At 43.0% G+C, this 121,896-nt stretch overlaps 3 protein-coding genes across 3 annotated transcripts; 1 reads left to right on the forward strand and 2 right to left on the reverse strand.

Annotated features, from left to right (window-relative positions):
• Positions 1-15,217: 15,217 nt before the first annotated feature.
• On the reverse strand, positions 15,218-44,787 carry phgdh (phosphoglycerate dehydrogenase). Its single transcript, XM_067987511.1, has 12 exons — positions 44,554-44,787; positions 41,387-41,538; positions 40,434-40,499; positions 37,061-37,115; positions 36,252-36,350; positions 31,885-32,017; positions 24,957-25,105; positions 22,269-22,421; positions 21,763-21,901; positions 19,215-19,342; positions 18,108-18,333; positions 15,218-15,720 (listed from the first exon to the last, which is right to left on the reverse strand). Exons 1-12 carry the CDS (start codon positions 44,686-44,688, stop codon positions 15,566-15,568), a joined length of 1,590 nt encoding a protein of 529 aa, XP_067843612.1. The 5' UTR covers positions 44,689-44,787; the 3' UTR covers positions 15,218-15,565.
• Positions 44,788-54,028: 9,241 nt separating this feature from the next.
• On the reverse strand, positions 54,029-60,477 carry phospho2 (phosphatase, orphan 2). Its single transcript, XM_067987513.1, has 2 exons — positions 60,192-60,477; positions 54,029-55,969 (listed from the first exon to the last, which is right to left on the reverse strand). Exon 2 carries the CDS (start codon positions 55,950-55,952, stop codon positions 55,224-55,226), a length of 729 nt encoding a protein of 242 aa, XP_067843614.1. The 5' UTR covers positions 55,953-55,969; positions 60,192-60,477; the 3' UTR covers positions 54,029-55,223.
• A 120-nt stretch (positions 60,478-60,597) lies between these two features.
• cfap210 (cilia and flagella associated protein 210) lies at positions 60,598-117,774 on the forward strand. The gene is made up of 10 exons (XM_067987512.1): positions 60,598-60,787; positions 65,964-66,041; positions 67,241-67,464; positions 77,301-77,474; positions 81,942-82,147; positions 88,358-88,514; positions 97,540-97,679; positions 98,466-98,658; positions 99,423-99,587; positions 116,910-117,774. The coding sequence occupies exons 1-10, from the start codon at positions 60,721-60,723 to the stop codon at positions 117,270-117,272; spliced, it is 1,767 nt and encodes a 588-aa protein (XP_067843613.1). The 5' UTR covers positions 60,598-60,720; the 3' UTR covers positions 117,273-117,774.
• The last annotated feature ends 4,122 nt before the right edge of the window (positions 117,775-121,896 follow it).

Genomic DNA, 121,896 nt, shown 5'->3' on the forward strand with positions numbered 1-121,896 from the left:
GCTGAAAGGTATGATTCTGTAAGTATGGCTATGTCAGCCTGTTGCTTGACTAGTCTGTGGGACAGCTCTCCCAATTTTGGCACAAGTCCCCAGATGTTAGTAAGGAGGACCTTGCAGGGTCGACAGGGCTTGGTGTTTTGCCGTTGTCGTGTCCGGTGCCCAGTGGTCCGATGCCGGGTGGTCCGTCCGGTTTTATTCTTATGACTTTTCGTAGCGAGATTTTACAACTGAGTGGCTTGCTATCTGTACCTGCCCTTTGGTTCCTATCTCCCTGACATACTAGTTTAAACTCGATAGGTTTAGAGGCCTGGAGTAGGGGCATGCCAGAACTAGGAATAGATGATGTTGATGTCTCTTTCACTAAGAATATATCCACATAATTTTGTCATCTCCTCAATTACTTTACATGTGCCATAAAGTGAACTGGGCTATGCTGCACTGCAACCTGTGGAAGTGCAGCAGCCTAATGCAAGACCATCTCGGGGCTACGCTGATTGAGGCTGAGCTACCTTGATCTCAGGAACTTCTCAGAGACACTCAGCAGCCAGCCACCTCACAGGGTACAGATGCTATAGGAAAGATAGAGCAGGAGGTAAGAGAGGAGGGGGAGTTGCGTTCTTGATTAGGGAGAACATCACGGCAGTAGTGAGAGGGGATATATCCGAGGGTTCGCCCACTGAGTCCATATGGGTAGAACTGAAAAATAAGAAGGGAGAGATCACTTTGATAGGATTGTACTACAGACCCCCAAATAGTCAACGGGAAATTGAGGAGCAAATATGTAAGGAGATTACAGACAGCTGCAAGAAAAATAGGGTGGTAATAGTAGGGGACTTTAACTTTCCCAACATTGACTGGGACAGCCATAGCATTAGGGGCTTGGATGGAGAGAAATTTGTTGAGTGTATTCAGGAGGAATTTCTCATTCAGTATGTGGATGGCCCGACTAGAGAGGGGGCAAAACTTGACCTCCTCTTGGGAAATAAGGAAGGGCAGGTGACAGAAGTGTTAGTGAGGGATCACTTTGGGACCAGTGATCATAATTCCATTAGTTTTAAGATAGCTATGGAGAAGGATAGGTCTGGCCCAAAAGTTAAAATTCTAAATTGGGGAAAGGCCAATTTTGATGGTATTAGACAGGAACTTTCAGAAGTTGATTGGGAGAGTCTGTTGGCAGGCAAAGGGACGTCTGGTAAGTGGGAGGCTTTCAAAAGTGTGTTAACCAGGGTTCAGGGTAAGCACATTCCTTATAAAGTGAAGGGCAAGGCTGGTAGAAGTAGGGAACCTTGGATGACTCGGGAGATTGAGGCACTAGTCAAAAATAAGAAGGAGGCATATGACATGCATAGGCAGCTGGGATCAAGTGGATCCCTTGAAGAGTATAGAGATTGCCGGAGTAGAGTTAAGAGAGAAATCAGGAGGGCAAAAAGGGGATATGAGATTGCTTTGGCAGATCAGGCAAAGGTGAATCCAAAGAGCTTCTACAAATACATAAAGGGCAAAAGGGTAACCAGGGAGAGAGTAGGGCCTCTTAAGGATCAACAAGGTCATCTAAGTGCGGAACCACAAGAGATGGGTGAGATCCTGAATGAATATTTCACATCGGTATTTACGGTTGAGAAAGGCATGGATGTTAGGGAACTTGGGGAAATAAATAGTGATGTCTTGAGGAGTGTACATATTACAGAGAGGGAGGTGCTGGAAGTCTTAACGCGCATCAAGGTAGATAAATCTCCGGGACCTGATGAAATGTATCCCAGGACGTTATGGGAGGTTAGGGAGGAAATTGCGGGTCCCCTAGCAGAGATATTTGAATCATCCACCGCTACAGGTGAGGTGCCTGAAGATTGGAGGGTAGCAAATGTTGTGCCTTTGTTTAAGAAGGGCGGCAGGGAAAAGCCTGGGAACTACAGACCAGTGAGCCTGACATCTGTAGTGGGTAAGTTGTTAGAGGGTATTCTGAGGGACAGGATCTACAGGCATTTGGAGAGGCAGGGACTAATTAGGAACAGTCAGCATGGTTTTGTGAGAGGAAAATCATGTCTCACGAATTTGATTGAGTTTTTTGAAGGGGTAACCAAGAAGATAGATGAGGGCTGTGCAGTAGACGTGGTCTACATGGACTTCAGCAAAGCATTTGACAAGGTACCGCATGGTAGGTTGTTACATAAGGTTAAATCTCATGGGATCCAAGGTGAGGTAGCCAATTGGATACAAAATTGGCTTGACGACAGAAGACAGAGGGTGGTTGTCGAGGGTTGTTTTTCAAACTGGATGCCTGTGTCCAGCGGTGTGCCTCAGGGATCGGTGCTGGGTCCGCTGTTATTTGTTATTTATATTAATGATTTGGATGAGAATTTAGGAGGCATGGTTAGTAAGTTTGCAGATGACACCAAGATTGGTGGCATTGTGGACAGTGAAGAAGGTTATCTAGGATTGCAACGGGATCTTGATAAATTGGGCCAGTGGGCCGATGAATGGCAGATGGAGTTTAATTTAGATAAATGTGAGGTGATGCATTTTGGTAGATCGAATCGGGCCAGGACCTACTCCGTTAATGGTAGGGCGTTGGGGAGAGTTATAGAACAAAGAGATCTAGGAGTACAGATTCATAGCTCCTTGAAAGTGGAGTCACAGGTGGATAGGGTGGTGAAGAAGGCATTCAGCATGCTTGGTTTCATTGGTCAGAACATTGAATGCAGGAGTTGGGATGTCTTGTTGAAGTTGTACAGGGCATTGGTGAGGCCACACTTGGAGTACTGTGTACAGTTCTGGTCACCCTATTATAGAAAGGATATTATTAAACTAGAAAGAGTGCAGAAAAGATTTACTAGGATGCTACCGGGACTTGATGGTTTGACTTACAGGGAGAGGTTAGACAGACTGGGACTTTATTCCCTGGAGAGTAGGAGGTTAAGGGGTGATCTTATAGAAGTCTATAAAATAATGAGGGGCATAGATAAGGTCGATAGTCAAAATCTTTTCCCAAAGGTAGGGGAGTCTATAACGAGGGGGCACAGATTTAAGGTGAGAGGGGAGAGATACAAAAGGATCCAGAGGGGCAATTTTTTCACTCAAAGGGTGGTGAGTGTCTGGAACGAGCTGCCAGAGGCAGTAGTAGAGGCGGGTACAATTTTGTCTTTTAAAAAGCATTTGGACAGTTACATGGGGAAGATGGGTATCGAGGGATATGGGCCAAGTGCAGGCAATTGGGACTAGCTTAGTGGTATAAACTGGGCGACATGGACATGTTGGGCCGAAGGGCCTGTTTCCATGTTGTAACTTCTATGGCACGAAAAGAAACAGCAGATCACGTAGTCACTGTGGTGGCAGGCACTAGGTTCAGAGACACATCACACTTCAGACAGTAAAGTATTTTGGCCCTGAAGTTGCAATGCCTGCACACAATTTCATTTTTCGTAGCTTAAAAACATATTCACTTGAAATGCGTTGTCTGGCTGACAGATAAGGATGGTGGTATTTGAAATGGTGAGAACTGTAACTTATTCTGGGAACGGAGAGAAGATGAACGGCACACTAGCAATGGGAAGCGTGTATGGAGTGAGTAGGTGAAAGTGTTTTATACCAGGGTCTGGTGAATGGCTCTTGCAAATACCAAAGTGTTTCTCCTGTTGCATCCTCTGCTTCCTCAGGCTCCATAGAGACATCTCCCACCTGTTCATCAGAGGGCTCTTGCCCTGCTCCATATGGGTGCCTCCAAGGTTGTGGGAAATGCAGCAGACCACAATAATCCTTGAAACTTTGGCTGGTATTACAGGTTTTGACTCGACATTAGATAGTCTATTGGGTACAGTTGTGCTGGTCACTCTCATTGGTGATCCAAGCATTACATTCAAGCGTGTGCCTGTACTGGCCGATACTGATTTATATACCGTAACCCAGGGATGTAACAAAAAGACTCCCTTGTGATCTGAATTGGATTACACGTCTTTCACATATGCCATCATGTGCATTTCTCCAATCTTTTCAACGGCAGACTGAAATACTTACATGAATCATTAAGCTGCTTTACTTTACAGACAGCAAGTGAATATACAGAGTAACAGATGATTCAACTAACTACAGAACTAAGGACGATAAAAATAAACCATGCTATCTCATAATGGGCTCGCTCAACTTTTCATGGTCAGCCTTTCTGATTCTGACCAGCTCTGGGCTTGAGATGGGTGCGTTTACCCTTGCTCGGCCAGGTTTCCTCTCCAGATCTAACTGGTTGACTGACTGCTCATGTGTCCCTTTGTCCTTTTCTCTCTATGTACCCAGTGACTCACTCTCTGATCAGTGATTTGCTGATGGGCCTGCCAATAAAACTGGCAATCTCTGTGCCCCGCTCCCTTGGGTGTAGGTTTGAAGAAAACATCTTCTGCTATTCTCAAACTGAATAAGGGACATCCGGTCTTAATGGGCTTGGGATGAAAAAAATTGAACAATGTTTCCATTTGAAGTCGACCGTGACCCGCAACATTCCATAAACTAGCTCCTCGAGCTTTAATGGCTGCAGCCTATAGCTTTTTAAAAACCTGTGCGAGCTCCCTCTATTTTAAAATACAACACTTAAACCCAAGTGCTTTTGCTAAAGATTAGAAATGTTAAAGGATTGATTTCTGGAAGTGGTTCCAGATAACCTAAGAATATTGCTGCTTTACCAGAAATGCAAGTGAATGAGGCCTCATTCACTTTGTGACCATTAGCGTGGGAGTCCCAGCAATCAAATGCACAGTAAAATTCTTCTCTCCAAAGACCCATCCAGCAGGGTGTATGTCCACTGCCCTGAAAGCTGGAGAAACTACTCAGTAGAACCTGAGGGGTGACACCAGAGATTTTAGATGCTGTAACAAAATGGGGCAGAGTGCAGAAATCGTTAGTCTACGTGAGTCCCAATCGGAAAGACCAAATCCAGTGAAAAGGCACAAGATGTACAACGACACCCAATGCAAGGAATGTGCCCTGTATCAGTGAATGAATGACTTTGGTAGAATTATGCCATGGCATGTCCTTTGATCTTTGTTTCAACATGCCAATGGTATGATCTAAAATGGTCCTGTGGGTGGCATGTGCCTCATTACATCACTGTTCAGCTTTTGCTGCTGTCTATGTCAAGGGAATCATGAACTAGGGCTGAACAGGATAACCTTGGTTTCTGAGGAGCCATCTGTCCACTTTTCCTGGCCTTTTAATTAATGGTGGCACTATAGATATAAAATGACTGCAATTAGGGTGGTGGGCATTCATGTGCATAATGTTGTGTATATAGCCACAGACCAGGTGCTTATTAATTAAATGGAACCTCGATTAATGAAGGTTGTAGGATTGGGGGTTCATCATGCCACATGCATGTGATCAGTAATTTATCGACCCAGGAAATGCCAGAGCTGAGTACTTTATTTAAATTTAAATAATTTTGGGGACGTTAATGAGGTTTCTCATGCCTTGTGTGCTAAAATTGTGGCCAGGTCAAAAACGCAGGCTAGTCACTCCATATCACGCAAGAAACAAGCCAAAGGCCTGTTCATGTGATTCTACTTCCCTCACTCACCCAATTGGCACCAACACAATTGATTGGGAATTGACCCCGACATCAAATCTGTAGCAAGATTTGTATCTGATCTGACTGACAGCAATCCCAACAGAAAAGATTATAAATCAAACAGAGAATAGCCCATCTGTACTAGTATGCACCATTTTTACATATGTAATTTAGTTGAGTCTTTTTATGTACACAAGAACAATAAAGTTACAAGTTATGACTTACTGAACCAGAATTGCTGGATCATGCATTGGGCTATAAGAAATCCCTTCCTTGCCGATTGTATCCCAGTATCATTTTTCCAAGCTGCTGCATTCTTGGAACCACCAGATTCAATTTTGTAGCACACCTGATCTCATTACATCTGCCTCTAGCTGTACTCTGTTATACCACCTCAGTTTAAAAGTGTTGTAATATGGAATAACTATTCATGATTTATACTATTTATGAAGTTAAATATGCAGAGAATGGTTAGAACATTCTGTTCATATGGTTTTACATTAAAATGTAAATGTTGCTATCTGTTTCTGTGGAGGTAGCACAGTACTCAGCAGCTCTAGTAATCAAACCCAAAGTAAACTATTGCCAAGGTGCATTAACAGTCTTTGTACGCCATGAGACATGGTATCACAGTGGTTGTAGTCGCTGCACAACATGGAATAACTCAGCTCACATTAAATCCAAAGTGCTTCTATAAACAGAATTAGTGTTTTGTCTGTATACCCTGCTTCCTTAGAGCTGCTGAGCTCATCAGATGCTATTGCCAGTCTTTCAGAAAATATATTAAATATTAGTAATATTTAGAAAGTATGTGCTTCTCTGAAATTCTATCCTCAGCTTTAGTTAAAAGTCTCAAAGGAGTTTGATAAATTGGGCACAGGTGGCATAGAGATTTAATGTGGTTCACCAACCCTAAGCTTGTCTAGGCAATAAACGCAAATCTAAGACATTGGAGAATTGAAGCTGGAGTATTTCAATTTAAACATATAAAAACACACTGAGCTTATAAAAAATATTACAATCCTATAAGAACATAAGAAATTGGAGCAGGAGTAGGCCAATCGGCCCCTCGAGCCTGCTCCGCCATTCAATAAGATCATGGCTGATCTGATCCCAACCACAAATCTAAAGAACACAAGAAGTCGGAGCAGGACCCGGCCACATAGCCCCTGGGCCCTCTCCGCCACCCACAGGGCATTGACCGATCCGAACTCAGCTTCATGTCCAATTTCCTGCCCGCTCCCCATAACCCCTAATTCCCTTTACTTCTAGGAAACTGTCTATTTCTGTTTTAAATTTATCTAATGATGTAGCTTCCACAGCTTCCTGGGGCAGCAAATTCCACAGACCTACCACCCTCTGAGTGAAGAAGTTTCTCCTCATCTCAGTTTTGAAAGAGCAGCCCCTTATTCTAAGATTATGCCCCCTAGTTCTAGTTTCACCCATCTTTGGGAACATCCTTACTGCATCCACCCGATCAAGACCCTTCACAATCTTATATGTTTCAATAAGATCGCCTCTCATTCTTCTGAACTCCAATGAGTAGAGTCCCAATCTACTCAACCTCTCCTCATATGTCCGCCCCCTCATCCCCGGGATTAACCGAGTGAACCTTCTTTGTACTGCCTCTAGAGCAAGTATGTCTTTTCTTAAGTAAGGACACCAAAACTGTATGCAGTATTCCAGGTGCGGTCTCACCAATACCTTATATAACTGCAGCAATACCTCCTTGTTTTTATATTCTATCCCCCTAGCAATAAAAGCCAACATTCCGTTGGCTTTCTTGATCACCTGCTGCACCTGCATACCAACTTTTTGATTTTCTTGCACTAGGACCCCCAGATCCCTTTGTACTGCAGTACTTTCCAGTCTCTCGCCATTAAGAAAATAACTTGCTCTCTGATTTTTCCTGCCAAAGTGCATAACCTCACATTTTCCAATATTATATTGCATCTGCCAAATCTCCGCCCACTCACCCAGCCTGTCTATATCCCCTTGCAGGTTTTTTATGTCCTCCTCACTCTCTACTTTCCCTCCCATCTTTGTATCATCTGCAAATTTTGATATGTTGCACTCGGTCCCCTCCTCCAAATCGTTAATATAGATTGTAAAGAGTTGGGGACCCAGCACCGACCCCTGTGGAACACCACTGGTTACTGGTTGCCAGTCCGAAAATGAACCATTTATCCCAACTCTCTGCTTCCTGTTCGATAACCAATCCTCCACCCATGCCAGAATATTACCCCCAATCCCGTGATTTTTTATCTTAAGTAATAATCTTTTATGTGGCAACTCATCCTGGAGTATGACTATCGGTAGCATAGTGGTTATGTTACTGGACTAGTAATCCAGAGGCCTGGACGAAAATCCAGAGTCATGAGTTCAAATCCCGCCACGGCAGCTGGCGAATTGAAAATTCAATTAATTAATTAAATTCAATTAATTAAATAAAATCTGGAATTAAAAGACTAGTATCAGTAATGATGGCCATGAAACTACCGTAAAAACCCATTTGGTTCACTAATGTCCTTTAGGGAAGGAAACCTGCCGTCCTTACCCGGTCTGGCCTATACGTGACTCCAAACCCACAGCAATGTGGTTGATTCTTAATTGCCCTCTGAAATGGCCGAGCAAGCCACTCAGTTGTAAAATCTCGCTATGAAAAGTCATAAGAATAAAACCGGACGGACCACCCGGCATTGGACCACTAGGCACCGGACACGACAACGGCAAAACACCAAGCCCAGTCGACCCTGCAAGGTCCTCCTTACTAACATCTGGGGACTTGTGCCAAAATTGGGAGAGCTGTCCCACAGACGAGTCAAGCAACAGCCTGACATAGCCATACTCACAGAATCATCTTTCAGCCAATGTCCCAGACTCTTCCATCACCAACTCTAGGTGTCCTGTCCCACCAGCAGGACAGACCCACCAGAGGTGGTGGTACAGTGATATACAGTCAGGAGGGAGTAGCCCTGGGAGTCCTCAACATTGACTCTGGACCCCATGAAATCTCATGGCATCAGGTCAAACATGGGCAAGGAAACCTCCTGCTGATTACCACCTACCGTCCTCCCTCAGCTGATGAATCAGTCCTCCTCCATGTTGAGCACCACTTGGGGGAAGCACTGAGGGTAGCGAGGGCACAAGGGTACTCTGGGTGGGGGACTTCAATGTCCATCACCAAGAGTGGCTCGGTAGCACCACTACTGACCGAGCTGGCCGAGTCCTGAAGGACATAGCTGCCAGACTGGGCCTGCGGCAGGTGGTGAGCGAACCAACACGAGGGAAAAACTTACTTGACCTCGTCCTCACCAATCTACCTGTCGCAAATGCATCTGTCCATGACAGTATTGGTAGGAGTGACCACCGCACAGTCCTCGTGGAGATGAAATCCCGTCTTCGCACTGAGGACACCATCCAACGTGTTGTGTGGCACTACCACCGTGCTAAATGGGATAGATTCAGAACAGATCTAGCAGCTCAAAACTGGGCATCCATGAGGCGCTGTGGGCCATCAGCAGCAGCAGAATTGTATTCCACCACAATCTGTAACCTCATGGCCCGGCATATTCCTCACTACCATTACCAACAAGCCAGGGGATCAATCCTGGTTCAATGAGGAGTGTAGAAGAGCATGCCAGGAGCAGCACCAGGCGTACCTAAAAATGAGGTGCCAACCCGGTGAAGCTACAACTCAGGACTACATACATGCTAAACAGCAGAAGCAACATGCTATAGACAAAGCTAAGCGATTCCACAACCAACGGATCAGATCAAAGCTTTGCAGTCCTGCCACATCCAGTCGTGAATGGTGGTGGACAATGAAACAACTAACGGGAGGAGGAGGCTCTGCAAACATCCCCATCCTCAATGATGGCGGAGTCCAGCACGTGAGTGCAAAAGACAAGGCTGAAGCGTTTGCGACCATCTTCAGCCAGAAGTGCCGAGTGGATGATCCATCTCGGCTTCCTCCCGATATCCCCACCATCACAGAAGCCAGTCTTCTGCCAATTCGATTCACTCCACGTGATATCAAGAAACGGCTGAGTGCACTGGATACAGCAAAGGCTATGGGCCCCGACAACATCCCAGCTGTCGGGCTGAGGACTTGTGCTCCAGAACTAGCTGCGCCTCTCGCCAAGCTGTTCCAGTACAGCTACAACACTGGCATCCACCCGACAATGTGGTAAATTCTCCAGGTATGTCCTGTCCACAAAAAGCAGGACAAATCCAATCCGGCCAATTACCGCCCCATCAGTCTACTCTCAATCATCAGCAAAGTGATGGAAGGTGTCGTCGACAGTGCTATCAAGCGGCACTTACTCACCAATAACCTGCTCACCAATGCTCAGTTTGGGTTCCGCCAGGACCACTCGGCTCCAGACCTCATTACAGCATTGGTCCAAACATGGATAAAAGAGCTGAATTCCAGAGGTGAGGTGAGAGTGACTGCCCTTGACATCAAGGCAGCATTTGACGGAGTGTGGCACCAAGGAGCCCTAGTAAAATTGAAGTCAATGGGAATCAGGGGGAAAACTCTCCAGTGGCTGGAGTCATACCTAGAACAAAGGAAGATGGTAGTGGTTGTTGGAGGCCAATCATCTCAGCCCCAGGACATTGCTGCAGGAGTTCCTCATGGCAGTGTCCTAGGATCAACCATCTTCAGCTGCTTCATCAATGACCTTCCCTCCATCATAAGGTCAGAAATGGGGATGTTCGCTGATGACTGCACAGTGTTCAGTTCCATTCGCAACCCCTCAAATAATGAAGCAGTCCGAGCCCGCATGCAGCAAGACCTGGACAACATCCAGGCTTGGGCTCATAAGTGGCAAGTAACATTCGCGCCAGATAAGTGCCAGGCAATGACCATCTCCAACAAGAGAGTCTAACCACCTCCCCCTGACATTCAACGGCATTACCATCACCGAATCCCCCAACATCAACATCCTGGGGGTCACCATTGACCAGAAACTTAACTGGACCAGCCATATAAATACGCTGGCTACGAGAGCAGGTCAGAGGCTGGGTATTCTGCGGCGAGTGACTCACCTCCTGACTCCCCAAAGCCTTTCCACCATCTACAAGGCACAAGTCAGGAGTATGATGGAGTACTCTCCACTTGCTTGGATGAGTGCAGCTCCAACAACACGCAAGGAGTTCGACACCATCCAAGATAAAGCAGCCCGCTTGATTGGCACCCCATCCACTACACTAAACATTCACTCCCTTCACCACCGGCGCACTGTGGCTGCAGTGTGTACCATCCACAGGATGCACTGCAGCAACTCGCCAAGGCTTCTTCGACAGCACCTCCCAAACCCACGACCTCTACCACCTAGAAGGACAAGAGCAGCAGGTACATGGGAACAACACCACCTGCACGTTCCCCTCCAAGTCACACACCATCCCGACTTGGAAATATATCGCCGTTCCTTCATTGTCGCTGGGTCAAAATCCTGGAACTCCCTTCCTAACAGCACTGTGGGAGAACCGTCACCATACGGACTGCAGCGGTTCAAGAAGGCGGCTCACCACCACCTTCGAGGGCAATTAGGGATGGGCAATAAGTGCTGGCCTCGCCAGCGACGCCCACATCCCGTGAACGAATAAAAAAAAAATAAAAAAATAATCGGACTTGAGAGCCCTCTGGTATTTCATCTAAGTAGTCATTGTTCATGTGAGGTTAGACACTAAGGGCAGGATTTTCCTCCTGAATTATGCTGGTTTTCTCATGTTACCTAGTGGTAGAGGTCACAAGGGAGGGAGGTGCCGTTGAAGAAATCACAGTGAGTTAAGGACATAAGAAATAGGAGCAGGAGTAGGCCATACGGACCCTCGAGTCTGCTCCGCCATTCAATAAGATCATGGCTGATCTTCAACCTCAACTCCACTTTCCCGTCCGATCCCCATAATCCCTCGATTTCCTTCGAGTCCAAAAATCTATCAATCTCAGCCTTGAATATACTCAATGACTGAGCATCCACAGCCCTCTGGGGTAGAGAATTCCGAAGATTCATAACCTTCCTCTCAATCCTAAATGGCTGACCACTTATCCGGAGACTATGCCCCCCTCGTTCTGGATTCTCCAGCCAGTGGAAACAGCCTCTTAGCATCTACCCTGTCAAGTCCTCTCAGAATCTTATGTTTCAATGAGATCACCTCTCATTCTTCTAAACTCCAGAGACTATAAGCCCAATCGACTCAATCCTCATAGGACAACCCTCTCATCCCATCCTGCTGCAGTGCATCCTATAGATCACACATACTGCAGCCACAGTGCACTGCTGGTAAAGGGTGTGGATACTGAGTCCAGTGGCACGGGCTCCAACCAAGCGAACTGATGTGTCTTGGATGGTGTTGAGATTCTTGAGTGTTGTTGCAGCTGCTTCCATCCAGGTGCGTGGAGAGTATTTCATCACAATCCTGAGTGTATGCCCAGCTGCCTGTCCAATTAAGGGCATCAATTGCAGAAGCCACAATCTGCATATTTGACAAAAGAACCAGAGGGGAGATGAGGAGAATTTTTTTTTAAACGCAAGTTATGATGATCTGGAATGTCCTGCCTGAAAGTGTGGTGGAAGCAGGTTCAATAGGAACTTTCAAAAGGGATTAAGAAATATATTTGAAAAGGAAAAATTTGCACAGCTATGGGGAAAGAGCAGGAGTGAGACTAATTGGATAGCTCTTTCAAAGAGCCTGCATGGGCATGATGGGCTGAAAGACCTCCTCCTGGGGGAGTGGGACTAGCTGGATTGCTCTCGCATAGAGCCGGCGCAGACTCGATGGGCTAAATGGCCTCCTTCCGTGCTGTAACCTTTCTATGATTCAATGTGCTTTATATTTCTATATTTGAAGTGCTGTATGGTACCAAGGGAGAGCATTGCCATTCCAGGGCCCTCTACACTGGACTCCCCCATCTTGGTTGAGGTCCTAAGTTCAGGGATGTCTTCCATCCCAAATGCTGAGATTTTGGTCTCCAATCTATAGCATTCTGTCTTGTGTAGATTCACCATGTTGGGGAACCAGATTGATACAGCGCAATGTAGGGCTTCAACAACCTCACTGCTACCTAGAGGTCTGCTCCAACTGATGCTAGGCCAGTGCCCAGCAGCAGTGGAATAGCAGGAGCTGGCACAGATGGAGATGCCTCTCGGGGCAAAGCCACATCTGTATTACCCAGCCGCTCTACTCAAATGATTAAGAAAAAGAACCCAAAGAGCTAAACGGGCTACCAGTGTGCCTCTGTTTTGTGACTGAACAGTTACAGCAGTTAAAGCAGCAGAGAACGCACTATGGAGATACCAGGTGATTCATTATAATTCTAAAAGGCCTTAATGAGCCTAGCATATACCTGGTGCCAAATTGTGTAAAACTAACAGTAAGAGCTTTTACAAGTATATAAAAAGGAAGAGAGTAGTTAAAGCATGTATAGGTTCCTTAGGAGATGAGACTGGGGAAAAAATAATGGAAAACAAGGAAATGGCAGAGGCATTGGACAGATATTTTGTATCTGTCTTCACAGTAGAAGACACTAAAAGCATACCAATAATAGTAATCAAGGGGCAAAGGGAAGGAAGGATCTAAAAACAATCACTATCGCTGGAGAAAAAGTACTAGGCAAACTAATAGATCTGCAGGCTGACAAGTCCCCTGGACCCGATGGCTTGCAACCGAGGGCCTTAAAAGAAGTGGCTATAGAGATAGTGGATGCATTGGTTGTAATCTTCCAAAATTCACTAGATTCTGGAAAGGTCCCAGCGGATTGAAAATGACGGAGCAGGCTCGAAGGGCCAAAATGGCCTACTCCTATCTCTTAGGTATACAGGTCCAGGGAGCAATCACACCAGTATCCGTGATAACCATAGTTGCAGGGCTATCTACTGGCCCAAACACAAAAGGTGTACTGGACCACCTCCATCTCTAGAGACAGACTCCAACACCCAGAAGTCATGCACCTCACTTCCTCCACCCACTGGGGAATCACTTAGAAGCACATGGTCCTCTTGTGCACTCGATGAGGCGGTCTCTCTTCTACCTGCTTCAGGCAAATGCATCCTTGCAAAGTGAAGCTCTAAGATGTAGCAGACATCAATAATCTTTAGTAACATGACAGGGCTGTAGTGCTCAACAAGGAGCTACTCATATGCTGCCACCAATATATACAGACTAAAGAATTCATACCTGGATATGTCTAAGGACATCTGCATGCAGAGACTATGATTCCCCAAAAGGCAAAGACAGAACTTTGCAGTGTATTGCAGATAGAAAAGGATGCCCAGCAAGATACCCATAGGTCCTACATTCACTACACACAATAGCAGTTCCCCTGGCAAATATTCACAGAAGGGAAATGGAAGCAGCTTTATGGAGGTCTGAATAGCTTCAGCATCAAAGTAAAAAAATTCAGCAAATAAGCAGTCAAGTTACCAGGTGCAGCAGTTAAGGAGCAGAGAACACACTATGGCAATACCAGGTGATTCATTATAATTCTCAGGGCTTTAATGAGCCTAGCACATGCCTGGTGTTCAGGTCCTCAATGCCACAGGCACTTCCCCAGCAGATTATAGAAAGAAAACACTTGCTTTTATATAGTGCTTTTCATGGCCACGGGACATCCCAAAGCACTTCATAGCCAATTAATTACTTTTGAAGTGTAATCACTGTTGTAATGTACAGAAATGCAGCAGCCAATTTGCACACAGCAAGATTCCACAAACAGCAATGGAGTAAATGACCAATTAAATTGTTTAGTGGTGTTGGCTGATGGATAAATGTTGACCAGGACACCAGAAGAACTTCCCTAATCTTCTGCCATGGAATGTTTTACGCTTCAATTTAATATCTCATCCGAAAGACAGCACCCTCTCAGTACTGCACTGGAGTGTCAGCCAAGAATATGTGCTCAAATCCTGGAGTGGAACTTGAACCCACGACCTTCTGACTTAGAGGTGAAGAGTGCTGCCACTGAGCCAAAACCTTATGGCACATTTTGTGCAATAGGCACATAGCAAGCCTCAAGCCTTTGCGTCTGATGCACATCATTGCCCTCTAAGTTTTGAATGATAGGAGGCGCAGGTCTGCCTATGGAAGCCGTCTTTTGCCGTGATCATGAACAGTGTTGGGAAAGAGCCTGAAATGTAACTCCAAATAACCAGTGATTCATCACATTAAATAAACTTATGACACCATCTCAAGATTAAGATTGGCCAAATCCCAGCTGATGGTTGCTTTGTCTACCCTCTCCTCCAGGAATGATGCAGTAGGAGAGGGAGAAAAGTAATTTATTAAATGGTTGGGTTGGAGTTAATAAAGTGGTCAACTCCTTAACATTTAGTAATTGATCTTATCTTTGGCATCTTAAAACAGTTCCATTTTTTTTTGGTTACCTCAAAAGTGAAAACCATTATCCATCATTTAAAAAAAAAACATTCTCAATATCATTCAGTGCTTAACCAGCAGGAAGTTGAATGTTACACGTGTTTTCCTTACCATCCTCCTCCCCCCCGCACTCCAAAATTTAATATCTGGAGATGCTCACATCTAGTAACTCACCTGCAAGCTAATGAATTTCTCACCCGAGTTTAGTAATAGATCTAATACATGGTGTGGTTAGGAGTAAAGGGTTTCAATAGTCCAAGCAGTATATCCGACAATATCACACAAATATGCTTAGAAATGATATTTATTACTGCAGCCGTATGTTAGCTTTTGCAGCAAAGATAAACTAAATTAATGCTGGAGCTACAAAACAGACAAGTTGATGAATGCACACTGTACAGGTGATACACTGGCCTCAGTTTAGGTTAGCTTATTTGACATTTTATCACGTGTTACTAGATTTGATATATAAGGTAATGACAACAATTTGTTGAAAAGTCTGAAAGAAAAAGGCACTGAGGTTGAAGTGCAATCTTGTTTTGTCTTACAGTAAATTCAAATTATCCAACAATTTCTGATCAAACCAACTTTTAAAATGTGATGCAGGTTTTCAGAATGGAATATTAATTCGGTTATTCATATGGTCAGCTGTGTCGGTACTTTCACATATGGTCCGAGAGGATTCAGATCTACTAATAATGAAGTAATTCTCATAATACACCACTGTTCTCCCTCCAAAACAGCTGAAACATTGTATGACTCAATCTGAATTCCAGCCGAGGCAAGCACACCTGAATAAGAAAAAAGGCAGCAATTTTATCTTCATCTGAAGCAGTCACCAACTATGCCACAATGCCAAAATTATTCAAAGTTGGTAATTTAGAACTGTGATTTTCATTGGTTTTTTAAACTCAATACCAATCACACTTAACAGCATTAGAGGTCACACAAAAGAGGATTTTAGTGGAAATACTTCATTGGCATGTAATATATTCAAAAGATACGACTTGCACTCGAGAAGGAAAATATACTGAGAATTTTGAAAAAAAGTGACAAAACTCTTTCCGATAGTAAAAGGCAAGTTGTATTTGTGACAGAATAGCATTCTCTAATACATTAGGAAAAATGCTCGAGAGCTTTCTATGGGATGCGATAAAAGAAAAACCCAAAGAACAAAGGTAAAGAACAGTCAGCATGGTTTTGAAGTAATAGGTTATGCCCTACAAACTCACTGGAATTCTTTGATGAGGATTGCCCACTCATTATAGAACCTGCCAACTTTCAGTCCATTGAGCAGGGGATCTATTCTGCCAGATTACCACCCAGTGGTGAAGACAATAATCTACCCCAATGTCTACACTGAGCCCATGTTGGAGTGTTGCAGAGTTGGGGGTCATTCAATAAGACTTTTCTTAGCTTTGATTGGAGGAGATTCTTGTGGCCTAATTGGCATAGTTTGCCCTCACAACCCTCTGTTCCTGGGAAAAAGCAGGATATACTGCCAACCCCTATAGCTTGGTTACCGTATTAGTTGTGACCTTGGTCAACTATATTAACATACTGGCTACACTTAAAAAGTACTTTATTGGCTGTAAAGCGCTTTGGGACATCCTGAGAGGCGCTATATAAATGCAAGTTTTTTTTCTTTTTCTTTAACTGGAGAAATACATTCTGTTCCAAATGGTTGCAGATCCCATTGTAACTACCAAGCAATCATCACAGGCAACTGATTATAATTGCAGATTGTGTTTCTTCAATGGTTTGTTAAATCTTTTCATTTGTTTGACAGGAACGTTACATGGGTATCTGACATAGTACATACCCAATGAGACTTTGCAGGGGAGAATGTGATAGACCTGAGGAACTGTGCCATGAGAGGATGTGGCTCTTCAACCACAGGAATAGGAGGGGAAGTTGGTATACAAGGCAAAACCCACAGGGCTTCTAGGTTTGAGTTATATACCCAACTTCTCCCTTCCATTCTACAGGGGTGGGTACAGTGCACACTCTGTCCCTGTAGGGACACACCAGAATTATGTAAATCCAGGAAGCTATGTGCAACAGTCAAAGCTAAGGAGATTTACTGTTGGAGTTTAAGTAGCTAAGACTGAGAATTTAACCACCAAACAGATGAGATTCTTGCTGCCTGTCCAGGGCCATATCTTGCATGTTTATCTGGAATTGAAAGGGAAGAATCCCAGCCCCAGTGACAGATCCAAGATCCACCCCTCCAGGTCCCACTAGTGAGCCAGGCTATCTGATAGATCACCAACTTTTGGAAAAAAACTGTGCCCTGAAGTGCCACAAGACATGTCTGGCTCAGGCACTGGATTACAAAGCCTGCCACTGTTCAAATCTCCCATCGTCAAGCAAGTCATCTTGGAGCCAACTCAACTCCAAATGGACTCTGCTTACAACCCCACCAGAAGAAGATAATGGACATTGAATGGCGCTTTTGATGGGCCATATGTTCTTATTACAATGCTGTTTGTAGTTCCTTAGTTTTAAAAGAATTGTAAAACAAAACTACACTGGTTATCGATGTACATGTTATAATCACTTGTTTATCATTTCATATAAATATGTCACAAACTAAAGTCATTTCCTTATAAAAAATATATACAAGGGCATGCTATAAACTATGGGAAACGCAACAGCTGGGATCAAATTGGTTTGTGCACGTGCAGTTCCTGCAAGGCTCAATGGATAGCGATGAGGAATGCAAATTCCATAACCCAAGTACAGAAAAATGAGCTCAATTGCAGTTCTTGTTGAGACAGGGCAATTTAACGCAGAACAGGGACCAGACCTAGAGGCTTCTTGGTTTATAGGCTCAATAGTGCACTATGTGATGCATTTATCCACTGCCAATTCATTTGACTGATTTACTGATGTTTTATTGTATCATTGGTAGTCTAGAATTTTTACTAAAGTTTCTGGATTTAATTACAGTACCAATATAAAACAACAGACATTATACAAATTGACAATAACTTTAAATAGTAAATTAAGGTTTGTCATCAGACAGAGCACATATACAGTGCAAAGATTAATGGAAACCGATCAACTATATCAAGGGGGAGTAATTAAAACAATTACAGATAAATACCAATGCTGAACGTCAAAAGAAAGGCAAAAGAGATTGCAAATTATGAGAAGAAATAGCTGCATTTCTTACCTCCGACAGATGGCAAAATTTGAGGATCTGGCACAGCCTTGTAAATCAGCAGGTTTCCCTCGAGAGGAACTGCCTGACTGAATGTTGCTCCATCAAATTCCAGTAGCACAGGAATACCTGCTTGTACAGAACCCAAAAGTTTATGGGAAGTGCTGGAAGTAGAGATCTCCAGTGCACACACATTAGTGGGAGATCCTGCAGTTGTAGCACTGTGGTTGGTGGTTATCTGCAAGAAAAAAAACTTATATTTATACAGTACCTTAATCAGGATGTCCCCAAGCGCTTCATGACCAATGGATTACTGTTATGTTGGCAAATGTAGCAGCCAATTTGCACATAGCAAGGTCCCACAAACAGCAAATGAATAAATGACTAGATAATCTGTTTTTGGTGATGATAAAAGTGAGCAGAATTTACCTTAGCAGTTACCAGGAAATTTCTTCCTCACTTGCTCCCAAGTTTAGTACATAGGTGAGACAGCATTCACTCTTCCCACCGCCTCCATCCAAGCTCCTTGGGCACTTTTCATTACTGAAGCATGGCATCAGCTCCAAGGAGGATCATCGTCTTCCACACATCTCTAAAGCTGCTTCATTAAGTGGAGCTGTTCTGTCTCATATGCTTACTGCAGCCATTTCCCTTCCTCATCAGAAGCAGGACAGCATTATGGACAACCAGTTGGTCTTTAAGAGCTGTTGGCACAGGATAACCTGTTCCTTAACCTGGGGCACGCCCAGTGCATCATGCACTGGATCAATGTGATTTCAAGCAAATAAGCTGACCTTGCATTATGTGCACTAACTAAATGTGCACGCAGTGCCACCGCTTCAATAAATTTGCTTTATTACAGCAGTGGATAAACTGTCACATTTAGGCTATAGCAGTAAATATCAGAAAATGCACCCGTAAACAAACACACACAAGATGTACTACATTATGATGTTTGGCAAGCAGCTTTTCTGACCATAAACACACATTCACCACCAGGTGGACAGTTAATATGGAGGTGGAGGTTTTTATTGTGAACTTTTGACAACTGGAATTAAAATGAGACAGTTAAAACAATGTGCATAATCTTCATGAAAATCTATGAAACAACTAACGTACAGCCAGTCCTGCTTCATTTGCAAACAATGATGCATTGATGAGGTTGACCTGGTTCGCCAAGTCTCCTTTAAGCAGCCCTACCATCACAGCTGTGGCAACACAATTCCCAGCATTTTTCAAGGATGTACCTTTAAATACAGAATAAAAACAACAATTTCAATAGTAATCATATTTCTTTTATGAATCCTTATCCCTTTCTTATGTTTTCATGCCTTCTGCTTTGAATTACAACATCAGGAGATACTGCAACATCAATACAGTTTAAGGATCTGTCTTTTAGATTTGCAAGCCAAACAGTAATGGGTATATATATATATATATATATTTGCTAGACATGCACTTTCTATTTTCTCTTTAAATACTGGAAGCTCAACCAATCAAAAGTGCAGCTAAAATCTATCAAAGTTATGGAAAATGTATTTGGACCGTTCCGCACCACAATACAGATTGGAAAACCAATCACAAACACAAATTGGCTCTATTTCATAACTGACAACTTTTTTTCTGGACAAATTTCTTTACAGTTGACTACCTCTGAGGAGTATGTGGCCTCCTTATTCTTCCTACCAAAATGTATCACCTCACACTTATCTATACTGAAATTCATTTGCCAATTACATGCCCATTCTGCAAGTTTATTAATGTCTTCCTGTATTTTGTCATAGCACCTCAATTTGGTGTCGTCTGCAAATTTTGAAATTGTACTTCCGATTCCAGAGTCCAAATCGTTTATGTAAATGGTCAACAGTGGTCCCTGCACCGTTCCTTGTGGAAAACCACCTCCCACCTTTTGCCAGTCTGAGTAACTACCTTTAACCCCTTCTTTGTGGCCAGCTTGCTATCCATTCTGCTACTTGTCCTCTGACTCCACTTGATCTAATCTTAATCACGAGTCTATTATGCGGTACCTTATCGAAGGTAGTTTGAAAATTCAAATACATTACATCTACTACATTATCCTTGTCTACCCTTTCTTTACTTCTTCAAAGAATTCAACAAGGTTGTTCAAGCATGACCTTCCCTTTAGAAATCCGTGCTGACTATTCTCTATTATATTTTCGGTTTCTAAATGTTTTTCTACTTCTTCTGAGTAAGAATTCCATCATCTTTCCTACCACTGATGTTAAACTAATTGGTCTATAGTTCCCTGGACTTGTTCTATCTCCCCTTTTAAATATAGGAATCACATTAGCTGTCTGCCAGTCCTCTGGCACTATTCCCTTTTCTAATGAATTTTTATATATATGTAATAGTGGTTCTGCTATCTCTTCCCTAACTTCTTTTAATATGCACGGATGCAATCCATCCGGACCAAGGGTTTAATCCTCTCTAAGTTTGATTAGTTTATTCACTATCTTCCCCCCTTTCGATCTTAAATGTCTATCTTTTTTGATCTCCTCTTCCAATGTCACGCTCAGCATGTTAGTCTCCCTGGTAAATATTGAGGCAAAGTATTTAATATTTCTGCCATTTCGCTGTCATTACTTGTGAGTTTACCTTGTGCATCCCTTAGTGGCCCTATCCCTATCCTGATTTTTCTTTTGTTACTTACATGTCTGTAGAATACCTTATTATTTCTTTTTATATTACTTGATAATTTAATTTTGTAGTTTCTCTTTGACTTCCTAATTGTTTTTTTGACCACTTCTTTCTAATTCAGTATCCCTGAACAGAACTCCAACAAACTTTTACTAAATCCTTTCAGTAAAGATATTAATTCATCCCCTACACCCACTGACCAGCAGCAATGAAATCTCTACAAAACCAGAGGTCAAGAACATGTATGTTGAAAAAGAACAGCATGGTAGATCTGCTAATATCTTTATGAAATATTTTTAAAATGATTTCACACTTAACTGAAGAATGCACTTTAACAGCGGCATATACTAACAATACACCATCCTCAGAAAATATTAGGGGGAAACTAACAAAATCACCATTTTATAAAATTTCAGTGGTCAAACACGGATTTTTTTTGTGTAAAATAATTCTTCTTTTGCTGCATATACTTTTAAATACTTGAAAGTTGTAAATTAATGGCTCTAAATTTCCATAGTCCCATGGGAGACAAGTGTATGAGCACTTATTTAATTTATTCAAAATTCCTCTCTTATTTTAACAGAGGCATAAATAAATAGGTGTTCTATATTTAAACCACAACATGCAAATCAGGTGTGAAATTTAAATTAGGCATGGTCATCACGAAAAATACAAAATTATACAGAATTCTTTGAACTTTAGAGCCATTAACTTTATACTTTTTAAGCATCTAAAAAGATATTGCAAAATACAACACTCTGCATACAAAATTCAAATTGGGTCCAATTTAACTGCCCTCTGACTTAGTCTAGCAAGTCACTCAGTTGTATCAAACCGCTATTCAAGAAGACCCATCGCCTTCTCAGGGCAACTAGGGATGGGCAATAAATGTCAGCCTTGCCAGCACACCCACATCCAGAGAATGAATTTTTAAAAAATTGATGACCTGGAGGTTTTGAAATCCAAATAGTTCTTGGAGTGCCATGCTAGTCCAAATTGTGCCACTTACCTAGGGTTGTAACTTGCACTTTCATTTGATCATTTACTTGTCCAGCACATGCTTTTGCCACCAAACCCAGCGCTTCCCCAAGCTGGATCCAGGGTTTGGTTTCAGGGGCCATGGCATGGCTCAGAGCCTGGGCATTAACCTAACCAAGAACAAGAACGAAATGTCAGATAGCCAGCCTTACCACTGTTTTTATGAAGTAGTAAATGGTAATACTATCAAATCACACAAGTCCACAATTACGCGATCTGAGACTAATCGCAAAAAGTTTTACAGTTAACTATTTTATAACATTGCAAAGGTCTAAGGCAACTTTCTCTTCTAGTATCATCTTTGGTTCCAATTAAACTCAAGCTGTTAGCTTTTATACTACTTTTGATTCTAATGTTGAACCACTTTTATTGAATGGCCATTTTGTGCAAGTGTTTTTTCTGTTTTCCTCTCATTTTCACAATATAATAAAGTTCCTATTTAAAGTGTTTAGGCAATACAGCAGCCATACTACATACCACTCCAACTAGTGACCTGCCCTTCACCATGTCCACAATTTGAGTTGCGATGTCCTTTCCACAGCGTCCTTGGGCTTCATGGGTGCTGGCACCAAGATGTGGACAGCTAATTACATTTGGATGCTTCACTAGAAAAAGATCCTTGGGTGGTTCCTGAGAACAAAAATGTAAAATACAAAACACTAAAAACAGAATTGCATGACAGTTGGTTTCCATTTCTCATGGCTGAAATACAAGAAAATTGCACTCCATACTATAGTTGAAAAGGCATTGTGCACTATGTTAGCAAGGAACATTAATGCTTACTAGCTAAGTCTGATATAACAATGAAAATGCACAACTTGGAATAAGATTCAGTGAATATTGTCAGTGTGTCTCACAGCTCCAGCACAAGTCACTGTGTGTTAGCAGTCAGGAGCGTCCAACCTTTTGGAGCAGGAAGCCGGATCCACGATTCACAACTTGTGAATGGGCCATGTTGGATTAAAATGCTTTTGGGTTAAGCAGAATCGTGATTGAATGTCACGAACAAAAATGTCTTTCTTTTCTACCAAAACATTTCCAAATCTATTGGAGAAGTATTCTATTATCACAGGATTTGAAAGTGTTGGCAACATTGTGTACACTTGTTCCCCATAGACAATCATATGTAACAAAAAAAAATCAGAACAACCAACACATCAGAACACCTATACATGAAATAAATATCAGAATACCTAATGTGAAATGAATCATTTATGTGAAAAAAAGTCAGAGCTCACATATATCAGAAGAAAATCAGAACATTTACACATGAAATAATTCAGAACAACTGTATGAAAAGAAAATCAGAACACCCAACTCTGAAATAAACTAAGCATTTGTTTGCGGAAAAATCATAACGTCCATATGTTCACATTTATAATGGGCTTTTCCTTTGTAAACATTTTACGCTACTTGCCCAATGTGGATACTAGGTTCTCACTGAAAATCCTTTGAAAATTTTTCATTTGTCACTTTTTCCATCAATACCTAAAAAATTTTCAAAAATAAAGGTTTAAACAAATAAATAAAATTAAAAATTACATTCTTGTGTCTTTTAATGCCTTCATTAAAGATTTTACTTAAAGGCCTCAGCCTCTCTCAAAAGTTTAGCCTTAGACTTGATGTTTTTGCCCAGAGCTGCGACTCTGAGCTAAATTTGGATTGTGCAGTGTAAGCAATAGAAATGTACCTAATTTCTCAAGATGCATCAGTACCATTCAATCTACTGTACCGTTGGAATATTTTTCTTAAGATTCTAGCACTTTCTGATCAATAGCTTTTTATCCTTTAATCTTTAGAAACAAGAGGACCAATTTCAAAAGCCTTATGGAAGTAAAATTTATATTAAGTTTAAAAGAAAAGACAGCAAGAGAGGCCATATTTTTTGACTTACCGTATGCAACATCACAGGAAAACAACTAGTAATCAATAATTATTTCTAGATTATATTCCCTATACTATACATCCATAAAGAAAATTACATTAATTTTTGACCATATTTATCAAAATTTTCACTCCTTGGTTAGGGCAGGTGGTTAGGCTGAAAGACGATCTATGCTGAGAATTAAGTGGCTGAAGATACCACAATCGAACTCTCTGGAATATGTGAGGAAAAGATAATGAGTGTGTTTGAGAGAGTGTAATAGTGAAGGATTGTTGGTATGTAAAATGTGAGATTGAGGCCCCGATATTTATGGGGAGGAAGTGTGGGGAGGTGTCGCGGCCTGGAAACCCAGATGACCAGTTTCCCAGAGATCCTGCTGAATTTAGAGAGGAGGGAAGACGGGAGAAATCGTGAGGAGGCCAGGGTGGGAAATTAGTTGATTGAGGGTGGGTGGATAGATTGGAGGGACGGGAGTGGAGTTGACCGATCCGCGGTGGGGGGGGGGGGGGGGGGAGGGGAGGGAGCACTCCTGCTCCTCCTGGTCCACAAGCAGTACTAGAAAGGCACTTACCTGATGCGTCCAGCCGTTCTCGCATCTCTTCAGCTGCCGGGTTTCCCGAGCCCTAGGAAACCCGACCCGCAGTCATTATATTTAAAAGGTCAAATCTGAGGCACGCAGCCTCGTTAAAATATTTAAATTACAGACCCATCTCTGGGCAGCGGGTTAGTTGCCCGCACCCTCAACCTACCTCTGTTAAAACCATAAGTTGGAGGCGGGTTTCCCATTCTTAACCCCACACCCTCCGACCCTCTTGGGGTGGTGGGGGGGGGGGGGGTGTTTAAAATTCCCCAGGGTATATACAAGAGAGTGTGGGAGAGCATACAGAAGAGATTAAGGCTTTTCATCAATAGGCCTGAAAATGCACCAGAATCCATCATTTGATACTTCAAATTCAGAATTTTCCAGCGGATGCATCTCTTGGAACGTGAGAATAACAGCCCACTTCTTTAATCTGAGAGAGGGTAGCCTCCAGAACAGTTGCAAAAGGTTACTATTAAGTTAAATATACCTGCATGGCATGTATCACTGCACTACAAAAGAAAATTCACTGAAGCATTTTGAGATGTTTCAACTTGAGAAGAAGCAATTACGATTAATAATTATGTTTTTGAAAGTTGTGTTACAGAATGCTGAATATAGGATAGAAAAACAAAAATCTAGCATTATATACCTCTAACAGCTGTAATGAAAGGCATTGCAATATACAAGTTCTTCATACCTCTACAAATACATCCAGTCCTGCGCCACCACACTGTCCAGATTCCACTGCCCGAAGCAATGCTTCCTCATCAATAATACCTCCTCGAGCACAGTTAATAACCTTGACTCCCTTTTTACATTTGGCAAAGGTTTCATCATTCAACAATCCTAAATATAAAAAAGTTACAAAGCAAAATAATTATGTAATTTTGACAGACTTTGAGACTGCTTCGGAACTGTTGATTTAAAGCAAATTATTACACCTTTTAGATTCACTGAATAGTTTTCTCTCAAAATAATACAACTTAATTCCCCAAAGGCTCAGCAAGTTCATCCAGTGAGTAGCTAAGCCATATAGACCAAGATGATCCCAGGTCACAGCTGAATAAGCAGAAGCAGCGGAAGGAACGCTACAATTTGCCTCACTACTCCCGGGTCAGGGAGGGAAAATTCAGCTTTGATTCCTGATTCTAATTGCTATCTAATGACCCATGCTGGAAATACATGTGTGGACATCAGGTGAGGACAATCTGGCTCCACAGTCTAATACCCTGCTGACGCTCACTGTCAAGGCGTACACATTAATAACAGCCCCTTGAATGAGGTATCAGAGGATGCCTATGGAACTATAATCCAACGAGTTAATGCCTTCAGGAGAGAAAATTGACAGGAGAGAAAAAAAATACAACTTAATTACACAAGTCATTCAGATGTTGCTAAAATGTAATACTACAAAATGGAAAAAGTATATTGTATGGATAATTTCTTACATTATTAAATTATCCAAGAGCAAGGCAGATTTAAACATAAAAACTGTATATCATTTCCTGTAACTATCCAGTTTACAAAAACATTAGCAAAACTGATATTTACCCAAGATGCTACCAGATCTTTGGTCAAATTTGTTAATGGAGGGAATCCAGGAAACCAATGAAAAGCTCTAAATCTTAGTCATTTGGTTACCATTGGTTTAGGTTCATGAGCAAGTTAACAACTAATTACATGTTCTCATACACATAACTGGGTAATTCTACTGGTAAAATGTGGGATTCCTCCTCCCCTGTAATTCATTCCTCACCTCTGCTAAAGTTCAAATGCAATTACCCATAATGAGCAAGCAGCACCAGTTCTTGAGTACACTACAAGATAGTACAGTTTGCAGTAGTACAGTGTTGTCTTAGTGGGAAAATATATTCAGGCAGTATGATGACAAGAAGTGTATATTCCCTCAGGCAATCAAACAAACAAGGCGGCTTATGTGGGGATTGTTTCTTTTAAATCTTATGCAAACATTATGAATGCATACAACCATATTTAACAGTGGGATTTAGAATGTAGCAGAAATTCTCCTATGGAGAGTACAAATGGAAGATTAAACTGACATTGTTTAATAATTAGTAATGCAATTAAACAGCAGTACAACCCTTGCAAATAAAAGTTGTCCTCAGAAATGCCTTTGCAAGACTTCAATACAATAGTCTCTTAAAACTAACTATAGATGTGAAGCTCATGAGGTTTGATTACTGAGTTATTTAGACAAATCTAACTTTATTGATATATAGGTGACAGTCAGTCATTCAGTATCATTCTAATAGGCTCAGTTAAACGGGTAAATGGGCTTTGATCACAGGAATTCTATTTCCTGCATGCTCACTGAAAGTTCTCTTCCCTCTTTGGGTTTCATTCAACATATATTAATATACTGTTTGATTTCCATTGACCTCTGCCTTCACATTTCATGTAGTTTATCAGTGTTTCTCTCCAACAAATTTCCGACTCTGTCCTCTCCTCCCTATTTTAGTGGCCTCCTCCTTTCGTATTCACTCTTACTGATGATTTCACTCTGCATTGCATAGGTATGATGGGCCAAATGGCTGCTGTATCATTCTATGAATTTCCAAATTGCATGCTATTATTATACACAACCTCCAACCCTCTTGCAGTATGACGGTTGAAAATCTATATCTTTCTGTCCTCCACGTCTTCAATAGGCCATTGAAAATGTTGTTTCTTTCAGTTCTTCAGACACATTTTCTTCCCGTGAATTGCAAGTCCACCAACAGTAACCACCTCGTACCTTGGATCCTCCTTTAGCCCGTAATCATCTATTACCCACGTTCTGCTGAAACCCTCATCCATGCCGCTGTTATCTTCAAACTCGACTATTCCAATGCTCTCCTAGCTGGTCTCCCATCCTCCATTAACTTCAGCTCACCCAAAACTCTGTTGCTTGCATCCTATGTTGCACCAAGTCCTGCTCACCCATCACCTCTGTCCTCACTACAATGGCTTTTGGTTCCCCAATGCCTCAAATTTAATATTCTTATTCTTGTGTTTAAATCCCTCCATGATATCACCTCTCCCTATCTCTATAACCTCTTCCAGACCTACAACTCCCAGAACACTATTTCTCTGTTCATCCTCCCCTCTCTAACCCGCGAGCCCCCCCACTGGCTGCCATGCCTACAGCCAGCTGAGCCCCAGGCTTTGGAAATCCCATCTTACGCCCTTTCAACACTCTCCTCCTTTAAAATCTTCCTTAAAACCCACCTCTTTGACCAGGCTTTTGGTCACCCCTCCTAATATCTCCTTCTTTGGCTCAATATCCCATTTTTCCCTTCTGCCTTGATGAAGTGCCTTCGGGCATTTTTCTATGTTAAAGGTGCGATACAAATTGTTATTAACTATCTTGACCTCACTATCTCCTCTGATCACACAAACAGAACTCCTCCATTGCTGAATTTTCCTTTAAGCAGTTTGACTTTCTCTTTCTTGCAAATGCTTCTTTTCCCCTCAACAGCTCTATAAAGCCAAAACCTTTCCAAGATTTAAATACTGCCCTCATACTTGGGGGGACTCATTTCACTTGCACTCATGGGCAGGATACAAGAAAAAGCTTCTATTATGAGAAGCAATCCCTCTCAGTTTCTAGTCGACAACTTCTCGCTCTCTGTCGCAACCATTGTGCTGCATCTGTATTTATTGATGCTAATACGGTTAGTATGTGAAGTTACCTCTTCTTTCTAAACTCCAAATGCACCATCTTATTCGCTCTCCCTATATCCTCACTGTGTTCCAACCAAGACTTACCACGTAATCTCCTCTAACTAATTGCTTAGGACTTCAAAATTGTGGAACTCTACATTCCTCAGTCTTTCCTTTTCTTACAATTGTCAAGCTTTTAAAACCCTAGGTTAGTGTCACTTAATCACTATTTCCTGATTTGTTTTGTCTTCTCTTTTATTCTTTTCAAACTTGAGGCTCGATTTTCGCACCCCCGAACGGATGCGCTCGTGGCGGTGGGGCTCCGAAAATCGGGGATTCCCGGGGCGGGTCCGGAGCCTGGCTCCAACCCCCATGTGGGCCGGCGGGATTCCACTTAAACTAATTAAGTAGGTACTTCAGGTCGTTTACAGACCTGATTAACATGATATTTTAGGAGGGGTGGGATTTTCCACACAACTGAGCATGTTTCCTGTACTGGGGGAAACACTCCCAATTGAAATGGACATATTGCAGCCACCAGCCTGTGGCAGCTGCAAAGGTCCATTTGACAGGTGATGGGGGGGGAACACTCACTCATTGCAGGAGGCCACTCTGTCACTTTGGACAAAGTTTGGCCTCCAGCACCCTCCTCCTAACAATAAAATTCACCAACTTGCACACTTACCCCGGTGGTGGACACATTTACCTATCTTGCAGACCCCCTCAAACGTACATCTTCCGGATGGGGGCCGCCGTAGCTGCAGTCATAACCTCCTCAGAGGACGAACAGCATCACCAGCCTCGTCGGCCACCTCTGACACGTGGAGCTCCACAACACAGTGCTGTGACACATCCACCTGCACAGCAGGAGGGAGGGCAAGAGCAGAGAGAGATGCGTCACAGAAGGCACTACCCTCGCCACAGGGTCTACAGATCAAGGCTCAGCTTCCTGGACCTCTGAGCAGCAGTGCACATGGAGGCAGAGTCACTCGACATGTAGTCGTGGACATCTGCAGCCTCATTCATGACGAGCTGCTCCCGGCTGGCCCGAGCACCATCTTCTTACCTGTCGCTGTCAAAGTCACCACTGCCCTCAACAACTTCTCCTTCGCATCCTTCCAGGGTGCCACCGGGGACATTGCCGATGTCTCTCAGTCGTCTGCACAAAAGAGCCCTGCAAATACACCTACACCCACTCTGCAATGACACAATGGGTGGCATCAGCTGTGGGTCTTCATGGTGATCCTCAGAAAAGGGCATTATTGCACAAACCAGACAAGATTCGCAAAGACGTGGCAGTAGTGGTGACAATATATGTAATTTGAGTTGATCAGAAATCAAATAAGTAAAAACCATGACAAACCCTCAAACACCCTTGTGCATCCCCTTCATGTTCACCACACGTTTGCCTTATGCTTCCTACTGCACATATGATGCATGCCCTGTGGCTGCAGCACAGGTAGTGGCAAGTTGAGTGAGGCTGACCATGAAAGAGATGCATGAGAGGGTGAGTATGAGATAGAGCTATGAGATTGTATGAAGATTGGGTTGAGTGGTAGTGGTGGGACAAGTACTGGCGAGGTGAATAAGTGCAGGTAAGATGAGGATGAGCTTTGTGTGGGTGTGAGGAGTGATGTGATAGAGTAGTCTTGGCAGTGCAGAAGGAGATGTGGGGTGGGGGTGGTGATGTGGCATACGGAGTGTAGGGGAATGAGTAAGTGTACTCACTTCAGCTGACCTACGTAGGAGATTGAAGCGCCTCCTGCACTGTATGTAGGTGCGCGATTATGTTGGTGGTGCAGGTGATCTCCTCTGCCACCTCGAGCCAGGCCTTCTTGGTAGCGGAGGCAGGCCACTTCCTCCCGCCCGCCGGGGCGCAGCTCTCCGTCCTCGTCCTCGTCCTCCTCCCATCCAATAAGACCTGGAGTGAGGCATCATTAAACCTGGGAGCAGCCTTCCCCTGGGCTGCTCCATGCTGTACTTTTGCCTATTTTCTGCAGCGTCAGTCAGTGGAGGACTGCCCCTTTAAATAGGGCTCCTTCAGCTGACAGCCTATGCTGCGCACGTGCAGTCCACCCGCTGCGCAGCTTTCCAGCGCGAAACCCGGAAGCAAAGGTAAGTACCTTCAATCAAGCTGCGATCGCGTGCGGAGAACCCCAATTTCACTGGCCGCATTACCCACGCGCCCAGTCGACCCCCCACCCTCCTAATATCGGGCCCTTGGTGTATCCTGCATGATAGGATTTGGCCCTTTACCTTGACTTTCCCCAAATAAAAAGAAAAATTAGTCTCAACTTGCTACAAATAGGGTATTCAGATTGAAAAATACTAGCAAAAAACATCTGGTTGTTCAACATTTTTTTTATTCGTTCATGGGATGTGGACGTTGCTGGCAAGGCCAGCATTTATTGCCCATCCCTAATTGCCCTTGAGAAGGTGGTGGTGAGCCTCCTTCTCGAACCGCTGCAGACCCTTTGGTGAAGGTTCTCCCACAGTGCTGTTAGGAAGGGAGTTCCAGGATTTTGACCCAGCGACGATGAAGGAACGGCGATATATTTCCAAGTCAGGATGGTGTGAGACTTGGAGGGGAACGTGCAGGTGGTGTTGTTCCCATGTACCTGCTGCTCTTGTCCTTCTAGGTGGTAGAGGTCGCGGGTTTGGGAGGTGCTGTCAAAGAAGCCTTGGCAAGTTGCTGCAGCGCATCCTGTGGATGGTACACATTGAAGCCACAGTGCGCCGGTGGTGAAGGGAGTGAATGTTTTGGGTGGTGGATGGGGTGCCAATCAAGCGAGCTGCTTTGTCCTGGACGGTGTCGAGCTTCGAGTGTTGTTGGAGCTGCACTCAACCAGGCAAGTGGAGAGTATTCCATCACACTCCTGACTTGTGCCTTGTAGATGGTGGAAAGGCTTTAGGGATCAGGAGGTATGAGTCACTCACTGCAGAATACCCAGCCTCTGACCTGCTCTTGTAGCCACAGTATTTATATGGCTGGTCCAGTTAAGTTTCTGGTCAATGGTGACCCCCAGGATGTTGATGGGGGATTCAGCAATGGTAATGCCGTTGAATGACAAGGGGTGGTGTTAGACTCTCTCGTTGAACACGGCCATTGCCTGGCACTTGTCTGGCACGAATGTTACTTGCCACTTATCAGCCCAAGCCTGGATGTTGTACAGGTCTTGCTGCATGCGGGCATGGACTGCTTCATTATTTGAGGGGTTGCGAATGGAACTGAACACTGTGCAATCATCAGTGAACATCCCCATTTCTGACCTTATGATGGAGGGAAGGTCATTGATGAAGCAGCTGAAGATGGTTGGGTTTTGGACACTGCCCTGAGGAACTCATGCAACAATGTCCTGGGGCTGAGCTGATTGGCCTCCAACAACCACTACCATCTTCCTTTGTGCTAAGTATGACTCCAGCCACTGGAGAGTTTTCCCCGATTCCCATTGACTTCAATTTTACCAGGGCTCCTTGGTGCCACACTTGGTCAAATGCCGCCTTGATGTCAAGGGCTTGTAAAAAGTTGAGTTAATGTTTTGGGAGTAGAGACTTTGCCGAAACATTTCTCTTTTTTTTTTCCTTTACATTTGCTGTGTATTTCCAGAATTTGCTCGTCTTATTTCAGTTTCCAGAACTTTTCAATTTTTTTCTCCTTAGCCCAGATCTCTTGGGCGCTCTCATGCTGTTTAAAGGGGTAGTAATATATCCAAGCAGAGCACATATTATTCAAAAGTTCATTGCATTTTCTTTTAAAGATCACATTTCTCACCCTAGTGGTGGTGATGTTACTGGAGTGGCTGTCATGCCTGGTCTCCATTGAAGTTCAACATTTAAAACAAATTATATATCACTTGCATCAACTTTTAAACTTCAGGCCCAACATACAAATGAAAATGTCGATTTAAAAATCAACGTGCAACACCTTTGTGCCAGCTGTGAGGCACCAAACATTTACTTACCTTTGGTAGATGGCAATAAAGGAGTGTGGACAGTGATGAAGTCACACTGCGGCCAGAGATGTTCCAGAGCCATGAATTCTACTCCAAAGGTAGTTGCCACCTCAGCAGGAATTATTGGATCATAGCCTATGGTCTGAAACGATAATAATTCCAAAATGCATTTGTACTCAATTCTTAGGAAATTTTTCAACTTCTCTGACCAAAAATCTTTATTGGGTACTGCATTAAACATGGGAGACGTAGCAATTAAATTGTATTTATTTGAATGGCTAGAAGACAACAACTTGCACTTAAATAGTGCCTTTAATGCAATAAAACATTCTAAATGTGCTTCATAGTAGATGGAAATAACCAGATACTAAAGAATGATGAAGGGTTAGAGATGGTGAACAAAGGCAAGACGAAAGAGGTTTGCATTGATGGAGAGGAGAGAGACAGAAAGGCAGAAGAGTTTAGGGAGAGCAATCCAGAGTGCATGGCTGTGATAGTTGAAGGCTTTGTGACCTAAGGTAGGGTGCAAAGGAGGGGAGGGATTATTGAAGTCAGAACCCAAGTAGAGGGAGGCACTGACAAGTCAGTAAACATTAGGCCAAGGAGGAGCAGTTGTGTAATGAGGGGGGCGACGACACGGGTGGTTGGCCTCATGGCAGGAGCTGAGCTTGTTAAGGCCCTAGTAGGGTAAAATTATAGAGAGATATGGGGTCAGAATGGAGTGACTAGTTGGTCTCAATCTTCAAGACAAACAAATCCATGAGCTCCTCACATTTCATGCTAAACATTCATGAATCAGCTTTATGAATACTTCAATTCTGAAACACTCAAAAAAACTACATTTGAAACAAAATGCTAAAAAGACCAGCTCTCTCTCTCTCTCTGACTAATTAGTAGTTCTGAATGTGACTCTGGCATGCAGAAACACAAAGAAAGCACTGTTATAAACTTAGGCTGCTTATCTGCTACTTACAGTAGGAATGCAAGAATGCCTTCAACAGCAGACTGGATTAGAGAAATGCAAATATTATGATGCCTACTATTATTAAATATAATGACTACTCAATAATCTAGCATTCAAAAACTAGCAAATGTTCCTCTTAGATGCAGCTTTCTTTTTTTCCCCACTCAATTTCTGTGTAGCTAGAATCATCAGTCTTTATTTAGTACTGTATTTTGTGGTACAAATAGAGTGCCAGTTTATGTTTTCAGTTCAGTAACTGGGAATCTTTGTAATTATATAGAAGATTATGAGGTATAGGCATAGACTACTGAATTATATTTCACTGTTTTGGAGAACCCCTTAGCTCATGGCACTATTCATCCACAATAATGGAATATTTGTTTTTATATCCTCCAATCCTATATTTCATCACACTACCGATTAAAAGCATTACATGCTGCTTGCTTTATTTTCGTAATGTTTCAATGGTAGCATTGTTCACACTTGCTGTGAAAAAGAGATTGTCGACGAGTTTTGTTACCCCCGGAGATAACAATAGCATTTTAGAACAAGACTTCAGAAAGTTCCAGCTGCAGTTTGATTAATAGCACAGCTTGAGTGATTAAATCAGAGGTCTAAAATTTCCAGTTGTATAAAATTAGTACAAGTAAAAATTCTGGTACTGGTCAGTTAGAGCAGCATACAAACTTTATGATCTAATTATAATTAATTTTGAACCTGTCTTTGAAGAAAGCTGAGAATCTGTAGTAGGCCAATGCTTCTGCTGCAGTTCAGTACCTGGTTGACACTCCAAAAGCCACTTCTTTCAAATCAAGATTTCCATGAAATGGGACTAGATTTCATACATAGGTTTCTTTTATTAGTCTTTTAGCTGTGGTATTATTTGATACCAGGGCAATAATGCCAAATTTTAGTTCAATATCATGGAAGATACATCTTATTTTGCAAAAGAGAGAAACCAAATTCAGTATATGTCTGTTTAAATGGTCTCTTCCTTATATATTTTACCAGTTTATTGTAACCTCCATATAACTTTGGGGAAGAAGTCATAAGTTCAGTTATGAATTATTTAGTTATACTATGCTATTTGTACAAGTATAAAGATCCAACAAGCTGAAGTTAGGTTCTCAAGTAAAGAACTTTATTTCCAATTTTCCCAGATGTATTGGAAGTATTTCACAAGCTTATGATAATGCAATGAGCAAAGGCTACACTTAGCAGTGAAAGTTAATAGTCATAAGTACACTCAAATCAAATTGTTCATGAGAATTTAACAACCAGGGTACTTGAAGTAAACACTTGATTAGCAGCGCTTCCTTAATGACATTGGCTACACTCTACTACAGCATGACTGAAAAGGAACATCTTCACTTTCAGTACAGGAATTAAAATTCAATATAACAGTCTTCTCAAATTCAGTTTTAATGGGTGGCAATGTTTGATATTCTATCTTGTGACATTAAATTGCTTATTTCAAGTAAATTTGAGAAAGTTTAATTTCCTCATATTTTATGTAAAAGGAACAAAACATAGGCAAAGATCAGTTTAAAGATTGTTTAATTCCCAATGAAGCAGACATTTTACACTTTACAACCTTCCAGACCCAACACTGATTTCAGTAACTTCAGATCATAACCACTGCTCCCATTTTTTCCAGACAGCAGGTGCTGGTAATGGTTCTGCTGGTGCCATTTACAACTCCTCCATCTTTTGTTTCTTTACTGGTCCCATTACCACCCCCTTTGCCTTGCACAATCATCCCTTTTGTTATTTAAATCACTCCTGCCCTTCACCCTATCACAGATCTTCCCTTTTTTGTTCTTTCCTCTCCTCTCCTTGCTTAAAAACTGTTAAATCTTTTCTTCTACCAGTTCTGACAAAAGGTCATTGACCTGAAATGCTAACTGTTTCTCTCTCCACAGATGCTGCCTGACCTGCTGAGTATCTCCAGCATTTTCTGTTTTTATTGTTGAAGCAGAAGAGCTTCCTCTAAGCACAAATGCACAAATATAAACAGAATATATCACAGCTGTAAAAACTTTAATGCTTGGTTGATTTCACAAAAAAAGTCAGATTGCATTAATTGTCTCTTAAAGAGGCTTGTTAAGTCAAAACAGTTTGCATGTTCTGAATCTACACAGAATGGAGCATTTTCATTCTAAATCCCTTGCATTTTAAAAAAATTAGATAAATTTTAAATATATCTGTTCCTCATTATGCTGCTGATCCAATCTGGATTAAGAAAGCATGGTCAGGTATCAATGACTTTCATATGCTACAGTCTATCACATTATCTATTTCTGGAATCTTAGATACATCTAGTATCTAGTACACTGCAAATAAAATTAATTTATTATACCTAAAACCAGCTGGGCAATGTTCTACATGGTTCCATCTACTACCCAATATTGATATGCTGATAGCACAATCTCATTGCTACAGAGCACTTAAAACCATCATAGTTAGACAAGTCTGCATTTGTATTTGAAACATAACTCTTGGATTTGTTGCCTGAAGTAAAAATATTTGTTACAAGTCTAAAATGAGTTAGTTTTGACGGTGGAAGTGTCTGGACAGCTTGAACAAAATGCAGAGGCTGCAGTAGGTTTTAGTGCATACTTGGTTAGAGATTATTAGATGGAACCATGTTGAACATTGCCCAGCTAGTTCTAGGCATTAAGGGAACAAATTAATTTAAACTGCTTAAGTTAGAAGTGTGATGGAATACTCACCACTCACCTTGATGAGATCAGCCGCAACCCAACAACACTCAAAAAGCTCAACACCGTCCTGAACAGAGCAGTTTGCTTGATCAGTGCCCCGGCTCCAGTCTCTTGTGCACCCCTCCCTTTTTGCCCACCATTGGCAGCTGTGCCTTCAGCCACCTAAGCCCCATGTAGCAGAATCCCCTCCCGAAATCCCACCAACTCTTCACTTCCCTTTCCTCCTTCAAGAACTTCCTTAAAGCCCATCCTGACCAAGCTTTAGTCAATCCTCCTAACCTTTCCTTCTTTGGCTTGGCATCCATTTCTCCTTATGCCACTTTGGGACATTTTTCTCTGTTAATGGCACTATATAAATGCAAATTATTATTATTGTTGCAGAGGATTATTGTCTGTTTTTAAAAATGAACCACTGATGTACATAATTTCTTTCCCTCCCCACCTCATTCCAGTAGTCACAGCACTGGCTTTCCACTGGATCATCATAAGTTTGGGACATGGGCTGCACATCACTTTATTCCTATTAATTTTCTGTAGTTTTACCTCCAAAGGAAAAGAGATTTATTTTGTTCACCTGTAAGGCTACACAGCTTATTAACCAAAGTGTTATTAGTAAGGCTGGTGGTTTCTTTATTGATCTTTTATTGTAAACAGTTAAACCCTTGCATCTCACTGTTAAGCGATATTACCTTCATTCCAAATGACTGCATTCTAGTTGCTACTTCCTTGCCAATTCTTCCAAGTCCCACAATTCCAAGGGTTTTCCCATAGAGCTCCATGCCTATGAACTATGAAGAAATGAAGATCAAGATAATCTGGTTAAGTCATACAAATTTTAAACTTTAGATTAAACATTAAAACAGGGGAAACATGACGAATACATATCCTGCTGTTTGGGATCCCCCCACCATGTTCTCCTTTCCTTTCCTGAAGACAGTGATTCACGTGAGATATGCTTCGCCAGCAGCCCATCGAAGGAGAATTGTGCGTGTAGCTTAGGCATTGGGTGATAGCGTGCTATTAGACTGCGGGATGCAGGGGTCATTACAGCTGAATCTGATCCTGTCCTCACCAGACATCAATGCATGTGCACATTTCAACAATGCTACTGAATAGTGAACTGGGTCATTTTCTTCCCGTCTTCACCTCAAACCACTGTCAAACTAAGGATCCATCACAGCACGACTTAGAACAACTAGCAGCACAGACCAGGGATCAAACTTGGACTCATCTGGTCCATGTAGCACGTTACCAGACTAGAGGTGCGTAGACCACCCATTAACTTTTAATTATACCTCCCCACCATTAACTATTTGCCAGTCCAGACAAAAATACTGTTAAAATTACATTTTCTAACAAAAATATTGACTGATTGTCAGAGAGATTTCTAGTCAACAGGCTATTAGCGAAGTATCAAAATTCCAATGTTCAATTATATTTTGCAAATTTTCAGTCCACTTTCTTATGTGTATTCGAACCATTCATACCACTACCTCACCTTTTTTCTCTCCCAGTTTCCAGCTCTCATGGAAGCAGCTCCCTGCGGAATTTGCCTACAATAACAAATTAATTATTATTTCAGTTTATCACAGCTGAAAAGCAGAAAACAGTGCTGTAAATCTTCAGTGAAATCAAACTGTAGTTGGCAGTAAATTAGCATGTGACAATAGAATTGGATCAAAATGCAGTGCAAGTCAATTTTTAAAAAAAAATCCTAAAAATAGTATGAACATACAAAAAAGAGACGGGAAAAGATCAGCTGGTCTACCAAGCCTGTGCCATCTTGCATGGTGCAGCCTGCACACACCATTAAACACACCACACCCCCACTCCTGCAATTACGCAACCTTTTGGGAGAGGCGAAAAGACAAAAAAAGTCCGTAGGCTAATTTAGGCAAAAACTCTAGGAAATTCCTTTCCAACCTCCACAGGCGATCAAGCAAGCTCAAAGAAACCATGGTTGACCACTATCCCCATCATCCCATCTACCTTCTATAACTCAAGATATCTTTCACTTGCTGAAACTTGTCCAGCTGTCTTTTGATCACTTGCAGTGAATCTATACTCACTGCATGCATTGGCAACTTATTCCAGAGGTTGACCACCTTGTGTAAAGTGCTTCTTCTAAAGAAGTAAAGAAGCATTTAATCTAACTCTTCTTTCATAACTTGTACTGAAGTTCCTAGTTCTCCTCTGCCTATCTAGTTCAAGTAACCTATCTACATGGACAAAATCTAATCTCTTCATAATTTTAAAGACCTCAATCATATCCCCCTCAAAAAGGTAAAAAAAAAATTCCCAGCTCTCTAAGCCTGTCCTGATAATTAAGGACCCTTAAACTAAGTATCATTCCGGTGTCCCTTCTCTGAATTCCTTCACTATGTGAGGGGATCAAAACGGGACACAGTATTGAAAATGCATTCTGACCAAGGACTTGTACAAGATGAAGACTGTACTTCTAGTTTTATGTTTAGTTGTCCTAACCATGCATCCGAATACCCTATTCACTTTCGCAATAGCCTTATAACACTGGTTGCAGACACTCCTGGTACATTCCTGTAATTCACTGTGCTGGTAGCAATTAGTCCATGAGATGGTGCTTTCTTTCCAGGTAACTTTGTGCTGACTGCATTATCCTCTCCATTTCCTTTATTTCTCCTGGATGATGCCCACCCACACTGTATCTCAACAAATGTATCCTGAAACTTGCAAGAACAGACAAAAGACCACAGTGACAGCTAAAATTATAGTAACTTTCCAAACCAGGAGGGTAGAGTCTGACAAATTTCAAATATTCCACAGATATTCTGCTAATTATATAGAATGTATTACCTGGATTATGTCCTTCCTGGAAGAAATAAATGGCTAGATATGGAGATTCTCACTGTAGTCCCTTTTATAAAACACTGGAAATAACTGGAATAAGCAGCCTGTAGGGTCACCAACACTCACAGCACAGAAGAAGGTCTGTATCCAGTCTTTTACTGTGGCTTCCTGGCGGCCAGCCTTTGCAAATCCAACAGGTTTACATTGGAGTTACCGTTGACCCTCATGACAGGAGCCAACAACCCTAGCACCTCCAAAATCCCAATATAAAAGCAGGTGAAAATATCCATGGGTATATCAACCCTCTCTCCAACCTATTATAACTGAGCCCCAGGGACAATAGTTGCAATTAGTTTCAAGGGGTGGCATAAGAAAGGCACCACCAAAATAGATTAGCCATTCCACGAAAATGCCAGAGTCTGAATCATACAGCGTGTAATCTATTCCACTACTTTCAAATCCATTGTAATAATCAAAATTCATATATACTTAGAACTATTTCTGTACAGGCAAAAGACTTCTCACTGGCACTTCTCCTTTTATCCCATACTTAGTTCCATCCCAGCAGGAAGCACAGAAAACCCAAGAGACATCAGAGATCAAGCTCTAGGCTGCCAACCTAATGACAGAAGATAAGGTGAGATTTGGATGTTGGCCCTCATTAAATCAACATGAAAACCCATCTCAAAATCATACACCAAAGACAGAAAAAGTTCTACAAATTCCATGCACCTGATTACTAGGTGCTAGAAGGGCACAGATACTGTTATGAACCTGCTTTCTGGACCTACTGAAAACTGGTTCGAAGGCCACAAAACACACAACTGAACTTGCAGTCCCCCTCTGAGATCTATCAGATCCTAGCAGCTCAAATGGTAGCACAATTCTCATTACTGTCAATGAGAAGGTGTACCCCCAGTGTAGCACATCAGTGATCTCGCCAATAAATGTGGATAAAATATCTGTGGAATAAATGTTGATTTGAGAAGCTAATGTGTGAATTCATCTGGGAAAGAATTGGATCGTATGTCCCCCATCCCCTGCAATACACAGAGAGGTTGGACTGTTCTGAGGATGGAGTGAGAAATAGCAATGACATCTCACACCCAATTCCAAATTCTACAATGGACAACAGCCCATGCAAAAGCTGCCTAACCTCAACTATCGTCATTACCATAGTCTCCTGCCAACAGAGTATCTGGATACCCGATCCATAACGTTATCTAAAACTAGACAAATGTACAAAAGTGCAAACCATGTATATGCACCCTTCAAAGCTCAATTTAAAACTTAAAGAACAACAACACAGCAGGGATGGCCATATGTAGGTAGCAAAATGCATTCTCTAGAAGATGAGTCCCTGATATAAAATTTGAGGCAATAAATAAAAGTTCTTAATTTCAGCTATGTTATCAATAGGAGATGTTGAACTTCTGTGATAACTACAATGATAGATCGTTTATTCTTCAGGAAAGTAATTAATGGCTGCTCATATGGTTCACTGTGGTTAGCTGCTAAGCAGCAAAGGAGGCCTAGGAGCAGATGCCTTCTTAAGCAGCCAATGGTTTGATGCAAGGTACTGGAGCTCCGTTAAGAAAATAAGAACACGTTCATTTTTTCAAAAAAGGAGTCATTTTTTGCACTAAATATATATAAATCTAAACATTGCATCCTCAGATAGAGACTATTTTCTAGAAAATTAATCAGATTCAAGAAAGAGAGTGAAGAAAATAATTTTTCAATAAACATTAACATTTAAAAAATATAACTGTGTTTTGTGTTCCAACCAAACTAAATAACACTATACATTTCAATTTAAACTTTGCTACTGTTACCATTCCAGATAACAGAACTCAGATGAATATCATAAGGACACTAGCATGCAGCCATACACACATTAGAAACTGATTTGTAGTCTACGGCCTTCAATGTACGTGTAGTAAGAAGGCATTTTATTTTTGTTATTTATGGGTTTTCTGTAACTTAACAGTGTCGGTTCAATAATTTAGTTTTGTTAGGATATATAATTGATTGCAAAACCTTACCTGGCCAGGCACATGATCATTGCACAAGTCATTTCAGCAGCACTGATGGTGTTCCCATTTGGTGTGCTTTGAAGAAATAATAGGATTAATATTAATTCAGTTACTAATCTTTTGGAGATTGCAGTGGCAGGCTTTCACCAAAGTAAAACCAAAATGGATTAGCTTGTTTGGAGAATGATGTGAATTAAAAATGCATTTCTCTATTTCTACTCCATTAGGTTTAATATTGAGAAATATTGTTGTGTGTGGTGATATATTTTTGAAAATGACCATTTATAGTGTAACAAAATCAAATTATGACAAAGTCTCTTAACAGTTTCCATAATTTGTTCATTTGAACCTGAAACCTCAACCTGTGTCCTTATACATGCGGTCCAGAATTGATAGCAGAAGTTTTTTAAAAAGTTCAAATGAGGCCTTCTATAACATATCAACAGTAGGTGTGTCAGAAGACTTGGATGTATTTAGCAAGTTGCAATGATTTTCAGTACTCCAAGGGTTAATATGTGGATCTGGAAGCAATCTTTCCCTTCTCATATAATCGCCTCCTAATAACTTTTCAGTAAAAGTTTTAATAAGTCTTTGTTATATTGAATAAAACCAGTCTATTACATAAGCAGCACCTAGAATACAAAATTGACAAGATTTACTATGCTTCTTTAAGTTCCTGAGAGTATAAAATATTTTTTCTTCAGAATTATGATAAAATTTAGCTAGTTATTATTTTAGTTATGACATGGGCAAAGCAGTAAAATAAATATCCAAGTAATTCTTCAAATATTCTTGACAGTTTTAAATATGGCTAAAAATAAGGATATTAATCACAATTTAGATGTTAAAAACAAAATGCATTTTTGTATCTATTACTGCAAAGTCCCTGCTCGGGCAGATGCTTTTCAAGACTCTTTTGCTCAGCATATTTGAAGTTTTAGATTTGATTTCATTATTCATACTTCATAACAATGATTCCATTCCTCGTTGAAGCATCTATGTCCACATTATCCACTCCAGTTCCAGCTCGACCTATTATCTTCAGATTCTTTGCAGCATTTATGACATCAGCAGTAACCTTTGTTCCAGAACGGATTATAAGCCCATCATAGTCCTAATAATAAAAATAATAGAAATGCTATTGGAACTACCATTTGATTCTGTATTTTTTTACTGAAAGTTTGCCAAATGGTATTGCAGAGGCCAGTTTTCACATTTTTTCTGCAACATTTTAAACTGCATTGTAATTTCAGAGGTTTTTTTTTCTTATTCGTTCACTGGATGTGGGCGTCGCTGGCAAGGCCGGCATTTATTGCCCATCCCTAATTGCCCTCGAGAAGGTGGTGGTGAGCCGCCTTCTTGAACCGCTGCAGTCCGTGTGGTGACGGTTCTCCCACAGTGCTGTTAGGAAGGGAGTTCCAGGATTTTGACCCAGCGACAATGAAGGAACGGCGATATATTTCCAAGTCGGGATGGTGTGTGACTTGGAGGGGAACGTGCAGGTGGTGTTGTTCCCATGCGCCTGCTGCTCTTGTCCTTCTAGGTGGTAGAAGTCGTGGGTTTGGGAGGTGCTGTCGAAGAAGCCTTGGCGAGTTGCTGCAGTGCATCCTGTGGATGGTGCACACTGCAGCCACAGTGCGCCGGTGGTGAGGGGAGTGAATGTTTAGGGTGGTGGATGGGGTGCCAATCAAGCGGGCTGCTTTATCTTGGATGGTGTCGAGCTTCTTGAGTGTTGTTGGAGCTGCACTCATCCAGGCAAGTGGAGAGTATTCCATCACACTCCTGACTTGTGCCTTGTAGATGGTGGAAAGGCTTTGGGGAGTCAGGAGGTGAGTCACTCGCCGCAGAATACCCAGCCTCTGACCTGCTGTCGTAGCCACAGTATTTATATGGCTGGTCCAGTTAAGTTTCTGGTCAATGGTGACCCCCAGGATGTTGATGGTGGGGGATTCGGCGATGGTAATGCCGTTGAATGTCAAGGGGAGGTGGTTAGACTCTCTCTTGTTGGAGATGGTCATTGCCTGGCACTTATCTGGCGCGAATGTTACTTGCCACTTATGAGCCCAAGCCTGGACGTTGTCCAGGTCTTGCTGCATGCAGGCTCGGACTGCTTCATTATCTGAGGGGTTGCGAATGGAACTGAACACTGTGCAATCATCAGCGAACATCCCCATTTCTGACCTTATGATGGAGGGAAGGTCATTGATGAAGCAGCTGAAGATGGTTGGGCCTAGGACACTGCCCTGAGGAACTCCTGCAGCAATGTATAAATAACGATTGTTTAAATAGTTGGACTTACTTCAATACAGGTAAAGCAAAATTAAAGTTTGGTATTGTTAAGCAGCTGGTCCTAGTCATTTTTCACATATTCAAGTGACAGTTAAATGTTTAAATGTTTCCAGCGGCAGAAGGGTCGGTAACCAAAGGACACAGATTTAAGGTGACCGGCAAAAGAGTCAGAAGCGACGTGAGGAAACATTTTTTTTAACGCAGCGAGTTGTTATGATCTGGAATGCACAGCCTGAAAGGGTGGTGGAAGCAGATTCAATAGTAACTTTCAAAAGGGAATTGGATAAATACTTAAAGGGGAAAAAATTACAGCGCTATGGGGGAAAAGAGCAGGGGAATGGGAATAATTGGATAGCTCTTTCAAAGAGCCAGCACAGGCACAATGGGTTGAATGGCTGCCCCGCCTCCTGTGCTATACCTACTATGATAAAGCAACAGGAACAGTTAGGGCACCATTAGCAGTTCTTACGACCCTGCAACACCATACATATTCATTGGCAGGTGTGCCAAAAGTCAAATAATGAAATTGGAAAGAGAAAACAAGAGGAAAGAAAATGGAAATAATAAAAAAGAAAAAGAACAGGAAAGAAAAATGAGGCACAGTGACATGATGTAGTGGTACTGTAGGTTGATTCTTCAACTGCTTCTGCCAGGGAGTGGGAGAATTTGGGTACTTTCGGGGTGGGGGGGGGGAGCAATAGACAAATCAATCTTCTTGCACATTTAACAGTCAAGATAACATTAACAACTGTCTCGGCACAATTCACCTACCCACCTAATCGAAGAATAGTGCGGGGAAAGATAAAATAACAATAGAAAAATGGATAAGAAGAGAATGAAGAGAGCAGATAAAGATAAAGGAGTGAAACAGGATAGGAAGGCAGGCGCATTTCCTGGAGAGATTGACAGTAAATTATGGGGCATATGGGATTGGCATTACTCCATTTTTTTGGAAGTTCAAAATGAGAAATGCACGTAAACAGCCTCTAACTATGTAATCTTTATAACTGCTGACTGGGAGAAGCTGCCATATTAAAATCAACTTGTAATTATACTTCTAAGATTTTGAAAAGAGAGGTTAAAAATGTTTCGGTTTACTTCGCTTTGATTTGGATTCCGACAATAGAAAACATGCTTTCAATAAATCATTCGACAAATACGCAACGAAACTCGGAAGACTTCCAAAAACTCAACAGTACATGTTAGAATCCTCGGCTAAAACCACTTCAGAATTACCGAAAGCACTGTTGTGTATTTTTTTTTAAAGTTCAGAGTCTGGTTTTAATTCGCAATGAATGTTTTAAAAAAGTAATACATACTGCAATAGGTTTAAATATATATTTTTAAAACCTTTCGATCCAGCCTATATTTACAAGAGACCAAACCATTGCTCCCCCGCCAGTTTGCGCTCTGTAACCTCTCGGCGTTGTTGCATCAGAAAAGGTGAGAGATCCTCGAACAGGGATCCGTGCCACAATGTAACAGTTACGGATTGTATCCCCCCCCCCCCGCCCTCCCCAAATAAATGTATCTCACAACAAGTTTCCGTACAACTGCTTCAATGGTTCGAGGCTGCGCCCACATCCGATCCGATTCCAGGTCTAGTGTTTACTTCCATCACATAAATGGAGGATGAAAAAACAAAGTTGTATTTTCTCCACTGCTGTCTTTAGATTAATTTAGCAATACCAATATATCCCCACCCCCCTCCCAACTCAATGCCTTCGGCATTATTAACACCGCACTGCTTGAACACACCATGTCTGCAACAACCTGAGCCTCCATCACAAGACCCGCACTCACTACTTTAACTATAAGATTTTAGGAGTTTGAATAATACCTTAATTTCAGCTAGCAGTTCATTCTTGGTCATACTTTTCTTCTCGACTACGTTGATGCCATTTTCTTCTAGAATCTTCTTGCAACTGGCATCTACACTTTCACTGATGAGGAATTTACGAACTGAAAAAGCCATCTTTCTTTCTTTCTTTCTTTCTTTCCGGCTATTTCCTTTCTAACTTTGACTTCGCGGGAGCAAAACTGAACACGTGGTCACCGGTCCTGACTTTTAAAAGCTGCATAACCCCGCCCTTTGCCAATTTATATAAAGTAATTCCAAAAATTCAAACACGTAATTGCAAATCAGCAAATCGCGAATGAATATGCTGATTTGAAACGTGACAGTGCGATGGTAATTTATATATTTTGTTTTTAAACCGCAATTTGCAGAAAATAGTGCATAATTTCTGTGTTAAAGGTGCAAGGTTTTCAGAGAAATTATGTGAGCACAGACATAAACTGCGAGATTCATTAAAAGCAAATCAGCAAGACTTGTCTTAGCTGTGTAAACTGTGTGACTTTATTTCTGTAGAACTCCTTTCCTACAAGTTGGATGTTTAGTGAAGTGGAAAATTGAAAACAAAAAGTAAAAGCTGTGTGTTAGTGTTATTGAAGACTATCTGGCCCTTAAGTAATAGCATGAATAAGTTCCCAAACTGTTGTCAGTTTGCCAGTCTCCTGCTTGGATACAACCTTTATGCAAATAACATAATGGTGATGCAAGTAATAAAAAATCTTACTGTACCAGAACCATTGATGAAACAAATGAACATACAAATGAAGGATCTACACTGTGCAGAATGCTCCGACCACCTTTAAAATTGTTCTTAATAATGTATCACACCACTGACTGCATTGTAGAGATAATCTTGCTCGTGTCAAAACTATCAGAATTTGACACAGTCCTGATGAAAGCCTTGCAACCGGTTTCTGAAGAGAAGGCCCTATTCCTTTGAAGTCCCACTTGACAGACAATTTTGGAGTTAGGAGCTGCCGATTCTGAGGATAAACAACATCCTTCTCCAAGTTCTTCAGTGCCCATTGAGATATGATGTGGAGATGCCGGTGATGGACTGGGGTTGACAATTGTAAACAATTTTACAACACCAAGTTATAGTCCAACAATTTTATTTGAAATTCACAAGCTTTCGGAGGCTTCCTCCTTCCTCAGGTGAATGTGGAAATGAAATCCTCGAACCTTTCGCATTTATAAATCACAGAACAATACCTGGTGATTACAGATAGTCTTTCCAACTGCCCGTTGCCAAGGCAATCACAGTGTGCAGACAGAGAGGTGTTACCTACAGGGCCACCGAATATACAAACAACCAAAAAAAAACAGAGAGAGAGGCAGAAACATAGAAACATCCGGAAGGAAGAGAAAGACAGCAAATGACCCGTTATATTAAAAACAGATAACTTTTGTTCACTGGTGGGGTTACGTGTAGCGTGACATGCGTTTTTTTTTGGTTGTTTGTATATTCGGTGGCCCCGTAGGTAACACCTCTCTGTCTGCACACTGTGATTGCCTTGGCAACGGGCAGTTGGAAAGACTTTCTGTAATCACCAGGTATTGTTCTGTGATTTATAAATGCGAAAGGTTCGAGGATTTCATTTCCCCATTGAGATAGAGGCTGGAAGCTCTGTAGTGGTTAGATGAAATCTCATATATAAGTTTTATGTTGCAGATGCTGGTCTAGGTTTAGTATTACAAAGAGAGTTAGCAAAGCCTCACACTTATTACTTTTGTATTTCTGAGCAGGTGTAAATGTTCTGTATTGAAGAGAAATATGCTGTATTGATTTTCCAGTACAGTCTACTTTTAATAAACCTGATTTGTAGTTTATAGCTGAAGTTGCACGGTGTGATAGATTGTTTTATCTTCTGCATTTATTAAACTAAAAATGGTAGCAATGGTTGTTGTTCGACCATAGGGCTTTGCTACATTACCAGATATTGTACATATAGGTTACATTCTGTTTCATAGAGAGTGCCTACAGCCATATGGATCCCACTATCTGGATTTTCCCTCCCTAATCCTCTCTACCTTTCTCGTCTTAAAAACCTTTTCAAAACCCATCTTTTTGATCAAGCTTTCTATCACTCCTCCTAATTTCTCCCTTCCTGGCTCGATATCAATTTTCCTTGTGCCTATTTGTAAAGCACTGTGGGACATTTTTTTGCATGAAAGGTGAAATATAAAGGCAAGTTGCTGTTGCTGTCTTATCCTAGCCCACTGACAAGCTGCTTTTTTAGGTCTACAATGCATAAAAGTGATTAATGTTAGAATGACATTTTCAAAAGATACCGTCCAACAATCCTCACATTAATTGCACATGTTGTTTGTGCAGCTGTGAGTATGTCTATGTGGCAGCCAGTGAGAAAGGGGGAGGGGAGCAAGACTTGACAGAATGACTGGAGCCACCAGCCCCTTTCTTGGTGCATAAGCATAGCAAGACACATGCAGTGTATGCAATTGTGTACACTTTTTAACTGTATGAGGCACCAAAATCAACAATACTCCACCTCCACTCAGCTCCTCAATGCTGTTATCATGCTGTTCCGGGAGTGAAATGCTACCAAGAGTCCAAATTCTTGTGTTAGTTTTGCAAGGTGAGGAAATCCCAATTACAAGAATTGCCAGCCACAGCAGCATTTCATCCCTAGAGCAGCAGGAGCTAAGAAGAAAGAAAGAACTTGCATTCACAGAATGCCTATGATGTCCTCAGGATGTTCCAAACCACTTCACAGTGAATTTACTTCTTAAAAGCATAACTGTTGTTTTGTAACCAATGTGCAAGGACCCACAAACAACAAATGAATGAATAACCAATTCATTTATTTTTCGTGGTGTTGGTTCAAGGATGAATATTGGCCAGGACATCAGAAGAACTCTCTGCCACGGGATCTTTTACGTCCATCTAAACAAATAGACAGCACGTAGGAACAGGAATGGCACTTAAAGTGAAGGGAACAGGAAGTGACAGTAGGAACTAATGGAGGGCCAAGGAGAGGAATGCAGATGACAGCATAATTGAGGCAGTAAAGTGACAATATGAACTGGAAAGGGAGGAGAATGCTTCTGTGAACTGAGGAAGAAGAGGGAGAAGAATGCCAATGTAAACTGGAGGGAGGAGAGGGTTTGAGGGGGAGAATGCCCCTGTTAATAGGTGAGGGGAGAGGGTGAGGGACAGTAGTGAGAGGGGGAAAAGAGTGACAGTTGAGGTAGTCTTTGGGGAAGTGATGGTCTAGTTGGTCTGTTCAATATAAATACACCCAAACGTCCCTTATTTTTCCGATAATTTTTCAAATGAAAATATATCAATTTTTTTTGTTCGTTCATGGGATGTGGGCGTCGCTGGCAAGGCCAGCATTTATTTGCCCATCCCTAATTGCCCTTGAGAAGGTGGTGGTGAGCCATCTTCTTGAACCGCTGCAGTTCGTGTGGTGAAGGTTCTCCCACAGTGCTGTTAGGTAGGGAGTTCCAGGATTTTGACCCAGCGACGATGAAGGAACAGCGATATATTTCCAAGTCGGGATGGCGTGTGACTTGGAGGGGAACGTGCAGGTGGTGTTGTTCCCATGTGCCTGCTGCCCTTGTCCTTCCAGGTGGTAGAGGTTGCGGGTTTGGGAGGTGCTGTCGAAGAAGCCTTGGCGAGTTGCTGCAGTGCATCCTGTGGATGGTACACACTGCAGCCACAGTGCGCCGGTGGTGAAGGGAGTGAATGTTTAGGGTGGTGGTTGGGGTGCCAATCAAGCGGGCTGCTTTGTCCTGGATTGTGTCGAGCTTCTTGAGTGCTGTTGAAGCTGCACTCATCCAGGCAAGTGGAGAGTATTCCATCACACTCCTGACTTGTGCCTTGTAGATGGTGGAAAGGCTTTGGGGAGTCAGGAGGTGAGTCACTCGCCGCAGAATACACAGCCTCTGACCTGCTCTTGTAGCCACAGTATTTATGTGGCTGGTCCAGTTAGGTTTCTAGTCAATGGTGACCCCCAGGATGTTGATGGTGGGGGATTCGGCGATGGTAATGCCGTTGAATGTCAAGGGGAGGTGGTTGGACTCTCTCTTGTTGGACATGGTCATTGCCTGGCACTTGTCTGGTGCGAATGTTACTTGCCACTTATCAGCTCAAGCCTGGATGTTGTCCAGGTCTTGCTGCATGCGGGCTCGGACTGCTTCATTATCTGAGGGGTTGCGAATGGAACTGAACACTGTGCAATCATCAGCGAACATCCCCATTTCTGACCTTATGATGGAGGGAAGGTCATTGATGAAGCAGCTGAAGATGGTTGGGCCTAGGACACTGCCCCGAGGAACTCCTGCAGCAATGTCCTGGGGCTGAGATGATTGTCCTCCAACAGTCACTACCATCTTCCTTTGTGCTAGGTTTTTTAGTCCAGCCACTGGAGAGTTTTCCCCCTGGTTCCCATTGACTTCAATTTTACTAGGGCTCCTTGGTGCCACACTCGGTCAAATGCTGCCTTGATGTCAAGGGCAGCCACTCTCACCTCACCTCTGGAATTCAGCTATTTTGTCCATGTTTGGACCAAGGCTGTAATTAGGTCAGGAGCCGAGTGGTCCTGGCGGAACCCAAACTGAGCATCGGTGAGCAGGTTATTGGTGAGTAAGTGCTGCTTGATAGCACTGTCGACGACACCTTCCATCACTTTGCTGATGATTGAGAGTAGACTGGTGGGGCGGTAATTGGCCGGATTGGATTTGTCCTGCTTTTTGTGGACAGGACATACCTGGGCAATTTTCCACATTGTCGGGTAGATGCCAGTGTTGTAGCTGTACTGGAACAGTTTGGCTGGAGGCGCGGCTAGTTCTGGAGCACAAGTCTTCAGCACTACAGCCGGGATGTAGTCGGGGCCCATAGCGTTTGCTGAATCCAGTGCACTCAGTCGTTTCTTGATATCACGTGGAGTGAATCAAATTGGCTGAAGACTGGCTTCTGTGATGGTGGGGATATCGGGAGGAGGCCGAGATGGATCATCCACTCGGCACTTCTGGCTGAAGATGGTTGCAAACACTTCAGCCTTGTCTTTTGCACTCACGTGCTGGACTCCGCCATCATTGAGGATGGGGATGTTTACAATTGTGAAGTAATAAAGTGTTTAACATGAACCAGAATATACCATTTTTAATGTAAAACTTCAACATTTTCCAGGGGGCACAAGTTTCCAGATCCCTCTAAAAATGTGTACTTTAATGGACATGGGTGCCATTTGAAAGAAGTATGTACAATTTTAAATTTGTTGCCTAAGCCCCCTTTTTGGGGAGATTTGCAGCTTCATAATGCTTTTATAAGCAAGGTTGTCCAGGGTAGGCTCCTCTAAGAAAGTCAAGAGCTTTTAATTTTGAGGCATCCTCCTGTTTGTGTCTGTTCTCTTGTGGTAAGGTGCCATTGTGTTGTACAAGCAGACAAGTAGTCTTGACGTGATTCAAGCTGAAGGAACATAGTTATAGAAAGCACAGTTACAGACATCATGCTGCCGCCCATCCTGGCTGTCATTATGTGACCACGCATGATGCAGCTAAATTGTGTTACACCCATTTATCGGTGAAGCACTTTGAACACGTGAGTGTGCCAAGATTTGCAATTGTAAATTACAGCTATAGTATGTGTCCTAGAGTTATGCATGTTCAACAATAAAAGAGCTGTAAGGTTATGTAAGGGCTTGGCACGGATCAGCAATAAATGTGCACCAGGTGCCTGGCAACACTTTGTGGCATGAATATATGGGACATGAACCTGATAAATGGAACAACTGATTACATTCTATCTTCTTTAAGGTGTGCCATCCTTTTCTGTGTCTGTTCCAATGTCTTATGGGTACTGCACACAACTTTGAGCCCTCCTCCTGCCAGGCATGTTGCCTTGCTACCCTCTGGGGCAGATGCCCTGGAATAGTAAACAAGATAACCCTTCTTCCATCCATTTCATGCAGCAACACCTCCATTTTGCTAGCCATCAAAAAGAGGGTTCAAGTGCTGTGCCATTCCATCACCAGCTCACATACAAGGTGTACTACCTGCATTTTAAATGAGCCAGCTAATGGGTATTGCTAGCCACCTTTTTTTGTCCCAAACTATTTTTATAAGGCTCAAAATTTTATTTAGAATATTAACAACTTTTACTTTATTTAAGAAAATAGATAAATAGACTTTAATATATTTATTATTGCTTATGTGGATAACATCCTACTTTATGTTACTAACCACACCACCTCATTAAAAAGAGAGTGATTTAGAATTCCAAAGGCACACCTGTAAATAGCACTGTCAATGGAAAAAAATAGGATACTGGATCGTTAAACCACGCCCCCACCAGCTAAACAAGTTTTCAGACTCCGTGCTGCCACCTCTTCTGCTGAGGAAGTTTTCAGGTTGGCTGAGAGGATATGGACTCCATGCCCAGCCATGGATCGTAGGACTTGCAAAATTTCAAGTTATTATTCATGAAGCTGGGCTGCCCAACAGTAGTACCCTCTTCATATTCAAAGATCTGAAGGAATTTGAGATGTACTTGTGGTTTCTTGCCTACCTGTAGGAATCTGGAGGTGCAATTGTTGAGGTCTCACAATTGCTGGGCTGCTGACAAGTAGCATCTGAGACACAGGGGAGTACATTTATTCTTATTGTGTTTTCCCTCCCCAGGAGTGATATAGGTAGATTGTTTGTCTATGTCTGCTTGAATGATAGCTGTGGTGGGAGAGGAGTATTTGTTTTATATTGGTCACTGAATTTGGGGTTACATTTACCCCCTTAGTATTTGAAATCTGACTCTGAGCACTCAAACAGATGTGTGTATATGGGGATGTCCTGTGCAAGCGATATTCCCTGTGTTTTGCTGTATTTAAATTTGCATCCTGACAGTCAGCCAAACTCCTTGATCTTCTGAAAGATGCAGGGAAATGCAGGTGGTGTTAGTTACATAAATTAGGATGTCACCTATCCCAAGTGCAGAGCTGCCAAAAAGGGCACATAACCTTTGAGCACACAGCACTCACCCTCCATCTCGTGCTCACAAATCTACCACCCCACTCTTAACGTTGATGCATAAACCCCACACTCCTAGGCAACCAAAGGACGCCCTGGAACAAGGCAACCCTCCTTCCATCCACTTCATGCAGCAACACCTCCATTTTGCTAGCCATCAAAAAGAGGATTCAAGTGCTGCGCCATTCCATCACCAGCTCACATACTGGGTTTACTTATTGTAGGTGTGATTACTTCAAGGAAATATAGATATGATTTAGGCGTCAGCTTTGGCCTAATGGTAGAACTCTGACTACTGAGTCAGTAGGTTGTGGTTACATAAGAACATAAGAGATAGGAGCAGGAGTAGGCCATTTGGCCCTTCGAGCCTACTCCGCCATTCAATGAGATCATGGCTGATCAGATTCTGGCCTCAACTCCATTTTCCCACCTATTCCCCATATCCTTTGACTGCCTTGCTGATCAAAAATTTGTCTAACTCAGCCTTGAATATATTCAATGACTCAGCCTCCACCCTCTTTGGGGCAAAGAATTCCAAAGGTTCACAACCCTCTGAGAGAAGAAATTTCTCATCTCCGTCTTAAATGGGCGACCCCTTATTCTGAGACTATGTCCCCTAGTTCTAGATTCCCCTATGAGGGAAAACATCCTCTCAGCATTTACCCTGTCAAGCCCACTCAGAATCTTATATGTTTCAATAAGATCTCCTCTCATTCTTCTAAACTCTAGTGAGTATAGGCCCAACCTACTCAATCTTTCCCCATAAGAAAACCCTTCCATACCCGGAATCAACCTAGTGAACCTTCTCTGAACTGCCTCCAATACAAGTATATCCTTCCTTAAATAAGGGGACCAAAACTATACACAGTACTCTAAGTTTGGTCTCACCAGCACCATGTACAGTTGTAGCAAGACTTTCCTGCTTTTATACTCCGTCCCCCTTGAAATAAAGGCCAATATTCTATTTGCCTTCCCAATTACCTGTATGTTAACTTTTTGTGTTTCATGTACGAGGACACTCAAATCCCTCTGTACTGCAGCATTCTGTATTGTTTCTCCATTTATATATTTTGCTTTTTTATTCTTCCTACCAAAGTGGATGACTTCACACTTTCCCACATTATACTCCATCTGCCAAATTTTTGACCACTCGCTTAACCAGGCATTTTGTGTCCTCCTCACAACTTAGTTTTCTACCTATCTTTGTATCATCAGCAAATTTGGCCACAGTACACTCGCTTCCTTCATCCAAATCATTGATATAGATTGTAAATAGTTGAGGCCCAAGCACTGATCCCTTCTGCACCCCACTAGTTACAGATTGCCATCCTGAAAATGACCCCTTTATCCCGACTGTTTTCTGTTCGTTAGCCAATCCTCTATCCATGCTAATATATTACCCCCAACACCATGAGCTCTTACCTTGTGCGTTAACCTTTTATGTGACACCTTATCGAATGCCTTTTGAAAATCCAAATACACTACATCTACTGGTTCCCCTGCTCGTTACTTCCTCAAAGAACTCTAATAAATTTGTCAAACATGATTTCACTTTCATAAAACCATGTTGACTCTCCTTGGTTCAAGCCTCACTTGAGACACGAGTACATAATCTAGGATGAGGGAGTGCTGCACTGCTGAAGATGCCCTCTTTTGAATATGACATTAAACCAAGACTATGTCTGCTCCCACGATGTATGTAAAAGAGCCCATGGCAGTATTCAAAGACAAGGGGAGTCCTATTGTCCTGGTCAACATTTATCTCTCAACCAACATCACTTAAACTATCTGGTCATTTTCTCATTGCTGTTTGTGGGACCTTGCCATGCACAAATGAGCTGCCACATTTCAACAGGAAAGATTCTTTCTATGCAGGTTTGAGTAGAAGTGAACTCTTTCTTTGTGGGTACATGACTTACCATACATGATTCTTCAATTGTTCTTGCTGTTTGCTCTGGGCAGCCCACATCTGGTACTGAGGTAGGAGGATGCAGTTTAAGTCTACTCTCACAAATCATTGTACTTTCCACATGGGGCACAAACGGGAATTGTAAATATATTCGATCATTAGTTTAGCCTGTAAAAAGTGCTCACTTGTATAGCTTGTAAAAAGTGGTCTAGTGTTCTGCTATTTTCTGTTGCTTGAAACAACAGACAATGTAGTGAGCATCCTACACATTCTCCAGTAAGAAATTTACCAAGATTGCAGCTAATTGTCAGATCCGGGCTACACTAACTCAGTGTGGTAGAGAATAGAGGTTTCAGTTCATGGAAAATATGGACTGTTTACAAGATGTTGTCAAGCCATCTAGTTAAGGAAAACGTGTGTGATTTTTCTTAAAAAGGCCCAAAATGTTGTAACATCTCAATAAAACGAACTTGATCAGATTAGGGTGTGTAAAGTGAAACTGCAACACACTGAATCACAATCTGTTATTTCAGTAGCAGCAAAAACTATTAGAACTCATTCGTATAATTTTTAAAAATTTATTAATAATGTTCTCTCATATTATGCAACAATCTTCTAAAATCCAGTGCATTATTTTTAAATAGTAAACATTATTAAAACACTTCATTAATTGTGCTACCCAATTTTTGAAATAAACCATTTGTAGATTAAGTTTGAAGTTCACAAGACAAAAAGGTGTTGAACATGCACACTACGAATGAACATTTCATTTCTGCACAGGCTGACCACTGCTATGGTTCCCCATTGAATTCAATGGGTATAGTAATTTAGGAGTGGCAAGGCATTTAGAAAATTGTCACTAACACAGTTCATTTGGAGATTAAGAGATTCTTCCTTTAAGTAAATTGTATGTGGGATCCTAGCCTGTTGCAGATACACACCATAAAAAGAACCAAGCAGAAAACTCAATGTGGAAAGTTCTTACTATTTCCTTCACTAATTAAAAATACAACGTTGATTCCAGTGCAATTCCTTAGCCATTATGCAATGACTTCCCATGCTCAATTAACCAGTAACAGAATATTTTGGTACCGTTAATTATACATTTATAAACAGCTACTCTATGCCACCACAATTCTCTTAATGAGTAAGAAAAACAACAGTGCAGTACACAAACAACCCACTGAAACGTATCTACTTTTTCATAATGGTAGCAAACTGTGCTTTGTTCCACAATGCTGATGCACTTGAAGTTTAGCAGAATTATCAAACAAGCTTAATTTATATTCAGAGTCCTGAGTAATGCACTATTCTCTACCTGCAAGAGCAACCCTAATGTGGACAGCAGGTAATCTTTTTTTTAATTATTAAAATGTACAAGCACATTACATATTGGAGTGTATTCACTTTAAACATCATTCCAGAATATTCAGGGGGAAATGTCATGAGGTATAATTTAAATAGTGTACTTGCCCAATTCAAATTCCTTTGTTAGCTCTTTAACATAAAAGTCAGACCTTAGGGAAAGAGTGCAATGGCCAAATGGTGTGAAAAAACTAAGTTAATCCACAGCCTCATTATTAGCTACTGATAATTTGCTGAAATTAAAGTGCCCAAGAAAAGTGTTTTAATCGTACAATAATCATAATTCTATGAATGATACATTCTTGAATTATAATCAAATAAAAATAAAATGTGGGCTTAAAAGTCTGGTTTTTGTTTGTGTAGATTTACAAACAAATCTACTGAAGGGATTTCCTTAAGTCTTCAAACATTTTCTCAAATGAGACAGGATTTCTTCACCTGAAGACCATATCACAATTGATGGCTGTATAGAACCAGAGTCTCCATCAACCATTTCATGAATCAGTCTTTCTAACTTGTACCCTTTTCTGACCATAGCAACATCACCCTCCTTCAAACCTTTAATGGGGCACAAGTCATTCCCTCCATCACCAGTATAAATGGTTCTTTTATACTGCACCCCTACTTTAAGTTGATCAGCAACAAAGTCATCTAATGCTTTTTTCTTACAAAGATTTTCAGGGCATTGTGCACAATTATGAGAATGAAAATTCTCAATTGTAAGATGACTTTGTTCATCAAAATTTGCTGGATTTGAAAGAATCCTATTAAATGCTAAGCTGCTATTTGTAGCTTCTAAGATCCAATTGATGAAAATTGTATTAGAATCAGAAATTATTATACAGTCAACTTGATCCTTGATTTGGCAAATGAACTTCAGGAGATCAACCAACCCTGGAACATATGGTATAGATTCCATAACCTGTTTCATTTCAGATTCTTTGATTCCTTGGTCTCCAATGTAACCAAGGACTCTTCTCATGTATTCATTCCAGTGTTTTCCATCATATGTTTTGCGAAGCCAGTGCGGAAGCTTCTTTTCAGGAGTGCAGCTCACAACCCATGTGTCACTGTTCTCATCTACAATCGTGTGATCAAAATCAAAGACGAGTAAACTCTTCATTCTCTGGATACTTTATCCTGTTTTTAAAAACAAGAAGGAAGTGAATGGTTTAGGCATAACTGAAACTCTCACCTACTCATTCCTGTAAGTTATGATGCTGGGAAATTCCACAATAGAAAAGATGAGCAACCTGACACATCCTCCGTATTTTCCCTCTGTGAACTAGCTCACACCGGGAATTTAAAGTTGAAGGCAAACCCATATCCTACTTTTCTAATGAATACTGCACCAGTACACTAATAAATTATGGTTATGCAATAGAAAAGTGGATCTGTTGTGTTTCAAATTATGAAACCTCTATTATAACTTTGTGTGGAATTATAGTGAGGCCAGGGAACTGGGATTTTTAAAAAGGAAGCATGCTATTGTTTGTTAGATTTGTCTTTGTTCTTTAGGCTTGAGAACCTGTTGATAATGCAAGTATACAGACACAGGAGTATAGATGCTAGCTTCAAGGGAAATGGCTTGAGTTTGTTTATATTACTTGCAGACAGGCCTCTATTAGGACACGATGGTTGGATTAAGAGGGAAGAGGGCCCAAATTGTATCAGGCTGGACTGTGCATGTATTTTAAATTCATTACTTTTTAGTATAAGGACCAATAACAAATCAAAATTTCAAAAGAAAATATTTTAAACAAACTTTACAAAACAAAAATGACAGACATTCTTTGGCTAGAAACCAAACAAATCACAGTACTAAAATGTGTTCTACGATCAGTAAATATACAAATATAGTTTTACGGTCAGTAAATATACAAATAACAAATATTTATGTGCCTTATTATATATTGTACACCTTGGGAGAAAGCTGGAAGAGGAATGGAAGAAAGAGAAAATGTTAAAAAAATTAGTGGGTTTCCCGCGCGATCGTAGCAGGCAACCCACTAATTGGAGCCACTTACCTGCTCCTCCGGGTTCCACGCTGATGATCTGCGCGTCGGGCGGGCTGCGCATGTGCAGTAAGATCTGTCAGCTGGAGGCGCTCTATTTAAAGGGGCAGTCCTCCACTGACAGATGCTGCCACAAACAGCAAAAATTATAGCATGGAGCAGCCCCGGGGGAAGGCTGCTCCCAGTTTAATGATGCCTCACCCCAGGTATCATTAGATGGGGTGAGGAGGAGGGGGAGGACAGAGATCTTCCACCCGGCGGATGGGAGGAAGCGGCCTGCCTCTGCCACCAAGAAGGCCTGGCTCGAGGCGGCAGAGGAGGTCACCAGCGCCACCAACATATCGCCCACCTGCATACAGTGCAGGAGGCGCTCCAATGACCTCAGTAGGTCAGCCACAGTGAGAACACGTAGACTTTCCCCTACACTCCGTCTGCCACAACACTGCCCCCACCCCACATCTCCTTCGGCACTGCCAACACTACTCTGTCACATCACCCCTCATACCCACTCAAACCCCATCCTCATCTTACCTGCACCTACTCACCTCGCGAGTACTCACCCCACCACTACCACGCAACCCAATCCTCATACAATCTCATGGCTCTATCCCATACTCACCCTCTCGTGCATCTCTCTCACAGCCAGCCTCACTCAACCTGCCACCACCTGTGCTGCAGCCACAGGGCATGCATCAGATATGTGCAGTAGGCAGCGTAAGGCAAACGTGTCGTGAGCATGAAGGGGATGCACAAGGGTGTTTGAGGGTTTGTCATGGGTGTTACCTATATTGAATTTCAGAACAACTCACATCACATATTATATTGGCACCGCTACTGCCATGTCTCCGCGAATCCTGTCTGTTTTGTGCAATAATGCCCGCTCCTGGGTATCACTATGAGGACCCACCACTGATGCCACCCATTGGTTTACTGCAGAGTGGGTGCAGGTGTATTTGCAGGCCTCTTCTGCGCAGACGACTGAGAGACATCGGCGATGTACCCGGTTGCACCCTGGAAGGATGCGGAGGAGAAGTTGTGGAGGGCAGTGGTGACTTTGGCAGTGACAGGTAAGCAGATGGTGCTGGGGCCAGCCAGGAGCAGCTCGGCATGAAAGAGGCTGCAGATGTCCACAACTACATGTCGAGTGACTCTGAGCCTCCGTGTGCACTGCTGCTCAGCGAGGTCCGGGGAGCTGCGCCTCAGTCTGTGGACCCTGTGGCGAGGGTAGTGCCCTCTGCGACGCATCTCTCTCTGCGGTAGCCCTCCCTCCTGCTGTACAGGTGGATGTGTCACAGCACTCCGTTGTAGAGCTCCACGTGTCAGAGGTGGACGGCGTGGATGGCGAGGCTGGTGATGCTGTTCGCCCACCGAGGAGGTCATGACTGCAGCTACGGCGGCCCCCATCCAGAAGATGTACATCTGAGGGGGTCCGCAAGGTAGGTACATGTCTCCGGACCCCGGGGTAAGTGTGCAGGTTGGTGCCTTTGACCATTAGGAGGAGGGTGGCGGAGGCCAAACTTTGTCCCAAGTGACAGAGCGGCCTCCTGCAATGGCTGAGGGTCTCCCCCCCACTACCTGTCAAATGGACCTTTGCAGCTGCCACAGGCTGACAGCTGCAACACGTCCATTTCAACTGGGAGTGTTTCCCCCAGTGTGTGAAACAGTCCCATGTTTATCTAAAATCACACACAGTCCCTTAATCAGGTCAGTTAATGACCTGAACAAGCAAAGTAAATACTCTCAAGTGGCATCCCGTTGGCTTTAATTGCCTGCGGGATTCCCACCAGCGGGGGCTGCGCACGCACCCCTGCACGGAACCTGGAAGTGGGCGGGATCGAGGCGCGATCCGGTCACGCACCTGGATTTCGGGATTTTCGAGGCCCCCCCGCCGAGAACGCACCCGATGGCGGGTGCTAAAATCGGGCCCTAGGAGTCTAACAAAAAAGCAGCAGAGATCTGAGAGCAAGTCAGCAGCAGTTGATTTGTGGCCCAATTTAAAGTATTTATAAAGAAAAAAAACTCAGTTTATATCTTAACGCCAGAAACCATTTCATATATTATTCCTCATTGTTTAGTTTATAGACTTTCAAATCTGTCCTTAAAATCAGAATTCGAAAAATTGCTCAATCTCTTGACAGCGTTCTATTTGGAGCTCCACTTGTTCCAAAACAACGCTGAATTTCTACATATTGACCTCCCATTCACGCCTTTTGATTGCACAATAAAAAGCTTGTGTCTTTCAATTACTCAAAACCATTTTACTTATGTCCTATGCATGTCTAACCAACAGTTACCACCTCTTACCATTGATGTTTCTATCTTTAGCCCACCTTAATCTGAAAATTCTTGACCTCACTATCTCCTCTGACTTCAAATGGAACTTGCCTATCATCTCCACTGCAAAAAAAATCTCCAAAAAGCATAGTTTCCCCTTTTGTGCCAAACACATTTCCCCCCTCAACTCTTAACTCTATAAAGCACAAGTTCATCCAAGATTTTAATGCTGTTCCTATATCTCTCTCCATTCCTGCATACATCCTCATTGTGCTGAGAGGACGACTCATCGCAATCTCCTACCCAAACTCAATCTTTCTCAGGACATCAAAACTATGCTGTCTTCCCCGTCTTTCCTTCTTCCTACAATCTTCAGGCTTTTAAAATAAAGTTTCTATCCAATTATCTCAGATTCTCTTATTCTTTTCAACCTTGCTGGTATCCTGAAATAATAATTGTTACTTAATAAAAACTATAGCGGTCTTAGGGATATATTTTTAAAAATTTATTGTCTCTGGCTGGTAAACATTTACAAGAGAATTTGCAGCTGCAGATTCTTCTGTAAACATCAAAAAAGTAAATATTTCTAGTGCCGAGTAATGTCAGTAGAGCATCTCAGCCCCATTCAGCCATGTGCTTTTTTTTGCAGTTTTCACAGGAAAGCACTGGTTGACACCATTATTGGTAATGTCATTTACTATTTTTCCTGACAATTTGCCAGATCTTCAAATTATTCCTAATCGTTGTTTTAACCAATTTACACCAGAAGATTGACAGATTAATTCAGGAGATTTCCCTAATCGTTTTCCCAAATATTTCATATTGGATTTGGGCACACTTCTTTCCAACCTGCTGACTCTAAGTAGGCCCAAAAGAGGACAGAGTCTCAGCATTCATGTACAGATTTACTGAAGGGACCAAGTGTAAAAATAAACCTGCAGCACAGAGTATAAACTGTTAATAACCCGACCGATACTCTACCGTCTGCAGCGACCTTTGGCGCTCACTTTCTTTTTTTGCAGCAAGCTTTTTCTTTCATCTCCTCAAATCATAAAAACATTTAACTGCCGTACCTGCGGGGGATTGTCACCGCTCAGATAAACGACAGTCCAGACGGGAGATACCTCTCCAACTGTTCATGTCCAGAAGACCTTCATTTAACACGAATCCTTCATTCAATGTCACAGGGCCGAAATTACCACGAGCTCAACGTTGCTGGGCTGTCGGAAGTGGCGCGGCGCGGCGCTGCACTCTCACATGCCTCCCAGCGGCGGCGCTATACAAGCGCCTGGAGTGGCCGGGCCCGGCTCGGAACACTCGCACGTGCCGCGAGACTCCGGTTAGTGTTCGCGCCACTTTACGCAATAATCACCGTCTCCAATGACGGCACCGTAACTCCGCCCACCCGCCAGTTGCCGGGTAACTAAAGAACACATTCGGCGGGGGCGGGGCGCAGTATCTCGCCCTCCTCAGACTTCTGGTGCTGTTGCTGGGCAACGGTAGAAAAACCGTCACAGGGCTGCTCTGAGCTGAACGAAATAAGCGATTAATGTCCGCGTTCGGAAATTAACTTTTGATACATGTTTTTCTTTTCTTAAGCAAATGGCAGCAGCTACAACCTTCACGCCTCCAAACAGAAGACCGATCAGCAATAGCAGGCGCAGTTCTAGTAAGTTTTTTTAAGTCAAAGGGCGCACTGTCATGTTGCATTTACACTATAATTGTAGCATTGATGCTAGGTGGCTTGAGTTGGCACCGATCCAGGAGTGATCGTGTATTCGGCGCCCGAAGCACTGTTGTACATTGGGCATTATAAGAACATAACAAATAGGAGCAGGTGTAGGCCATATGCCCCTCGAGCCTGCTCCAGCATTCAAGCAGATGATGGCTAACTTTTAACCTCAACTCCATTTCCTGCCCTATCCCCAGATCCCTTGATTGCCCTAGAGTCCAAAAATCTATCTATCTCAGCCTTGAATATATTCAACGACTCAGCATCCACAGCCCTCTAGGGTAGAGAATTCCAAAGATTCACAATCCTTTGTGTGAAGAAATTCCTCCTCATCTCAGACTTAAATGGCCTACCCCACATCCTACAACTATGCCCTCTAGTTCTAGACTCTCCAGCCAGGGGAAACAACCTCTTAGCATCTACCCTGTCAAGTCCTCTTATATGTTTCAATGAGATCACCTCTCATTCTTCTAAACCATGGGGCATTGAGGTCCTGGCGTGTGCTATCATGAAGTGTCTGTGGCCCAGAGAGCGCGTGCATGCATCTATCGTTTCACTGGGCTCATTAAGGTCCTGAAAATTATTTTAATTAATTGCACCAGGCTTTAGGGGTGAAGGACAACAAATAATAGTTTTATTTGCATATAGTTGCTTAAGAACCAAAAAAATGATGCTATTTCTACAATATGCTTTCCAGTATAACAAAACAAGTAATAAAAAATGTTTCTGGAGGTAGGTTTTGCATTCCCTCAAATGCTTCGTTTGAGTTAATGTTATCTAACAATGTTCAGTAGACTTCACTATGTTATTCGATGTTAGTGGGCCAGTAGTTGTACTTTACTCAAATTAATAATTTTATGGCCAGTGACATAACCTGAAAAAAGCATTGAGGGAATGCAAATCAACCTCTAGATGGAGTTTGTATTAGTAGATTTGTTGTACTGAATCTGTTGCATATAAACAGGGCAGTTGTGGAATGAAAATTGCAAAAACAAAAAAAGTCGACTTACCACTAGAGGTTTGCCCATTGCAATTTTCGGGCAGACCTCGGTTTGGGCAGCCAGCATTCCCACTGGAAACAGTCGGGGGCCAAAAAGGAGTAAACTGCCATTCTCAAGACATCTAATGCCATTTTTATCTTAACCCATGCTGCCACTTCCAGCATTATTTAAAGGGATTACAAATATGTAAACAGAAAAAGATTAGTGAAGACAAATGTAGGTCCCTTACAGTCAGAAATGAGAGAATTTATAATGGGGAACAAGGAAATGGCAGAGCAATTAAACAAATACTTTGGTTCTGTCTTCACGGAAGAGGACACAAATAACTTCCCAGAAATGCTAGGGCACCAAGGGTCTGGTGAGAAGGAGGAATTAAAAGAAATTAGTATCAGTAAAAAAATAGTGCTGCAGAAATTAATAGGACTGAAAGCCAATAAATCCCCAGGGCCTGATAATCTGCATCCCAGAGTACTAAAAGAGGTACCCATGGAAATAATGGCTGTATTGGTTGTCATCTTTCAAAATTCTATAGATTATGGAACAGTTCCTGCAGATTGGAGGGTGGCAAATGTAACTCCACTATTTAAAAAAGGAGGGAGAGAGAAAACAGGGAACTACAGACCAGTTAGTCTAACATCAGTAGTAGGGAAAATGTTAGAGTACATTATAAAGAATGTGATAGCAGGACACTTAGAAAATATTAATGGGATTAGACAAAGTCAACATGGATTTATGAAAGGGAAATTGTTTTTGACAAACCTACTGGAGTTTTTTGAGGATGTAACTGGTAGAATAGATAAGGGAGAACCAGTGGATGTGGTGTATTTGGATTTTCAGAAGGCCTTTGATAAAGTCCCACATAAGAGGTTAGTGTGCAAAATTAAAGCACATGGGATTGGCAGTAATATACTGGCATGGATTGAAAATTGGTTAACAGACAGGAAGCAGAGAGTTGGAATTTTTCGGTCTTTTTCGGGGTGGCAGGCAGCGACTAGTGGGATACCGCAGGGATCAGTGCTTGGGCCGCAGCTATTTACAATATATAACAATGATTTGGATGAAGGAACCAAAGTTTGCTGACAACACAAAACTACGTGGGATTGTGAGTTGTGAGGAGGAAGCAAAGAGGCTTCAAGGTGATTTAGACAAGTTGAGTAAGTAGGCAAATACATGGCAGATTAAGTATAATGTGGATAAATGTGAAGTTATCCACTTCGGAAGGAAAAACAAAAAGGCAGAGTATTATTTAAATGGTGATAGATTGGGAAATGTTGATGTACAAAGGGACCTGGGTGCCCTTGTACACCAGTCACTGAAAGTAAACATGCAGGTGCAGCAAGCAGTTAGGAAGGCAAATAGTATGTTGGCCTTCATTGCAAGAGAATTTGAGTACAGGAGCAAGGATGTCTTACTGTAGTTATATAGGGCCTTGGTGAGACCACACCTGGAGAATTGTGTGCAGTTTTGGTCTCCTTACCTAAGAAAGGATATACTTGCCATAGAGAGAGTGCAGCAAAGGTTCACCAGACTGATGCCTGGGAATGGCAGGACTGTCGTATGAGGAGAGATTGGGTCGATTTGGTTTGTATTGACTCGAGTTTAGAAGAATGAGAGGGGATCTCATTGAAACGTATAAAATTCTGACAGGGCTAGACAGAATGGATGCAGGGAGGATGTTTCCCCTGGCTGGGGGGGGAGGGTCCAGAATGAGGGGTCACAGTCTCAGGATACGGGGTAGGACATTTAGGACTGAGATGAGGAGAAATGTCTTCACTCAGAGAGTGGTGAACCTGTGGAATTCTCTACCACAGTGGAGGCCAAGTCACTGAATATATTTAAGAAGGAGATAGATATATTTCTAGACACAGAAGGCATCAAGGGGTATGGGGAGAGAGTGGGAATATGGTATTGAGATAGAGGATCATCCATGATCATATTGAATGGCGGGAGCAGGCTTGAAGGGCCGAATGGCCTACTCCTGCTCCTATTTTCTATATTTCTATGATATTTGCTCTCAGCTAAAATGCTACAAAGGCTTGGGAGACGTTTTGCTGGTATTAGACAGTAGTTTTTGGCTACTTAGATGATTGTAGTGGCTGTACAAACTCCTGAACTCTTAAGAAGCTTCGAGAAATGCACTTTTTTCGACATTGAGGTCCTTTTGTCAATTTCACTCCAGCTGAAGGAAGAGGAGGAGGAACATCAGCAATAGCAAGAGGAAGGAGCAAACAGAGCTATTGCTGCAGGGAGACCAGTTGGAAGGAGGGCTGCTCATGTGAATGCTTACTGTCATAACAGAGTGTATAGGCCCAGAACAACATAGCTGCACTTCTGAGAGGCCGTGCAGAAGGAGACTGTGCTTCACGAGGGGGGCTGTCACTGAGTTATGTCGCAAACTGCTACAGCTAGCATTGCATTGTCAAGGGCACTACATTCCTGAATCTCTTTGATATCAGTAACATCAATGGGCCAAATCATGCTGGAGCGGGGCATCTCGTGGCATGTGCCATTAGATGGACCTTTTCCTGCACCTTTCAGGTCGAATATAATTTGTGCCGTAACTTGCTGGAAGTGCAAGCTGATAACGCACAGCAAGGGCAACGGGGCATCTGGGACCTTAGTGAACAATGGGACCAGCAGTGTATCTCCTTAACCAATGAAATTGAAGGATTGAGAAAGAAACAGAGGAATGGTGGGGAATCAGAGTGGGTGAATTAGAGTCAAATCAGGTACAGAGGGGGAAATAAAGAGAGGGAAGGAAAGATTGGTAAAAGAGACAAAGGAAAAGTAAGAAAAAAATTAAATTTAAAATTCTTAAAATCTCTAAGAAGAATTTACTACATGCAGGAATGAGACTCAACAGTTTAAATTGTTCCCTTTCTGGGCCAAAGAGATTGATTGGCATTGCATTAACAATTATCACGTCGTTAAAAGGAACTTACGCTGCTAAGTACGAGCCCTAACTTTCTGCAGCGAGTTTAACGGCAAGTAATGTGCCAATGCAGCAAATTCTTAAAAATAACGGGAAGGGCCATCTACCGTTTGTGCTAGGCAAACGGTGGAGTGGTGTAAATCGGCCACTGAGTTATGGTGATTCGAAACTCACGTATCTCTTCTTCACCTGAACTTGCTGGCTGATTTGCGCATTAATAACGGCGTGCGTATGAACTCACTGTTATTTTTCCAGCAAGGTTTGGGCCATAATATAACAGTATACAAGTATATTAGTGTTAGGTGGATGTTAATGGAAGAAGAAAATTGCATTAATCTAGGAAGAAAGATGACCACAGACAACTTGTCAAAGATGGACCCTGGAGACCAGAACCTGTGCACCACAAAGGGGAACTGAACTGTTTTATTGCAGCAGTTAAACCACTACCTGAGCAAAGAAATTGTATGGTTTTATAAAAAAAAATTACAGACATTTACCCTGGAAGTTTTACCTTATGACATACATTACAAAAATTAATCTTGGCAATTGCATACTATATATTGGAAGTTGAATGTAATTGTGTTATACTGCTATGGTATAGCAATACTGAAAATCAAGTTATTTTTGTGCTTGTAATGAGTTAGATTTTATTAATTATTGCTTAGTATCAGTCACCTTTTTTAGATCAATATTAATTGTAATCACTGATACCAAACATAATGGTGGAACTAACTTTAGTGTGATACACATAGTTAAATAAAGAAGTTATCAGTGGCACACTAAATTGTCCAGTCAGATTTTTATATTTGTGAAGATGAACTAAAGTAAAATGATACTTCAGCTAATGCTATACTGCATTCCAGCCGATGACCAAACTTTGGTTAGGTCTTCTATTTTGAGTCAATTTATGTGGGACAATTCAAGGCCAAATTAGATATATATTAAACCTCAGATATAAGCAGTAAATTGTGGTCCTTTTCCCTAAAACCTTCAAGTGTTTTATGAGATTTCTCACAAGAGACATGACTAACACGATAGCTTGTGAGATTAAATTAGTATTTGGATCACGGATGGGAACCTGAAGGTGTTAATCAGTGGTAATTATTATAATTGTGTAGTTTTGAATAGTGTTTTCCTGCTGTTTATATCTATTATATGGATCTTGACAAATGTATTGTAGGTAGAATATCTTCGGTTCAGAACACCAATGTGTGTGTGCCAAGATGTCATGAGGAGAGGGATCTTGGGAATGTGAATGGTAAGTTGCATTTAATACTGAGAAACATAAGGCAATGCATATCAAAGCTAAAATACAATTACAGAATAAGTTATAAATTGTTAAATAGGATGTAGCAGTAAAACTGATTTTGGGTGATCATAAGATTAGAAAAACACAAGTTAAATGCCATTTAATGAGTAACACTTAGAATTGTTAACTTATGCTACCTAGTACAACGTAATTCAGTGATTTTGGATTGTGCCCAAATATTCAAAAATAGATAAATTCCAGAATTTGCGAGGATCAGAGGGTACAGACCGGAGGAGATGCAAGTACAGTCTCCACCACTTACACCATCCACACTTATTATGAGCAGCCATCTATATTGGACAAATAAAAGAAAGGCTTGCATTTATATAGCGCCTTTTACACCTCAGGATGTCTCAAAGCGCTTTATGGCTAATGAAGTACTTTTTGAAGTGCACTGTTGAAATGTAGGAAATGCGGCAGTCAATTTGTGTACGGCAAGGTTCCACAAACAACAACGTGATAATGACCAGATAATCTGTTTTTTAGTGATGCTGGTTGAGGGTTAAATATTGGCCAGGATACCGCAACTAGTAAATAGCGCTCACCATTTGCCAGTACCATCAGAGTCAATTAGAAAGGTGTCGCTTAAAACCTATTATGGGTGCCAGCTATTTTGGGCAGTTCAGTAAATTCTTTGTACCTCGTTAATCTGCTGTACTTACCGATTTACCACACTGCTTCACAACAGGCCTCTATCTGTGCAATGTCCATTTTTTATGCACTGGGGATTTCTGTAACAAACTGTTGAGAGTTAAATTGGAGTTGTATGGTTGCAGAACCGAAGATATCGGGGATTATAATATCTTAAGAAATCACTAGAACCTCGCGGATTACAAAAGCTGGACCGAAATTGTAGACGGGAGCACATATCCTGAAGTTACTTGAACTGGTCATAATAGGATGCATGAAGATGAATGAAAATACATTAGTGTTTTAAGTTTGCTTGGTTTAAGCATGTTCTGCTGTTGATCTCAAATATGAGGCACTGATGATCAGTTTTTATATAATGAATCGGAGATTGGTTTTAACGTCCATCACTTATAGCAGATAAATCATGTTAATACCAATGCATTTGCTATAAACGGTGGGGACTGTACTTATCTTTTAGGAATTTTGTATTACATAATTGACGTTTTGGGGAACTTTAGCACAGATTTATGACAAACCCGATGACTCTGGTGGATTACATTTTCCAAATTTGGTGGACCTACGACAAGTTACAATACTTCCAAAAAATGAATGGGAACGAATCCAGGATAATCTGAATGGTGTAAATAGAGAGGCAGAATTTTTACGTGTCCAAAGGGAAGAAAGAGAAGCCTTACACTTACAATCTAAAGAAGTGACTAAACACTGGACAAACACCATTGCAGTAAGCACACTTTAAATATCCTTTACCATTTTTCTGTTGTTATTATGTTATACAACATTATACCACTTTATTGTTTGCTTTTATTCATCTATTAGTTAAAATAGAAAAAAGGTGAGTGTTTATATTGCCAGAATCTTGCAGTACTATAGCATTGCATTTCTACTGTGTTTCAACGTATAGTTGGTGTGGTTTGCCAATCCATTACCCCGATAAACAAATATAAGGTGAGCGTGACCAATCAGAAAAGTGGGGGGGCATGTTTGTGACTCTGTTTTGCATTGTATCCAATTTTCCAGTAGCAATCTTGAGTATCGTGTTCCAGTTTGCCACTGGATATATGCATAATAGGCTATGTGATGTCACTGAGTTATACAAGCAATTTCAAAGCATTTATGCAGTTGGCCAGATCGGGTGGGAAAGGAGGTGGATAAGTGCCCCACTCCATTTTAACTGCCCCCTCTGCCTGGCTTCCGGCAGTCAGGGGGAGTTAAAATCGACCCCACTGTTTGACACCTTGACACAGAAGGGATTATTAGAGACCATAAGACCTTAAGACCATAAGAGATAGGAGCAGAAATAGGCCATTTGGCCCTTCGAGCCTGCTCCGCCATTTAATGAGATCATGGCTGATCTGATTTTTACCTCAACTCCACTTTCCCGTTCTTTCCCCATATCCTTTGACTCCCTTGCTGATCAAAAATTTGTCTAACTCAGCCTTGAATGTATTCAATGACTCAGCCTCCACAGCTTTTTGGGGTAAAGAATTCCAAAGACTCACGACCGTCTGGGAGAAGAAATTCCTCCTCATTTCCATCTTAAATGGGCGACGCCTTATTCTGAGACTATGCCCCCTAGTTTTAGATTCCCCCATGAGGGGTAACATCCTCTCAGCATCTACCCTATCGAGTCCCCTCAGAATCTTACATGTTTCAATAAGTTCTCCTCTCATTCTCCTAAACTCCAATGAGTATAGACCCAACCTGTTCAATCTTTCCTCATAAGACAACCCTTCCATACCCGGAATCAACCGAGTGAACCTTCTCTGAACTGCCTCCAATGCAAGTATATTCTTCATTAAATAAGGGCACTAGAACTGTACGCAGTACTCCAGGTATGGTCTCACCAGCATCCTGTACAGTTGTAGCATGACTTCCCCGCTTTTATACTCCATCCATCTAGAAATAAAGGCCAAGATTCCATTTGCCTTCCGGATTACCTGCTGCTCCTGTATGTTGACTTTGTGTTTCATGTACGAGGACACCCAGATCCCTCTGTACCGCAGCATTTTGTAGTGTTTCTCCATTCAAATAATATTTTACCTTTTTATTTTTCCTCCCAAAGTGAATAACTTCACGTTTTCCCACATTATACTCCATCTACCAAATTTTTGCCCATTCGCTTAACCTGCCAATATCCCTTTGCAGACACTTGGGGCTCGATATTGCCAGGGCTGCGGGTTCGCGGCGGGGAGGCTATTGGGCGCGTGGGTAACGCGCCCGGTGAAATCAGTCTGCCCCGCGTGCGATCGCAGCCTAATTGGATCCACTTACCTGGTCTTCCGGGTTCCCCGCTGCTGATCTGCGCGTCGGGCGGACTGCGCATGCGCAGTAAAGTCTGTCAGCTGGAGGAGCTCTATTTAAAGGGGCAGTACTCCACTGACAGATGCTGCAACAAATGGGAAAAATTACAGCATGGAGCAGCCTAGGGAGAAGGCTGCTCCCAGTTTAATGATGCCTCACTCCAGGTATCATTAGATGGGGTGAGGTGGAGGGGGAGGACAGAGATCTTCCCCCCAGTGGGTGGGAGGAAGCGGCCTGCCTCTGCCACCAGGAAGGCCTGGCTCGAGGTGGCAGAGGAGGTCACCTGCACCACCAACATATCGCCCACCTGCATACAGTGCAGGAGGCGCTGCAATGACCTAAGTAGGTCAGCCAAAGTGAGTACACTTACTCATTCCCCGACACTCCGTCTGCCACATCACCGCCCCCATCCCACATCTCCTTCTGCACTGCCAACACTACTCTGTCACATCACCCCTCACACCCACTCAAACCTCATCTTACCTGCATTTACTCACCTCGCCAGGACTCATCCCGCCACTACCATTCAACCCAATCCTCATACAATCTCATGGCTCTATCTCATACTCACCCTCTCATGCATCTCTTTCACAGTCAGCCTCACTCAACCTGCCACTACCTGTGCTGCAGCCACAGGGCATGCATCACATATGTGCAATAGGAAGTGTAAGGCAAACGTGTCGTGAGCATGAAAGGGATGCACAAGGGTGTTTGAGGGTTTGTCATGGTTTTTACTTCTATTTAATTTCTGAGCAACTCACATCACATATTATATTGGCACCACTACTGCCACATCTTTGCAAATCTTGTCTGGTTTGTGCAATAATGCCCTTTCCTGAGGATCACAATGAAGACCCACACCTGATGCCACCCATTGTGTCACTGCAAAGTGGGTGTAGGTGTATTTGCAGGGCTCTTTTGTGCAGACGACTGAGAGACGTTGGCGATGTCCCTGGTGGCACCCTGGAAGGATGCGGAGGAGAAGTTGTTGAGGGCAGTGGTGACTTTGACAGTGACAGGTAAGAAGATGGTGCTCGGGCCAGCCGGGAGCAGCTCGTCATGAAGGAGGCTGCAGATGTCCACGACTACATGTCGAGTGACTCTGAGCCTCCGTGTGCACTGCTGCTCAGAGAGGTCCAGGAAGCTGAGCCTCGGTCTGTGGACTCTGTGGCGAGGGTCGTGCCCCCTGCGACGCATCTCTCTCTGCGGTTGCCCTCCCTCCTGCTGTACAGGTGGATGTGTCACAGCACTGTGTTGTGGAGCTCCACGTGTCAGAGGTGGACGGCTTGGCCAGCAAGGCTGGTGATGCTGTTCGCCCTCCGAGGAGGTCATGACTGCAGCCCCCATCCGGAAGATGTACATCTGAGGGGGTCTGCAAGGTAGGTACATGTCTCTGGACCCCGGGGTAAGTGTGCAAGTTGGTGAATTTGATTGTCAGGAGGAGGGTGGTGGAGGCCAAACTTTGTCCCAAGTGACAGAGTGGCCCCCTGCAATGAGTGAGGGTCTCCCCCCCTCACCTGTCAAATGGACCTTTGCAGCTGCCACAGGCTGACAGCTGCAACACGTCCATTTCAACTGGGAGTGTTTCCCCCAGTATGGGAAACAGTCCCAGTTGTTTCTAAAATCCCACCCCTCCTGACATATTCCCTTAATCAGGTCTGTTAATGACCTGAAATACCAAGGTAAATACTGTTAAGTGGCACCCCGCTGGCTTTAATTGCCTGCGGGAGTCCTACATGTGGGGCCTGCGCGCGCACGTCAGCGCGTCTGTGGGGAACCCGAAAGTGGGCGGGTTGGAGCCGGGTTCCCGACCCGCTCCGGGATTCCCCGATTTTCGGAGCCCCCCCGCCAGGAACCCACCCGATAGCGGGTGCTAAAATGGAGGCCTTGGTGTCCTCCTCACAACTGCTTTTCCACCTATCTTTGTATCATCAGCAAATTTGGCCACAATACACCCTGTTCCTTCATCCAAGTCATTGATATATATTGTAAATAGTTGAGGCCCCAGCACTGATCCCTGCAGCACCCCACTAGTTACAGATTGCCATTTTGAAAATGACCCTTTTATTCCGACTCTTTATTTTCGGTTAGTTAGCCTATCCTCTATCCGTGCCAGTATGTTATCCCCAACGCCATGAGCTCTTATCTTGTGCAGTAACCTTTTATGCGGCCCCTTATCAAATGCCTTTTGGAAATCCAAATATACTGCATCCATTGGTTCCCCTTTATCCACCCCGCTGTTACTTTCTCAAAGAACTCTAATAAATTTGTCAGACACGATTTCCCCTTCATAAAACCATGTTGACTCTCCTTGATTGTATTATGAGTCTCCAAATGTCCTGCTACTACTTCCTTAATAATGGATTCTAGCATTTTCCCAATGACAGATGTTAGGCTAACTGGTCTATAGTTACCTGCTTTCTGTCTCACTCCCTTCTTGAATAGGGATGTTACGTTTGCGGTTTTCCAATCCGCTGGGACCTTGCCAAAATCTAGTGAATTCTGCAAGATTACAACCAATGCATCCACTATCTCTGTAGCCACTTCCTTTAAGACCCTTGGATGCAAGCCATCAGGTCCAGTGGACTTGTCAGCCTTTAGACCCATTAGTTTACCTAGTACTTTTTCTCTAGTGATAGTGATTGTTTTTAGTTCCTTCCTCCCCTTTGCCCCTTGATTTTCTACTATTATTGGTATGTTATTAGTGTCTTCTACTGTGAAGACAGCTACAAGATATCTGTTCAATTCCTCTGCCATTCCCTTGTTTTCTATTATTATTTCCCCAGTTTCATCCTCTAAGGGACCAATGTTTACTTTAGCTACCCTCTTCCTTTTTATATACATGTAGAAGCTTTTACTGTCCGTTTTTATATTTCTTGCTAGTTTACTCTCATAATTTATTTTCTCCCTCTTTATTATTCTTTTAGTCACCCTTTGCTGGTTTTTAAAGTTTTCCCAATCTTCGGGCTTACCAGTGATCTCTGCCATGTTGTATGCTGTTTCTTTTAACCTGATACCATGCTTGACTTCCTTAGTTAGCCATGGTTGGTTCACCCTTTTTGTGGCGTCCTTCCTCCTCACAGGGATATATTTTTGTTGCAAGTCATAAAATATCTTTTTAAATGTTTGTCACTGCTTATCCACCATCATACCATCTAATCTGTTTACCCAGTCCACTTTAGCCAATTCCGTCCTCATTCCTTTATAATTGCCCTTATTTAAGTTTAATACAGTAGTTTCAGACTGAAGACCCTCGCTCTCAAGCTGGATGTGAAATTCTATCATGCTATGATCACTACTTCCCAAGGGATCCTTTACTTTGAGATCATTAATTAATCCTGTTTCGTTACCCATTACCAGATCCAAAATGGCCTGTTCCCTGGTTGGTTCCCCGGCATATTGGTCTAAGAAACAGTCCGGAATACGTTCTGTGAACTCCTCCTCAGGGCTACTTTGGCCAATTTGATTTGTCCAATCTATGTGAAAGTTAAAATCGCCCATGATTATTGCATTACCTTATTTAAAAGCCCCACTTATTTCCTGATTTATATTTTGCCCTACAGTGTAGCTACTGATAGGGGACCTATATACTACTCCTACCAGTGATTTCTTTCCCTTGCTATTTCTTACCTCCACCCAAATTGATTCGACATCTTGATCTTCTGAGCCAAGATCATTTCTCACTATTATACCAATTTCATCCTTTATTAACAGAGCTACCCCACCATCTTTACCGTTTTTACTATCCTTCCGAAATGTTAAATAATTTTAAATATTTAGCTCCCAACCTTGGTCACCTTGCAACCACGTCTCTGTAATGGCCACGAGATCATAGCCATTTGTTTCTATTTGTGTCGTCAATTCATCTATCTTATTACAAATGTTACGCGCATTCAGATAAAGAACCTTTAATTTTGTCTTTTTACCATTCTTTCCTACCCCGGCCCATTTGCTAGTGCACTCTTATGTTTGTATACTCTGTCCCTTCCTGACACACTCTGTTAGAGACTTTCAACATTCACCCCTATTTTGAAGAAGTTACTCGTTTGGTGGATGTAGGTAGCCCGGTTGACAGTGTATACCAGCATTTTCAAAAAGTTTTTGAAAAAATACCGCACAATAGGCTACTTAATAAGATATACTGCTGTGGCATTACCAGGCAGATTTTGGGTTGGATAAGAAATTGGTTTCATTCTTATAGGCAAAAGGTCATTATTAATTACAGTGGTTCTGCGTGGGGACCAGTTACTAGTGGAGTCCTGCAGGAATTGGTGTTAGGGCTGTTGCACTTCACCAGCTTTATCAATGACCTTGATAAAAGCATTGTGGGAATTGTCCACAAGATGATTCAAAGATTTGTGTGGGTGTTAGGACGTTAGATGAGAAAAATAGATTACTAGCAGATCTAGATGCGATAGGGTAATGCATCTGCATCTGGCAGCTGTAACTTTAATATAGATAAAGATAGTGTTACGTATGTGGATGGGGCTAATGCCAAGCATGTGCACACCATGCAGGGTTGTGAACTTAAGACTGTTGAGTGGGAGAAAGACCTTAGTGCTGTAGGATGTGAATCATTGACTGTGCACAATCAGTGTTGTGAGGCTGTAGGAAAAACAAAAAGAATACTGGGATATATTGTCAGGACGATCAAGTACAAAACAAGACACACTACACTGTCCATGTGTAAGACTTTGGTTAGGCCTCATTGAGAATATTGTGCCCAGGGTTGGTCCCATCACCTTATGGATGTTATGGAGGCCCTGGAAAAAATTCAGAGGAGAGACACTAGATTGATACCTAATTTATAGGCCCTTTCTTATCACAATAGGTTTAGGGAGCTGGGGTGTTTTACTCCAGAAAAGCACAGACTTAGAGATTTGATTTAGGTTTTTAAAATAATGAGAGCTGTTATTCACCATAGATTCAGTCTATGTGGATAGGCTATTTGTTAGATAAGTTAGGGAGGACAAGAAGAGATGCGTCTAAGTTATGTAAGCATTGAACTTGGTTAGATGTCAGGCGGTATTTCTCTTCAGAAGGTCGTCAACCTTTGAAACAAGTTGCTGGTTCGTCCAGTGAGAGCGTATTTGCTGCAAACGTTCAAAAGGGAGCTAGATGAGTTCTTAACTGTGGCTACCATCACAGCATATAAATGGTAGGTGGGGTTTTGGGAGACGTATCTTCCGGTCATTCTGATTTCCTGGAACTTGTTTGATCGCTTTTTAGGGGTCAGAGAGGAATATACCAGAATTTTTTCCTCATAAATTGGCATTGTGTTTTGTCTCTTTTTTTGCTTCTGCTGGGAGACTGTGTGGCTGGCGGGTGGGAGCCATGATGTGCAATAGTTGTACCAAGACATTACGGGACAGGCTTGATGGACCAGCTAATCTTTTTCCTGTCCCTTGTTTTTATATGCTTGTACAGTCATTGGGAGCATTTGAAGGGTTTTTCTGCACCTATTGCTGTTTTTTTTCCCATTTTAAATGGTCAGCAGTCTTTGGGGCAATGATCTAGGCACTGCCATTTTTCTCTTACAATCACAACAATAATACAGTGGGTTCCCCACAAGGGAATCCACAAGTACGTGGGCTATTTGAAGGAAGAAGAGGACCCAATCGAAGGACCCTAGGGAGCTCAGGATGCACCAGAAGCACTCTGCATTCACCCATATTTATCCTCACAGTTGCTTCCATGGATAGAGGCACACACATCTCGATTTGTCAGCAGCTACATGCCTACAGAAGCTGTTCTTCACCAGGGTGGCAGTGATATTGTTGTACCCCATGTTCCAAGGTGACCTGTAGCTAAACTCCTCCACAGGCACAACACTGTCAATGGCTTTCAAGCATTATGAGAGGTCACTTAATTTTTATAGTGGCATATTGCCTGAAGTTCCAAGGGGAACATGGATTGCACCAATGTGGCCCTGCATGCTCCCTCACAAATGCCACTATTTACATCGATCTGAAAGGATTCCAATCTATTAAAGTGCAGCTCATGTTACTATCAGCAAGTCAAAGGAAAGTAGCAGGATGGCTCCTGGGCAAGCAAATGCTATCTCATGACACTTCTGCAATAATTGAGGACACTAAATGAAGTAGGCATACTTCTGTGAGAATCACAACATTGCCATGCTGAAACTGCATTAATAGTATTGTCATCTTTCCCTGTGACCTCTACTAATATGCCTTGACCTACAGTGTCTGAACTCACCCACTTAACTGCCAAAGTTCCTGTTCATGGCAGCTGTGAAACATTTTGCAAAACCTTAGGAGGAACACATTCTACCTACAGTCCAACTGCTATACATGTGATATATGTGAATTTCTACTGTTTGCTTCTTCAATGCTTTCCACTTGGTGACAGTGTGTAACAAATATTCTGTTAAATCTAGTCTTGTGCTTTGTTCAAGTACTACCTCAGCTGCATGAGGTAGTTGGCTGCTGTATGTCCACAAGAGGCTTTGGGAATGAAATGGCCCTTCCTTCTGGGCTGCTGGAGTACGAGATGGGCCTACTGTAGGTTCTACCACTTCTACAACTGTAGGTGTGGCCTGGCTTTATGTGCTTTCTGACACATATTCACGCATTGGAGGGGCTAATCATAGTGTCTGGAAGTTCAGTTGTCCCGAGAGGCAGCATCATCATTAATGCATATTTTAGCATTGCCTCACCATGGCCACTGGTTGGTGTAATAGGTGTAATAGCAGACCTTATTGCATCAGTGAGTTCAGTGAAGCACTGTCTCATGGTTCTCTGTAGGTGATCCCCAAGCACAAGATAGTAAAACGCTATCTTCACCACATTGTTGAGTTCATTCCAGTTTTTCAGCCATTATGCACCACACTGTGAAATTTATTAGTTTTTTTGTACACCAAAGATAAAGGTGAAATTGAGATCCATATTGTTGGGTTTTTAGGATATTCCCTATCCTTCACCTCAATGCAGGTTCAAGGACTAGGAAATATTGAGAAGTCTGCTGAATAATTTTTATTAATAAACAAACTAATATAATCCATTACATGCAGTGTCTATAGGATTGATGTCAAAAACTCACAGGCATGGAACTCATTAAGGCTGGTGAGTTGGCTTCTTTCCAACGCTCACAGTAGTCCTGGGTCAGACCAGAGTTCCTAAAGTACAACAGTGTAGCCTGTACTTATGGTTAACTACTGGTCCAATACATCATGAACCTTCTGTTGATACGTCAGCATGTTTAGTGGTTAAGACAGCTGCTATTATTCAGTCCACATTTCAATTAATGTCTTTTAGGTTTATTGCACTCTGGATGTTCCCCATACATGAGTGCTCATTAGAAATCTCCATAGCCTTCAATCCCTTATCTCTTCCCATCTTTATTGCAAAAGGAACTTATTCCCTGTATCTACACTGGAGTCCATTCAGCAATTGACATTCCTTTCTCGGCCTCGGCCCTGCTGTGCTGAAATGCCTCTTTGGTACACCTGTGTGTCTGTCCGAAGTGTATTTTAACCGAATGACCCTACAGTACTCTAGCTCAATATTATATAATTCTATATAATGCCAACTAGCTTATCCTATTTAATAATCTATACGTGCCTATCCTTACACATACTTCATGACCGACATCATCTTGAATATCAATCACATTGACAGTGTTGGCCTTTAGTATTTTGTTCATACTGACAGCTATATTTTCCAGAAAAATTGCAAACCAATTTGCTATAAAATGATCAGATTATTTCACTGTTACAGCTTCCTTATAGGTAGATAGTTGAATACTCCACAAATTGTAGTTTTCTATCCACATGGCAGAGACATATAAATTGTTTCTTTAAGTAACAAGCATTCTTGTGATGAAAATGATCACTACACACTCTGGCTGTTCTTTCTCCCCAGATAAAAACAAGTCTACCAAACATTTTCAGTTAATGAATATTATCGATCAATAATGAGATAATTATTTAAGGAACTTCATGTGCAATTTTTAAAAAAAGGTTGCTTCAGTTTTACTCAATTGTAGAATATGCATGCTCAATATTAGGCTTTTAGGACAGTATTATCCTGCTATAAAAGTCATATTACAGATTATGAAAAATTATTAGACCACTATAAAGCGCACATTGTAACACAGAATTGGCTGCTGAGAATCACATTACATAGAGGGTAGATGGAGTATTCTGTATTTGAAAGGTTAATAATATCTTGTGTTAGCAATGTTATAATCAGCATTCAAACTCGAAGTTTATAAAAACACACACAATCTGTATCCTAGGGTCAAAGAGAAATAAGGCTTGAAGCAAGAAAACTACGTAAAGAAAAGGAAGAAATGGAGAGGAAACAAATAGATATAGAGGAAGCAAAATATATGGCGCAGAAAAGAAGAGAAAACCTGGAACGAGCTAAAACCCTGCTTTTCTACCAGACTGATAGAGTGAAAGAATTTAATGTACAGTATGAGTTTCTCTGTCTAAACTTTATTTAATTCTTTTGAATTCAAAAAAACTTTCATGATTATATTTCTATTCATTTAAAGAGAATATTATAAATATAATTGATTTACTATGTTGTATTAATCTTATAATTTTGCTTCACAATTGCAATATGATCCTCTTATAATAATCTTTCACAATAGGCTGGTGCGGAGCATAAACGCTGGCATAGTCCAGTTGAGCTGAATGGCCTGTATCTGTGCTGTAGACTCTATGTAAAAAAAAAACAGTATTAATCTGTAGTAATAATATCATAGCCACTACTCGCAGTCTTCAATTGATTTAATTTCAACACTACTTAACTGTTATTTTATATCATTTTCATTTATTGAGAGAGATAATAAGATTACATACCTTGTGCAGCATTCCTCAATTCTGATATCAAGTATCTTCCATGTAATGCAAAGGTAAGCCTAAGTTGCCAAGGATGAGCACAAACCTGGTTTGAGCCCTTAGATATTTTTTTGATGTTATGAAGCTGAGACATATGATTATTCCTTCCTGTGACATATGAAGGTGTAATCCTCATTGAATGCCAGAAGGGGCCCAAGCAGGTGTGCTCCTCTGGGCCCCACAAGGAAAACTTGGTCCTCCCCTGGCCTAACATTTCCTTCTTAGCCCCCAACCGCGATCGCCCTCGGAGTTCCTCAAAAGGATTTATCTTACTGCTGGGGACCTTTCTATCAGGTCCCCTGTAGCAGTCAGGTGGTGGATCTAGCCAGGTTTGGGCGGGAGTCCAACAAGCTTCATTTAAATGAGGCCATGGAGTTAAAATCCCCAGTCCTTCCCTGAGATAGAATTGTCCCCATTGTGTTTGTTTTTATAGAAGAGACAACAACATGATAGTGACACGATAAACACAATCTAACCATAAATATAGAGGCACAAAGATAAGAGCCCACTATGTGGAGGATGCTTCACTCAAAGAATGAGGATGACTCTACAAAGCAATCTAACTTCCTCATTCAACATCCTGCATGTATTGCAGAAGTCAACAACAACAACTTGCATTTATATAGCGCCTTTAACATAGTAAAACATCCCAAGGCGCTTCATAGGAGCGATTATCATCACCGAACCATATTAGGAAATAGTAGGACAGGTGACCAAAAGCTTGGTCAAGGAGGTAGATTTTAAGGAGTGTCTTAAAGGAGGACAGAAAGGTAGAGAGACGGAGAGGTTTAGGAGTGAATTCCAGAGCTTAGGGCCTAGGCAGCTGAAGGCACGGCTGCCAATGGTGGAGCGATTAAAATCTGGGATGCGCAAGAGGCAAGAATTGGAGGAGTGCAGAGATCTCGGAGGGTTGTAGGGCTGGAGGAGGTTACAGAGATAGAGAGGGGAGAGACCATGGAGCAATTTGAAAACAAGGATGAGAATTTTAAAATGAAGGCCTTCCTGGACCAGGAGCTATTTAGCCAGGTCAGCGAGCACAGGGATGATGGGTGAACGGGACTTGGTGCGAGTTAGGATACGGGCAGCAGAGTTTTGGATGAGCTCAAGTTTATGAAGGGTGGAAGATGGGAGGCCAGCCAGGAGAACTTTGGAATAGTCCAGTTTAGAGGTAACAAAGGCAAGGTAAGATAGTCTGACCTAATAGTTCTCGGGAGGACAAAGTCTGGCTGTCTCAATCTTAATTAAATGCCTGAATTGAAAACAGACCTGCCAAATTGCAAATTATCACTGGCTCCTAAGATCAACAGTAATGTTTGGTAAACTATACATGAAAATTGCTCCAAGAGCAGATTTACAATACTATCTAAAGCGTCTTTCTTAAAACTAGCCTAAGATGTAGTCTTAGACTTAATGAACTGGTCTTCCACACTACCTGAAAATTTCCTACCGGCAAAGTGACAACAATACATTCAACTGACCATTTTACCTGTCTTTGTTTGGAAATGGCAGACTCCCAGTAATATAAATATCATTTGGTTAAAAAGAAAACTGTCTAACTTTAGAAATAGACCTGTCAACGCCATAAAATTCTGAAGTCAACTTCCACTTCAAATAGGAAAAAAGAAGAAACTCTAATTTCTTATTGTAATGAAAATTCTGAAATTCCCTTTGGAAAGAATTAGGGTGAGGTCTGCTCTTCATTTCTAAATTTTGAATATTTCTATGACTGACAGCAAGACTGGCCATTTACAGGGGATTTTCTGCTAGAAACCCTTCCTTGCCATTTTCCAAGTGTTGGAAAATTGTGATAAAACAGAGCAGTTTTTGGGCTTGAAATGAAATATAAATTTTTCTATCAATTTTTTGAATTCTTTGTAAGGTAATTTTTTATAACTTTTTTAAAATTTGTGTTTATTTACCGTTTCAATGACCGGGGCAAACGCAGAGATTACAATCTTTATTTTTTCTCCCCCTCCGCACCCCCCCCCCCCCCCACCTTCAGTGCAGGGAGGCACCAGAACCCATCATACCACTATACCCCAGAACCTTCACAGTGCTATAAACCTCAGGAATCCCAGTGCAGCGCTGCCAAATCCTGGAACCCCATCCCAGTTCTACCAAAGCACAGGACCAACCCTTCATGCTACCAAAGCCTAGCTATTTTTCTCCCCCTGTGCTGCCAAATCCTACGATCCTCCCTCTCCTCTTCCTACCGGAAGCTGAAATTGACAAACAATTATAATTTGAAAAGTTCCTTGACCAAACAACAACTCTGTGTGACTAGTTACTTGACAGTTCAACAGCTCGACCGTAGTAGAATAATACATTGTGCATTGCACAGTATAATACTCCTGACCTTATAAGATAGCATATTAGCTGACTTGCCAAGAATAATGCCATTCAAGTTCTGCTAGTAGTATGTTAAAAATGCTGTATCAGCACACCCAGATATCACTTTCCATATGTCACATTCCATGCCCCACACTTTGTTACAGATTCAAACCAATCTTTAAAAAAAGGAAAAAACCTAGTGTCTTAATGCTTTCCCAACTTTTGCACTCCAACTCCTCCTTTTGCAATAATGTAACCTCTGAATCATCATGAATAACATCACAGGAGATGTGTGTGTTGTGTTGTGTTTAGTATGTCTGCTGTCCCATCATAAGAAGAAGGGAGGGAGGGAGGGAGAAACCAGATAACTACAGACCTGTCAGTTTGAGTGATGAGAGGCCAGAGTCCCACTCAATCTCAATCTGTTTACCTTCCCTCCCTCCCTCCTCCTACTCTTCTTTTCTATCTATTTCCTTCAAAGAAGTTTGCTTTACTTTCAAAATCAACTTTTTTAAAACAAAAAATAAAATAAATCAAATTAGAATGAGGAAAGACACTTTCTCTCTCCACCAGTCTCTCTCTTTCTGTCTTATAGGTGCCAGCAATTAGAATCTCTGTCTCATAAGTATAAGCAAATAGCATTTACTATTTCTGTAAACCAAACACAGGTGAGATAATTAGTTGGTTTCAAAATTCAACTTTTCTTTTAAACCGAACTAACATTAAAATGAAGAATGTCAGTCTCTCACTTACACACACACACACACACCAGTCGCTCTCTCCTTTTCTCTCCCCCTCAGCTTAATACACTTTATGAAATTTAAAGAATGCAAAACAAAAGCTACAAAAATTGTGTAATCAAAATCAGTACAATATCATTTTTCCTCACTCCATCTCACACACAAACACATGTAAAAAGAAAATACTCAATATTAGCCTTACCTTAGTAATGCTCTTGAAATCATTTCTTAAGCTTTTGTGAAAATAATTTAGAAAAAAAAACTGAACAAAAACTGCTAGAAGCTAAAAAAAAACTCTGATGCATCCTTGGAAATTAGGTACATTGCACCACACGCTCAGCCTGCATAATCCAAATCCAGTGTCACAACTCTGGGTACAAACATCATTTGAACCCAGGTTTTTGGGGAGGCTGAAGTCTTCAAGTAAAATTTTTATGATGTTAAAAGATTCAAAGGATAAGTTTAATCATGCTATTGTGAAATATGATTTTTTTTTTTGAGGGAAATTTGCAGATTGACCTGGAGTTGAAAATTTACAAACACTTGGCAATCTGCAAATTATGTGTACCAATAATAATTCTAATTGACTGCAGGCTTGTGCTTATTTACAGGAATTGTATTTGGTGGCCTAAAAGGGACAGGTCACCTTTATCAGAGCTCCACCTCAGTAGCAGAATAATACCTTACATGTTACATAATATAACACTACTGATACAAAACAGCTCAACATCTGAATTGCCATGCGCAAAAACATGGGGGATCTGCTAGTAATATATAATTAGAAATGATAAGGAGGGATTTAAAAGCTGTAATTCAGTCTTGGAGTTCTGTTGATGTTAAGATATTCATGAATTTATGCTTATAGTTTATAACACCATCTGTGCCTACAGTTTATAACACCAACTTCATTCTAAGCATTCTTATTCTACATAATATATATGTATATATATTTTTATGTAGGCTGCACTGATGCTCACTGAAGTGCTGAAAGTACGAGAAGCCCAGATTGAACTGAACAAGAAAAAGATAAATATTCTTAAAAGACAAGACAAGAGCCGACTGGAGGAAATGAGACGGCGACTAAACTCGGGTGATGATGAAGAGTATCAAAAAATAATAAAACAAAAAGAACAGAGAAAGGCTCTTTCTGATTTCCATCAACAGCAGTGAGTATAGCATAAATGTCAGTTACATTATTGAAATTCATTTATTTGGCTTAATATGAGCAATCTTCCAAAACAATTCAATGTAATTCTATTTGACACCCTTTAAATCGTCTAGCATTTTGAAGAAATTCTACAGTCCCAGCAAATGGATAAAAATACTATTACTGTTGGTACCAGAGTATTAATGTTTCTTATGAATATTGAGATTAGAACACTCCAATAATGCTTAACTTTGTTTATTGGTTTGTTTATTGATCTGGGCTTCTAAATTTTATCTACTGAGAAGTTAACCATAATAAGTATCAAAGAACTTTCATCTCGTGACTGCCCTAGTTATTAAAGACTGAATCATGTGTAACACATTGAAGCTTAAACAAGCATTAAGCTCTGGAGACATTGGCAAATACATGGGCCTCGATATTAGAGTGGAGGCAGGATGGCAGTGGGGGGGAGGGGGTGGTGATTGGGCGCGTGGGTAATCCGCCCAATAAAATATCTGTTTTGCACGCAATCGTGAATCAATTGGAGCCACTTAATGTGGCTTCCAGGTTTGCCGTCCGAAAGCTGCGCAGTGAGCGGGCTGCGCAGCGGGCGGACTGCGCACCCGCATCACAGGCTGTCAGCTGGAGGAGCTCTATTTAAAGGAGCATTCCTCCAATGGCTCCTCCTGGAGCAAACACCCACACACCACAATGGAGCAGCACAGGGGCAAGGTTGCTTCAAGATTCAACAATGTCTCACTCCAGGTGATACTGGATGGGGTGAGGAGGAGGAGGGATCTCTTTTACTTGTGGACGTGAGGAAGTGGCCTGCCTCTGCCACCAAGAAGGCCTGGCTCGAGGTGGCAGAGGAGGTCACTAGCAGCAGCAACATACCCCGCACCTGGATCCAGTGCAGGAAGCGCTTCAATGACCTAACCAGGTCAACCAAAGTGAGTACACTTACTGATTCCCCTACATTCCACATCATCGCCCCCATCCCCAACTCATTCTGCACTGCCAACACTACGCTATCACATCACTCCCCACACCCACTTAAGGCTCATCCTCAACTTACCCGCACTTCCTCAGCACTTCCTTACCTCCCCATTAGTCACCCCACCACTACCACTCAACCCAATCCTCATACAATGTCTCATACTCACCCTCTGTTGCATCTCTTGATGCATTCATCGGTTGGCCACATCACCCTCACTCGCTCATGTGTCTGTACAATAGCGCAGAGGATGGAGGAGTCCAACTCCTGCATGAGTGGAATGGTGGCACAGGTAAGGGAGGGAATCTCTGAGATAGTGTCACAGGGATGTGAGGGAATCTCTGATATAGTGTCACAGGGACGTGAGCAACTCTCTGAGATACTATCACGGGTAGGTGCGGGAATGTCTGCGATGGAGAGAAGGCTAGCCTCCATTGAGCTTCAGGCACGGCTCACAAATGAGTCCATTCAGGCCCTAACAACGGCTGTTCGGACTCACAATGAACAACATTCTGCCGCCTTAAACAGGCAGGCAGACGCTCTACCACTGGCCTTATAAGGCTTCACACATGTCCTCCAAACTGTTGTCCAGCAGAGTGGTAGGAGTGATGTGGGCCTGGCCCGGGGAGGGATGATGGTGAAAGGGGACATGGAAGTGGGGACACCACTCAAAGCGCTCCCACATCTCACCTGTTGCCCCCCTCTCAACCAGTACCCGCAATGCTGCCTCCTCTTCAGGTGGCCGAGTCTGCCCCTGCACAGGTGCAGGTGGAGCAGTCTTTGGAGGGGCCCTCAAGGGCACCAAAACCCAGAGGGCGTAGGCCCAAAGCATCTAATAGGTCAGGACATGTACAAGAGCAACCTGCCACAGGGGATGCATCATGTAGAAGTAGTCAGAAGAGAAAGGCGAAGGTTTTGTCAGCACGAACGGTATGCGCAAGGACGTTTGACGGTTAGTCATGTTTTTTATTTTTATTAGCTTTTTGTTAAACTCACATTAAATATTATTGTTGTCACTACTACTGCCACGTCTTGGCCATTCTTGACTGGCTTCTGTAATAGGGCCCTTTCATGAGGTTCACCATGAACGGCAACACTTGATGCCACCCATTGGGTCACTCTACAGTGGGTGTATGTGTCGTTGCAGGCCTGTTTTGTGCAGGTGGTGGGGGTGGGGGGGTTGCTGGTGTGGGCGCTGCTCTATCCAGGTGGTATGGGGACTGGACTCTTCACATTGTCTGATGTTAGGAGAACCGTTCACATATCAGTTACTCCCTGACCTCACGAGCAGCCAGGTGAGCTGCTGCTCTGCTCATGGGCTGCTCGTCCTCCTACTCCTCCTCCCCCTCCTCCTCAATGTGGGTGGCGGATGTGGATGGGGCCTCCTTAAACGGCACCCCTCTCTGTTGTGCCACGTTATGCAGGGCACAACACACTACTATAATACGTCCCACTCTGTCTGGTGTGTATCGAAGCGCTCCCCCAAAACAATCAAGGCACCTAAATCGCATCTTGAGCAGCCCTATAGCATGCTCAGTTGTAGACCTGGTGGCAATGTGGCTGTTGTAATATCGACAATGTTGCTCAGTGATAGGATTCCTCAGAGGTGTCATGAGCCACGTGTGCATGGGGTATCCCTTGTCCCCAAGGAGCCAGCCCTTAAGGGTGTTCGGTGCATGGAAGAGTGGCCGGATGTTGGATTCCCAGAGGATGAAGGAATGGTGGCAGCTGCAACAGAATCTGGCGCACACATGAAGGAATCTTTTGCGGTGGTCACAAACGAGCTGAGTGTTGATGGAGTGATACCCCTTCCTGTTGATGAACAGTCTTGGCTCGTGTGGAGGTGCTTGTATTGCTATATGGGTGCAATCGATTGCACCCTGCACCCGTGGGAAGCCAGCCACAGAGTGGAATCCCACTGCCCCCTCCGTCTGGCTGAGGTCATCCATGGAGAAGTTGACGTAGTGCGAGGTCCTGCGAAACAAACCGTCGGTGACCTGCCTTATGCACTTGTGCGCAGACGACTGAGAGACCCCGGCGATGTCCCCGGTGGCACCCAGGAATGATCCGGAGGCAAGGAAGTTGAGGGCAGTGATGACTTCGACAGCGACAGGTAAGGAGATGCTTCTCAGCCCAGCCTGGAGCAGCTCGGCATGAAGGAGGCTGCCGATGTCTGTGACTACCTGGCGACTGACTCTGAGCCTCCGTATGCACTGCTCCTCAGAGAGGTCCAGGAAGCTGAGCCTCGGTCTGTAGACCCTGTGGCGAGGGTAGTGCCTCCTGCACGTCGCTCTCTTTATTATTGCCCTCTGTGCTCTTGTGCAGGTGCCTGTGGTGCAGCACTGTGTTATGGAGCTCCAAGTGGCGGAGGTGGACGCCGTGCCTGGCGAGGCTGGTGATGTTGCTCGTCCTCGGATGTAGTGGTGAATGCAGCCATGGCGCCCCCCCCCACCACCCTGATGGTGTGAGTTTGAGGGGGTCTGCAAGTAGTTAAATATGTTTGAACAGCAGAATTTTGAGTGGAAGGTAAGAATTTTCAGTGCAAACACAAAGATCTTGCAGCCAAAACTTTGTATGAAAGAACAGAGTGCCCTGCTGCAATAAGTGACCTTTTCTCCCCATCTGTCAAATAAGCATTTGAATATCTCACTGGCTGCTGGCTGAAACACGTCTGTTGTAACATGGAGTGTCTCCCACAGCACGGGAAACACACTGAGGATGCTTCAAAATTGCACCCCTGCCAAAATATGGAGAAAATTAAGTACTTCAAGTACTTAAACTCTCTCATCTACTAAATCATGATCCCGCGGTTGGACTTCTGCATTCAGGGGACACATGCGCACCCAGACACGTCAATGGGGAACCTGGAAGTCTGTGGTTTGGAGCCGGGCTCCGAACCCGAGCAGGATTTCCCTGATTTTTGGAGCCCCCCCTGCAACTTCCTGGTAAAATCAAGCCCATGGAAATAGTTGAGTGCTTGTGCTTCATTCAGGGAAAGTTGCACACAGCGGGTAACATAAATAAAGTGGAAAAATAACATACAAAATTGGGAAGAATTTTTTTAATAATGGTTCTTTTTGTAGAAAACTTGACATAAATATAAGTTATTTCTTTCTTGCATGAGTTCCTCATTTCTGGCATTCTGGGAATAATCCACAGGCCATGTATCTGTAGAGCTTATACTTGAACACTTTAAAAAAATTTTCAAAGCTGGTAAGTGATTTCCTTTGCTGAGATGTTTGGTTCCTTTTGATATTGGGTAATCTGGAAGCTACTCACATAAGTTTATGCACACATAGCTAGCTCATTGCATTAAAGGGGTCAATTTTGCAATGGTGGCGGGTTGGCAGCAGGGGGGTGAAGGTGCGCGTGGCAAACCTGCATGAACAAAACTTACCGTTTCCGATGCGATCGCATGTTGATTGCTGGTGATTAACGTCCTCTCCGAGATTCGTGCCTGGCAGCCAGCCTGATTGACAGGACATCGGGGGGGGGGTGAAGAGTGGGACTGGGACAATGGGAGGACATCGGGGGTGGGGGGGGGGGGGGTGACGAGTGGGACATCGGAGAGGGAGACATCGGACATCATAGCAGGATGCAAAGGTAGGTTAATTTTGTGTTTTCACTTCCGTCCATGGTTTTTTATGTAATTTATTTAGTTTCTTGTTCCCTCATCCGGCCCTTGGCGTGAATCAGAAGCAATGGGCAAGCCGTCCAGGTAAGTTAAAAATCATTCTAATCACTTACTTGGTCACAGGTAAAGTGCCTTAAGTATCTCAATGAGGTACATTTAGCTCTTTTACTGTCATCCCGCCAGCTTTAATTGCCGGCGGGACTTCCGTTTTCAGGTCGCCTGCGCGCACACAGGTGGGTCCCTGGGAAACTCGGAAGTTGGCGAGTTGGAGCCGACTTCTGAACCCGAACGGGATTTTCGGAGCCCTCCCGTCCCCATCGCACCCGCAATTGCCCCCTGAAATTGAGCCCAAAGACTTCAAGGATTTTAACCAAACTTATAAGACTTCTCAACTCTTGAATTTTAAGTTCATGGGCATAGTGTGGCACAGTAGAGAACTTCTTTATCTGCCCCTGTAGGGACCTAATGTAAAATGAACTGGGGGATTTCCATCCAATTCCAAACTGAGGAAATGGTAAGGGCACAAAACTACCCATAATTAGATACAAACTGGGACTAAATATCTCTTAGAGAAGTTATGAGCACAGCACTGGTGGAGTAGGGAGTAGTGCTGTGTAGTTGAGGGGAAGTTCTATTTGTTAGAACAGGTGAAATTGAATTTTGTGCTTGGCATGCTTGGTCCTGATATCGGGTGCCCCAAGTCGAAGAATGTTATATTTTCCAGCACAGACATCTTTCACGTGAAGACCACAAATATTCACCAGAAATTGTACAATGGCTTCATAGCATATGTGAATGTACTTTAGGGAAAATTGAATTTTAAAAAAGTGATGTTAAACACTGGGGCTCTAAAACTCCTGGGCCCTTCCAGTGCACCCCTGCTGTAACTTCGGCAGGAGTCCACCGGAAGGGCTGGCCATGGCCCTCAACTGGAGCTGTTGGGGGCGGAGCTTTGGCCTGCTCCAAACATAGCCATCAACGTAAGAATGGTGACTCCTTATATCAGGAGTTCCCACTATCTTGGCCCTCGAAAAAACCTGATGTAGGTATGCCTGGTGAAACTGTGTACACCTCTTTACTGAAGTTGGGACCACCTGTGGATCCAAGTCATGATTGTGGCCTGGAACCCCCGAAGGACAAGGTGAGTTTTTAAAAAAAACGTTCCCCTGGAAGGAACTTAAGTGTGCCCCCAGTGCCTCCCTTGGTAAGGGGCAATTTTAGGTTTCTTCGGGAGTGGGTGGTGGGTGGCTGCCCTCTCCCCCCCGCCCCAGAATCAGGAAACTTCCCAACACGTGGCACAAGGTGGGAGACCTGGTGCAGGTGTCCGAGAGTGGTATTACAGTTAAAGGATCTATCTTCCCCTGACCCCACAAACCGACAAGAGTCAGCAGTTAAGATCCCCCCTGCCCATTTTGAGGACCTGAGTAATTAAAAGTATCTTGATGGATATTTCTATTGAAATATGCGAACATATTTGATACAAACTGTTAACACATTTTTTTAGTAGCACTTTTTGTGAAGAGATATCTGTGAGAGTTGCTCACACTTCTACTAATTTTATTTTAAAATGATGCTGTTCAAACATTTTTTTTTGATGCTAGGATAAAAGAACATGAACATCTTAAAGAACAGGAGAAACATCAAGATGTAATGGAGGGAAAAGAAATCAAGAAATTAGCACATTTATTTCAATGGGAGCTCAATAAAATTGAAGAACTAAACAGGCAAGAAAAACACAACAATATGCTCAATCACATGGTAGGTATAGCACACTTTTTCAATCAAAGGAGCTGAATAACATATATGATACACTTTATATTTGATTTATGATATGTATTTTCAGCTTTCTTGTGTTGCCTCCAAAGTTTTGTTTGGAGAAACTGATTCTTGTATGGGTTAAGACTACACACACCCATGTTATTGCAGATATTTTCCATTTTACTTGAAAACAGTGGTCCAACGTGAAGACAAAGTTCCTGCATATCACTTAGTCAAATATTTTCACCAAATATAAACCTAGATTTTCTGATCGGGCATAGGTCCAAGTGGAAGTGATGTGGTGCAAGAATTGCACTGGCTCATTCATGATACATTGACCTCGCTACATTTTTAGGGTCAGTTTCATTGCCATAATGTAAGTGAGTACCAGGCATTGAAAGCACCTGTATGCTCGCCCATTGATGGGCTTAAAGTCCTGCAGCAGCTTAAAGGGGAAGGCATTGGCCCCGATATTTATGGGAAGAGAGTGGGGGAGCGCAGTTGCGGGGAGAATCCAGACAATCCTGGGAACGCGGAGGCCTTGCTGAATTTATTATTTTTTTAAAATTCCGTTTCCCTCCCGATAGCCGGCCAGATTGACAGGCTGGCTGACTGCCGGGCGGGAAAGCCAGTGGTAGAAGATCGCATCTGGGGACTGTTGGGTATGGTCCCCGACAATCAGCAAAGATTGGGGGTTGGAGGGAGTGGGAGGGGTCGGAGCATGGCAATTGGGAGGGAAAGATTGGTGGTTGTGGGGGGAGTCGTAGCACGTAGATCGGGAGGGAGGGAAAGATCGGAGGTTGGAGCGGGAGGGTCGGAGCACGGCAATCGTGAGGGAGGGAGGCAAAGACCAGGGCTTGGGGGCGTCGGAGCATGGCAATCGGGAAGGAGGGAGGGAGGCAAATATCGGGGATTGGAGGGGAGGCGGGTCCGGCTGATCGCGGCAATGAGGAGAGGCCACGATTGACAGAAAGTTTGCTTGAGGTGCCACGGGGAGAAATGCTGCTCCTCCTGGCTCACAAGCAGTGCTTTAAAAAAGCACTTCCCTGCTTGATCCAGCTGCTCCTGTCTCCATTTTGCTGCTGGGTTTTACTGAGCCCTGGGAAATCTGGTCGGCCAATGTTAAATTTAAATTAGGCTCCCAACTGCACTGTATGCCATCTCTCGAGAGTGGGACATAGACACATCACGCAACCCGCTGCTGTAAAAATGGCAACAGCCACGTACACTGGCCGGCTGGTTGGGGTTGCGTTTCGCGATTTTACATTTTTAACACCTGACCCTCTCCTGCCCGTTGAGGGTGGGGGTTAATATCGACTCCATTGTGAAGACAGCAAGCTTCTGACAAAAAATCACGACTGGCAGGAGGGAGGAGAGTTCTTTGCTTCTGTAATGGAGTCTCACAAATTCTCTTGAAGGAAGTGAGACAGAGGATGTGGGGCTCTCTGGCAGTGAGCAGCCCAGGAAGAGCAACCTAGTGGAATGGGAAGAGGTGTGTGACAGTTGTAATGGCATGAAAAGCATCCTGCTTCCCTGGAGGCAATGTAGGAAGAAGTTGATTGACCGTACCAGGTGAGCTAAGATAGGAGAAAATATGTTGATTATGCAGCAGGGTGCACTTTGAATAACCACCCTTCAACTGGAAGTGTTCCTTCACTAACATCCTTGCATGCATTCAGCCCAAATGATTCCTACCATCTAATGTAGCTGCATGGTATATGTAAATGTCAAGATAGCCACGCTGGCCTGCATGCTGGTATTTAGGTATCACTGTATGTCATCATGAAAAAGGAACTTCTCACTTTGTGTACTCTGGTTGCAGGAGAAGACAAAAGGAAAAGAACATTAACAGGAGGAGACCTTCTTAACATAAGACTTCTAACCCCAATGAGGAGGAAGCCCTGGAAATCCTTGGAAGGGTGACCATAGAGGATGCCTGAGATGGGGCAGTGGGAAGACTGTAGCCAGGTCAGGGTTTGTGATGACCTGCTACTCTTCCTTCTCATCCTATTCTCTCACTTACTGACCGCACGGTATATACTGAAGCTCTTTGCCATGTCACTCTGCTGAAAGCTACGTGAAGGCTGCTCAGAAGGACACCATTTTAACTTGTCTTTTTTTTCTCTAGATTTGCCACAAGCAGCAGATCCAGGATCTGGTACATCCAAGCACACCAGCAATTCACAGCATACATAGTCACTCACCCTATCCCTTGCTAGTACCAACTCAGATATATACACCAAATAATAAACAGAGCCAGAGGGGAGAGCATCGGATGCCAATCACAGTATGACCTGTTGGTGTTGGCAGAAGAGGAGGAGGAACCTTTTTTTTAATTCGTTCATGGGATGTGGGCGTCGCTGGCAAGGCCAGCATTTATTGCCCATCCCTAATTGCCCTTGAGAAGGTGGTGGTGAGCTGCCTTCTTGAACCGCTGCAGTCCATTTGGTGAAGGTTCTCCCACAGCGCTGTTAGGTAGAGAGTTCCAGGATTTTGACCCAGCGACAATGAAGGAACGGCGATATATTTCCAAGTCGGGATGGTGTGTGATTTGGAGGGGAACGTGCAGGTGGTGTTGTTCCCATGTGCCTGCTGCCCTTGTCCTTCTAGGTGGTAGAGGTTGCAGGTTTGGGAGGTGCTGTCGAAGAAGCCTTGGCGAGTTTCTGCAGTGCATCCTGTGGATGGTACATACTGCAGCCACGGTGCGCCGGTGGTGAAGGGAGTGAATGTTTAGGTTGGTGGATGGGGTGCCAATCAAGCGGGCTGCTTTGACCTGGATGGTGTCGAGCTTCTTGAGTGTTGTTGGAGCTGCACTCATCCAGGCAAGTGGAGAGTATTCCATCACACTCCTGACTTGTGCCTTGTAGATGGTGGAAAGGCTTTGGGGAGTCAGGAGATGAGTCACTCACCGCAGAATACCCAGCCTCTGACCTGTTCTTGTAGCCACAGTACTTATGTGGCTGGTCCAGTTACGTTTCTGGTCAATGGTGACCCCCAGGATGTTGATGGTGGGGGATTCGGTGATGGTAATGCTGTTGAATGTCAAGTGGACGTGGATAGACTCTCTCTTGTTGGAGATGGTCATTGCCTGGCACCTGTCTGGCACGAATATTACTTGCCACTTGCAACCTGCTGTTAAGTGGACAACTTAGCTGTCTGGACCTCACAGGACATATATTTAAAAGAAAGATGTTTTCTGAGCATCAAGTGCTGGTGCAGTCATTGAGGACGAAGCCAAGCAGTGAGCTACTTATAGTGGCTGAGGTGGAGGAGTGCTAACCACATGTGTGCAGCCTTGCATCTACAATTTCTCAACACTGCTGTCCATGGTTCAATTTGTGGGAGGGTTATCTGCAATAACATAATTTTCCACACCACATATCCAATGTTTTATGAAGGTTCATCATGACTTCCTTGCTTTTGTACTCTATGCCTCTATTTATAAAGCTCAGGATCCCGTATGCTTTTTTAACCGCTTTCTCAACCTGCCCTGCCACTTCCAACGATTTGTGTACATAAACCCCCAAATCTCTCTGTTCCTGTACCTCTTTTAGAATTGTACCCTTTAGTTTATATTACCATGCTCATAATTGAATCCTGGTGATTTTGGGATGCAGTATCATCTGCCGAGTATGTATTACAAAGATACTGCCTCATGACGGGGATAGGGTGGGGGCACAGGACCAGCTCTTGCATAGAGCAGGCACGGTCTCGAAGGGGCGAATGGCCTCCTTCCGTGCTGTATCCTTTCTATGATTCTATGCTGCTGAGACCTGAACTGACGTGCTCAGAATGTGGTGCTGCTGTTTTTGTAGAGTATCTTTTTCCCCACAATACAGTATGCCTTCCTTCCATGACTCTGTGATAAGGGATTGTGAATAACTTAGAGAACAGAGATTCAGGGAGAGAGAATAGGTAGAACAACATCACATTTTTGTAGCACCTTCAATGTGATAAAACATCCCAAAGTACTTTACAGAGATGACAATCTGACACCAATGGGAGAAAGGTTAGAGGAAGCACCAGAAGCAGTGGTCAAAGTTGAGGAAGCTTTTGAAAGAGGTGAAAGAGATAACAGGCTTTAGTGAAAGTGTTCTGGAGAGCAGGCTCAAGATGGTTGAAGGTGCAATGACCAACGGTGGAGTGGGGAGAGTATAGGAGCAAAGGAGGCCACATTTGGAAGGGTAGAGTGCATGCAATAGGGCTATAGGAGGTTGCGGAGGTAGGTATGCGAAAAGCTATAGAGAGACTTCTAGTAATTGCAAATATTTAAAATTTGATGTATTGAGGCTAATAGAGATTGGTGAGGACGTGATGATGAGAGGCATGTTGATGAAGGATAGAACTTGTGAAGCTGGTGAGGACAGCATTGGATTAATTGAGCCTGGAATTAACAAAAGCATGCATAAGGATTTCAGCGGTGGTGGGAGTAAGGTAAAGGCGGAGGTGGGTAATGTTGCTGAGTAGGAAATAGGTGTTCTTGGTGGTGGCTAGGATGCAGGTTTTGAAGCTAAGATTAGGGTTGAACAGGGCACCAAGACTACACCATTGGGTGCAAACTGATCATGTAGCCAGGGGAAGGGATGGAATAAGGGGCGAGGATGTGGAGTTTCTTAGAACTATAGAACCATAGAAAAGATACAGCACAGATGGGGCCATTCGGCCCATCATGTCCGCGCCGGCTAGAACATCCAGGTGCCCATTCTAATCCCACCTTCCAGCACCCAGCCCATAGTCCTGCAGCTTACAGCACTTTAGGTGCAGGTCCAGGTACTTTTTAAAAGAGTTGAGGGTCCCATCCTCTACTACCAATTCGGGCAACCAATTCCATACACCCACCACCCTCTGGGTAATAAAGATTTTCCTCATGTCCCCTCTAATCCTTCCGCCAATCAGCTTAAATCTATGTCCTCTAGTTCTTGAACTCTTCGCTAGGGGAAACAGGTACTTCCTGTCTACTCTATCTAGGCCCCTCATAATTTTGTACATCTCAATCAAGTCTCCCCTCAGCCTCCTCTGTTCCAAGGAAAACAACCCCAGCTTATCCAATCTCTCCTCGTAGCTGCAATTATCAAGCCCTGGCAACACGCTTGTAAATCTTCTCTGCACACTCTCCAGAGCAATTACATCCTTCCTGTAATGTGGTGACCAGAACCGCGAACAATTTTCCAGCTGTGGCCTTACCAGCGTTTTATACAGTTCCATCATTACATCCCTGCTTTTGTATTCTATACCTCGGCTAATAACGGAGAGCATTCCGTATGCCGCCTTCACAACCTTCTCCACCTGTACTGCCACCTTCAGGGACCTGTGCACATGCACTCCAAGGTCTCTCACTTCCACTACCCCTCTCAATATATTCCCGTTTACTGTGTATTCCCTTTCACTTTTCCGCCCACTCCACCAACCCATTGATACTTTCTTGGAGCCTACAGCTATCTTCTTCACTATCAACTACACGGCCAATTTTTGTGTCGTCTGCAAATTTGTCAATCATGTCCCCTACATTCAAGTCCAAATCATTAATATATACCACAAACAGCAAGGGACCCAACATTGAGCCCTGTGGCACACCACTGGAAACGGATTTCCATTTGCAAAGACATCCATCAACATTTACCCTTTGTTTCCTGCTACTGAGCCAATTTTGGATCCAATTCGCCACATTTCCCTGTATCCCATGGGCTTTTACCTTTCTGACCAGTCTGCCATGTGGGACCTTGTCAAATGCCTTACTAAAATCCATGTAGACAACATCCACTGCACTACCCTCATCAATCCTCCTTGTCACTTCCTAAAAGAATTCAATCACATTTGTAAGGCATGACCTTCCCTGAACAAATCCATGCTGACTATCCCTGATTTAACCATGCCTTTCCAAGTGACAGTTTATCCTATCGCTCAGTATTGATTCTAATGGTTTGCCCACCACCGAGGTAAGACTGACCGGCCTATTATTGTCCGGCCTTTCCCTCGTACCCTTTTTAAACAATGGTGCTGCGTTTGCAGTCTTCCAGTCCTCCGGTACCGCCCCTGTATCTAGTGAGGATTGGAAAATGATCCTCACAGCATCCGCTGTTTCCTCCTTGGCTTCCTTCAATAGCCTAGGAAACAATCCATCTGGCCCTGGTGACTTATCAACTTTCAAGGATTCCAGTCCTTTTAGTACTTCCTCTCTCGTTTTGTTTACATTATCCAATATTTCACACCTTTCCTCTTTAACTACTACGTCCGGATCATCCCTTTCGTTTGTGAATACGGAGACAAAATATTCATTTAAAACCCTACCCACATCCTCTGCCTCTACACACAAGTTACCCTTATCATCCCTGATAGGTCCCACCTTTTCCTTAGTTATCCTCTTATTCTTAATGCACCGATAAAACATCTTTGGGTTTTCTTTAATCTTACCAGCTAATATTTTTTCATGCCCTCTCTTTGCTTTCCTTATTTCCTTTTTTACGTCATCCCTGTACTTTCTGTACTCCTCTAGGCTTTCTGCAGTATTTAGTTTTCTGTGACAGTCATAAGCTTTCTTTTTCTGCTTTATTTTGCCCCATCTACTTCTAGACAACCAGGGGGCTCTAAATTTGGCAGTGCCACCCTTTTTCTTTGAGGGGACGTGTCTGCATTGTACCTGTAGAATTTCACATTTTAGTGCCTCCCACTGGCTTGCCACTGATTTCTCCTCAAGTGGTTGTGTCCAGTCCACTTCTGCCAAATCACCTCTTAGTTCTGTAAAATTTGCCTTCTCCAATTTAAAACGTTTACTCCTGATTTAACTCTGTCCTTTTCCATAATAATGCTAAAACTAACTGAATTGTGGTCACTATCCCCAATATGGTCACCCACTGTCACTTCACCCACTTGCCCATCTTCATTCTCCAGGACTAAATCTAGAATTGCATCCCCTCTTGTTGGGCTTGTTATGTACTGGCTAAAAAGTTCTCCTGGACACCGATCAAGAATTTTGCGCCCTCTGTGCCCCTCACACTGTTTGAATCCCAGTTGATGTTAGGGTAGTTGAAGTCCCCTACTATTATTGCCCTCTTATTTTTGCACTCGGAAATTTGCCTACGTATTTGTTCTTCTATCTCCCTTTCGCTATTCGGGGGTCTATAGTACACTCCTAGTAGTGTGACTGCCCCTTTTTTATTTCTTAGCTCAACCCATATGGCCTCGATTGATGATCCAATTAGCATATCATCCCTTTTCACAACTGTAAGTGATTCTTTAAGCAATAATGCTACCCCCCCTCCTTTTTTATCACCCACTCTATCCTGCCTGAAAAAAGTCCTTGCTCATCTACCACAGTGATGGTTATGGAGCCAGTGGTTGTGGAGAGATGGAGCTGGATGTCGTCAGTATGGATGTGAATCCTGACCCCATGCCTATGAATGATGTCACCGAGGGGCAGCATATACACAAAGATGGAACCTTGGGGCACATTCAAAGTCTAGAGTTGAGAAGTCTAGAGTTGTCCTTACCCTCCAAGATAATGCTATAGTAGAAGGATTTGGCCACGGAGAGGGAGACACAGCATTCTTTAAGGTGATCCAGCTAGAACCGGATTAAATTTAAGAATGCAGTGGTGGAAATTGAAAGATGGTGAGGGACTTGGAGGGGATGAACGGACTGAAATGAGAGGTAAAGTAACTGTTATGCTGGTCAAGAGCAGCAGCAGTGTCATGGCAAGTGGAGGGCCAGAAGAGAGGAAGCTGGGGTTGGAGAGGGAGCTGCTATTAGGATGGGGAATGTGGTAAAATGTCTATTTGGGTGGGCTGGCGTCAATGAGGGGGAAGGGGTCACTGTCTGTGAGCTAGGTATCAGTAAGCCCCTGTATGTCAATAGACTCATTTGGGAAGAGGTCATGGATAATGAGAACCTTATTTGTAAGGATATTCTGAAAGGTGGTGGAGTGGGTGAATAGTGGGACCAGTCATGGTGGTCAGTGGAGGTGGGGGCAGGTACAGTGTTAGGACCATGCAACCCATGCAATTGCACGGGGCCCCGAGCGGATCCAGTAAAAGGACACCCAAGCAATGGTAATAGCTGATCCTTGAACATCCAACCTCTTTTTCCCCATCGCATTTAGTTAAGCCTTACAGTGGAAAAGAAACAATTTTTATAACTTACAGAAATGATTTGACAATGAAGGCATATTATTTTACTTAGTGAGAGGAGAGAGACAGAAGGAGAGCAGAGGATTTGCAGCTCTCCTATAATAAGAGTTGTAATCCAGGGGACATGCATCAGCCTGCAATGGGCTTCACCCTCAGCATTCATCTTCTCACCTGGTAGGCTACATTTTCTGCCAAACTGCCAGAATCTCCTTCCCTCGAACTTGTGCTGCTCTTCCTGCTCCTCTATAATAATGGTATACAGCAGAATGCCCAGGGGAAAGCAATACCTGCTCCTGAGTTGCCCTAACTGCAGTGGGAGGGTGAAGGTCCAAAAATCTTTGAGTGGTCTGACAGCAGGCAGTGAAAATCCAGTGCAGGTCTCAGTAGGAAAAAAAATGGATTGAAAAACATTTCCAAAATGTTAATAAGCAAAGTTTGCAGACTGTTCAAAGCTTGCAAACTCCTAATTTCTGCCTTGATCAGGTGACACAGGCAGATGCTGAACCTCATATATTTCTGGATCTAACTTACCCAGAGTGCAACAGAGAGGCAAATCAAGGTAACTCACGTTTACACTCGCGCCAAATGAGCCCAGCGGGGTCTCAGCGGATGGATTGCGGGAAGGGCCAAAAAGGTCAAGGACATTTGGGGGAAGTGATTTAAAGTCGCACAAGTGGCGCGAATCACTTAAACCTGAGTTTTCGTGCTAAAAATCGTTCCTATGCCATTCCAGCGCAACTAACATGCCAGAAATGGAAAGGAAGTTCACCTCCATATAAAAAATATTGTTGGCACTTTTGAACTTCTCTGAATAGCTAAGCTCAACTAAATAAATCACTGAAACTCTGGAGAAATATTTGGCTTTAATGTATTTCCGTAAATGTATGTTATTCCATTTTCAGGCACATGTTGAAAACATTAACATCATTAAAGCACTAGAAAAGCAAAAAGAAGAATTGCAAGATGAAGATATCAGATTATTTGTTTCAGCAAAACAAAAAATGTTGAAGCTTAGAAAAAAACGACAAGCAGAAATGGACAAGTAAGTGAAACGGACCTAGAAGATTTATGCAGGGTAAAAATGCATGGAAAATACATTGAATACATTCTGTTGAGTGTTTTTTATGTACTGTACTGGGAGTTCTGCAGAGTTCCATGAGTGTGATGGTATTCCCTCTCCTTCCTTGTGAGGAAATTGCACCAATCTTAGGCTCTAAACCGTAATGGAAAGTAGACAATCTGTTTTCAGCATCAACTATCACTATTCTTCTCTTTGTGAAGAATGGAATTGAGTGGTACACCTTTGGGGATAAAGTGAAATTGTTAAACAACATATTAACTAAAAAGTTATCTGAAATACAAATTCAGCTACCAGAAGTCTCACTGAAGTGCCACTGAAGTGCCACGATCCACTCAAACAAATCAAAATCAGATGCAAGGAAGTTATATCTTCAAAAATATGGAAAATGGAAAAACAATCATGGCAGAAGTTTCTGAGTTATCAAAGCTCCATCCAAAGAATTAACTATATTCCTGCCTCATTCATTTCAACTGTAAGGAATTTGTGTGAAACCGGAGATGCTGCACTCTGTTTTTGTGATGGAATGTCTCCCAACTTATTCATAATTATTGTTGAATAAAAGTAAACCGTTATATAACAAAATTTTTTTGCCATTATAAACATGGTGGCTTTTTCATAACCATTGATTACTCCATATTTTATATGGAATATTTTCATTTATTTATTAAAGAAAGTTTTTCATTCAATGGCAAAACTGTAAGAGATCTGCTGTAATGGAATAATTTTGTGCTGATCTGACTATTCTAGGGAGAAAGAGGATCAGAGAAACCTGATGATAAAAATAATAAGTGAACAGATGAAAGGGGAAGCACAGGATGAAACTAAACGTATTACCAGAGCTGCAGAAGAGAAGGAGGCTAAAAGAAACATGGAAATCAAGAAAAAGGAAGAAAAAATTATGGCAGATTTGAAGGCAATTGAAGAACACAGAATTATGACGGTAATCCACTTGTATGTTTTGCTGTTACAGGTGGTGTAATTCTTTTTTCACATGTTTTTTTATTTTTCCAATTTGTAATGGCACATGTCTCATTTTGAAGCTTTAGCTATGACCATAGGGGAAAAAATTCAACTTAGGTGGGGTCCCAATATGGGCAGTAGCAGATGGCCATCCGTTATGCACCCACCCGATTTCCCTGTAAGTAAAATTAGAGGTGATGTACGATGGGCGGCTATTCCGCTACCACCCGTTCTACACCCCTGCTGAAGTTCTGAATTTTACCCCAATAGTCTTAACAAAACTCAAATGATTCTTTGTGCCAGCCGTATTGAACAGATATCATGGGAGGAGAGGATGGGGCATAGTGTATCTTAAGAATATAAGGAAACATGGAACAGGGGAAGGCTATTCTGCATACCAAGACAATTCATTCCACAGAAGAAGGAATATTGGGATGTACAGGACCGGAAAAAAAATGGCTCATCTGACTAGCTGTAGAGTTCAAAAAGAAAATACACATTTCATTAGCTATATTCCTCAATGCCTATATGCCTGCAAGAATTTTTTCAGGGATTTGAACATTGCACGTGTCTTACGAATAAGGAAAAAACAGAAATTTTTAAAAGTTTTGTATTACATTGGGGAGCATAGCAATGATATTTCAGTTAAAAAATAATTCAGCAAAAATAATAGTTAATTAGATTTGTGCTGTTTGATGAACCTACTTTGGTGTAAAGTATCTGAATTAGATAATGTGTATTCAGATTAAAGAACGCGAGGAGAAGGAAAAAGAAGAAAAAATACAGGCAATTGAAGTTCTTCATGCCAAGATGGAAGCAGATTATATGCATCATGAAGAGGAACAGAAAAAAAAGCTAAAGTCCCTAGGAGAGGGCGGGAGAGTGCAATCCTTCCTCATTGAACAAATGGTAAATTTTACTCATCTATGGAACTGTTTTTCTTCCCTCTTGTAGGTGGTGATTCATTTTGGGGTACAGCTGCACATCATATCTGGCAGCCCTCCGGTACTTTATTCAAGTGGCCATTCTATATATGTGAACCTGGATAGTGAACAGCAGGATAATTATAAAAATGCAAGTTGTTGTTGTTTCCTCCACCAGTGTCTTGACTAAGATCAGCTAACAGCAAAATGTTGAATATGAATATGCTTAAGTCATAACTCCAATTTGACAGAAGTATGTTAAGCAATGTGGCTTCTCTACTGATAAAATATGAATTATAAATATTAATATAAATTGTCAGACAGCACACCAAAGAAGAGCTATTATTATATATATTAATAATCGGCAGCATAAATGAAAACTTTTATCTATTAGCAGGTATTCAGGTTTGAATGCTATTACCTACTGACACTTAGTCAAACTTTGTTAGTTCTCAGCCAGAATGCTAGATTGTGCATCGCATGATAGTAGAATGCATCATTTGAAAAGAAAAAATTTGGCAGGAGACCTACCTTACTCGTAGTGACTAATATGGAGTGACATTAATAGCAGCAATGAAGAAAACAGAGTCAGAAGGGCAGCAGAATAGGAATGTAAAAGAAGGGAGATTGATATTTTAAAAAACTCCACTCTCCTGATTGTTTAATAGTCAAGTAGTAGCTGTCTGTCATCATAGTATCACAGTAAGTACAGCACAGGAGGAGGCCATTCAGCCAATCTTGCCTGTGCCAGCTCCTCGAAAGAGCTATCCAATTAGTCCCATCCCCCTGCTGTTTCCCCATAGCCCTGTAAATTTTTCCCTTCAAGTATTTATCTAATTCCCTTTTGAAAGTTACTATTAAATCTGCTTCCACCAACCTTTCAGGCAGTGCATTCCAGATCATTACAACTCACTGTGTAAAAAATATATTTCCTCATGTCGCCTCTGGCTCTTTTGCCGATCACCTTAAATCTGTGTCCTCTGGTTACCGACCCTTCTGCCACTGGAAACAGTTTCTCCTTATTGACTCCATCAAAACCGTTCATGATTTTGAACACCTCTATCAAATCTCCCCTTAACCTTCTCTGTTCAAAGGAGAACAACCCCAGCTTCTCCAGTCTCTCCACCTAACTGAAGCCCCTCATCTCTGGTACCATCCTCGTAAATCTCTACTGCACCCTGTCTAAGGCCTTGACATCCTTCCTAAAGTGTGTGCCCAGAATTGAACACAATACTCCAGCGGAAGCCTAACCAGTGTTTTATAAAGGTTTAGCATAACTTCCTTGCTTGTGTACTCTATGCCTCTATTAATAAAGCCCAGGATCCCATATGTTTTTTTAACAGCCTTCTCAACTTGTCCTGCCACCTTCAAAGATTTGTGTATGTGCACTCCCAGGTCTCTCTGCCCCCGCACCCCTTTAAAATTGTACCATTTAGTTTATATTGTCTTTCCTCATTCTTCCTACCAAAATGTATCACTTCATACTTCTCTGCATTAAATTTCATCTGCCATGTGTCTGCCCATTGCACCAGTCTGTCTATGCCCTCCTGAAGTCTGTTACTATCCTCCACATTGTTTACTACATTTCCGAGTTTTGTGTCATCTACAAACTTAGAAATTATACCCTCTATACCCAAGTTCAGGTCATTAATATATATATATCAAAAAGACCAGTGGTCCTAATATTGACCCCTGGAGAACACCACTGAATACTTCCCTCCAGTCTGAAAAACAACTGTTCACCACTACTCTCTGCTTTATGCCCCTTAACCAATTTTGTATCTACACTGCCACTGTCCCTTTAATCTCTGGAGCTTTAATTTTGCTAACAAGGCTATTATGTGGTACTTTATCAGATGCCTTTTGTAAGTCCATTTACACAACATCAACCACTCCATTACTCCATTACTTCATCAAAGAACTCAAGCAAGTTAGTCAAACACGATTTTCCTTTAACAAATCCGTGCTGACTTTCATTTATTAGCCCATACTTTTTCAAGTGCCAATTAATTTTGTCCTGGACTATTGTCTCTAAAAGTTTCCCCACCACCAGCGTTAGGCTGACTGGCCTGCAATTGCCGGGTTTATCCTTGGTAGGAAGAATAGAAAAACAGAATATTTTTTAAATGGTGAGAAATTATTAAATGTTGGTTTTCAGAGAGAATTGGATGTCCTTGTACAAGAAACACAAGAAGTTAGTATGCAGGTACAGCAGGCAATTACGAAAGCAAATGGCATGTAGGCCTTTATTGCAAGGCGGTTGGAGTATAAGAGTAAGGAAGTCTTACTACAGTTGTACAAGGCTTTAGTGAGACCTCACCTAGAGTACTGCGTAGTTTTGGTCTCCTTATCGAAGGAAGAATATACTTGCCTTGGAGGCGGTGCAACAAAGGTTCACTAGATTAATTCCTAGGATGAGAGGTTAAGTAGAATGGGCCTATACTCTCTGGGGTTTAGAAGAACTTGAGATGATCTCATTAAAACATATAAGATCATGGGGGGGCTTGACAGGGTAGATGCTGAGAGATTGTTTCCCCTGGCTAGAGAGTCTAGAACTAGGGGGCATAGTCGCAGGATAAAGGGTCGGCCATTTAAGACTGAGATAAGGAGGAATTTCTTCACGCAGAGGGTTGTGAATCTTTGGAATTCTCTACCCCAGAGGACTATGGATGCTGAGTCATTGAATATATTCAAGGCTGAGATGGATAGATTTTTGGACTCTAGGGGAATCAAGAGATATGGGGATCGGGCAGGAAAGTGGAGTTGAGGTCGAAGATCAGCCATTATCTGATGGAATGGCAGGGCAGGCTCGAGGGGCCGTGTGGCCTGCCCCTGCTCCTATTTCTTATGTTCTTATGTTCTTATTCCTCTCCCCTTTTTTGAACAGGGGTGTAACATTTGCAATCCTCCAGTCCTCTGGCACCGTCCCAATATCTGAAGAGGATTGGAAGATTGTGGATACGTTTGTCCACAAGAGGTGGCCCCCATGCTGCAGCAGTTTATAAGACCCTGGTGTACATCCCTGTGAAACATAAGGGATAATGAAGCGAAAGATTCTGCTTTCCATGGCATTTGCAGTATCAATCCAGGAGGAGTTGTACAGAACTTCATTTGTGGCCACAATTTCCACCCTTACTTCCCTCAGTAACCTAGGATGCATCCCATCTGGACCGGGTGACTTTTTTACTTTGAGAACTGCCAATCTTTTAAGTATCTCCTTTTTATCTATTTTTATCCTATCCAATATCGCTACAACCTCCTCCTTTACTGCTACAATGGCAGCATCCTCTTCTCTAGTGAAGACGGATGCGAAATATTCATTTTGTACCTCAACCATGCCCTCTGCCTCCACAAGATGATCTCCTTTTTTGTCCCTAATCCGTCCCACCCTTCCTTTGACTACCTTTTAACTATTTATTTGTTGATAAAAGACATCTGAGCTCCCTTTTATGTTAGCTGCTAATCTATTCTCCATACTCTATCTTTGCCCCACTTATTCCCTTTTTTAGATCTCCTCTGTACTTTCTGTATTCAGTCTGCTTCTCTACTGTATTATGAACCTTACATTTGTCATAATCCATCCTTTTCTGTTTCATTTTAATCTCTGTATCTTTAGTCATCCAGGGAGCTCTAGCATTGGATGCCCTAGCTTGCCCCCTCGTCGGGATGTGTCTACTCTGTACCCAAACAAACTCCTCCTTGAAGGCCTCCCATTGTTCAATTACTGTTTTGCCTGCCAATTTTTTATTCCAATTCACCTGGGCAAGATTCCTTTTCAATTCACTAAAATTAGCCCTCCTCCAGTTAAGTATTTTCACATTTGTTTGTTCCTTGTCCTTTTCCATAACTATTCTAAACCTAATGATATTATGATCACTGTTCCCGAAATGCTACCCCACTGAAACATGTTCCACCTGCCACACATCATTCCCCAGAACTAGATCCAGTACCATTTCCTTCCTGGAAGGGCTGGAAACACACTGTTCCAGAAAGTTCTTTTGTACACATTTCAGGAATTCCTCCCCCTCTTAGCCCTTTACACTGTTACTGTCCCAGTCTATATTGGGATAATTGAAGACTCCCATTAACACTACTCTATAGTTCTTACATCTTTCTGTAATTTACCTGCAAATTTGCTCCTCTATCTCCTTCCCACTATTTGGTGACCTATAGTAAACACCCAGTAGCTTAATCGCTCCTCAATTTTTCCTTAATTCTAATCAATTAGGTTCTGTCTTTAACACCTCAACTACATCACCCTTTCCAGTGCTATAATAGTTTCTTTGATCAATACTGCCACTTCCCCCCCTCCCCACCTCACCTCACTTCTTTCTTTCCTTCCCTATCTTTCCTCAATACCTGGTAACCAGGAATATTAAGTACCCAATCCTCCCCTATTTTGAGCCAGGTCTCAATTACTGCCACTATATCATAGTCCCATTTGGCGACTTGTGCCTGCAGCTCACCAACCTTATTTACCACGCGACATACATTTACGCACATGCACTCGGGTACGGTAGCATAGTGGTTATGTTACTGGGCTAGTAATCCAGAGTCATGAGTTCAAATCCTGCCACGGCAGCTGGCGAATTTAAATTCAATTAATAAATTAAATAAAAATCTGGAATTAAAATACTAGTATCAGTAATGATGGCCATGAAACTACCGGATTGTCATAAAAACCCATCTGGTTCACTAATGTCCTTTAGGGAAGGAAGCCTGCCGCCCTTACCCGGTCTGGCCTATATGTGACTCCAGACCCACAGCAATGTGGTTGATTCTTAATTGCCCTCTGAAATGGCCTAGCAAGCCACCCAGTTGTAAAATCTCGCTACGAAAAGTCATAATAAGAATAAAACTGGACGGACCACCCGGCATCGGACCACGAGGCACCAGCAAAACACCAAGCCCAGTCGACCCTGCAAGGTCCTCCTCACTAACATCTGGGGACTTGTGCCAAAATTGGGAGAGCTGTCCCACAGACTAGTTAAGCAACAGCCTGACATAGCCATACTCACAGAATCATATCTTTCAGCCAACGTCCCAGACTCTTCCATCACCATCCCTGGGTATGTCCTGTCCCACCGGCAGGACAGACCCACCAGAGGTGGCGGTACAGTGATATACAGTCAGGAGGGAGTGGCCCTGGGAGTCCTCAACATTGACTCTGGACCCCATGAAATCTCATGGCATCAGGTCAAACATGGGCAAGGAAACCTCCTGCTGATTACCACCTACCGTCCTCCCTCAGCTGATGAATCAGTCCTCCTCCATGTTGAACACCACTTGGAGGAAGCACTGAGGGTAGCAAGGGCACAGAATGTACTCTGGGTGGGGGACTTCAATGTCCATCACCAAGAGTGGCTCGGTAGCACCACTACTGACCGAGCTGGCCGAGTCCTGAAGGACATAGCTGCTAGACTGGGCCTGCGGCAGGTGGTGAGCGAACCAACACGAGGGAAAAACTTACTTGACCTCGTCCTCACCAATCTACCTGTCGCAAATGCATCTGTCCATGACAGTATTGGTAGGAGTGACCACCGCACAGTCCTCGTGGAGATGAAATCCCGTCTTCGCACTGAGGACACCATCCAACGTGTTGTGTGGCACCAGCACCGTGCTAAATGGGATAGATTCAGAACAGATCTAGCAGCTCAAAACTGGGCATCCATGAGGCGCTGTGGGCCATCAGCAGCAGCAGAATTGTATTCCAGCACAATCTGTAACCTCATGGCCCGGCATATTCCTCACTCTACCATTACCAACAAGCCAGGGGATCAACCCTGGTTCAATGAGGAGTGTAGAAGAGCATGCCAGGAGCAGCACCAGGCGTACCTAAAAATGAGGTGCCAACCTGGTGAAGCTACAACTCAGGACTACATGCATGCTAAACAGCGGAAGCAGCATGCTATAGACAGAGCTAAGCGACTCCACAACCAACGGATCAGATCAAAGCTGTGCAGTCCTGCCACATCCAGTCGTGAATGGTGGTGGACAATTAAACAACTAACGGGAGGAGGAGGCTCTGCAAACATCCCCATTCTCAATGATGGTGGAGTCCAGCACGTGAGTGCAAAAGACAAGGCTGAAGCGTTTGCAACCATTTTCAGCCAGAAGTGCCGAGTGGATAATCCATCTCAGCCTCCTCCCGATATCCCCACCATCACGGAAGCCAGTCTTCAGCCAATTCGATTCACTCCACGTGATATCAAGAAACGGCTGAGTGCACTGGATACAGCAAAGGCTATGGGCCCCGACAACATCCCAGCTGTCGTGCTGAAGACTTGTGCTCCAGAACTAGCTGCGCCTCTAGCCAAGTTGTTCCAGTACAGCTACAACACTGGCATCCACCCGACAATGTGGAAAATTGCCCAGGTATGTCCTGTCCACAAAAAGCAGGACAAATCCAATCCGGCCAATTACCGCCCCATCAGTCTACTCTCAATCATCAGCAAAGTGATGGAAGGTGTCGTCGACAGTGCTATCAAGCGGCACTTACTCACCAATAACCTGCTCACCGATGCTCAGTTTGGGTTCTGCCAGGACCACTCTGCTCCAGACCTCATTACAGCCTTGGTCCAAACATGGACAAAAGAGCTGAATTCCAGAGGTGAGGTGAGAGTGACTGCCCTTGACATCAAGGCAGCATTTGACCGAGTGTGGCACCAAGGAGCCCTAGTAAAATTGAAGTCAATGGGAATCAGGGGCAAAACTCTCCAGTGGCTGGAGTCATACCTAGCACAAAGGAAGATGGTAGTGGTTGTTGGAGGCCAAGCATCTCAGCCCCAGGGCATTGCTGCAGGAGCTCCTCAGGGCAGTGTCCTAGGCCCAACCATCTTCAGCTGCTTCATCAATGACCTTCCCTCCATCATAAGGTCAGAAATGGGGATGTTCGCTGATGACTGCACAGTGTTCAGTTCCATTCGCAACCCCTCAGATAATGAAGCAGTCCGAGCCCGCATGCAGCAAGACCTGGACAACATCCAGGCTTGGGCTGATAAGTGGCAAGTAACATTCGTGCCAGATAAGTGCCAGGCAATGACCATCTCCAACAAGAGAGAGTCTAACCACCTCCCCTTGACATTCAACGGCATTACCATCGCCGAATCCCCCACCATCAACATCCTGGGGGTCACCATTGACCAGAAACTTAACTGGACCAGCCATATAAATACTGTGGCTACGAGAGCAGGTCAGAGGCTGGGTATTCTGCGGCGAGTGACTCACCTCCTGACTCCCCAAAGCCTTTTCACCATCTACAAGGCACAAGTCAGGAGTGTGATGGAATACTCTCCACTTGCCTGGATGAGTGCAGCTCCAACAACACTCAAGAAGCTCGACACCATCCAAGATAAAGCAGCCCGCTTGATTGGCACCCCATCCACCACCATAAACATTCACTCCCTTCACCACCGGCGCACTGTGGCTGCGGTGTGCACCATCCACAGGATGCACTGCAGCAACTCGCCAAGGCTTCTTCGACAGCACCTCCCAAACCCGCGACCTCTACCAACTAGAAGGACAAGGGCAGCAGGCGCATGGGAACAACACCACCTGCACGTTCCCCTCCAAGTCACACACCATCCCGACTTGGAAATATATCGCCGTTCCTTCATTGTCGCTGGGTCAAAATCCTGGAACTCCCTTCCTAACAGCACTGTGGGAGAACCGTCACCACACGGACTGCAGTGGTTCAAGAAGGCGGCTCACCACCACCTTCTCAAGGGCAATTAGGGATGGGCAATAAATGCCGGCCTTGCCAGCGACGCCCACATCCCGTGAACGAATAAAAAAAAACTCCAAACTCATCCTAGACGGCGTCACATTTGCCCTGTCTGATCCCTCCTATTTCTGAACTATTCTTTACTCTAGTGCTACTTGTCCCTCCCAGTCCTCTGTGCACCTTGTTTCTCCTCTCTACTGTTTCATCCTGGTGCCCATCCCCCTGCCAAATTAGCACCTCCCCCACAGTACTAGTCAACCTCCCCGTGAGGACATTGGTCCCAGCTCTGTTGAGATGCAACCCGTTCATCTTGAACAGATTTCTCCTGCTCCAGAACTGGTCCCAACGCCTCAGGAATCTGAAGCCCTTCTGCACCGTTGCTCCAGCCACGCATTAACCTGTCTTATTCTGCTAATTCTATACTCACTAGCACTGGGAGTCATCCAGAGATTACTACCCTTTGACATTCAGTTATTGTCTGCTTTTTAACATTCTCCCTAAAAACACAAGAACATAAGAAATAGGAGCAGGAGTAGCCCATACGGTCCCTCGATGGCTAATCTTCGACCTCAACTACACTTTCCTGCCCGATCCCCATATCCCTTGATTCCCCTGGAGTCCAAAACCCTATCTATCTCAGCCTTGAATATACTCAACGACTCAGCATCCACAGCCCTTTGGGGTAGAGAATTCCAAAGATTCACAACCCTCTGAGTGAAGAAACTCCTCCTCACCTGAGTCTTAAATGGCCAACCCCTTATCCTGAGACTATGCCCCCTAGTTATAGACTCTTCTGTGAGGGGAAACAACCTCTCAGCATCTACCCTGTCAAGCCCCCTCATAATCTTATATATTTCAATTAGATCACCTCTCATTCTTCTAAACTCTGGAGAATATAGGCCCATTTTATTCAATCTCATAGGACAACCCTCTCATCCCAGGAATCAACCTCGTGAACCTTCGTTGGACCGCCTCTAAGGCAAGTATATCCTTCCTTAGATAAGGGGACCAAAACTATGCACAGTTCTTCAGGTGTGGTCTGACCAAAGCCCTGTACAATTGTAGCAAGACTTCGTTACTCTTTAACTCCAACCCCTTTGCAATAAAGGCCAAGATTCCATTTGCCTTCCGAATTGCTTGCTGTACCTGCATGCTAGCTTTCTGTGTTTCTTGTACGAGGATACCCAGATCTCTCTGAACACCAACATTTAATAGTTTCTCACCATTTAAAAAATATTATGCTTTCCCATTCTTCCTACCAAAGTGAATAACCTCACATTTCCCCACATTGTACTCCATCTGCCACCTTCTTGCCTATTCATTTAACCTGTCTATATCCCTTTGCAGACTCTGTGTCCTCCTCACAGCTTACTTTCTCACCTAGCTTTGTATCATCAGCAAACTTGAATACATTGCACTCGGTCCCTTCATCTAAGTTATTAATATAGATTGTAAATAGCTGAGGCTCAAGCACTGATCCTTGCGGCACCTCACTAGTTACAGCCTGCCAACCTGAAAATGACCCGTTTATCCCTACTTTCTGTTTTCTGTCCGTTAACCAATCCTCTATCCATGCTAATATATTACCCCCTACCCCATGAGCCCTTACCTTGTGTAGCAATCTTTTATGTGGCACCTTATCGAATGCCTTTTGGAAATCCAAATATAGTACATCCACTGGTTCCCCTTCATCCACCCGTTACATCCTCCAAGAACTCTAATAAGATTTGTTAAACACGATTTCCTTTTCATGAAACCATGTTGACTCTGCCTAATCATATTATGATTTTCTAAGTGCCCTGTTACCACTGCCTTAATAATGGATTCCAGCATTTTCCTGATGTCAGACTAACTGGCCTGTAGTTCTCAGTCTTTTCTCTCCCTCCTTTCTTGAATACCAGTATTACATTTGCTACCTTCCGCTCCGTTGGGACCGTTCTAGAATCTAGGGAATTTTGGAAGATCACAACCAATGAATCCACTATCTTTGCAGCCACCTCTTTTAGAACCCTAGGATGTAGGCCATCAGGTCCAGGGGATTTGTTGGCTTTTAGTCCCACTAGTTTGTCTAGTACTTTTTCTCTACTGATATTAATTACTTTAAGTTCCTCACTCTCATTTGCCTCTTAGTTCTCCATTATTTTTGTTATGCTTTTTGTGTGTTCTGCTGTGAAGACAGATGCAAAATATTTGTTTAACGTCTCTGCCATTTCCTTATTCCCCATTACAGTTTCTCCTATCTCAGCCTCTAAGGGACCAACATTTACTTTTGCTACTCTCTTCCTTTTTACATACTTGTAGAAGCTCTTACAATCTGTTTTTATATTTCTTGCTAGTTTACTCTCATATTCTATTTTCTCCCTTTTTATCAATTTTTTGGTTATCCTTTGCTGGTTTCTAAAATTCTCCCAATCCACAGGCTTACTACTATTCTTCACAACATTATATGCCTCTTCTTTAGACCCTATCCTTAACTTCTTTAGTTAGCCACGGATGGATCACTTTTCCCGTGGAGTTTTTCTTTCTCACTGGAATGTATATTCGTTGAGAATTCTGAAATATTTCTTTAAATGTCTGCCACTGCTTATCTACCATCATACCTTTTAATCTAATTTTCTAATCTACCTTAGCCAACTCGTCCCTCACATCTATGTAATTGGCTTTATTCAAGTTTAAGACTCTAGTTTCAGACTTAAGTATGTCACTCTCAAACTCAATGTGAAATTCTATCATATTATGATCACTCTTCCCCAGAGGATCCTTTACTATGTGATTACGAATTAATCCTATCTCATTGCACAGTACAAGATTTAAAATAGCCTGTTCCCTGGTTGGTTGCACGACATATTGTTATAAGAAACTGTCCCGAATGCATTCTATGAACTCGTCCTCCAAACTACATTTGCCAATTTGATTTGCCCAGTCTATATGAAGATTAAAGTTCCCCACGATTATTGCATTACTTTTGTTACAAGCTCCTATTATTTCTGAATTAATACTCTGAGCAACGGTACTGCCACTGTTAGAGGGCCTATAAACTGCTCATATCAGTGTTTTATGCCCTTTGTTGTTTCTTAGCTCCACCCATACTGATTCTACTTCCTGATCTTCCGAGCCAAGACCCTTTCTCACGACTGTCCTTAGGTCATCCTTTATTATCAGGGCTTCCCCCCCTCCTTTTCCATTCTGTCTGACTTTCCGAAACGTCAAGTACCCTCGAATATTTACTTCCCAACCTTGGTCACCTTTATTTTTTATTCGTTCACGGGATGTGGGCGTCGCTGGCGAGGCCAGCATTTATTGCCCATCCCTAATTGCCCTTGAGAAGGTGGTGGTGAGCCGCCTTCTTGAACCGCTGCAGTCCGTGTGGTGACGGTTCTCCCACAGTGCTGTTAGGAAGGGAGTTCCAGGATTTTGACCCAGCGACGATGAAGGAACGGCGATATATTTCCAAGTCGGGATGGTGTGTGACTTGGAGGGGAACGTGCAGGTGGTGTTGATCCCATGTGCCTGCTGCTCTTGTCCTTCTAGGTGGTAGAGGTCGCGGGTTTGGGAGGTGCTGTCGAAGAAGCCTTGGCGAGTTGCTGCAGTTGCTACCTTGCAACCACATCTCTGTAATGGCTATTAGATCAAATCCATTTATCTCTATTTGTGCCACTAATTCATCTATCTTGTTATGAATGCTTCGTGCATTCAGATAAAGAGCCTTTAATTTTAACATTTTACCATTATTCCCTGCTTTGACCTTATTTGTTGATACACTATTTCCGTTAAACTCACTGTCTCTTCCTGTCACCCAAATTGTTACACTGCTCTATTGCCTTGTCTTTTCTCTTTAGATTTTTAAATTTACCCTCATCTGACCCCTCCCCCCCCCCTTTTTAGTTGAAATCCGTATATACCACCCTAGTTATTTGATTCGCCAGGACACTGTTCCCAGCCCGGTTTAAGTGGAGCCCATCCCAACGGAACAGCTCCCTCTTTGTTTGGTACTGGTGCCAGTACCCCATAGAAACATAGAAAATAGGAGCAAGGGTAGGCCATTCGGCCCTTCGAGCCTGCTCCGCCATTCAATATGATCATGGCTGATCCTCTATCTCAATACCATATTCCCGCTCTCTCCCCATACCCCTTGACGCCTTTTGTGTCTAGAAATCTATCTAGCTCCTTCTTAAATATATTCAGTGACTTGGCCTCCACAGTCTTCTGTGGTAGAGAATTCCACAGGTTCACCACTCTCTGAGTGAAGAAACTTCTCCTAATCTCAGTCCTAAATATCTTACCCCGTATCCTGAGACGGTGACCCCTTATTTTGGACCCCCCAGCTAAGGGAAACATCCTCCCTGCATCCAGTCTGTCTAGCCCTGTTAGAATTTTGTATGTTTCAATGAGATCCCCTCTCATTCTTCTAAACTCAAGTGAATACAGGCCGAGTCGACCCAATGTCTCCTCATACGACAGTCCTGCCATCCCAGGAACCAGTCTGGTGAACCTTCGCTGCACTCCCTCCATGGCAAGTATATCCTTTCTTAGGTAAGGAGACCAAATCTGCACACAATACTGCAGGTGTGGTCTCACCAAAGCCCTGTATAACTGCAGTAAGTCATCCTTGCTCCTGTACTCAAATCCTCTTGCAATGAAGGCCAACATACCGTTTGCCTTCCTAACTGCTTGCTGCACCTGCATGTTTACTTTCAGTGACTGGTGTACAAGGACACGCAGGTCCCTTTGTACATCAACATTTCCCAATCTATCACCATTTAAATAATACTCTGCCTTTCTGTTTTTCCTTCCGAAGTGGATAACTTCACATTTATCCACGTTATGCTGCATCTGCCATGTATTTGCCCCTCACTCAACTTGTCTAAATCGCCTTGAAACCTCTTTGCATCCTCCTCACAACTCACAATCCCACCTAGTTTTGTGTCGTCAGCAAACTTGGAAATATTACATTTGGCTCCCTCATCCAAATCATTAATATATATTGTGAATAGCTGGGGCCCAAGCACTGATCCCTGCGGTACCCCACTAGTCACTGCCTGCCACTCTGAAAAAGACCTATTATTCCTAATCTCTGTTTCCTGTCTGTTAACCAATTTTCAATCCATGCCAGTATATTACCCCCAATTTTGCACATTTGGCTCTTATGTGGGACTTTATCAAAGGCCTCTGAAAATCCAAATAAACCACATCCACTGGTTCTGGGAATTTATTTGTGTCCTCTTCCGTGAAGACAGAACCAAAGTATTTGTTTAATTGCTCTGCCATTTCCTTGTTCCCCATTATAAATTCTCCTGTTTCTGACAGTAAGGGAACTACATTTGTCTTCACTAATCTTTTTCTTTTTACATACTTGTTGAAGCTTTTACAGTCCACTTTTATGTTCCTTGCAAGTTTACTCTCAAACTCTATTTTTCCCCTCTTAATCAATCTCTTGGTCCTTTTTTGCTGAATTCTAAACTGCTCCCCAATCCTCAGGCTTGCTACTTTTTCTGGCAACTTTATTTGACTCCTCTTTGGATCTAATACTATCCTTAATTTCTCTTGTTAGCCATGGTTGGGCCGCATTTCCTTTTGTGTTTTTGCGCCAGAAAGGAATGTATAATTGTTGCAATTCATGCATTTGTTCCTTAAATGTTAGCCATTGCCTATCCACCATCATGCCTTTTAATGAAGCTTCCCAATTTATCATAGCCAACTCACTCCTCATACCTTCGTAGTTTCCTTTGTTTAGATTTAGGATCCTAGTTTCGGATTGGACTACTTCACTTTCCATCTTAATGAAGAATTCTATCATGTTATGGTCACTCTTCCTTAAAGGACCCCACACAACAAGATTATTAATTAGCCCCTTCTCATTGCACAATAAACATGAATCGAAACTCCTTCCTCCCACATCACTCTTTGAGCCATTCATTTAACTCTTTGATCTGATTGACCCTATGCCAATTTGCCCATGGCTGAGATAGTAATCCAGAGAATATTAATTTGAGGTTCTGCTTATTAATTTAGATCCTAGCTCCTCGAACTCCCTCAGCAGAACCTCATTCCTTGTTCTGCCTATGTTGTTGGTTCCTACATGGACCACGACAACTGGATCACCCCCCTCGTGCTCCAAGTTCTTTTCCAGCCACGAGGAGATATCCTTAACCCTGGCACCGGGCAGGCACCTCAGCCTTCGGGACTCTCTGTCGCTGCTGCAGAGAACAGAGTCTATCCCCCTGATTATGCTATCCTCTACCACTACCATATTCCTTTTTACTCCTCTCACTTGAATGGTCACCTGTACCACGGTGCCGTGGTCAGTTTGCTCATCCTCCCTGCAGTATTGTTCTCATCCATACAGGTAGCAAATACCTTGTACCTGTTGGACAAGGACAAGGGCTGAGATTCCTCGATCACTGCATCCTGGGTCCCCATACCTGCCTGACTCGCAGTCACACCCTCCTGTCCCTAAATACTGATTAACTCTAAAGTACTACTTAACCTAACGGGTGTGACTGCCTCCTGGAACAAAGTGTCCAGCTAACTCTCCCCCTCCCTGATGCATTGTAATGTCTGCAGCTCGGACTCCAGCTCAACAACTCTGAGCGAACGTTCCTCGAGCTGCACTTACTGCAGATGTGGTTGCTCGGGTTCTCGCTGGTCTCCACCAACTCCCACATGCTGCAGTTATGACACACCATCTGCACTGCCATCCCTATCTAACCTTGTTTTATTTAATTAGTTTTTTAAAAGTTTTTATTCAATTGATTATAGTTTTATTAATTAATTTGTTGATCTAGTTGAAGTTATTAATTTAATAAAGTAATCGTAGTTTTATTCTCTCAACTCTTAACCCACTGCCCTAACTTAGAAAGCAAAAAAAAAGCTGTAATACTTACCAGCCTGCTGTCCTGTGACGACACTCCTTGATTTTTTTTTGTTTTTCTTTTTCGATCCCACCAAATGTATCCTGCCTCCGCTGCTCCTCGAGACTTTTGGCCTCTGCTCCTCGTTCTTTATTTACGTGCCGCTGCTCCAGCCCCCGATCAGGTCCGCTCCTGCCTCCTAGCACCTGAAACTCTGACTGCAGGACCTCGACCCTTTCCCTTCCAATGTCATTGGTTCCCACATGGACCACGACTTATGGCTGTTCCCCTTCCCCCCTCAAAATGTTCTGCATCCTCTCAGTGATGTCCTTTATCCTGGCAGCAGGGAGGCAACACAACATGCGGGACTCATGCCACGGTTGCAGAAACGCCAGTCCATGCTCCTGACTATCCAATCCCCTATAACAACTGCATTTCTTTTACCTCCCTGTGCAGCCGAGTCTCCCACAGTGCTGTGGATTTGCTTCTGACTGCACTCCCCTGAGGTATCTCATTGGAATTCACAGAAACTCTGAGCTCGAGCTCGAGCAGTTAGCAGCACTTCCTGTATATGTGGTTTTTCAGAACACACGAAGTATTCTGGAGTTCCCACATGGCACAAGCTCAAACAAATCATTATTAATTTTCAGGAAACTGACTGTAGGAAATTTAAGTATCAAGTACTATTAATTTTTGTGTTGCAGTCTAATTTTGAATGACCGCCAATTGGATAATTAACCAGAAGTGCCAAGTAGATGATCCATCTTGGCCTCTTCCCAATATCCCCACCATCACAGAAGCCAGTCTTCAGCCAATTCCATTCACTCTACGTGATATCAAGAAATGGCTGAGTGCACTTGATACAGCAAAGGCTATGGGCCCCGACAACATCCCGGCTGTAGTACTGAAGACTTGTGCTCCAGAACTAGCCGCGTCTCTAGCCAAGCTGTTCCAGTGGAGCTACAACACTGGCATCTACCCAACCATATGGAAAATTGCCCAGGTATGTCCTGTCCACAAAAAGCAGGACAAATCCAATCCGGCCAATTACCGCCCCATCAGTCTCCTCTCAATCATCAGCAAAGTGATGGAAGGTGTCGTTGACAGTGCTATCAAGCGGCACTTACTCACCAATAACCTGCTCACCAATGCTCAGTTTGGGTTCCGCCAGGACCACTCGGCACCAGACCTCATTACAGCCTTGGTCCAAATATGGACAAAAGAGCTGAATTCCAGAGGTGAGGTGAGAGTGACTGCCCTTGACATCAAGGCAGCATTTGACTGAGTGTGGCACCAAGGAGCCCTAGTAAAATTGAAGTCAATGGGAATCAGGGGGAAAAGTCTCCAGTGGCTGGAGTCATACCTAGCACAAAGGAAGATGGTAGTGGTTGTTGGAGGCCAATCATCTTGGCCCCAGGACATTGCTGCAGGAGTTCCTCGGGGCAGTGTCCTAGGCCCAACCATCTTCAGCTGCTTCATCAATGACCTTCCCTTCATCATAAGGTCAGAAATGGGGATGTTCGCAGGTCAAAGGTTGGGTATTCTGCGGCGAGTGACTCACCTCCTGACTCCCCAAAGCCTTTCCACCATCCACAAGGCACAAGTCAGGAGTGTGATGGAATACTCTCCTCTTGCCTGGATGAGTGCTGCTCCAACAACACTCAAAAAGCTCGACACCATCCAGGACAAAGCAGCCCGCTTGATTGGCACCCCATCCACCACCCTAAACATTCACTCCCTTCACCACCGGCGCACTGTGGCTGCAGTGTGCACCATCCACAGGATGCACTGCAGCAACTCGCCAAGGCTGCTTCGACAGCACCTCCCAAACCCGCGACCTCTACCACCTAGAAGGACAAGGGCAGCAGGCACATGGGAACAACACCACCTGCACGTTCCCCTCCAAGTCACACACCATCCCGACTTGGAAATATTTCGCCGTTCCTTCATCGTCGCTGGGTCAAAATCCTGGAACTCCCTCCCGAACTGTGGGAGAACCTTCACCACACGGACTGCAGCGGTTCAAGAAGGCGGTTCACCACCACCTTCTCAAGGGCAACTCGGGATGGGCAATAAATGCCGGCCTCACCAGCAACGCCCACATCCCATGAACGAATAAAAAAAATAACACCAAAATTTAAGTAATTATCAATAGAGATGCACAATTGACAACTAGCCAAGCATGTGATAGACTTTGGTAATTATGAGCTATTTTAAAAACACAAACACTGAGACTTTTAATGTGGACGGAAGATGTGTTATTGAAATAATGAACAACCTGAGAGACACTTTACATTGATCACAGAACCTAATGCTTCTGCTGTGAATGGCTGAGATTAGGTTAATCGCAAATTCATATTTAAAGATATTGGCCCAGATATTCTGCATTCTTATAATAAGGGGTGCATATTCAGCATGGCAGGTATCCTGCCAGCCACAGAGATGCACCCCTGACCACAGCCAATCTTCAGGCCTACAAGTTGTGATGGGAGTGCCAAATTTTGCAGGAACAAATTCAATTCCGATGTTGATAGAATAAACACACTGAAGCTGTTTTAAAGGATAACATGGTTGCTCTGTAGCTGATTGATATGGATCAGTCTTGTCGCTTAGTTTTTATTTTTCTTTCGTATATGTAATTGACAAGGATCTACTCTCTATTTAACAAACCAAAAAAAAGGTCGAGGCACCTGTAAAACCTTAAAAAGCTTGATTTTTCTGTACCCATTTCCAGGCTGAGAAAAAAGCTACGGCTTTACGTAAACGTGCTGCTGAGCTGGAACATGAACAAAAAAGCATGGCTCTACTTGGAATCGAAAAGAAGCAATTTGAAAAGTATGCACAGCAAGTTATTGATGCAGCTACAAAAAAAGGGCAAAATACCTACCCACTTGTTAAGGCTGCTCACCGAGGCATTGGTGGTGGGCATGGTCCTGTGTTTACAGAAAAGGGTGGAATTAGACCTAGTTACCAGGTCAATGACACCTCTGGAGTTCAACTTCCAAATTATCAACGCAGTACAACCGAGGCAATTAAGAACATACATGATAAATGTGATGTCCAGAAATCCAAGCAATCGTTAGGTTTTATATGGTAAAAGCTTTGGAAATTACAAATGTGTCAAATTGATTCTTTTATTTTTACAAGTATTTTACATTAATGAACACTACTATTAATCTTTCTGTATGATCATCTGCACATCAGCAACCATGTACTGTCTAGATTTAATATAATTATTTTATTGCATGTATTTGAAACTAACAAAATGTTTGAGTAGCCATTCTAGTAGTGTGTTTCACAGAGAGATTTAAGTAAAATATCAAACAATGAATGAAGTATAATAGCAAGCTGGAAGAGATTAATAAACTCAATCTGAAGGAACGTTGAATTTTCTGCATCATTACAAAGAAATTCTAGACTATCATAATAAAATTATTGATAAAGTACTAGAATTTATGGTAATTGAATATGGGCTTATGTAATTCTTATGGGCTGCTCTTTCAAAACTGAGATGAGGAGAAACTTCTTCACTCAGAGGGTAGTAGGTCTGTGGAATTTGCTGCCCCAGGAAGCTGTGGAAGCTACATCATTAAATAAATTTAAAACAGAAATAGACAGTTTCCTAGAAGTAAAGGGAATTAGGGGTTACGGGGAGCGGGCAGGAAATTGGACATGAAGCTGAGTTCGGATCGGTCAAGGCCCTGTGGGTGGCGGAGCGGGCCCAGGGGCTGAGTGGCCGGGTCCTGCTCCTACTTCTTGTGTTCTTTAGATTTGAGGTTAGGATCAGATCAACCATGATCTTATTGAATGGCGGAGCAGGCTCGAGGGGCCGATTGGCCTACTCCTGCTCCTATTTCTTATGTTCTTATGAATAATAAGTCAGAAGAGAGATTAAAGTTTGATGCTCTTCGTCAGATACATTCTTGCATCTGTACATACAATTATAGGGCTAATAGTGTTCATTGTTAAAATTAGGTTAACAGAATAGTCCTTCAAAGTGAAAGCAAATTGAAAGAGCGCACATATCAAAACAACTGTACTATTTAAAAAATTAAAAATCTGACAAATCTTAAACCTTTACCTATAAAAGACAAGCAGGATACAGAGAGACCAGTTATACTGCAACATTCTGAGGAAAACTACAGTGTACAGCTGATTTTTCACAATTGATTTGATTGGGTAAATCCATCTAAAGTATAACTCAGGCAAACTTGCCATTCGATTTGTGTACAACAATGTCCCACAAACAGCAAATGAGGTAGTGTTGGTTGAGATATGAAATTGGCCAGTGTACCAGAAGAACTTCCTGCTGTTCTTCAAGTAGTGCCATGAGATCATTTACACCTACCTAAACAGGGAGACAGGGCCTCGGTTTAATGTCTCATCTAAAAGATGACATCTCTGATAATGCTGAACTCCCTCACTAGTGCACTAAAATGCCAGCCTAAATTATGTGCTCACCCCTGTCAGGATCAGCTGATCAAGGCAAAAGTGGACAGTTCCTGAAACAGAAGAGGCAGGAGATCTTTAAATTCAGATTTCTGCAGGTAGGAAATGATTCTGCCCACAGAGACCTACACTTGCTTTGGACTGTTCCTCAAAGGCTCGGACCACTGGTAGATTTTTAGATTTCTCATCCCTACCCACCATTAGGGCTTCTCAGGAGCAGCAATAGCATTCCCTGTGGGCAATTATTTTTGTGCTTCTCGGTACCACCTGGGGGCCAGGATCATTGGAGGTATATGGCTGCTGATGCTCCACAAATGGCTTATGGCAGTTTGCTCCTTGGCGGCTTTGTGTCACCTCCCACCTTCCACTGGTGTACCACTATGAGGGGGATGGCTGGAGACCTGGCATATGTTGCTCCCCTGAGAGATAGTGAGCTTCACCTCCTTGGGATTAAAGAGAGAAGAGTTGGAACGTTGTGGCTCTGTGGTGCTTCACCGGGATGCCAGGACAACTGTGTAGGTGTGCAGTCAGTAACCTGGGATAAGGGGTTTAAAGGTGGGGATTGTTGGATCAACAAGCAGATTAATCCAAATTATACAGGTTTGAACACCAGAGATAAATCAACTTGTTGATTTTATTAATAACGCTAGAAAGTACAAGCAAGTCTATACCACTATATACTTACAAGTAGGATATACAAAGAGGACTTTGAATAACTAATAAATGGAGGTGAGTTCTCAGTGCAAAATATCAAAGAACTACTAACAGTCATCTTATTTCCCCGAGGAACAGTTTCTAAGCAATGTCAGAAGACTTGCTCTGAACCTATGAATTCTTAGATTATTGTCATGTGATCCTGATGTGTCAAATGCTACTACACCTGTAGATGGCAATGTTGCATCACATATACTTTATTCTCACTGGAATGCAGGTGGCATTTTAGCTGGAATGCAGGTAGTCCCATAAAGAAATGATAATTTTGCATATAAACTTTCACACTCTTTCCAGGATAATGGCAACTTATACCAGACATGTTGTCTCCAAACTAGGCCATAATTCTTTACACAGATCCTTTGATGCTTCTAAAATTGCCTTAAACTGACAACACATCCTGCTTGTTTAGCTTTGGCCTGCAGAATCCTAACAACCTAATCTAAACCATGTATTAGTCTGTATCACACAGATTACATTCCCACAATAAAAAAATATTAATACTGGTTTCTGTTTTGTTAAGCTATTTTTCATTATTTCTCACCAGATGTTCTAAGCTTTCAACCGAATCATGTCCAATGTATGTCTGCGGTCTCTGTACTTTCCTCTTACTGTAGCCCTCTATGGTAATTATCCAATGATATCTTTACCTATGCCAAGCTGTTAACCTATTATACACTATCCTACAGGGATGCCCCTCCAGTGGCAGGCATTGCGTGCCAATCTATCCTGCAAGAAGATAGAGTAAGGCTAGCAGTTGAGGAGTGTACGCCAAGTAGCATGGGAGAGATGAAATAAGAGTTGTGACGCTGTTAAAGTGGAGGAAGCAGTTTTAGGGTTGTGCATGTTAGAAATTGTGAGGGGAGCTGGATATCCATAGTTCAAGTTGCCGAGTTGACACCCCCTCAACTAAAGAGCATTGTGAAGGGTTAATTATGGAACTGTTGCTTTAAGAGGGTGAAGAGTGTGCTGGTGCCAAGGGTGGGAAAGAGAGAACAGTTTCCAGATAATATCGATAAGTGTTATTTGAGCTTTCAAATTACTAGTGGAAAAAGAAGTCTGGGCTGAATGGCTCATATCCTCTCTTAGCGGTAAAGCACCTACAGCTTTTTCTTAAGTCAATCTGCAGCTCAAGGAACTTCGGCTCAGAGTTGTTGAAATGGAGTCTGAGCCGCGGACATTACAATGCATCAGGGAGGGGAAGAGTTACCTGGACACTTTGATCCAGGAGGCAGTCACACCTCTTAGATTAGGTAGTAGTTTAGACACATTGGGCTCGATTTTACCAGGCCTGCGGGTTTCCGGCGGGTTGGGTTTCGGGTGCGTGGCCTCCGCGCCCGGTGAAATTAGTGGGTTGCCCGCGCGATTGTAGCAGGCAATCCACTAATTGGAGCCACTTACCTGCTCCTCCGGGGTCCGTGCTGCTGGTCTGCGCGTCGGGCGGGCTGCGCATGCGCAGTACGATCTGTCAGCTGGAGGCTTTCTAGTTAAAGGGGCAGTCCTCCACTGACAGATGCTGCAACCAATGGAACAAATTACAGCATGGAGCAGCCCAGGGGGAAGGCTGCTCCCAGTTTAATGATGCCTCACCCCAGGTATCATCAGATGGGGTGAGGAGGAGGTGGAGGACAGAGATCTTCCACCCGGCGGGCGGGAGGAAGCGGCCTGCCTCTGACACCAAGAAGGCCTGGCTCGAGGTGGCAGAGGGGGTCACCTGCGCCACCAACATATCGCCCACCTGCATACAGTGCAGGAGGCGCTCCAATGACCGCAGTAGGTCAGCCACAGTGAGAACACGTAGTCTTTCCCCTGCACTCCGTCTGCCACAACACTGCCCCCACCCCACATCTCCTTCGGCACCGCCAACACTACTCTGTCACATCACCCCTCATACCCACTCAAACCCTATCCTCATCTTACCTGCACCTACTCACCTCGCCAGTACTCACCCCGCCACTAACACGCAACCCAATCCTCATACAATCTCATGGCTCTATCCCATACTCACCCTCTCGTGCAGCTCCCTCATGGCCAGCCTCACTCAACCTGCCACCACCTGTGCTGCAGCCACAGGGCATGCATCAGATATGTGCAGTAGGCAGCGTAAGGCAAACGTGTCGTGAGCATGAAGGGGATGCACAAGGGTGTCTGAGGGTTTGCCATGGGTGTTACCTATATTGAATTTCAGAGCAACAAACATCACACATTATATTGGCACCACCACTGCCATGTCTCCGCGAATCGTGTCTGTTGTGTCCAATAATGCCCGCTCCTGGGTATCACTATGAGGACCCACCACTGATGCCACCCATTGTGTTACTGCAGAGTAGGTGCAGGTGTATTTGCAGGGCTCTTCCACGCAGACAACTGAGAGACATCGGCGGTGTACCCGGCTGCACCCTGGAAGGATGCGGAGGAGAAGTTGTGGAGGGCAGTGGTGACTTTGGCAGCGACAGGTAAGCAGATGGTGCTGGGGCCAGCCAGGAGCAGCTCGGCATGAAAGAGCCTGCAGATCTCCACGACTACATGTCGAGTGAATCTGCGCCTCCGTGTGCACTGCT

This window comes from Heptranchias perlo, chromosome 7 (genome assembly GCF_035084215.1).
Source record: "Heptranchias perlo isolate sHepPer1 chromosome 7, sHepPer1.hap1, whole genome shotgun sequence".
NCBI lineage: Eukaryota > Metazoa > Chordata > Chondrichthyes > Hexanchiformes > Hexanchidae > Heptranchias > Heptranchias perlo.

Excerpts from the sequence above, each read along its gene's own strand:
- cfap210 (XM_067987512.1), top strand. The coding sequence starts at position 60,721 with ATGGCAGCAGCTACAACCTTCACGCCTCCAAACAGAAGACCGATCAGC. Across the intron at positions 60,788-65,963 it reads CAATAGCAGGCGCAGTTCTA|GTAGAATATCTTCGGTTCAG; the intron begins GTAAGTTTTTTT and ends AATGTATTGTAG. Across the intron at positions 97,680-98,465 it reads CGACAAGCAGAAATGGACAA|GGAGAAAGAGGATCAGAGAA; the intron begins GTAAGTGAAACG and ends TGACTATTCTAG.
- phgdh (XM_067987511.1), bottom strand. The coding sequence starts at position 44,688 with ATGGCTTTTTCAGTTCGTAAATTCCTCATCAGTGAAAGTGTAGATGCC. Across the intron at positions 19,343-21,762 it reads AGTGCAAGTTACAACCCTAG|GTACATCCTTGAAAAATGCT; the intron begins GTAAGTGGCACA and ends CTGTATTTAAAG. Across the intron at positions 18,334-19,214 it reads CAAATGAAGCAGGACTGGCT|ATAACCACCAACCACAGTGC; the intron begins GTACGTTAGTTG and ends TTTTTCTTGCAG.
- phospho2 (XM_067987513.1), bottom strand. The coding sequence starts at position 55,952 with ATGAAGAGTTTACTCGTCTTTGATTTTGATCACACGATTGTAGATGAG.